At 45.0% G+C, this 140,380-nt stretch overlaps 8 protein-coding genes across 14 annotated transcripts; 2 read left to right on the top strand and 6 right to left on the bottom strand.

Moving 5' to 3' along the window:
• Positions 1-14,091: 14,091 nt before the first annotated feature.
• Positions 14,092-25,829, bottom strand: AJUBA (ajuba LIM protein). The gene is made up of 8 exons (XM_036735755.1): positions 24,522-25,829; positions 21,231-21,332; positions 19,032-19,099; positions 18,791-18,853; positions 17,294-17,424; positions 17,153-17,204; positions 16,273-16,341; positions 14,092-15,741 (listed from the first exon to the last, which is right to left on the bottom strand). Exons 1-8 carry the CDS (start codon positions 25,555-25,557, stop codon positions 15,616-15,618), a joined length of 1,647 nt encoding a protein of 548 aa, XP_036591650.1. The 5' UTR covers positions 25,558-25,829; the 3' UTR covers positions 14,092-15,615.
• A 3,367-nt stretch (positions 25,830-29,196) lies between these two features.
• C8H14orf93 (chromosome 8 C14orf93 homolog) lies at positions 29,197-53,490 on the bottom strand. The gene is made up of 7 exons (XM_036735852.1): positions 53,461-53,490; positions 36,476-37,570; positions 33,965-34,282; positions 31,649-31,710; positions 31,228-31,331; positions 30,368-30,480; positions 29,197-29,883 (listed from the first exon to the last, which is right to left on the bottom strand). The coding sequence occupies exons 2-7, from the start codon at positions 37,073-37,075 to the stop codon at positions 29,464-29,466; spliced, it is 1,617 nt and encodes a 538-aa protein (XP_036591747.1). The 5' UTR covers positions 37,076-37,570; positions 53,461-53,490; the 3' UTR covers positions 29,197-29,463.
• A 10,317-nt stretch (positions 53,491-63,807) lies between these two features.
• PSMB5 (proteasome 20S subunit beta 5) lies at positions 63,808-66,607 on the bottom strand. The gene is made up of 3 exons (XM_036737306.1): positions 66,391-66,607; positions 65,270-65,576; positions 63,808-64,329 (listed from the first exon to the last, which is right to left on the bottom strand). The coding sequence occupies exons 1-3, from the start codon at positions 66,586-66,588 to the stop codon at positions 64,043-64,045; spliced, it is 792 nt and encodes a 263-aa protein (XP_036593201.1). The 5' UTR covers positions 66,589-66,607; the 3' UTR covers positions 63,808-64,042.
• A 5,298-nt stretch (positions 66,608-71,905) lies between these two features.
• PSMB11 (proteasome subunit beta 11) lies at positions 71,906-72,691 on the top strand. The gene has a single exon (XM_036736600.1). The coding sequence runs from the start codon at positions 71,906-71,908 to the stop codon at positions 72,689-72,691; it is 786 nt and encodes a 261-aa protein (XP_036592495.1).
• Positions 72,692-80,561: 7,870 nt separating this feature from the next.
• On the bottom strand, positions 80,562-89,508 carry CDH24 (cadherin 24). The gene is made up of 11 exons (XM_036735629.1): positions 89,308-89,508; positions 88,814-89,108; positions 88,268-88,387; positions 87,977-88,144; positions 87,398-87,585; positions 86,721-86,974; positions 84,909-85,045; positions 82,480-82,601; positions 82,281-82,392; positions 81,479-81,727; positions 80,562-81,308 (listed from the first exon to the last, which is right to left on the bottom strand). Exons 1-11 carry the CDS (start codon positions 89,506-89,508, stop codon positions 80,809-80,811), a joined length of 2,346 nt encoding a protein of 781 aa, XP_036591524.1. The 3' UTR covers positions 80,562-80,808.
• A 3,620-nt stretch (positions 89,509-93,128) lies between these two features.
• ACIN1 (apoptotic chromatin condensation inducer 1) lies at positions 93,129-129,851 on the bottom strand. 6 transcript variants are annotated; one of them, XM_036735035.1, is made up of 18 exons: positions 129,653-129,851; positions 128,035-128,100; positions 125,854-125,965; positions 116,770-116,858; positions 111,348-112,628; positions 110,569-110,796; positions 109,316-109,431; positions 101,148-101,289; positions 97,434-97,476; positions 96,541-96,674; positions 96,296-96,412; positions 95,823-95,964; positions 95,570-95,715; positions 95,318-95,425; positions 95,081-95,188; positions 94,468-94,792; positions 94,237-94,337; positions 93,129-94,078 (listed from the first exon to the last, which is right to left on the bottom strand). In XM_036735035.1, the coding sequence occupies exons 1-18, from the start codon at positions 129,788-129,790 to the stop codon at positions 93,776-93,778; spliced, it is 3,699 nt and encodes a 1,232-aa protein (XP_036590930.1). In that variant the 5' UTR covers positions 129,791-129,851; the 3' UTR covers positions 93,129-93,775. The 6 variants fall into 6 exon arrangements, with proteins under 6 accessions (XP_036590930.1, XP_036590929.1, XP_036590933.1 ...); XM_036735034.1 differs by having other exon boundaries at positions 93,130-94,078; positions 96,296-96,448; XM_036735036.1 differs by lacking the exon at positions 110,569-110,796 and having other exon boundaries at positions 93,137-94,078; positions 96,296-96,448.
• Positions 129,852-130,006: 155 nt separating this feature from the next.
• Positions 130,007-133,229, top strand: C8H14orf119 (chromosome 8 C14orf119 homolog). Of its 2 annotated transcripts, none has more exons than XR_005008949.1 (3): positions 130,007-130,153; positions 131,289-131,384; positions 132,035-133,229. XR_005008949.1 is itself a non-coding variant. In XM_036735041.1 (3 exons), the coding sequence occupies exon 3, from the start codon at positions 132,036-132,038 to the stop codon at positions 132,453-132,455; it is 420 nt and encodes a 139-aa protein (XP_036590936.1). In that variant the 5' UTR covers positions 130,160-130,337; positions 131,289-131,384; position 132,035; the 3' UTR covers positions 132,456-133,229. The 2 variants fall into 2 exon arrangements, 1 of the variants encoding a protein (XP_036590936.1); XM_036735041.1 differs by lacking the exon at positions 130,007-130,153 and adding an exon at positions 130,160-130,337.
• A 1,002-nt stretch (positions 133,230-134,231) lies between these two features.
• On the bottom strand, positions 134,232-139,445 carry LMLN2 (leishmanolysin like peptidase 2). Its single transcript, XM_036736599.1, has 14 exons — positions 139,376-139,445; positions 139,151-139,244; positions 139,007-139,058; positions 137,714-137,857; positions 137,447-137,572; positions 137,187-137,271; positions 136,868-137,013; positions 136,606-136,777; positions 136,315-136,384; positions 136,139-136,235; positions 135,757-136,029; positions 135,376-135,605; positions 134,978-135,157; positions 134,232-134,445 (listed from the first exon to the last, which is right to left on the bottom strand). The coding sequence occupies exons 1-14, from the start codon at positions 139,443-139,445 to the stop codon at positions 134,232-134,234; spliced, it is 1,953 nt and encodes a 650-aa protein (XP_036592494.1).
• Positions 139,446-140,380: the final 935 nt, after the last annotated feature.

Here is a 140,380-nt window from a genome sequence, read left to right as displayed (position 1 = left end):
GCCGGAAGTGTCTGCTTAACTATTTGGACTGTTATATTCCTATACTGTATTTTCCTGAAAGCTGCAAAAAAACAGAAGACAAGACCGGTTGTGAATGCTTAAGGCATTGACACTCTTTTACTGAAGCATAAGGTGACGCATGAAAGAATGTTTCAAGGCAAATGTTTGGTTGCTTTTAAGGAATCATCTTGTTCATTATTTCTGATAATAATGGAAACTTTAAAGAGATGAGCTCCTACCATGGAAACTTGGGTTTAGATAACTATGTACAAAGCTAGGACATTAGAGATTGAAGGTCTGGTATTCTACTTGCCACTAGTTTCGGGAAAATGTCTATCTCATCACTTTCAAAGTCTCTGCAGAGAAGTAGCAAACTACATTATAGTCCAACACATTAGTTTCAAGAAAAAATAGGAACAGTATAGGCAAATCCAGGAATTTTAGAATTATTTTAGAGTGAGCTCATGGAAAAAATAAGACAGCTGGATGCTTAAAAGCCCAATGATTCATTCTACTAGAAAAATTTCCTGCCCGAGATAAGTATAGGACTTAAGAAAAAACAGAAGAGTTGGAGAAAATGTTTAATTGACCTATGATCTCAAATGCCAAATTCAGAATAAATGTCTATGATGTGATATTGGATACAGTTATTCAACACCTCCTAGAGAGATTTAAAAATACAACTTGGCGTATTCAAATATGGAAACTTTTGTCATCACAGAAGCTAGGGTGAATCGGATTTCACTTTGATAAACTACTGTGAACAAGTAAACAAACAAAGTCTGGTAGCAAATTTGGGGTCATAAATACTAGCCTGGAGAGTCAGTTTAGCAGTGGAACAGATTGAAACAATTTCTGTAAAAGAAGAATGACACTGAAAAAGAGGTTATTTCTGAAGAGGGAAAGACTAGTGTTAACTTGTAGAGCCAGAAATGAACAATGGGTATAATCCTTCTCATAAATGGAACTGATGAGCATGCTGTCACAAAGTTAAAGCATCATAAATTCTATATCTCTGGCTCAGGATCTTATTTTTTAAAATTTTAACCTTTTTTTTTTAATCAACAAAAACCTGCTTTCTCTCCCTTCCCCCTCCCCATTTGGAAAAAAAAGGAGGTGAGGAAACAACTCCAAAACATGTAGAGTCAGACAAAACAAATTCTTGTATTGGCCATGTCCAAAAAAAAGTCTCAGTCTGCTCTCTGGGTGCATCACTTCTCCATCAAGAAATGGGTAGCATGTTTCATCATGAGTCTTCTGAAATCATGGTTGGTCATTACATTAGTCAGAATTCCCTCGTCTTCCAAAGTTTGTCTGTATAATACTGTTGTTGTTGTTGTTGTTGTAGTATAAATTATCCTCTTGTTCAGTTCAACTTAAATTGCACCAGTTCATATCAGTTTTCCCAAGTTCCTCTGAATTCCTCCCCCTTCATCATTTCCCATACCACAACAGTATTCCATTATATTCACTTACCAGAGCTTGATCAGCCATTTGATGGGCACTCCCACAGCTTGCAAATTTTTGCCACTGCAAAATAGTTTTTTATGTTTCTTTTTTTTTTTTTGAGGGGGAAAGGCAGGGCAATTGGGGTTAAGTGACTTGCACAAGGTCACACAGCTAAGTAAGTATGTCAGGTGTCTGAGGTCACATTTGAACTCAGGTCCTCCGGACTCCACAGCCGGTGCTCTACTCACTGTGCCAACTAGCTGCCCCTTTTATGTTTCTTTTCAACTCTGTGTTTGCACATCAGAGTTTCCATGCAGCTTTGATTTTTTTTTTATCAGAAATACTTGGAAGTCCTCTTTTAAAAGTCCATTTTTTCCCTTGTAGGCTTATCCTCAGTTTTTCTCAATAAGTTATTCTTGATTTTAAGTCTATGCCCTTTGTCTTCTAGCTTCCTATTCCAAGCTTTCTGCTTCTTTATAATCGTAGCTACTAAATCTTGTTTGATATTGACTGTGACTTTTTGGTACTTAATTCTTCCTTTCTGGCTGCTTGCAGTATTTTTTCTTTGTCTTGGAAGTGCTGGATTTTGGCTATAAAGTTCATGAGAGTTTTCCTTTTGTAATTTAGTTTCTCTCAAAAGGTGATATATGGATTCTTTCTATTTCCATTTTGCCCTCTGGATCTAAGAGATTTTGGCAGTTTTCTTTTATAATTTCTTGAAATAAAATGTCTCTCTCCTCTCTCTCTCTCTCTCTCTCTCTCTCTCTCAGCTTTTAGGTAGCCTAATGATTCCTAAATTATCTCCCTTTGATCCATTGTCAAGTTAATTTGTTTTTACTATGCAATACTTTATATTTTCTCCCATTTTAAAATTTTTCTTTTGGGTTTATTTTAATATTTCTTGTCTCATGGAGTCATTAACTTCTATTTGGTCTGTTATGATCTTCAGGGAATTTGTTGCTTGGGTAAGATTTTGTAACTCTTGTGCCAAGTTGTCAATTTCTTTTCTAATTCTTTCTTCCATAGTGTTTTTTTAATTTTCCAATTTTTTCCCTTCTATCTCTCCTGCTTAATTTATACTAAAATTTTTTAAAACTCTTGCTACGTCTCTTCCAGGAATTCTAGTTAAACTTGTGTCCAAGCTGAGTTTTTTTCTTTGAGGCTTTGTTTATAAATGTTTTGGAGTCATTCTCTTCTTCTGGGTTTGTCTTGAGCATCCCTGTTACCATAATGATTTTTTTAAATGGTGGGATTCTTTTTGTTTGTTTATTTTTCCAGCCCACTTCCTGACTTTGGACTTTATGTTAGGCCAGGCTTTGAGTAGTTCTGGAGGAAATGTCTGGGTTGGGCTTATATTCTTTAGGGTTCTGTTACAAATTTCTTGGGAGTATTGAGTATTGTGTCATTCTAAGGTCTTGGGGACCGCTCAGGTTGGGGATCTGCAAACTTTCATTGTTCACACAGTGGTCTAGTTTAGGACAAAGTCTGATTGCTATCCTCCTCATCTGAAAATTCCTGACCTAGATTTGTGTCTCAGCAACATACCTGTGGGTTTGTACTGGTTTCTAGTAGACTGCGCTGGACTAAATCACTGTCAGCCAGCTGGGAAGCTCTGCTTCTTCAGAGTAAAGGTTCCCCTTTGGTCTGGGGTTCTTGCACTAGTTATTCCAGTGTGGTCTTCAGATGGCTCTGGAGAGCTGAGATCTTGTTCAGCTCCTGGGATCAAAGCCAGACAGCTCCTGCTTCCTTCTGAATTTGCTCCTTGGTCAATACATAATCTAGGACCCATTACTGCTGCTTACTCTGGAATACCACCCTAGGTGGTGCAGGTCCCCGACTTAGTTGACTTTGCATCTGTGACCCAGAACTGGGTAATGAGTGACAGAGCTGCCAACTGTTCTGTGTTCCTAGACCCTGCACAAGGTCAGGCCCCTTTGTGCTTCATCTTTAACCTCTTCTTGACCTAGGGCACAGCTTCTCTCTGTATTGGATTATTTTGAACTATTATTCTTGAATAGACCCAGTCCCCAGTATCTGTATACCACTCTATTTGAATCCCTATGCTGACCTGGGCTAGAAAACTGAATCACTGATTTTTTTTTTCCCTCGGATTTCCCTAGGTACAGTGTGTTTTCTAATCTAGGCGGATATAAAGGTTGGCTATGCTTCTTCTGCCTACCTTAAGAACTGATTAAGAACAGAGAAAAGGCAGAAAGTTGCCTGAGTTCTCCCCAATTTCCCTCGAAACAACTTTAAATCATGCTTCAAAATTAATTCTGGAACAAATTTTCCAGCCCAAGATAACTTAGAAGGACTATAGGAAAGGTCTGCCTCACTTGGCTAAAAGGGGAACACAGCCTAGCAGCTGGTGTCTGGACGAGCCAGCAGGAGGTCCCTATCCCCAGCACAGATCAGCAACCAAGGTCCTGCAGTGGTCCTGGCTCAATAGGTCAGTGGCACAGTGGGCCAACCGTGAGGCCTCCAGCCCCAATGCAACAGGCTAGTCATCAGGCCTGGCAGGCCTGGAGGCCCTATCACAGCTGGTTAAACTAGGTCAGATGGCTCCAGTGCAGCAGGCAAGCTGCCAGCCCTGGAGGCCCCAGCACAAAAAGCCAGTGACCAGCCCCCTGTTCCCCTATGCAAAAAGCTTGGAACAGTGCCTCCTGTACCCTAGGAGAAGAGCTCAATTTTAAAAGTCACGAAATAGGCTGGGAAATGAGCAAAAACCAAAAAAAGCTCAGAACCCTCAGAAAGCTACTATGGAGACAGGGAAGATCAAAACACAACCTCAGAAGAGGACAACAGTGTCAAAGCACCAACATGCAAAGCCTCAAAGAGAAATATGAGTTGGTCTAAGGCCCAAAAAGTCCTCCTGGAAGAGCTCAAAAAGGATTTTAAAAATCAAATAAGAGAGGTAGAAGAAAAATTGGGAAAAGAAATGAGAGTTATACAAAAGAATCATGAAAAAAGATTCAACAGCTTGGAAAAGGAAGTACAGAAAATAAAAAAGAAACAACTCCTTAAAAAGTAGAATTGGTCAAATGGAAAAGGAAGCACAAAAGTTAACTGAAGAAAATAATTCCTTAAAAATTAGAATTGGGCAAGTGGAAACTAATGACTCTATGAGACATCAGGAATCAATCAAACAGAATAAAAAGAATGAAAAAATAGAAGAAAATGTAAAATACCTCATTCAAAAAACAACTTACCTGGAAAATAGATCCAGAAGTGATAACTTAAGTATTTTTAGACTACCCGAAAGCCATGATCAAAAAACAGCCTGGAAAGCATCTTTCAAGAAATTATCAAGGAAAACTGCCTTGATATCCTAGAACCAGAGGGTAAAACAGTAATTAAAAGAATCCACCAATCATCTGCTGAAAGAGATCCCAAAATGAAAACTCCCAGGAATATTACAGCCAAATTCCAGAACCCTCAAGTCAAGGAGAAAGCAGCCATAAAGAAAGAATTCACATATCAAGGAGTTATTGTCAAGATTACACAGGATTTAGCTGCTTCTACATTAAAGGATTGGAGGGCTTGGAATATGATATTTTGGAAGGCAGAGGAGCCTGGATTACAACCAATCACCCAGCAAAACTGAGCATAATCTTTCAGGAGAAAAAAATGGATGTTCAGTGAAATAGGGGACTTTTAGATATTCCTGATGAACAGACCACAGCAAAACAGAAAATTCAATTTTCAAATACAATACTGAAAAAGAAGCATGAAAAGGTAAATGGGAAAGAAAAACATAAGTTATTCAATAAGGTTAAACTGTTTACATCTCTACACAGGAAGGTGTGACTTGTACCTCTTAAGAACTGTGTATTAGGGCAGTTGGAAGGAGTATACATAGACAGAGGGTGTGGGTATAAATTGATTTTGATGGGATGATATAAGAAAATATGGGGTGAGAGAGAGGATTGCACTGGGAGAAGAAGGAAGGGAGAGGCAGAATGGGGTAAACTATGTCACATGAAGAGGTGCAAAAGACCTATTACAGTGGAGGGAAAGGAGGGAGGGGGATGAGCATCACTTGAACCTTACGTTCACCACATTGGCTCAAAGAAGGAATAACATACACACTTAGTTGGGTCTAGGAATCTATCTTACCCTATAAGGAAGTAGGAGGGGAGGGGAACAAGAAAAGAGGAGGTGCTAATAGAAGGGAAGGTAGATCCAGGGAGGTAGTCAGAAAGAACGGATTTTGATTCCTACCCCGAATACATATGAAAGGTGTTTTTCTCTGTTTACACTAGCACATTTACATAGCACTTTATATTTTGCAAAGTGGTTTCCTCACAATTATGTAAGGTAGGTAGTATAAATATTCATAGAATCTCAGAGTTAATGAGGATATTCATTAAAGGTCATCTAGTTCAACCCAACCCTTAACTGAGCAGGAATACTTTCTACAAGAACAAATAGTGCTAGTCATCCCTGAACACCCAGTATATAATATAAGGATTAGCCTTAACTGGGGAAGGGTCACCCTTCTTCTGAAGCTGAAGCAAAAGAGGGGACTAATGAAGATGTATAGGAAATGAAGGAATTCGTGATGAATGGCCTTGAATTTTCTCAGTAAAGAAGCTAAAACTATTTTCTGAGAGAATGGGGTTCAGTAGGAGTGCTGCTTGGGGATATAGGAGATAGATAATTTGGAGCAGCAGCTGCTGCACAGAGACTGATAGAAAGTCAATCAGAGAAGAATAAAAGAAGTACCATGCAGTAGTCAGAGTCTAGTTGAGATTGGACAATACGAATTTGTAGTGGACCTAGTTAGCACAGTATCTGGTCTTCCCATAGTAGCTTTTAGCAGCTGGGGAATAGGATCAGGGAAGATGGATAGATGTGGGCGTGATTGAATAAGAGATGTAAAGGATTCAAAGAGAGTTGAACTGGTTAATTATAGAATCAAGATTGTGAAGGGAGGAAAGTAAGGCCAGAACAGGGGTGATGGACTGGGAGAAAAATGATGGAGTGGAGGAACTAGAAATTGAAATAAGGATAGAGAATAGGTTTAGGAGGAGTGAAGCCAAAGGAGAGATGGAAGGATGAGAGATCATGGCCAGGGAGGAAAACTTTGGAGATCAGTATTATCGAGTTGGTACAGTTTGAGGTGGTGGCAGTGTCTGGACTGTGACCATTCCTGTGGATAACTAGGGTAGTGGAGATCATAGGATCACAGGATCAAAAATTTAGAATTATAAGGGAACTTAGAGGAGTTCACTTGGTTGAACACCTTCATTTTATAGATGAAGAAACTTTCCCCAAAGAGGGGAGAGATCTAAGTTAGAGGAATCAAGGTTGATGAATAGGGAGGCCAGACTATCCAAGGGACCTTCAACATGAAGATTCAAGGACCCAAGTATAAGGACAGGTGTTGGGTTGGAAGATTTTTCCTGTATCAAGGATATTTTCATTTTTAATTTTTTCTCATTGTCATTGTCTTTAATGAAATTATTGATTGTCCTTATGATTTTTGACTCACTTATTCTTTAGAATTAGAATATTTCATTTACAATTAAATCTGTCTTTTCATATAATTGGAGAAAACCCAGAGAATTTTTAAAAATATCCCCTCCCCACTTTTCTAGTGTTTTTATACCTTAACCCCTTCTACCTTTGACTCTGAAATCCAGTGATATTGCCCTCCTTGCTGTTCCACAAACAAGACACCATCTCATTCCACCCTTTATAGGAAGCTTTTCCTAATCCCTCTTAATTCTAAGGCCTTCCCTCTTTTGATTATTTCTAATTTATCCATCATAATGCTTGTTTGTACAAGTTGTATCCCCCATTAAACTCTGAGTTCCTTAAGATCAGGGATGATTTGGTGCCTATCTTTGTATTACTAGACCTTAGCACAGTACCTGGCATATAGTAAATGCTTAATTGATACTTTCGAGGATATTTTTAAAGGTCAACAAAATTGGCTCAGCAATCACACTACTAAATCCTTTCAGTAGTTCATCCAGACTTGATTACTTGAACTCACTGATGAATGATAGGTGATCTCTTACCATTTTCCCCTTAACTTGGGTTTCAAATCCACATTATCTATTTTTGTTCCATATTTTCCTATTTGAAGGTCACTCTCTTTGTTAGAAAAAATAGAAAGAAAATAAGAGTTGAGTAGTTTTTTTCTTCTTTTGTTATCTCTTATCCCATTCCCTCCAAGCAATTGTTGTTCATCAAAAAAAAAAAACCACAACCATTTGTTATTCTTAGCATTCCTGAAAACCTATCCTGATCTATTTACTTATCAGTGATCTCTCTTGTATCCTTTATATTTAATTTTTCACTTATATATTTATCTGTTTACATACTTCATCCTTCCCAGTAGAATGTAAGCTCTTTGAGAGGAGGGATTGATTCTCATTTAGCTTTGTAACCCAAACCTATAGCTAGTATAGTGCCTTAGGCAGTAAGGAGGCACAGCAGATAAAACACCAGGCCTGGAGTCAGGAAGACTTAAGTTCAAATCCGACCTCTGACACTCACTAGCTGTGTGACCTTGGGCAGGTCACTTAACCTCTGCTTGCCTCAGTTTCCTCAACTATAAAACAGGGATAATAACAGCACCTACTTCACAGGATTATTGTGAAATATTATTTGTAAAGTGCCTGGCACCTGGTAGACATTGTATAAATGCTTATTCCTATCCCTCACTTGCATGTAGGATGCTTGTTGTATTTGTTTGGATTCAGCATACACTTCAGGTGATTCTGGCCTTTAGCATTCCCGATATTTTCCTTATAGGACCATGCTTCTCTTTTGTATTCATCCTCAGTTACCTGCCCGTGCTTCCATCTTCTATACAAATCTTGTAAAAATCTGAATTGTTTGATGAGTTTCCCGTGTAGTCACATCAGTCTCTTCAGACAGCTCCTCCTTTTCTTCCTCAGTGGAACCATTTATATTGTGTCATCAAAATTTAGTTCTTGAGAGCATTTCATCCTCCTTGGTCTGACCTCAGTAGGATTTTAGGCTATAGAATTTAATCTGATCTTTTCCTGAACTCTGAAGTCTATTCTCCGGCAGTTTATCAGAAAATCCCTATCATTTCTTTCCTTATGTGTCGTGAACTCTATCTCATCCTGGAAGATCCCTTTGTCCTTGTGGTTCCCTCCAACTGATGGGTTTCCCCTAGAACCTCCATTTTAAGGAAATGCCCAGACCAACCATGCTCTTTCCTTCATTTCTCTCCTGACTCTCTAGACTTCCTGCCCTCCTTTTTCAGCTTTGCTTTATGTGTTGCATTCCCTCATTAGAATGTAAGCTCCTCAAGGGCAGGAGCTGCCTTTTTTTTGCTCAGCCCTTACCACAGTGCCTGGCACATAATATGTACTTGTTAAATACTTTTGTCTCTATTGGGATCCATTTCTCTCAAGGTTCACTATATTTAGGGCTTAATACATGTTGAATTGCTTTTGAATTAAATTACATTTGTACTTCAGTAACCAATTTCTCCTTATTGGTCAGAATTAGGTCCAGAATAATAGTTCCCTTTAGAAAGCAATTATCAGTAATACCAATCAGAAATTAACCAGCTGTTCTGCTTTTCAATGAGAAAGAGAGAGTTCCTATAGCTGCCAGATAGTTGAAGTCTCCAGTCCCTACTTTATCTTGCCTCTATGTCAGCTTTATGATCTGCTTCTTGGGACTGATCATTCATTACCCCCATTTTATAGATGAGAAAGCTGAGGCTCAGCCAGGTTAGGTGACTTGCCCAAGGCCATACTGATAATAAATGGCAAAGCCTAGACCCAAATCCAGGTCTTCTGACACCAAGTCAATGGCTCTTTCCATTATACAGTTATCCCTTCCACATTGCAACTTTCCCTATCTTGCCACGTCTTTGATATCTCTCATCAGCATAAGAAATTAAATGGGAATTTGGGGGGGTATTTTGCCACAGACCACACAGGAAGGCCAGCAGATGACATAAAAATGTTTAGAAACTCAGAAATGCATAAAAGATATGCACAATATTGTATAATATCAATATATTTTATCTTTTAATACCATAATAATTCAGATTTCTCTTGTATGAAGGGAGGGTCAAAAAATTTTATTCGGATTTTCCAGATTACAGGGGTGCTGAGCCCATAACCCCTGTGATGTGGAAGGGTGACTATACTCTGATGGAAGATAATCAGGACCAAACTGAGGAATAAATAAACTAAGGAAAAATTTGCATTTCACCCTAGTGAACAACTGAATTATGTGTGTTGATTTTTTAAAATGCTTATGATAAGGAAGGCACCATAGAAGGAAGCAAGAGCCTGAGGAAGCTATTAACAATTTAGCATATCCCTGAGATCCCATTTGTGCAAAAGGATTTTTGCTAAATATATCTATAAAACTGTAACTATGGCGGCAGAATGAGTGAGACATCTCCCCTGGGTTTCCCTTAGCTCCCTTACCTTGCAAAGTTGAACACAGACATAGGTCACTTTGAAGCATAGGCTGTTTTTCTAAGAGAGCATCTTATATCAAGTGTTGCAGGGTGGGGGGGGGGAGGTGTTGCTTTTGTTTTGTTTTGTTTTGTTTTTTCCAGTTTTGATTGCTCAGAATCAACTGACTGACGGTGGAGGTGTGTCTAGATAGAAAGCCAACCATAAATAACACTCAGGGAAATGGAAAACAATGAGTTCAAAATCATTCCCAACACTGCCAGGCACTGTACCTCCCTTCCATTTGTAGGACTGTCCATTATTTCGCGTTTGTAGGCATGCTGCTTATAGTGGTCCTTGGGTCCTCTTGTATATTTCTCTCCCTGACTAAATTGCATGCTAATCGAGGGCAGGTCCCATATTTTCTACTTCTCTTGTTTCCCAAGATGGTGGTTGCTAAGTATGTAGGTTAAGTGACAGAACATCAGAGTTCATAACAGTTCCTTGCCATTGACTTTTGTGTGTCTTATCTACAACTCATTTTTCGCGATATAAAAAAGGGCTTTAATTAATTCCATTTCTATCTGCCCTTTCCATCTTCATGAATTCATGGATAATTCCTCAAGTCCAGAATAGTGTTCCTCCATTGAGAACTATAATTAGTTCTTTTTGAATCCAGAGCAAGAAAGGGTAAGGTCACGGGGTGTTGCTGGATTACAGGGGAGGAAATGGGCCATGGGGAGAGGTTACTACTCTAGCAGCTATTCAGGTGGAGGCAGGGATAGGGCCAGCAAGGAAGAAGGTTGGGTGGCAGGAAGCATGCCTTGAGGCTCCCATTATGGGGAGGGAAGAAGGGGACAACTGAATAGGGTGAGTGGACGATGCTATCTGTGCCCTCTAAATTTCCCAGCCACAAGGGGAAGGAAACATTCCCCAAGTTGAAACTGTCTTTGGGTGGGTGATAAGGCTGGGAAAGGGAGGAAAAGGCAAGTATGGCCTCAAGCCATATTGTAGGTGCCCTCTAAATGTTCTGCCCTGGGACGAAGCCCCAGGCAAACACACACAAAAGATACAGACCCTGCTCTAAAGTTTTTATTCTCTCTATTAAATAGTAAACCCCTTTAGAGCAGAGTCTATATCTTTTTAGGTGTGTTTGCCAATCACAATCCTTGTTTAGCCCTTTTGATGGAAGTAACTAGCTCTTCAAAATTTTCTCTGGTAACTTGCAATTTTCACTAACCAGAACCTTCAGAGCTAACATTCAATGATTCTAACATTCCGTCCTAACTGGATCCCACTGAGTATTCCTCCTCATCTCCTCTTGCCCAAACAGGTACCTTGCAGTCCTTCCTGGGTGAAAGAACTCTTAATTGTCATACAGATTTTTTTTCCTTCCTTGACTTTTCAACCTTCCCCAGAATTTCAAAATTCTGATTTTATCACAATCCATTAGTTGAATTTACACATGCTTCCCCCCAGGCTCAAACCTTCATATCTTTAGCAAATGCTACCCAGAGTGAAATAAGGGACTTGCAAGAACCCAGAAGTAAATTAATAGACCAATTCAAACCCGTCTTTCCATTTGTCTTTCTTATTCTAAGGGAGGAGAGGAAGGGAAATGGGTTTAGTGACCTATCTCCTATCTCCCTATCTTTTGTTATCAGGTTTGTGGCTGATAAGTCTCTTCCTCAAGACTACATATCTCCTCCTGCTTCTTTTAATAGTTTGTTCAGTTGTATCTGACCCTTTGTGACCCAGTATGAGGTTTTCTTGGCAAAGATACTGGGTTGGTTTGCCATTTCCTTCTCCAGTGGATTGAGTCAAAAGTTAAATGACTTGCCCACAGTCATGCAGCTAGTAAGTGTCTGAGGCTGGATTTGAACTCAGGTTTTACCTGACTCCAGGTTCATCACTCTACTCATTGGGCCATGTAGCATTTATATAGCACCTTAAGGTTCACAAGGCACTTTACAATTATCATCTCATGTAATCCTCACAAGATTCCTGGGAGGTAGGTGCTATTATTATCCCTGTTTTATAGATGGGGAAACAGAGACAGAGATTAAGTGACTTGTCCAGGGTCATGTAGCCAGTATCTGAGGTGAGATGTGAACTCAGGTCTTTCTGACTCCAGGTCCAATACTCTATCCTAGTGCCACCTAGCTAGCTGCCTTCTTTTCATTCTCATCCTATTGGTTTCCCCCCACCCCACCTCCATTTTTCATACCTTTCTTCAATAACACATTTCATATGGGGAGGGGAAAGGGAATTTAGTGGAATATAAGCTCAAGTGTGCCATAACTGCCAAAAAAACTGATATGATTTTGGATCACATTAAGAGGCAGAGCCTAATGAGGAGGTGATGGTACTATTATACAGGATGTTCCTAAAGTCTGGATACATAGGCAAAAATGCATATTTTCAAGAAATGAAATGAATGAAATTTTCAGCAACATTTTATTTAATTGGAACATTAACAAATAGCATCTTCAATATGATTTCCATCATTTGTGATGCAAAGGTTGATGCGCTTGGCAAAATTCATGTGAACTCGATGCAGTACCTCTACATTGCTGTCAATTTTAGCACATTCACTCTTTATGTATTCAATCAAGTGTGTTGCATCTATGATTTTCATTGCGTATACCTTCTTCTTTAGCTTACCCCAGAAAAAGAAGTCAAGAGGGCTAAAGTCTGCTAATATTCCAAATATTTCAAAATATGCATTTTTTCCTATGTATCCAAACTTTAGGGACACCCTGTACTCTACCTTGGTCATATATCACACATAGTGTGTTTATAACACATAGTTTATATTCAAATTTGCAGCCAGATTTTAGGAAAGAAGCAAGTAAGTTGAGGAACAGAGATAGGAGGGCAAGCAAGATGGTAATGGAACCTGAGTTCATGCCATATGAGACTCAGTTGTCATAACTGGGGATATTTAGTTTGGAAAAGATACTTTGGGTAAGGACATGTGATAACTGATTTCAAGTATTTGAAGGGCTTTCACTAGAGGGATTAGACTTGCTGCCTTGGACCAGAAGACAGAACTAAGAAATGACTGGTGGAAGCTGCAGAGGCAAATTTAGGCTCAATGTCAGGAAAAACTTCCTAGCAATGAGAGCTATTGTAAAAATGGAGTGAGCTGCCTCAGGAGGTAATGAATGGGAGATCCTTCTTGGGCAGTTTTTAAGCAAAAACTGAATGAACAAATTACGAATGTCGTAGATGGAATTGTTTCAGGAATGGATTGACCTAGATGGTCAACTCTGAAATTCTCTGATAAAATCTTTTGCCAAGTGGTTCTACATGCCTAGAATAACCTCATCTTGTCTTTTGTCCTAAGACAAAGTCCCCAACCTTTTTTTTTAAGTTACTTTTTCATTTCCTTGATGTTACTTGGATAATGGAAGAGATTAATTCATTGTCAATATATTAAAGTTCTTGATTATTCTGGGAAAGAGGCACCACTAAGACCCTTTCTCTGATGAAAATGCTAGGAAATGGAGGTGAAGTAGCATAGCAGCTAACTCTATTATGTGAATTTTTGAGATCAATTGAGTTGGGTAACTGGAGTAATCATAATCCTCTGCTTTCCACATTTTGTCTTCTGATTAAGTGGCAAGTTGACCAGGTAGGATCTTTTTTGCGTTCGTTTCAGCCTCCCATGCTTTTCTCTATATATTAGAATACAGCTAATGAGGACAAGAAACCTCCTAGCAACCAAGGGAAAGGACAGTTGTCCAACTGCAAGAAATGTCTGGAAGCCCGTCAGCAGTGACGTTTTTGTGACTGCTTCTCTGCCCTAGACTGCCCTTCATTTGGCGCTCTCTGGCCCAAATGTGCCAGCCTGTCTTTGCTCAAGAAGGGGTAGAGCACCAAGGCAGAGGCAGGGACGTGGAACCAGAGAATGGTCAGACTGGGGGGTGGGGGAGGGACTGGCGGTGGCATGTGTGTCAGCACGGAGCCCTGGAAGGCCAAACTCTTCCTTGTCTGGGAATGGACTGCTTAGGGCCAGAAAAGATGTAAAAGATGAAACGAAAAAGAGAAATAGGAAACCAAAAAAGAAGAGAGACAAGGAAGAGAAGCCAGGGGATAGTCAGAGAGATGAAGAGAAGATGGAGAGGAGAGGGTGACAAACTGTGAATATATGGTTTAGCCTTTCTCAAATCAAAAGCTGTTAAGTCAGTGTTTCTCAGTCATGAGTCTTTTTATTTTTTTTTATTCTTATTTTTTTCAGTAACAAAAGACACAGAACAGATCTCAATTTAATGCATTTCCAAAAAGTGCATTTTGCCCATCCTGCCACTTCTTGGAGTGTGGAGTTATAGGGCAAGAAGAGGAGAAAATGAAACGGAAAGAATCATCTAAAAATATAAACAGCCTCTTTGAAAGAAAGATGATGGTAAGATTTTTAGGGTCCCAGTTGCCTAGGGGAGAGACAGGGCCTCTTTACTCCTGGGTACAGAAGAGTATTCTCCAAGCCTAGAGGTCCCTGGCACTCACGACCTGTATAGTCAAGCTTGTTGCCTCCTCATTCCTAATGACTGGAAAAAGTCCTTACCAAGGTTGTCCCCACCCCCTCAGCCCCTTGTTCTGCTAGGATGTCTTGAACATCCCCAAAACATAGGATTTTTAGCCCAAGGGATCATCATTTTGAGAATGAATCATGACTAAGAAGAGGCCAAGTCTCAAAAGTGCTTACTTCCCTCTGGCTCCCTGGAGCCCAGACCAGGATCTGGGGTGGGGTAAGGTACCAGTGTATGTAATCCTGGATTTCCTGAATGATCAGTAGGATGACAGGATACTCTGAAGCTAAATGGTGATGGGAGACCATGAGATGGATATGATGGGGCACAGGAGCACAAGGGGTAGGGTGCATTTGGCTGGTGTGAGGCTTTCTGGGACAGCAGTCTATGGGGCTTAACTACTAGCCACCCTGGAATGGACTTCATTGGGCAGCTTCCCTATGTCCTCCAGCCTTAGGATGGGGAAGCAAAGAGGACAGATAAATTCAGTCCACGTGCTCTCCCAGCTCCCTAAAGCCTGCATCACGGAGTCCCTGAGAAACAGGCAGCAGGGTAATAGGAAGCTGGCTGGCACCAACATCACACCTTATAATGGGCAGCCCTAGGAGACGGAAAGTCCCATGGAGTCTGGAGAACTTTCTTCTCTCCCATTGGCTAAGAGGTTTACTGTGCCCCTTTGCTGGCCCTGTAGCTTTGGTGGTAGGAACACAGGTCCCATTCCCCTTTCCCCCAGGGGTAGCTGACACCATTCATAAGGGACAGAGGTAAGAGTCTAAGCCCTCAGGAGGTCTTTGCTTTCTCCTAGTTTTTCCAAACAGGAATTCTGCTTGGGTTTTGCAGGTATGTCCACAAGGGAAACTGGAAAGCCCTGAAGGAAGCAGCATATGCTGGGACATGACTCTGTGTGTACTTGTGGATTTGCCACATTGCTGTTTTCAGAGCCTGAAGGGGGACTAATTCTTGGCTCTGAGAGGTTCTGTAGTTAGTTGCTCACTGCGTGAGAATTCTTCGGGTACTGGGAAAGATTCCTCTCCAACCCAAATGGGTTATCATCCTCTTTGGGTCTTTACATCTCCAACTTATCCTCTATCTGCCCTGCAGTACACCCACCCGCCCTGCCTTCTTTCCTGTACCCCTCACCTCCACCCCAATGGGCTCTCCACTGCTCACTGCCTGGGAGGGGTTGGACTGCTGGAGTTTGGGAGCCAGAAGGAACTGATGGAGGTGGCAGCTCAGACATAGTTGGCAGTGCCCTGGTGAGCGTTGATCCTCTGCATGTGGCAGGAATGGCAGAGCAGATGTCCATCCAGGGGGAAGCAGCAGCAGCCCTCCTCATCACTCAGCTGCATTCGACAGTCCTGTGGAACAAGGGCATAGATCACATCTAGTACAGGGCCACCCAGGGTATTCAGGGTCTTCTGACTAGAGCTTCCAACCTCTCATTCCCCAATGATTGGGTTTGCAGGGGCTTCCCAACATAACTCGAGTCAATGCTCCGGCCAGACACCAGGTGTCGCTGCTGCAGTAGAAATGCTGGGATAGGCCCTCTGCCCCAGAAGGAAGAAGCCTGAGCCGTCAGGGTCTGAAGAGTGGCCTCCTGGCTTTCAAGCATCGTGGAATAGAAGACACGCACTCACGTCCAAGCTCTGCCACTAACTGGCCACTGTGACCTTGGGGCAAGTCACTTTACCTGCTTTCAAGGCTCAGTTTCCTCATCTGTGAAATGGGGACTAAGGAATTATACCTGTCCTACCTGTCTCGTGGTTTTGTTGCGAGGGAAGTCCTTTCAGGCCACCAAAATACCAGGTAAATATGAGCAGTTACTGTCATCTCCCCCATAAATCTGACTGCACCCTAGAGATTTGAGTCTTCTCCAGCCCCGCACTCACCTCACAGTGATAGCACTCAAAGTGGTAATCTCGGTCCATGGATATCACCCTCACGATCTCCTCGCAGCCCTGAAACAAAAGGCAAACCCCCACTACGTGGACAGGAAAGAGGGCGCTGGATCTCACCCACAAGTCCACACCTCGCCCAGACTGTGCCCCCTGCCCCCACTGCCACTGTGAAGTGAAACATACCTTTGGGTGGCTACTGCAAACCCTCCTCCTCCTCCTCCTCTCCCACAACTGAGCTTGTGGCCCTAGTTCAGTCTGTTGCCACATCTGGCATCATGAGATTGTCCCTCTAGGAGCTAAGGGGCGTCCCCTCAGACAGTTCTGCCTTGCACATCAGTGGGTAGGAGGGAGCAGGGGAAGGATAAGGAAGAAGGGGGTTGGGTTTGATCAAAGAAGGTGGCCTTAGCCTGAAGGGGAGGAACAGGAGATAGATAACCCCTGCCCAAAGAACAGTAAGAGCTGATGGGCTCTGGTTTCTCTATGAGCTGTCTTGCTTATGACCTCAGTTCCTTCTCTGGCACATTCCATCCAAGAGTGAGTTCAAGGATGCTCTCCTACCAGCCCTCTTCCTGAATCTACTTAAATGTGGTCAGATCAAGGGTTCCCTAATAAGGTAGGAGGAAAAGCGCTAGTTATAACAAAGTTTCCAGAAAGGAAAACATTTACAGATGAGTGTTTTGTGCTTTTTAATGTGAAATGCAGAGCCAGGAATTGGCCTGAAATATTTCTGATTCAACCACATGAGTGTTTGCAGAAGGTGTTTGGGGGTGGTGGGGAGTGGTGATGGAAGGTGACAGCCTAGAAGCAGGTCTTTTTTAAACACTGGCATCAGCACTATCTACTTGTTCCTCATAAACCCAGACATACTGACCTCTGAGGGGAGGATGGGCTGGCCACAAGCAGCACATTTTGGGGCATAATTTCTGGAAGAGATGAAGCAGAGGCAAATTCAAATTGGGAGCATATCTCAGGCCCTGGTCCTGTCTCCCCCAGCCTCCCAAGTAGAACTCACTTGTGGTAGTCGGTGACACAGTACACCTGGTTGGAAAAGTCCACAGTGAAAGGTACGCCATCCAAACACTTGTTGCAGACAATGCAGCGGAAGCAGCCCGGGTGATAAGACTTTCCCATTGCCTGCAGGATCTGACTCAGTTGTGGGAGGAGGGGAAGGGAGTGTGATTAGTGTGGATGGGAGCCCAGAGTTTAGTACCACTGCCAGGTACCAACCTCCATCAGGCTGCAGACCTTCTAACCAGACCCAACCCAGCCATCTCCTTCTGCCCTTCTGTTTGTCCCAATAAGCATTTGTTAAAGGTCAGCACAGTCTTGGCGCATGCACACACACACACGCACACGCACACGCACATGCACAAGCACAGTGGAGGAGCCAAGAGAATCATAGAATATTAAGCATGAATGGGACACTTATAAACCACCAGATTCAATATCCTCATTTTACAAATGAAGAAACTAGGCTTAGAAAGATTCATTCAGTGACTTGTCCAAGGTCCCTGAAGTCTACTCATCTCATCCTAATGAGCTTTGCACCGTGCTGAAAGTAAAGAAATGGTTAAGCTTCTCCCTTGAAAAGATAACTGTGTTACTTGTATCTGTATCTTATACCTCTACAACATTTGTAATGTCAAGAAACAGGGAAAGGGCAAGGAACCTTCCCCAGGCACCCAGCACAGAGCAGGTGTTTAATAAAAATTTGCTGAGTGAATGACCTCAAAGAAGTTATAATTAAAGTTTTCACATATATATTTGTGAAGCCCTACAGAACATTAGGAAATCAAATACACAAGATTATGTTGCAAAGACTGCAAAGCAACAGGAGTTAGGAAGGAAAAGATCAGTGTGAGTTGGGGTTAGAGAAGGCTTCGTGGAGGAAGAGTCTTGATTTACTCCTGGAAAGATGTGCTGGACGTGGAGAAAGGGGCTGGGGAAATGAAGAGAGACGAGGGGAAGATATTGCATATGGAAAAAAAATAGGACCAGCAAAGATGAACATAGTCTGCATGCAGAGTACTAGAAGAAAACAAGCCTAATGGGACAGACCAAGCGTACGTGTTGAAGAGCAGGCAGAAGATTAGATAGGTAAAGTAAGGGCATACCACGGAGGATTTTTGAGTGCCATGCAATAGGAACCTATGATAGGCTTTGGAAAATTGGAGGGAAATGGGAATTTTAGCTTTTAGAGCCACAAAGAACTCAGAGGCCATCCAGCCCAACTCCTTCGTTTTGCAGACATGGAAATTGAGGGATTAAGTGGATTGCCCCTGGTCACATAGGCAGTAAGTGTCAGAGCCAGGATTTGAACCTAGGTCCTTTGATTCCCAATCCAGCATTCTCTCCATTGTACCATCCTGAATTGCAGGAAGGTTTAGCCTGTCTGCCCCAACCCTTTCCAAGTCATCCCTGACTCTTTAGTCTCCATCGCCCTTGATTCTATCTTGCCTCCACCTAAAACATTCCACTAGCAACAGCTCTCCAGTTGAATTTTCCTTACCTTCTCCAAGATCAAGTGACCACAGACACAACATTTTTCTGCTGCTTCCTGGAACCCTGAAAACTGGAAGGGTGGGAGGCAAGGGGGAGAAAGAGAAAAGGCTGTCATGAAACTGAAAGTGATGTGACCACAAGCTGAAAGGGACTTAATGAAGGGGACCCCTTACACGGGGAAAGAAGAAGGGATGTCAGGGGGTGCCAATCCTAGGTACAATGAACTAAAAAAATCAGTCCTGACTCACCAAGTAATCCTCCTCACAGTAGACAGAGCCATTGACACTGTAGAAGGCTTTGCATCGAAGTGTCCTCCCTGGAGCCCAATGAGAACAGAAGTAAGGGGGGTTGGGAATCTACGATACAATCCCAGCTTCCTTCAGGATCCAAGAGGCATCTAAGACTACCTCTTCAGGATTTAAGTTCCTCCCAGAAAACAGATTATACCTTTCAGTCCAACACAGCCCATACTCCATGTATCTCATGATCGAGTTTTTAGTCACCTTGCTAGACTCAAACTAAGCCACCCTACTCAACTCCTAAAATAACAAAAATATCATTATGCCCTCCCCTTCCATGAAATACCACTCTGCCCTCATTCCACCTGTCCTTACCTATGCCTCCTAGAGGTAACCAGGTGGCACAGCTAAATACAGCAACAGGCCTAGAGTCAGAAAGGCCTGGGTTTGAATCCAGCCTCATACACTTACTAGCTGTTTGACCCCTGGAAAATCACTTTACCTGTCTGCCTCAGTGTCCTTATTATAAAATAGGGATGATCATAATACCTACCTTCCAGGGTTGTCATGAGGATCAAATGAGATAATGTTTGTAAAGTGCCCAGCACACAGCAGGTGTTTAATAAATACTTGTTCCCTTACTCTGGTCGAGTACCAGACTCTTCTACAAACCCTTTCTGAAATCTCTCCCAACCCTCATCTCAGGAAAGAGAGCTTTCATTATCATCATCATCATCATCATCTTTTAAAAGTACCTATTGCACATTACATTGTGTTGGGAGTTGTATAAAACGGAATGACAAGAGATGTCTCCTCTGCTTCTGTGAATAGCTTGGTCCTGTGCCCATCCCCTCAGCTAACTCCCTCTTGGGACTGAACTCTGTTGGAGGATCTAGGGATACTGGAACCAGGACAAAATGCTTTGGCGGCAAAGCAGGCTGTGCTTCCTGCTATCCTGGGCTGTAACTTTGATCTCAGCAATCGTTCCAACTTCCCCAAAGATCAGGGAGAGCCCCAGAATGTACCCTAACTGCGCTAATGATTTCCTTCAGCTCCATCAGTGCCCCAACAAGGTAGTGCAAAGAGCCTCGTCGATCTGGAGGGCGGGGAATGAGAGGCAGAGGGCTAAGGCAATTGAGGGGCCCCAAAGCAAGAATGGGCATATTTCCCACCTTTGCTATCTTCCCATTAGAGCTTCCATTCATAGCTCTGTCTGGGCAGTTTGTAAAAACGGATCTGAAAACTAAATAGAAAAACAGAAAAGGGGGTGGGGTTTGGAGGCAAGAATACAAGCTGAAAGTAAGAAACAATCTGAAAAAGACAACAACTGAGAGTCAAATGGGGGAGGGAAGGGAGAAGAAGAAAGAGAAAAAAAGAGAGGGAGTCAGAGCGTCAGACAGACAGAGATAGGAGATTAAAGGTTTAGCAAAGGAATCAGAACAGAAGACCAGCAGTGGAGGGGGTGGTGAGGGAGGGACAGGGGGAGTCAGTGCCGACAGGGAGCCCCTGCATAGCCTCCTGAGCTAACAGTGGGCATTCCTGTAGCGTGATGTCATCAGCTTGGCATGGCCCAGTGGCCTGCGCTCCAGAGAGGTGGCTGAACTCTGACCAGCCAAGAGAAAACCCCTCTCCCAGCTCCCCCACAGCTCCCCATTCCCTAGGCCCACCCCCCTCCCCTTCCACATTCCTGTCTTTCACCGTCGCCCCAGGCAACTTGGCTGCCCAAGACTAAACCCCACCAAGCACAGGGCTGCAGGCCCGGACCCAAAGCTCAGAGCCCAGAGACCAGAGCCTGGGCTATGCAGGCAGCGAACACAACAGAGAAAGAGGGAGGGAGGGAGGGAAGAAGAGAAAAGAAGACAGACATGAGAAAGGAGGGAAAAGGAAAAAAGGATGGCCGACTGAAAGAGAGGGGGGAACAGATCAGTAGAGGAAGAAAGGGAAGGGGGAGCAGACTACCTGATGCAGTGAGAGAAGACAGAAAAAGAGAGGGAAATAAAGAAAGACACGCAGGCAGAGAAAGAAGGAAGATGGGAAAGAACTAGGTACTAGATACTCAGTAGATGCCCAAAAGCTTTCCACTGAGAAATTTAATGATCAAGAGCCCTCCTGTTGCTCCAATCCTTGTCCTGCCGCGGATGTTGCCATTCCTTCTGAGACCTTTGTACCTGCCCCATCCACACTGGCTTAGGGGAGGGCTTCACTCACCACAAGAGCAGCAGACAAAGCACTGGGTGTGGTACAAACTGTCCAGGGCCTGGCAGGCATTGCTTTGCCCATAGATGCCCTTGTTACACTTTATACATGTGCCTGTGAGGAGAAGGGAAAAGAGAAGAGGTCACCATACCAGTATCCTTCCTCCTTTGACCCTTCTTCCCCCTTCCTCCACCCTATTGGACACAAGGAAGAGGCTTGAGAAAAGAGGGTGGAAAATGGTTTTTACAGGCTCTTCCTTCTTGGGAAAGAGGGCTGAAAGTCCTGGATATGCTGAGAGAAAGCAGAGCCAGCAGTCCTAGAAGTGTTCACTCATTAAATATATCACTTGAGTTTTGACATGCCCAGTCCTGGCTAAGCTTCATGAGAAGAGACAGAGAAATCTTCAAAGTTATACAGTCTACTTGGGAAGAAAAGACCAATATGTAAAACAATCCCAAACAATATGACAGTATACACAGTATATTATCAAGTCCGAAACTGTAGGGCATAGACAAGACGGAGAATTCCTAGAATTCAGAAGGGATAGAGCAGACGTAATCAGGAAAGGCTTCAGTGAGGATTTGGGGGTATGAACTGTCTCCTAATAGTTTATCTGGGCCTCAGTTTCCTCATTTGTAAAATAACAAAATTGGAATCAGTCCTGTCTAAGGTACTTTACAGGTCTAATATTCTATGACTCTTAAGGATGGGTAGAATTTTTTTTGGATAGGGAGGAGTGCAGGAAGGCATGAAGACAGGAAGAAGTAAGGTGGACAGTGAGATGAGTCTGTGTGGAGTGGAGAATGTGAATGAAGTTTAGGGAGTAGTAGAAAATATGATTGGATAGATAGATGGGGCTGTTTTCAGAGACCATCCTGCCCTTTCCATTTTCCTTTTCCCTTTTTTCTTTCCGGTGAGAGAAGGGGGCTAAATGGCTGCAACACTCCTAGGCATGGGGGGCTCTTACTCTATTTCTTTCTTACTCATGTCCCCATCTCCATGCCAAGCCTGGGGCCCCCAGGTTCCGAGCCAGACCCATGAAGAGATCAGAGCTGAATGGGACCTGGGCCTGCCCCTCCCCCTGTGGTGTGGCATGCTCCTGCCCAAGCACAGCCCTGCGACCTGCAAGTTGAGGCCCATCCCAGCCCGAGCCCAGGGGCTTGGGAGCCTCGTGCTGCAGCTGTAGCATCTGATGGGCCTGGACCTGTTTTGCCTCCACCCTACAGCAGCTGGGCAAGGATACAGCTAGGGAAAAATGGGCCAGGACTAGCTAGCGGGGAGAGGGGGGCATTTACATAGGGGTGATCATACAAGGTGTATGGGGGATGGGAGAAAACATATTAGGGGGTCCTCGGTGGGGAAAGTAGATCTAGTGCGCAGGCCAGAGAGGTATGAGCCTCAGGGCTCTGAATACAACCTCCCTGGCAGGGAAGATCCATACCAGGAGAGCCGTGCCTCAAGGGGCCATGTGTCAGAGCCAGCTCACCAGGAAGCCTTGGAAATTATGGGAAAACAGGGAGTGCACTCAGGCATGTTCACCTCTCCTCCTCTACTGCATTACACTCTTAACCCACCACTACCCACACCCCAGTCCTTTCCGACGGATCACATCCTTTCTGGATTCCTCCATAATTTTCTAGGCATTAAAGGTTTAAAGGAAGAGGCTGCTTCTACTAACATCCACCTTTCCATGGGCCCCAAAAGCAATGTTCCATGAGGCCCTGCCAGGTCATTTCTGCCTGCCTGCCTGTTGTATCTGCTCTCTTTTTACCAAAAAGATCAGGAATCAGATCCTCTGCTTTCCTCTTTCAGCCTCTGGCTTGGCGTGGGGGCTGGGGATGAATTCTGTAAATGCCCTCTAAGCCAGCCTTGGCTTCCTTATCCCTGGAACCCTTCTCCAGAATACCCGTTCCTCTCTAGCCCCCCACCCTGTGGTGGCAGAACCCTCACAGTTCCAATGGGGGGGGGTGCTTTCGATCAATGACAATAGAGGCAGGTGAGAAAGAGTAAAAGACTTCATTCACAGGACCAAGAATAAAACCTTTAACTAGAAAAATTGCTAGGGGACAAACCACCCAGTAGATAAGAATGCAGGCAAATCATATGCAAATTCAAGGATTCAACATCTGAATGTGATCTCTTTGCCTGGGTCTCACAAGTCTAGGCATCGGATGACATGGTCTAACATTTTCTAATAGCATCCTCAATGCAAGTATTTTTCTTAGCAGTCGATGAGCTCCTTGAAGTCAGGTTCCACACAACTGGGGTCCCCCTCAACTAGGCAAAAGATAGTCTTCAAATAATACATATTTGCTAGATTAAACGGAAGAGGTAAACTTGAAGGAGACTAATGGGGTCCCCTAAGCCCTTAGGAAGTCCACGGTCTCAGGCTCAGCCTCAGCCCTAGGGATGGGAGTGGGAAGGCTGTAGGGGGGATAGTCTTCTGGTCTTTGGGTCCAACTGCAAATATTGACCAGTATCCAGGGTCACTGTTGGTAGCAGTCGCTCCAAGTCACTACCTCAGTGATAATGGTGTAAAAGTCTTAGGCATCAGTCTCTGTGGTTCTCTGCTCCTGCCCTGACCTTTGGAAGGTGGGGACAGATTGAGGGAGGGGGGAGTGTGTATGAAGCTGGCACTGCCAGGTCTACTTACTAGTAAATGCTTTAAGTCTGAAAGCAGGCTAGGCGGGGTGGGGCAGGCACCTGGGTCCCCGTTCCCGCCCTAAGGCGCTCCCTCCAGCTTCACGGGCTCCATTTCCCCGACGGGCCGCAAGGCGTGTGCGGAGGAAGGCACCCCCCTCCCAATCCGCCCCGCCTTGCGGGCACCTGGAGCGGGCCGGGCAGGAGCCAGCACGCAGCCTGCCCTCCCCACCCCCACCACCCCTGCATTCCCCGCATTCCTGCGGGCGGAGACAGGGGATGGGGTGGGGGCAAGGCGGGCAGGCGCCTGCTCGGGCACTGCCGGGAAAAGGGGAGCCAGGATGGGGGGTGGTCTGTCTATCCCACTCCTGCCCTGTTCCCCTGAAGCACCTCCAGAGGCTGAAAAAAATCAGAACTGTGACCGCTTGGGGGGGAGGGGTAGTGGGGGTGAAGTGGGACCCACAGGATGACTTGGAGGCCTGGAGATGTAAAGAATTGGACATTCTGGTCCATCAGAAACTGGACGAAGTAGGTAGAGGCCTTTGGTATCCACTGCCTGTCTCTCCAACTTAAATCCATAGAGAGTCTGCCACACTCCACGGTGCTGTCCCTAGGGCACCTTATCTCTCCAGCCCCAGTCCACCCTTCCCCGTCCTTACTCACCGAAGTAGTCCTCCTTGGACTCAAGTTCCCGGGCCCGACCCCGGCCTGCCTCTAGTGGGAAGGGGCCAGGCGGCTCTTCAGGGCCAGAGGATTCTGTACCTGGGGGTTCCCCGTGGGCGCCTGGTTCCCGCCCTCCGGTTCCCACAGCTAGCCGCAGCAACGCTGCCAGCTCCTCTGGGTAGCGGACGCCTGCCGCGCAGTCCCCGTAGCCGGTCACAGAATGTCGTCCAGGCTGCGCCCCTCGCCTCTCTAAGGGCCCAGTCGCTCCCATCCCAGTCCCGGTCAGGGCCCCAGGACTACCCAGCGCCGGTGGGTACGAATGACGGCTCTCTTGAAAGCCGAAACCCGTGGGCCGGTGAGCGCAAAGACGGTCTAGGGCAGCATGGAGGTCGGGGTAGGCAGAGGGGACACCTCCTGGAGGAAAGCCTGTAGGAGCCCCAGTAAAGGGAGGGCCAAAGGGGCATGGCCCAGTGGGCAGGGGGCTCCCGTGGCGTTGGTCGTAGCCCATGCTGATGCCACTGGTTCGGTTGCTGCAAGGCCGGCTGCCACCAGCTCCGCAGCTCCCCGCCCCGTCCAGGAGCAGACTGCCCCGGGGGCTAGACGGCTTGCTGGCATCGCTCGCGGAGCTGCTGGCGAAGCTAGAACGCGGGCTTAAGGTGGGGGCCAAAGTCTCCAGACGCAAGTCGGGGAGCAGCGATTGGGGTAGAGGCAAGGCCCGGGGCTGGGGTGCCCCGCCGGGGAAAGTAACTTCGTAGCGCGGCGCCTCAAAGGAGTAGCGTCGGATTCGCTCAGCTTCCAAGGGGCCCTGCTCCCGGGCTGCTTCCAGTGGTTCATCCTCAGATTCTCCGAGAGTTCCCCGGGTCCCAGGATTCCTGGGGCCCCCGGACCCGTTCAATCTCCCCTTTCCGGGAGCAGGGGTCCCATCAGGCCCTGACCGGCTCGACTCCCCCTTTCTGCGGCCAAACTTGGCGCTGCCGGAATCGGAGAGCTTCAGCTTTTCCAGCAGGCGGCTGGCTTTCTCTCCCAGTCGCTCCATGCCCTCGGGTCCGGGGCCTGGAGCTCCCTCCCTGCCCCGGCTCCCCGCTGTGTTCGGACTGCTCCCCCTCTCCCTGGCCGCAGGAATCTAGACCCCTGGGGGCACTGGACGGGCACTGGGGCTCAGCTGGCGGCCCGGGTGCCCGGCGCCCAGGAACCCACAGCATCCCCTAGGGAGAGGGGTACAGCTCCCCCACCCATCAGGGAGTATAAGGGTTGGGGGGACCTAAGCCTTCAGCTGTTCTATCCACCACTCTATCTGTTCATCAGTCTGCGGGCTGGCCCTGCCTCCCCCAGCTCCCGGATCCCTTCGGCCCCCGCCCCCCTAGCTACTCCCCACTCCCCCCCCCCTTAGCTTCCACACTTAAGCACCGACTCGAACTTCTCTCCTAAACTTTTGTCTGCCCAGCCGGACCTACTTTCATAGAAGGGCGGAGCGCGGTGTGCCTGTAGGAAGGGAAAGAGGTGGGGGTATCAGCGCAGGAATCTTTGGTTCACCCTTTCCGAGGGAGGAAGACTGGAGTTAACTCTCTCTTCTGGACATAGTGCAGTCTTTGATAATGGAGACAGGAGAGCTGGGACAACTAATGAGTCGTTACTGCACCTCCTTAGACGCAGTCGAGGAAAGAGTGTACGGGGCCAGTGGGAGGACTCTTTGTCTGCAGTTGGAATGTGCGGAGGGGCACGGTGGAATCCAAGGATAAGGAGTGAAAGCTACTAGAGAGAGGCATGTCCTGCGCAAACATGGTCACTTTGTTCCCAGCGTGGAGATGGAGTTAGACGGAAAAACAGAGGGAAACGAACAGCTAGAGAAAGAAATAGAGTGAAAAGAGGAAAGTAGAAACAGAAGAGCTCTCAGAGGTACAAACAAGCAAGACGGACATATGTGAAAGAAGGAAATGGGAGTATGCTCTAGAGGAAGAAAAAGGCCAGGTGAGGCAGAGCTAGACACACAGAAACGGGAATCAAGATCTGTGTAAGCATAGAAAGAAAGAGACAGTGTGGACGGAGCTGGCTCTGGAGTCAGAGAAGCGGCGTTCGATTTTTGGCTCTGCTACATACTACCTGTGTGTCATCGAACAAAGCATTTAACCTCTCTCTAGGCCACTTTCTTCTGTAAAATGATGGGGCTGGACTAGATCATGTGGAAGGTGTTTCCTTTCAGCTCTACATCTATGATCCTACGATAACAAGGAAAGAGAAGGAAGGGAAAGGAAACTTTGACTTAGAGATAGTCAAAGGACCCAGAGGGAGCATATATAATTATATATATATATGTGTGTATATATATTATATGTATATATTATATATCAGAAAAAAGCACAGATGGGGAGAGGGAATTAGGGAAAGGAGCAAAAAGGGAAAGAGCTTAGAGAAGCTGGAGGCAGAGATGAAAATGAGACACCGAGACAAACACCACCTGGTGTTTAGAAATGGAATTTCTCTAGGCGGCTTCAGGTGTTAGGTGTGTCAGGGAAGAGCAGTCAGGGGCAGGGTACCATTTTAGAGAGCCCTTAGCAGATAGGCGATAAAAAATAAATATGGATCTGAGAGACGGAGGAGAAATGCAAATGAATGAAAGTGATCAGAACGCACATAAATGAGGAGAGACCAGATTAGTAGGCTCGAGAGTGAGGGAAAAAAGTAACAGTGGCCAAGGCTGAATATTGGTCAGTAGTTTCTTCCAGATTGATTTTTGTTTAAATTAGCATATTACAAGCTGGAGGAAGGGACATATGGGGAATGATTTATTTGCAGTAGATATTAAATGACTATGCAAATTATACATAGGTTGCTGGATGCTATCCCTGTGTCAACATTTTGGACACTTTTTATCATAGTACAGTAAGTTGCCCCAGGGAATGGGAAAGGAAAGTTGTCTGATAATTTCCTTTTTAGGAAATTAATTTATTATAGCTTAATCATACCTAATGATCTGTCTCCTTCCTTTTGTAGTCTCTTGTTAAGCAGACCTCCTGTTTCCTTGGTCAGGCTTTGGGATCTCTCCCTGAGCTCGATAATTCTCTAATATCAGAAAGTGGTGACCAGGAAAGGGAACTGGTGGCCAACCCGCTCAGTTTAACCAATGTCCCCTAAACTTTCCAGAGAGCAATGTGCGATGTATAGTATAGGGATTCAGGTGCTAAGCCAGCTTGGAGTCAAGAAAATATGGGTTTAAATCCTTTTCTTCACAGAACAAATCCCCTTAATAAAAGGATTTATTCTGTAAAACTTGGACTCAGTCAAAAGGCCACACCCAAGGACCTAGAAGGCCACATGTGGCCTCAAGGCACAAGTTCCCCACCCCTGTCCTATGGGGATCAGCAATGGGATCTCCCTGTGAGTGGTCACTATATCTCTAGCCTGGGAGAGATAAGGAGACTTAATTCCAAAAAAGTAAAATAAAAACAAATCCTACCTCTGACACTCATGTGTCCACAGGCAAGTCATTGAAATTCTCTGAGCCTCAGTTATCTCTGTAAAAATGGGGCCAAAAATACCAATAGTAGCTCCCTTACAAGATGGCTGAGGCTTTGGTCAGTTAATGTATGTAAAATGCTTTGCAAATTGTAAATGAATGTCAGTGATTATCCAGTGTCCCTGCTTCTATCCCTTCGATTGCTTTTTTGGGGAAAGATAGGCAGTCTGTACAGAGACTTTCTAAGCCTCCTTCCAGTCCAACATCTCGTGAGTCTGAGCAAAGAGGGTGACTCATCCAGAATGGAGAAGAGGAGGAAGGATAGAGCACTGCTGTGACAAACTGGGGTTCCATGCCATTGCACCATGCACAAAGATAGATAAGTGGTAGGTAATCAGAGGAAGAAGCGTTGGTAGGAATAACTCTTGTAGTGGTTACTAGCATCTGACTCCTCAGATTGGCCTAGAGCTGAGAAGTAGCAGGGACTTTCTGAACTAGGCCATTTCCATCTTTCAGTCTAGGGGGAGCAGCAAAGTGTACCAGAAAGAGCACTGGACTTTGAATCAAAAGATCTGGATTCTAATGTGACCTTTGCCTAAATTTGGTCTTGGAGCAGTTCCTAACCTCTCTGAACCTGTTTCCTCATCTGTAAAATAGAGATGACGATACATTATAAAACTCAAAGAGTTGTTATGGTATGAGATCCAAATGAGACAATGTATGTGAATGCACTTTGGTGTTGCTATATAATCCCCTGTGAGTTATTATCGCTTAAGCTGTATTGAACTAGTCCAGGCCTTTTACGACACAGAGATATCCCTACCCCAAGAAAATCTGAATGACCGGTCATGAAACACTTTTCTGGAAACTGAGTAGTAGTAACTAGCCATGCGATATAGGACATCCTACTCGCCCCAGCAAGACCATATTCTCAGATTCACAGTAGTGATTTTGCCCACCAGGTGGCGGCATTAGCCTGGGCTGGCCCTATGTTGTTCCCACTGCAGAGGAAGACCTGGGAAACCAGGGCTGCTCCCCAGAGCTAGAGGTGAAATCAGAAAAGAGAAATTTAAGAGAAGCTTGGACAAGTAACAAAAAAGGCCTCTTGTTTTGTAGACCCATCACATTCCTGTTTAGAAAACTCCCTCCCTTTCTTTCCCCCCTCCCATTGCCTCACCCTTATCTGTATTTCCGGGCGCTGTTTATCCCCCCAAAATTGGCATTTTCCTGTTTGCCCCTTCCAGGTATTATTTTTTTTCCTTCAATATAAATTTTTTCTCATCACCCTGTTCCCACCCCCCACCCCCATCTTTGCTGTCCACTTTATCCAATGAGCAGCTTCCATTTTCATTAGAGATGAAGGATGGAGATGCAAAATCTCTTTCTCCAAAAGGAAGGAATATCCAGTTAATTTAGGAATCCCAACTGCCCCAATTCCAGGGCATAAGGATTGGTAGGAGCCAAAGCTGCTGCTTTTGGTCACGGTATTCACTCATCTTTTTCTACTTTGATTTCAATGAATGAGTTCAAGTCAGGGCAAAAGGTTTTGTGGGATTGGTCAAAAGGTGAAGAAACAGGTGCATCTTCATCACCACCTTCTTCTTCCTCATCCTGGAAGTTGGGATTATAGAGATCTGGGGGAAGGAGCTGGGCCTCAGCAGAAGGCAGTCGCTCTGAAGGAGGTCCATATACTCGGTTGGCTTTGGTGCCATGCTTAGAATTGGCATCCAGGTGGTAACAAAGTTGAGTGAGGCGCTGAGCCCTGAATCGAGGTGGGCGGGCCACCCAGACCCCTGGCTCATTAAGACTGTCCTCCTCATCCGACATTAATTCCTCCGTCACATCCTTCCACAGGCGCTGCTCCTCAGCTCCAAAGTGCCTCATGATACTGGATCGGTTAGCAAAGAGCTACAGACAGGATCACAGGAAAGAAATTAGGATGAGAGACAAGAGTGTGGATCAGATTTTAGGAAATGGCAGGGGGAACGAGGGTGTCTGGGAAAGAATGAGTGAAATCTGTGTGAGAGACAGAACTAGAATAAGGCACTTAAAGCAAGTTTTGGAAATTACTACCCCATGTTTTGTCTACCAGAGGCTCTGAGCTTTTTCTGTAACATAGAGGGCTTGACTTGCTCCAAAAAAGTACTACATTCCCCTGCATCTTGCAGCTCTGTGCTTTGTTTGCCCCAATTGAGTCTCGGGCCAGTAGGGTCCCGATCTTCAGGTCAATTTTAGAGGGGGAAGCTCTACCCACCTTCTCTCCTAGTGGCCCTTAGTCTTATTTTTCCTGGGTTTCAGTCCTATTCCCAGTTCCTTTTTCCTTTACCTAACTCCACAGCATGGCGGTATCTGGGGCTTGGTACCAGGAAAGGAGAACACGGGGACCTCTTACCCTATATCGGCGACTTCTCAATTTCTTCTCCTCTTTCTCTTTCAGACCTTTAAAGGGGTTCAGGGAGTTTCGGTACTCACGTCTTTTGGTGAGGAAGTAGGCCACACAAGCCCCTACAGTGAGAGGAGAAAAGAGGTTCCTGAAGGCCTCTGAGGCAGAATAGACACAAGATCCTTTAGAGGCTGTGTTCCCCACCCAAGCGACCAGAGCTAGCATGCACTTATTCCATTTTTGTCTGGCCTTTTTCCTCCCTCCCAACCATATACCAGTGTCCCTGGGCTAGCCACCCACTACATAGTACTAGTGGGAGCCCTAAGAAGAAAGAAGATTTACAAGCCACCCTTTGGCAGAATTTTCCAATTCATAAGCCTGGGGTATTAGCTGTAAGTGAAGAAGAGAGGGAAGCACAGAGGTAAAAGCCTGGACTTACTATCTAGAACCTGTAAAATGAGGGGCTTGGACTTGACAACCTGTATAATCCCTCCTGGCTCTAAATCTTTGATCCTCTGATCCTGTGACAAAGGGTCAGACCTCTGCCAGAGGACTTTCTGCTGATTTCTTCTCTACTACTCCCACCCTCAGATTTATGCCCTACACAAAATTGCAATGCTTAGTGATCTTCTAGCTCTTATCTCCTAACTTCGACTTTGAGGAAGGGAATGATAAATAGGTATTTGGGAGCTAACTGTGTGGGTCTAGGTGGAAGAGGGTAAAGGTAAACCTAATTCTTGCCATCATTCTAATACCAAAGCCACCAGCTCACCACCCTCCCCTCCCTTTCCCCCCAGCCCCTGCCATGCTCCTTTGCTGACTGGCAAACAAAGGAGTCAGAGATGGAGGTTTCCCCAGGCTTCCTTTACCTTTCAACTCCTTATCAGTGTAATTGTGGGGACTGGTCACCAGCTCCTGCTTGAGTTTCTCCAGGAGGAATTTCACCACTGAAATGTTCCAAGAGGACTTGATACTGCCACATTAAAAAGAGAGTAAGCAGTTTTCATTGTATGCTGGATAGAGCAAACCACCCAGTCCTCAATGGACACCAAAGTAATTTTCTTCAGGCTTCCAGGGGATCCATGAATTCCACCTGGACAAAGCTCCATCTACATTTCTTTAGCCTAACAGGGGCACCTGGTACACCACCCTCTATTAGGGATTGGTGGTCACAATACTTTAGATTTCCTTCTGTCCTCTTTCCCTATGTCTCCCTCCCACCCCTTCACTCCCGGCTTTCCTTTAGGAGAGTTACTTCTTCCTGGTGCCATCCATTTAGAAGAAACTCACCTTTCTGACCCATTGAACCTCTTGTCATTTGTGATGTGGTTATGTACATTGTGAACCAATTTCTAGAAATGAGAAAAAATAGAATCACAGCAAACATGGTGAATATTAACATACGTGAAGTGCTTTACAAACCTTAGAGCACTATATAAATGTTAGCTATTATTAGCTAATATTGTTGTTAACATAATTATTTGTTACTATCCACTCAGGGAAGGCCACTTTTAGACTGGCCTCCCTCTGAGGTCTTCTCTATGAACCTTTCTGCAGCTTGGTACTATTTATTACAGGGGCATCCTTCATTGGCAGGAAAGTCTCTCTGATCCAGAATTTCTAATGGAGATTTTTTTTTTCCTAATTGGAGAGAGGGGAAGGAGATAAGGGATCAGCCTCTTGGGTGTTGTTACCACTAGGCCGAGTCCTAGAACCTTGAGTTGGAAGGGACCTCCCCCTATTCCCCCCAGTTCGGGAAGGCCTTTTATAACATTCTTAACATCCAGGCTCTGCTTGAAAACTTCTAGTGAGGGATCTCACTATTTTCAAGTTGATAACAATAATAATAGCTAGCACTTATTAAGCGCCTACTGTATGTCAGACGTTGTGCAAATTACTTTATAAATATGATTCCATTTGATCCTCACCACAAACCTGGGAGGTACATGCTATTGTTATCCCCATTTTGCAGTTGAGGAAACTGAGGCAAAGGTTAAATGACTTCCCCAAAGTCACACAGCTAGTAAGTGTCTGGGGCCAGATGCTAATTCAGGTCTTTCTGACTCCAGTATCTATGTATCTGTGCCACTTAGCTTCCTGGCTCCAAGTTCACTGTAGTGTCCAAGGAGTTCTTAACTTAGGGTGTATGAATGTGTTATATATATATATTAGATATAGATATATACACACACACACATATATATGTATATACATATATATGTATATATATATATTTACAGCTATTTCAATATAATTGGTTTCCTTTGTTATTTGTTAATCCTTCATATTTTCAGTTATGCATTTTTAAAAACATTACTCTTAGAGGAGAGCCATAGATTTCACCAGACGGCTAATGGGGTCTATGAGCCACTATGCTACATCATATTACTCTTCTGCTTTCCTAATACTTTTTTCTTTCTACCACACATGTAAATGCATTTCTGAGTCCCTTGCTCCGTTCCTAATACAGTCAGGAATGGTAGTTGTATTGGGCCAGAAACTCACATGGGAGAGACTAAACATTGGCAGGAAAGATCTTTTAGGCCACTGCTGAAGGTGTGAAGGAGAGACCCTGAAAGTACTCTGATTTTTGTCCCCCCCAAATCCAGAGTTGGGATTCCAAAGGAACAGCAGACTTAAGTGACTTCATCTGAAGTCCAAGGCCCATGATCTGATGCCCCACCCTGAGAGAAGTGGTAAAAAGAAAAGTTGCAAAGATAATTGAAGGGTTGAAAAATAGGTTTTCTGAGAAAAGGTAAATGGCACTAAAATTAAGCCTAAAGTAGTATTTTCTGGGTGTTTTAGAGGGATGGGGCAGAGAGGCTAAAATACTATGTAATGAGATTTTGTAATAGAGAAATGTATTTATACTACAACAAGGATTTAGGTTAGACGTAAGGAAGAGAGGGGCACCACAGGATTTCTATGTTAATGAAGGACCGTAATGACAAGTGGGTTTAGAATCTACTACAATCCAATGTGAACACTATCCCACTACCAGGTATAGGATTTCCTCCTCTCCCCCACCCCCGCCACACCTCTTCACAGAGCTAGAGAAGTGTATCAGTTGAACAAGGAACTGACTTCAGCTGTATCCAGCTATCTAAGAAGTCTCTAGCCTACAGCCAGCTGCTGGTCTGGAAGACATCCAACTGGACAGGATAGTCCTAGGATCTTCCCTTTGGGGATTGAGACCATTTTCAGGAGGAATCTCTGGAAGACCTGCTTCAAACCAAATTCCTTAAGAGTCTCTTAAAGCTGACTAGCATCTCTAGAAATTGACCTGTGCATGTTGGGAGATCTCTCCACCTTTGCAGTTACTTCAGGTCTAAAGGGTAAGCCTACATGGGGCCTTCCTGATCAATACCTATAACCTGAGAGGCCCTGGCACCTACCCAAAGCTACTGGATAAATTTGCAGACTGATTCCAGTGAATTCCTAGAGAGTTCCAACTTGTTATAACCCCACAAGGATGATTTTCCTGACTGTTAGGGTTATTGTAAGATCACTGAAAAAGGTTGTGGACTTTGCTGCCCTTTCAGATCAATCCACCTGCTGATTGCCCTTTCAGGCTTAAGGAGAACTGTCAAAGTTCAACACACTCACAGAGAGCACCAGATCCCGCTTACGCCTGGAATTCTTCTGCCCACCCCCTCTGGCCCTGCCAGGAGAAGCTGCGAACCCCAAGGATAATCTCAGCTCCCCAGTCCCACCAGGGACTGAGTCCTCCAAGGCACTGTCCAAGGCAGCTGCAGCACTGAGTACATCCTCTGGGCGGGGCGGTGGCAGCTTGGCTCCATTCTCCAGGCTTGTCTCTGAAGATGCCCGCTGGATGGCCAGTTGTGTTGCTGGAGAGAGTTGTTTGGCATAAGCAGGGACTAGCACCCGCTGTACTGCCCCCTCAGAGGCCACGTAGTCATCCAGCTAAGAATAGAAAAATACAGCTTGTTAGGCAGTCAGGGCCCAGAGGAATGGGGCGGGGGAGAAGAGAATGGCAAGGGATGGGCAGGGAACTGGGTTCATCACCTATTATTCCCTGATCAAGGATAATGAACATACAATTGTAATGGAGGAGTGGCCTTTGCACAGAGGAACCTCACAGGGGTCTCTTATGACCACTAGCTTGCTTCTCCTGGGACTTCAGTAGAAGCAAGTTGTCAAATGTCTTTTGTGTGTTTAGGGTCTTTCCTGTTACATGGTTGTCATGTGGCTGACTGTATGGATGGGGCATATTTTAGAGTATTTACTTGTACTTATTCATTTGTGGATGCTTGCTCTTGGGCATAAGAATGCATCTAGGTTAATGTTTTGTCTAAGAGGGTGGGGTGGTGGGAGAAGGAGAGTAAGCAGGAGAGGGAACAAGAGAAGACAGAAACAGACAGAGGGAGAAATAAGATAAACGAGACAGAAAAAGGGAGGACTAAAGACAGAAATCTGTAGAGGAGATATACACTGAAGAGTGTTGAAGCTATTCCAATGTTCTACTCTCTTGCCCTCCATTGCCTCTGTTAGGCCAGTACTGTGTTCTCACCTGGATCCTGATCTGGCAGCATCTGAATGTCACTGCCCTGACATCCACTTGACTTGCCTGTGCCCTCACCCAAGGACATACAGAGCAGGGAGGGAGGCAGAGGGAAGGAGAAAGGAGGGGGATTTTCTGCAGCCAAGAAAACAAAACAGTGAAAGTGAGGGGAAAAAAAGCACAGAAAGAAGCGGGGGAGGAGGCTGAGATTTATAGACCTGTGAGCTGCTTTCTGCGCTGTGAAATCTAATTCCATCCTGTCGGCTTGGAAGCCTTCCCTGCCTGAAAGAAAACACACAGCTTGGGGCACTGCCTGGTCTGGCCCCCTCCCATGTCCCCACCTCCCCACCTCCCTGATTCTCCCAGCTCAGTCCGTCACTACCTTCCCACTTCATTGGTGGTCATGACCAGACTCAGGTAACGATCATTATCCACAATTCCATACTCAGGACAAAACTGTGACCAGGGAGCTGGCCAGTGGCGGTGTCATGCGGGAGGGGGACAAAGGGAGTTTATATATTCATTTCTCAGAACCAGCAGATGGTCTGGGAGTCTCATTCTCCCCATCTAGCCTGTATATTTTGTTCCTTCACCCTCACTCATTACTGAATGTATAAGCTGAAGGTGGAGTGGAGATAGGACAGAGAGGAGGGCAGTTTTATGTACCTCTTGTCTCATGCAATAAGGTGGCATATCTTTGCAGGGTTTTATTTTGTTTTCCCCTCTACCCAACCCAGATTTACCTACATATAACCAACCATGAGTAGTGGAGAGGAAGAAAGAAATCTGGACAGACCCCGCCCCTCACTCCGATGTTTCTTTCAGGCCATTAAACATATTCTCTCTTCTTCCCTCCTCTTTCCCTACACCTGTTGACGATTCCCACTTTGTCCTCATCTCTTTCCTTCAATATTTCTTCTTTTCCCACTCTACCACTTTTGCCTGTCTTTCCCCAATCCCCCTCTTCTTCCTTTCCCATCCAGATTTTCCTCCCCATTTTTCTTCTTTTGGCACTATTTGCCTTCACTCATCCCCATCTACTTTAAGCTTTCCCCCTTCCTCATTCTATCTTCCCTTAACATGTAAGTATTTCTCCTCCCTCTCTCCTTTCTATCTACCTTCCCTCCCCAGAGAGGAGTTCTGTCTCCCTCTCCTCTTCTTTATATCCCCCTCTCTCTACTGAACTCCTCTTGGCAAGCAGAGGGCCCGTGATAAAATATGAATGAGCCGTCTGTGCACGGCAGGCACTCTCGCCAGGAAAGGCAGAGCCTATGGAGCAGCAGAGACAGCTGCTGAGGAGAATGTGCCATGTGGAGCTATTGAGAAGGAGGGAAGGACACCCCCATCACCATGCACACACCAAAAATGCCTCCTGCCAAAGAGATCATGGTTCAGGAAGAAAGTAAGAGCTCTAGGGATGTCTTTCCCTGGGAGTAGGAGAAACTTGACACTGCTCTCAGTTCTATTACAGTCACAACCAAAAGAAAGGTTTGGGGCTAGAAGAATGAGAAAGAGAAAAGGAAAGAGAGAAAATAGGGCATGAAAAGTGTACAGGGCAATTATGATATTATCCCTTCCCTCGTTGCCATACATACAGGATTGAGCAGTGGGGCTACCTCACTGGAAGCCAAAGCACACCCAGGCAGCCGAATATCCCTCTGAGTTGATGGAAAGCCCAAGTGTCCAGTCCCAATAGCAGAGGCTGCTCCCAGTTGCCTTAGCTCCTCAATCACCACCTGCACACCACTGCCCACACTGTCACATTCCTCTTCCACTGCAGACAGTGCCTTGCAGGCTTCTCCAGGACTTCCTTTGAGAGATCCTGGTTCCTCAGGTGGGGTACAGTGTACCCCATCTTCCCCACTCTCCTCAGCACAAGGGCCTTTCTCCTGCCTCAGTTCACCCACTTCCTCCTGGAGACGCTTTAACAGTTCGTTGTTGGCTTTTGCAAGGCCCAGGGCAGCTTCAGCCAATCCCACTGCCTTGTCCACCCGCTGATATATGATGTGTAGGAGCTGCTCTGAGTTCTGCACGGCAAGGCCATGTCCTGTCACAGTGATTGGGGTACAAGGTTGAGGGTCACTTCCTGAAGTCCCTGTGCTGCCACCATTTGGCTCGCTTTTACAGGCACAACAACAACATTTGGCTTCGTTGCCATTAGGCGGGGAAAACAAGATGGTGGCACTGAAGGACATGTCTGACTGAGGCAATATTATAGTTCTTTGTGTCTATACCAATGGGGTTTTCCAAAATTTGTCCAGGGTCAAACCTGGCTTCACAGGACCAAGAACAAGCATTGGGCTCTTTGGAAATGCTTCCCCTTCTCATTCAAGGGCAGCCGGGAGAACTTGGGCACCCAGCAGTAGACGCTGTGAAGAAAGACCTGGCAAGTAGGTCCATGGCAGGAGAGTGTTTTCCTTAACCCCTCTGTTGCCTGTGCTTGGCCAGGGGGGTGAAAGACATCTTCATCTTCAATTTGCAGTCCCTGGGCTGCCTGTGCCTGGGCCACTTTACAGTCTCAGAACATACCACAGTAAATCACAAACACTGATTACATATGAGGATAAGGCCTGAAGGAACTTCTCTGATGAATTCACTTTTTGGGGGATGAGAGGGATTCTTGCTGGACCCAGTCATGGAACCCTGCCAAAAAACCTAACTATAGAATAGAAAAGAGGATCTGCCATCATCTGAAAAAATTGGAAGATTAAGGAAGAAAATGTAGGACTGTCGTCTTACTATCATCACTGTAATAACAGCAGTAATACCTCCTATAGCTACGGTATCATTCTTTAAAGAGTTCAAAACACCTCACAAAGGTTATTTTATCCTCACAGTTCTGGCTGCAAGACACATTTACCCCAAATCCAGACAAATGAAGCAAAGAAAAATTAAGTGTCTTTCAAAGGTCATTGCTTGGCCAACAGAACTCTGGTTTTGTTACTCTCAATCCAGAACATATTCCTTCCAACCCTAAACCTTAAGGTGGTTAATAAATATTAATCATTTTTATTAATTCTTATTATTACTGTTACTACTGCTTTCTATTAACATAGGGAACCAGAAACACTACCCCTTTCATAAATTAAAGATGTATTTAACTATTAAAGGTGTATTCAGACTTTAGGAGTTCCATAAACATAGTGTTTCTTGTGTCATAAAGTGCATATCACCCTATCAATAATTATTTTGGGGAATAGGGACGAGCAGATAGTAAAGGAGAAAAATGAGGAGCTGGACCAGGGAGTTGTAACTTGGGAGCACTGACCACTTGGCTTTTTTAGTTTTACCTGTTTATCTGAACCTTTCAAAGTGATAGGGTAAGACAGCAAGCCAGAAAACCAAAGCAGCATTTGTGGATCCTAAGCAAGGTTTGAGAACTGCGACCACTGTGGCCACTGTGCCCTCCTCATCTGTATCTCTTGGAATCCCTAGGGCCAGCATAAATGCTACCTCCTGATTCTGCCAATTGTTAGCACTTCGCATGACTACCACCAAATACTTTGTATGTATTTGTATTTTACTTGTTTGTGTGTATGCATATATATGCATACATATATATATACATATATATATGTATGTATAATATGTGCTTCTCTTCCCATGCCACCCCCACCCTCTCCCCAGAAGAATGTACGTTCTTTGAAGGTGAGGACTTTTTTCATTTTTTTCTGCATTTGTAGCTCCGATGCCTAGCACATAGTAGGAGCTTAATAAATGTTTGTTGAATTGAATTGAGTTACCCTCTAGCAGAAGTGTGGATTCTAACACATGCAGCATGATTTATCACAAAACAAATAAAAGTGTGTCATGAGGTGAAGAATTTTCAGGCATTAAGAATGTGTGCATTTAAGGTAAAGTAAGAAGAACCAAGAAAACACAATTCACACAGTAACTACAACAATGTAAATGGAAGGAACAACCACATACTAAAAAATAAAAAGCAAATGTACCAAAATTATAAAGATGAAATGGGATTTGAATGAAGACATTTGAAGACAGCCCCATGCTACCCCTTTGTAGAGGTGGGAGGTCCACAGGTGTAACGCACTGCACATGTTTTCGGACTTTTCCAATACATTGATCAGTTGTGCTAAATTTTTTTCATCTCTAATAAATACTATTTGTCATATGGGATGGCTCTCTGGGATGAGGAATGGGAAGGATATGTGGGATACTATGGTGATGTAAGAAACAGAAAACATCAATTAAATCTTATTTTTTAAAAATAGAATATGCATTTATAAAAAATAATGTTTAAAAAATGTCCATCCTCCCTGCCCTGTATGCTGTATCCGGATAGCTGTCGACTTTTCCCAACACTAGTTCCAGCACCACAGAGAGCTAATGTTCATGAATTCCTCAGTCTCAATATCAATGTTCCCTGTGGGAAGGGACTGTATATCCAACAGTAAAGCCCGTTCCCTCCTTTCACATGATCCTTGACCCTGTTGAAAAAAGGACTAGCATATTATTGAAAAATCATATTATATTATAGTCTTTTAATTATAGTAGTTAAGTAGTTAAACCTGTTCCAAAAATCAAAATACCAGTCCCTATGACTGGGAAGACTTCAAGAAACATCATAAATATATTGCTTTCTAGATGATATTGGCTTGTAGTTAAGAAAAAATCCTACCTGAACTCAATAAGTGACAAAAGTTTAAGTAGGTTTAGAGTTTCCTCAGGAGATGTACTTTTATCTTACTCTGTTAATTTTATCATAAAATCACAATTAAAAGGACAGAAGACAATTTGGCTAATATTTTGTAGATCTGGTTTTCTAGAATCCACAGACCCATCTCTGAAACAGCCAACATGTCTATGCCTCTGAGGTACTGAAACTTAATTTGATGACTCCTTTTAATTACATTTGGTTATTAAAGAATAGCTTTTAATTTGCTCTTTTCTACCTCCAGATACGGCCTCTGCACATTTGAAAGAGCTTAACCCAAATCCACTTACTGCTTCTTTTGTCATTAAAGTCACTGAAAGGCACAACTAAACCTAAAATGAAAGGTTAAAGCAAAATTAAAACTAAAGGTTAAAATAGCATTATATGATTTTTTTTGTCAGTTTCTATAGTGGTCATTGTTACCTTTTTCCTCCTAAATAACCTCCTTCCACTGTTCACTGAGGATTTTTATAAAGTGTACTATGAGTGGGGAGACCCTTGAATACAAATGCTATAGGAAAAAGCTGGATTCTGCATTTTGAGAGAGTAGAGGGTGGCCTCAAAATGCTGTGCTGGCTGTGTAGAGCCTGGTTAGAACCAGGAATTAAAATTCAATCAGCTCAGGCTACCACGTGGTTCCTAGTTTCCAGCTGGCTTCATGGGCTGTCAAACCCCTTTGTGGTCCCAACCTGACAGTTGTAACATCTGGTGATTTTGCTTCTCACCCCAGAGCACTTCTAGCTTTTCCAGTGTTGTACCTTCCTCCAGCTCTTGCCCTCAGCTAACAGTGGCCTTTGCAGGTGATCTATCCTACAGCATTCACTTCTCCCAGTCCTGATTCCTATATACTCTATTCCCTTCTGGTTCTGCAACTTGAGCTGAGTGAATTCCTCATGGTCATTTTAACTGTCTACCTTATTGAAGGTAGTAGTTTGGCAATACAATATATATGTGTGTGTGTGTGTGTACAGATATACATATATGTATATACACATACACATATATTTATATTCTCTGGGTATCCCCATTAGAGGGTGGGCAAATTAAATAACACATGAATTGATAAATTTTTGGCCCTTTCTTATATGATTATGTATAGGGTGGGCTTTAACTCTAATACTTTATTGTAGATGCTTCATGGAAGTTGATCCTGGGTTCCCAAATGCTATTCCAGGAGCCTAAGTTCTGACAGGTCCTACTATCCTGAAAAAGATTTGAGTACAAATCTAGTGATGGAGTATTTGCCTGATCTCCAAGAAGCAGCCTAGTTTAGTCTAGAGGTTCAAAATGTTTAACACTAGTAACTCAAGAAATCATATATTGTGGCAGTTAATTAACCCCAACCATGCCAAAGTGTGGATGATAGGGGATAGCATAGGAGGTTACGAGTTGTGATCTGTATTGGTGGAGTAATCCATTAAACAATGGACCTACTGAAGTACTGAGGAAGGAAAGGTATACACTTGGTGACACATTGACTAGGTCTTTCAACGAGCATCTATGAAGTATCTGTTGAGTATTAAGGAAATAGAAAACAACGTTTCTACATCAAGGTGTCTTTTATAATTTTGAAAATTTTAGATAGTACATAAGTACATGTGACTGGATAGATAGAGAGATAGATGGATAGATAGATGGATGGATGGACAGTAGTTGTGAAAGAGTGAAATAGATAGGAAAGGTAGAATAAGTAGCCAGAACACCTTAAACTTGGACTTGATCTAATAAGCCAATAGGCCACCCCCGTGGGTTTCTGAACTGGAAAATGTAATGAAAGCTATTTTTGAAAGATTAATCTTGTAGCAATTCATAGAATGAATTCAAACAGAGAAAGAGACTAGAGGCCAAAAAAAATAGCTGGGCAATAACTGCAAGTAATTTAGATGGGAGTGGCAAGGCACTGGATTTGGGCACATGTGAAGGAATTGGATTTAATAAAACAAAGATCAACAGCGACATTATGGAATCAGAACTGGTGGGATTTGGTGATTTTTGGACATTTGGTAGGGGCATAAGGGAAGGCAGGAGTAAAAGTAGAAGTCACTGACAACTCCAAGGCTATGAGCCAGGAGAACAGGAGAAAAGTGGCGCCATTGGCAGAAATGAAAAAGTTAAAATAAAGGTGTTAGTATACTGGAGAGGATTATACATTTTGTTTTCATATGTTGTTCCTAGTGATGACAAGATGTTCAAGGGGACATGGGCTAGAGGCACCTATAGATAAAGGACTGAATAACAAGTGAAAGGTCAGAATTAGAGATGTAGCTCTGAAATCTCTGAAATCAATCTGATAAACATTTACAAAGCACCTATTGTGTTTAAGGTTCACAATGCTAAATGCTAGAGGATATGAAGATGAATAAGATACTTCACTCCATGAGCTTATAATCTAACAGGGGAGACAAGGTGTGCAGACCAGTAACTATAATACAAAATATAATAAGATCATGTGCGTAAGAGTGGATTAAGAGCTATGAGTTTTTTGTTTTTGCAGAATAAAAGGCAGAAAACAAAATAGAAATTCTAGAACGAACAAACCATTAGCCAACTAATCAATCGATACATTTAATGTACCATGTGCCGGGCATCGTGCTAGGTGTCGAGGATACATTTATGAGAGTGAAGTACTTCTGACCCTTAAGGAGTTGAGCGATGACAGGTGAGGAGATAAGAAAATACAGGATAATACAAAATAAAGTCATGGGATGGGGGTGGGGGTGGGGAACACTAACACTCCCAACTCATCTTAGTCTTTGGCCCACTTCACAACCTCAACAATGTCATCCTCTGCAGGAATTTAAGTTCCTTAAGAGTCCACATTGAGAATATGGATTTTCTTGTATTTGCATCCTTGGTACTTAGCATAGTGAGGTGAGTAAAGAGAAAGTTAGGAACATGAGAGATGTTAGAGAGGTAGGACCAACAAAACTTGTTGGTTGTGATGAGGGAGAGTGAGCAGCTGAGGATAACTCACAGATTACAAAGAATGGTGCTGCCCTCAACAGAAACAGGAAATAATAACCATAAAAGCATCTATATAGTGCTTAAGGTTTGCAAGGCACTTTACAAATATTATCTCATTTTACCTTCACAACAACAATCGGAGATAGGTGTTATTAGTATAATGTGTTCTGTTTTGGACACATTGAGTTTTGAGATGTCTACAGGAAATCCAAGTTGAAATGCCTAGTAGGAAGATATAGGTGTAGGACTGGTGCTTAGAAGGGAGCTGAGGATTGGATTAAGCAGATTCTGGCATCATCTGCATAGATAGGATAACTGAATTTGTAAGAGATGAAATCATTTAAAGTATAGAGAGAGGTGAGAAGGGTCCAGGACAGTTTGGGATTATAACCACAGAGGGGCTGAGACATGGATAATGACCTTGTAAAGAAGATGGACGAGAATCAGTCCTACAGGTAGGAAAAGGACCATGACAGAGCCATGTCATGAAAACTCAGGAAGGAGATAATCAACAAAGACAAATACTAAAGAAATGTCAAGAAGGATGAGGACTGAGAAAAGTCCACTGGATTTAGCAGACAGGAGATTGTTGGTAACCTTGAAGAGAGTGGTTCTATCAAGCTGTGGAAGCCAGAATGAACTGAGTGGCAGGATAGAAAGTGGAGACAAGAACTACAGATAGCTTCTTTTAGTTAAGCAACACAACACAAGAGAGACAGAGAATGGTTACTCAAGGCAGCAGAGTCAAGTGAAGATTTTTTTTTTAAGAATGGGAGAGATCTGGGCATGATTGAAGGCTGAAATAAAGGAGTCAGTAAATAAGAGGGGGGATGTTCAAAAGGAGTAACTTTGAAAGACGGGAGGAAATGGGACCAAGTAGGGGGACTGGCATAGGCAAAGGCCTCATATGCTGAGGCTAGAGCAAAGGAGGAAAGGATAGGGGATCAAGTTGAGGTTTTTGGAAGTATAGAATTGGGGATGAGGAGATGTCAATGGATGGCCTCAGTTTTTTCAGTGAAGGATGAAGTGAGGTCCTCTGCTAAGAAGAAAAGGGCAGATAGTAGTATAGGTGACTACAGGAAAGAAGAAAAGATTTGGAATACTCACTAGCGAGGGAAAAAAAGAGAATAAGCATTTGTATAGTGCCCAATATGTGCTGAGTATTGCACTACCCATTTTTCGTTGTTATTGTTTTACAAATATTATCTCATTTGATTCTCACAATAATTCTGCAAGGTAGATGCTATTATTATCCCTATTTTACAGTTGAGGAAACTGAGGCAAACAGCAGTTAAGTGTTTTGCCCAGTCTCACATGGCCAACAAGTGTCTGAGGATACATTTGAATTCAAGGTCTTCCTGACTCCAGATCCAGCTCTCTAACCACTGAAACACCAGTTGCCTGGAATTTGAGAGAGAGTCAGTCATGGAGTAAAAGGATTGTCATGAAGAGAGCTCAGCTGGGTCTGGATTACATAAACTTATAATATACTGAACCAGAATAGTTGTTTAACTTTCTCCAGCAGCCTTTAGGAGGAGCAAAGAAGTCAGATGGTAGAAGTAATCCATGGTTAAGATTTGGAAAAAGATAAGCAGAGATAAGACAACGTGGCAAGGAATTCAAGGGTCAAAGACAGCTGAACTGGTTAACTTAAGAGCTGGGATTTTGAATTAAGTAAAGTGAGGCTAGGGGAAGGGTAATGGCTTGAAAAGCAGGGAGGGGGTAATTTCAAAGATGTATATAAATCTCCAGGGTCACTTAGAGACCTTGTTATGTGGGCTTCTTTGGTGCACCTCAACCAATCTACTCTTAACCAAATGCTTCATTGCCACTTAAGATTGATGGGATAGGGTGGTCATCTTTATGAGAGCTCCATCGAGGTAGAGAAAACTTTTGGACTGAGTAATCAAATAAAGCTTCAGGGAGAAGGACGTATTTTAGCTAAACATTGAAAGAAGAATAAGATTTCGATAAGTCAAGATGGTTGGGGGGGTGGGGGGGAAGGTGAGTACATTCCAAGCATGGCGGATGTCATGAACAAAAATACAGGAAGGTAGGAAAGGGCAAGATGAATTCAGGAAATGATGAGTCCAATTTAGTAGGATTATAGAGTATGTGAGGGAACTAAGTGTGAGCTGAAAGCTGGAGAAGTGGATTGGAACCAGATTGTGAAGTGCATTAAATGCTAGACTTGAAGGTGTGAATTGAAACTGTGAGAACGAATGTGGTCTCCAAAGGAAAACAGCAAAAGAAGAATTGTTCTTTGAGTGACACAAGGGCAAAGAATAATAATAATTATAATTATAATAACTAGGATTTATGTAGTGCCTACTATATCCCAGGCAGGGGAGGAGAAAAATTGCCACAAGAGGAGCCAATGGAGAAAGAGTTTCAAATATGAAGGGCTAATGAATGATGACAAACATAATAGAGATACTGAAGTGGATTAAAATGGCTAAGGAGAGAGTCTTGGAGGTTTTACAAAGAAGTTTCTATGACATTAAAGTGCATCCTAATGCATTTGAAAAGGAGTGAGTGGTGAAGAAATGGGCAGGAAGTATAGATGACTTATTCAACAAGTTTAACTATGAAAGGAAGGAAAGAAATTGAAAGTGTTTGAAAGGAGCAGCATAATTAAAGTTGAAGAGTTAGAATTTTAGAACTGAAAGTGATCCTGGAGATAATTTAATCTAGCTTCTTTATTTTACAGTTGAGTAACCCAATCCCAGAGAGGTTTGTTAATGATAGAACCAGCAATAGAACTCAGGTCCCTTGAATCCAGTCCAGAGTTCATTCCACTTAACAGTGTTACTAATTTGAACATGGTTAAAGGCAGAAGAAAAGGAACCAGTGAGGAGGGACTAAATAAAAACATTAGACAGGAGATAAATAGGGATTCCTTCAAACACAGGAGGGGATAGTATCTAATGCAAAGGTGGAGAAGTTAAACTTCTAAGAAGATGGTAAACTCTTCTTCAGACAATGGAGGGAAGCAGTAGAGTATGGATTTAAGGGCAAAGACATAGGTTGAGGTGGAAAGAGGGAGGAAAGGTTATACCACACATAATCTCCTCCCCAAAAAAACTATGGATAAAGATGCCCTTCCTTGATATGTATGCTTATTTTAACACTACATTACTGCATATTACCTTTTACTGTACCTTATTGAATTTTTCTTCCCTGTCCCCTGCCTCTGTACAACAAATCAAATATAATTTCTTTTGTTTTTCTATACTATCTAAAGATTTCCCAGTTAATGTCACCTTTCCAATATAAGAGGGACAGACATAGGACCTATGATTTCAGTGGATTAGGGAATTACCAGGGGAGGAAAATCCCTGTAGCAATGCTGTCTCTAACTTCTACATATTATCCAGCTATCTTATTTTTTATATTTGTATATGATCTCTCTCTATACATAATAATAGCTAACCCATATAACACTACAAGGATTACAAAGCACTTTATATATGTTAACTCATTTGATTCTAACAACCTTGTGTGGTAAGTGCTGGCATGAGGAAACTAAGAAATTAAGTAATTTGCTCATGGTCACACATGTCACAGGCAGGATTTGAGCTCAGGTCTTCCTGACTCCAAGTCCTATATTCTATCCATTCTGTCACCTCATCACATCTATATAGGAATTATGGCAGCATAGTGGATCATGTTGGCATTGGAATCAGGAAGACCTGGATTTAAATCCCACTTTTGACAATTATCTCTGTGATTCTGGACAAGTGACAACCTCTATGTATTCCAAACAATTCCATATTGCTTATCTACTAAGTCACAAATGGGTTGCTATCTGCCTGCAGTAGTAGGGAGAGTTCCAATGCTAGGAATGGTTCACATTGACAAACTCACCAATCTTCTGTGTGTGTGTGTGTGTGTGTGTGTGTCTATGTAAGGTATTGCCCTCTTGGATATGGACATTTTGGTTACTCAAAGGGGCAGAAAAAGCTCATTTATGTAAGGAAAACTGACAAATTGTAAAGAAATTGATAAAATGTGGACAAGACACAAATTGTTTCGAGGGCCAGATAAAAGAGCTGCTTCTCAGATGAATGTACTAAACACCTGTTTAAAGGTGAAGCAATAACTATATTAATGGTGGCTGCAGAGATTATGGTCCATCGGTTCATTTACATGTGACTGCTTTTAGATTTTTGAAATGTATAACTGAGAAACTGTAAATCAAATAACTTGTTTGGGCACTGTGGAAAGATTATATAAGAAGTGACAGAAAGGTGGATTTCTTGATTTAGAGATGAGATATGCCACAAGAGGAAGCCTGAGAAGATATAGGCTACAGCAAGAGAGTGAGCTCAAAACAGGGGGAGTCACAAGAAGCCAAGGATAGAAGACATAAAAGACTATTAGAGAAATTGTTTCCAGCTGTTTTGGAGGGAGCCTGCTGACATAAAGAGGGGCATTGCTAATATAACCGTTACAGTCATATGGAAGGCTAAATCCAGCTGCTGAGTAGATGTCTTGCTTATTGCTCTCTCTAGCGCCATCTAGAGCCTCAGTGAGGAAAACCCATATAGGGTGCCTGGTTGCTCTTTAATACTCTCCTGTACGAGGGAGAAATATTAAGGAGAAAGACAGGTTTTGCACCTGTTTTACTGTCAGCTGTACTTATTAGAAAGGTTTGGCTTTGCTAGAGGCTAACTGGAGAAAGCAAAATCTTATGGCATGAAGAACTAGTTGGGCTTGTCTGCATTGCCCAGATAGTCAACCTGAGGAACTTTACAGGTGCCTGGCTTAAGGGAATGCTTGTTACTAAACAAGTTCAATATTGATATATATTTTTATTTTAAAAAGTGTTAACACTTTCTCAGCACCCTGCTAAGGGCGGCTGTGAGCTAGAAAATGAAATTGTCAACTGCTTCATCAGCTTGAGAGCAGAAGAAGTTTCTTTGCTTAGAAAGTAGTGAGGACCAGAAGCTTTCAGAAATAGTTTTGTGTGACACAGATGGTTCCTGAAGGAATAAAAGAGAGCAAAAGCTGAAGTCCACAGTTACAGGTTGTCCCAGGCATGGGTTTCCCTATTCATAGGCCCCTCTCCTAGGTTTCTGAGTGTATGCTCACTTCCCCCACAGAACCTGCATGCATTGATGGGATAGTTCAAACCAAGTTTATGAGTAAGTTGTGATGTTTTGATTATTCCTGCTTTTGTGCCTTCTGAGTAACCACAATGTCTATCATTGCTTTTGTCTTCAACCGAATAAATGTTATTATTGTTGTTTTTGCCTTAGAGTTTAGTAAACGTTTGATGTTTGAGTCAATGGAGTCACTGTTATTGATACTGTATACATGGGAAGTACGATAATAGGTGCTCAGGAGCTAAAGTGTCAGGTATAGCAATGAATTCCCCACCCTCTCCAACACACACAATTTAGTCATAGCCACATGGCCATTTTGAGAGGGGGTCAGGCACTCCCTCTCTCTATTCTGTAAAAATACCATAGACCTGCTGATACAAGGGAAGATTGGGGTCCATGAGCTAACAAAGAGAAAAAAGAGAAGCAAAGCAGTTATGGATGCCACATCTGGCATGGATACTGCCTGCAGAGGTGGACCAAAGGATATGCTTCAGATATGTGTGTGTGTGTGTGTGTGTGTGTGTGTGTATTTATGTATGGGCACTAGGTGATACAGTAGATAGAGCACTGGACCTGGAGTTAAGAGGACTTGAGTTTAAAGCCTGCCTCAGAAACTCACTACCTGTATAAATTTAATCAGGTCATTTAACCTCTCTCACCCTCAATTTTCTCATCTGTAAAATGGAGATAATACCTACCTCCCAGGGTCGTTGTGAGGATAAAATGAGATAATATATGTAAAATTCCTTGCAAACCTTAGCTCAGTTATTCAGTTCTTTTTCCATCATGTCTGATGCTCTGTGACCCCATGTGGGGTTTTCTTGGCAAAGATACTAGAATGGATTGCCATTTCCTTCTCCAGCTCATTTTACAGATGAGGTAACTAAGGCAAACAGAGTTACGTGATTTGTCCAGGGTCACACAGCTAATAAGTGTCTGAGGCCAAATTTGATTTCAGGAAGATGAGCCTTCCTGACTCCAGGCCTGGCACTCTACCCACTGTACCATCTAGCTGTTATTATTACTGTATGCACAAATATGTACACATATGATGTATTTGTGTATAATTTATGATATATGACTTCTATGTAGGTATAGCTTTTCTAACATAGTCAAGTCACCCATACTATACCACCCACGGAGTGTTCAATAACGCAATGGTAAAGCTAGTTATTGAGACAAAGTCTGGATCCCTGAGCTAACATTTAAAATGTTAATTTCTTCACTTACCGAAGTCCCATAGTTCTCTTACAAGACATAATTTGTTTTAAGAAAAAAGAGTGAATTAAGAAAATCGATCACCCAGAAGCTTAGCTTAGCTGCTATGGAAAAGATTTCCTTCTGCTATACCACCTTATATTTGCACAGCATTTTACAATTTTCAAGACACGTCTACATAACTTGTCCCACTAGATACTAACAATAACCCTGTTAAGTAGGTGAGGCAGATAATTTCCCCTTTTATAAATGAAGAAAGTGAGGTTAATGGCAGTCAGGACTACAGGTCTTCTGACTCCTAGTCCAATTCTCTTTCCAACCTATAAATTTCACATAATTCTAACCCCTAAATATGGATAGTATTATTTTTTTTAATCTGGACCTGTGATTTCATCAGCCTTGAGAACTCCTTATGTGAAGACTCCCAGGTCAGCATTAGCAACTCAATATATTTTTCAATGTTTTGTTTTATATTTTCTCATAAATAGTATGTTAGATAAAAAGAAAAACAAATTCATCTTTTTTAGGTGGTTCGGGATGTGAAGTGCCCCTAACCTCAACCATTCTTTTCCACCAGTCACATGTTTAGTATTAGAACTAAATATATCACACTCTTGGCAGCTCCCTCACTTTTTTCCCCATTTTGAGTCTGCATTTTCTGCACGAATGATTTCACCTCCAAACTATGAAAAATAAAAGTTTTCAAGCCATGATAATATATCTCGGGTCCTTTAGTCATTCAGGGTCAAACTGGCAATGGACTTTCTTAAATGTGCTGAGAACATTTATACCTCAGACCTTATTAAAATAAGCAAATAGGCATTTGAGTCTACATACTTTTTTTGAGCTCCTGCTGCTGCTCCATTTACAGGTGCAAAATGACTCAATAGATTATACGAAGACAGCTCAAAGGGCATTTTCTGTCAGAAGGGAGACGCTAACACCACAAGCAGATGATCAAATATTACTGTAAAATACTTTCTACAGTGCACATATGCTTAAAAATGATTTTTCTTCTGCTTCTTCCTATCATCAACGCTTAGCACAGAGTCTGGCATGTAGTAAGCCCTTAATAAATGTTTTCTGGATTTAAATTATTGGGGAAAAAATGTATACTCGTTCATATTTGGGATTGGGAAAAAGACGTAAAGAAAACCTGGCAAACTGGGGAGACAAGGAGTAGACGGGGGGGGGCAGAAAGGATTGCAATATGACTTGAAAAATCAGCATTTTGGGGGGAACATACTTAACCATAACACAGTATTAAGCTCCCTGCAGTACGAAACTATCTTCTCCTCACCCCCACCCCCTGCCAAAAAGAAAATCAGGATTTGCCAAAAACAGCAATTCACGATTCACTAAAATTCTGGTTTAGGATCATTCCACTGATGCGCCTTTTTTGGGTTTATTAGAGGAACTGAAGTCCCGGCTCCTGGCACATCGCGCCTGGGAGCAGTCTCTAGGGGGGTGGCGGTAAATGGTGGATGATTAACTATTAGTCAAGTTTGACCGCAGGGAGCTCGGCGCCGCCGCCAGGGACAGGGAGGGACGGGCACGATCTCAGCCCTCCCGGGAAAGTCGGGCCAGGAGCCGGAGGGTCCGGGGACCCCGCTACAGCCACACAGGCCCAGAGAGCGGGGCGGGACGGCCGGGGGTCCGCACGCTACTAAAAGGCTCATTGGCAGCACCCGCCGCGTAGCGCTAGGCCCCGCTCTCGCTCCCGCAGTGTTCCACGGCGTGTGCCTGGGAAAGCTGCGCGCGCGCACGCCAAACCGGGAGCGCGCCGGGTCCGCGAGGAAAAGGAAGGGGAACGGTCCTCGGCCCGCGCGCGCCAGACACCACCGCCGCCGCCGCCGCCGGCTCGTGTACCTAGGCGCGCACGCGGTAAAGCCCCTCCCTTTGTCTCCCGCTGTTTGGCAGTTAGAAGGCTGGGGGCACGGGGGAGGGAAAGGAAGGAGGCAGGAAGGGACTCAATTGGCTGCGATTCGTAGTCACTCAACGGTCCAGGGAGGGGAGGGGGCCTCTTCAGGGAGGGATTCGACGGCGATGGCTTTTTCATGGCCGCCCGGCGCCATCTTGAATCGGAGTGTTTGTTTACGCGCTCAAGCTCTCTGTAGCTCCCCAGACAAAGGGGGAGGGGGCGGTGGTTGGAGAATACCATTAATAAACCCTGGCGGAATGCAGTGAGAGAATTTGGGTCCCTAGACGGATACGATCGCACAGCTCCCTGATAATTCCCTAACAAAGAGGCGAGCCTCCCTGCAAGCACAAAGAGCTCTCTGGGCACCGTAGGCATCCCCAGGCAGAATCAGGGAAGCCTCTGGGGGAGGCCCCAGGGGAAGATTCCCCTTGTCTGGAAGGATGGTGCCAGCCCCCTCACGAGTCAGGGGACCGGGCGCAGGTGCCCTCCTTTCAAACATCTCCCTTCTGCCGAGCCGTGGCAGAGCTAATGTCAGACCCGGGTTTAATTCGGTGACCTGACGCGCCAGGCTGAGGGAAGGGAGAGAAGGAATTAACTAAGACACGTGTAGCCAAGCCCTTTACTTCCCTCTTACAAACAGGATCCCAAGCGATGGCTCTAATGATTAGAGCCACAGGCAGAGTGGCTGTCTAAGACATTCAGGCCCAAGCTAGTGCACTCCTCTGCTTTTCAAAGACTACTCAGGCATGCATGGGATGGGGTCAATGTCAAGAAGCCATTTTTAAAAATGCTGATACGCCCCTAGGAGGATATGGGAAAATGAAGTTTGGGAAAGTCATACAGGTCAAGTTCCACCATAAATTCCAGGGGCTTGTCCAGATTCTCGGGGGCTCTCCTGGAATTTAGTTGTATTAAATATTAATGAGGCCATTAGCAGGGGCTTGGAAATCTTTTCATTGTGAAGAGATCAGACCTGGACATCGGCTTCTGCCTACTGGCTTTCCTGCAATTGTGACATTTCAACTTCCTCTTCATCACCCAAAGGGATACATAGTTACCTCCTCTCAAGCATGTGAATTCTCCAACTCAGGAGGGGCTCTTACTGCTTAACTAGGAGCAAGGGCAGTTTTTTGCTTAAAAATGCTTATTCCCTCTTTTCTAACACAGAGTGATGTGGATAGGGTTCTTGTGATACCTAGGAGGCTGTGTATATTTTCCATTTTACCAATATACCTCTGTGATTTGCCAGTCACTCCCTCCCAATTCACATATTTCTCATTGGGAATTTTCAACATAGGAAGAATTTTCATTCCAAAAATGTGACACCGTAACTAAAATACATTTCTCACCCCTCCCATTAGGTTGCCTTTGGTTCCTCCTTCCATCCATATGAGAATTTTTTGAGAATTGGGCTTGCCTGTATTATTTTCCTGAAACTTTGCCAACTGCAGAGCCTTTCAAACTAAATTCCAATGTATAAACGACCATTTCGTCAAATCACCCAGAGAGTACTTCCGTTCATAACACACCAACCAAACCACACATAAAGGCCAAAATATGCACAGCTGTACATTTCAAAACAAGAAATGATAAAAGGAAAAACTTCTCTTAAGGCAGAACAGTTCCTTAAAAAAGGTTTTGAACCACAGATTTCATTGCTTGATTATTGGTTACCTCCCTTTCTCCCAATTATTTACTCATTAATCAGACCCCTTAGAAAATGGACAAAAAAAGACATAACATTCACGTGAAAACAACTTGGGAAGTTCCAAATCACAGAAGGGTCTGTATATGAAACATACAATTTCTTGGCTATACTTGCCTACTGAAATCCTGTTATGGTTACACTTGGGATCAGAACATGGACAACCGTGTATCCCTAAAGTCAATCTGTACACATAAACCAAAAGATGGATACATCTGAAAATAAAATATTCTCTATGCAGCACATATACACAGACTGAACATATATACATACAAGAACACATAACCTCAAAATATTCTTGCTCCAAGAAAACACAGAAAAACAAATGTAAAGAAAACACAAATGCAGCACTCCCATTTTAAGAAGCAGAGAAGCACCTTTGCCCAAGGGATAAAGAAAGGGTACCTCAATTATGATATAAAAATATCCCAGTATTTTTAACCTGTTGGCCTTGGACAACTGTCACTTAATTTTACTGCTGGGGGCTGGGGAGTGTGTAAGATGCACACCAAACAGCTTTGGAAGTTAGGGAATCTCACATCTCTGCATTTGACTTCACCTGAGATGGCAACTGAGATAATTTTCAGTAGACTATATGTATATATTACATATGCACATATGTAGTATATACATATATAGATATACACTTTAACTGAATTTTTTTCTTCCCTTCAACCAGGAAAAAAAAAATCCTCAACCCTAAGGTGTGATAGTTTAAGAGGAAAAAATGCCTCCAAATTTGACTGCAAATAGTTGTACATGGTAGTCCTGCTTCTCTAAACTTACTGGTATATTTAAAACCTTCACCAGGAAAGAGAAGAAAGAAAGAGAAGAAAAGAGAGAAAGAAAGAGAAATGGGGAAAACAGCAAATTCCCCCTAACAACAATTTCCTCACCCCAGCATTGCCAAAACTTTCTATGTTTTTTTCTTTTAATTTTGAATACACACACACAAGATTAAGGAGGGAAAAAAAATGGAAAAAGGATACCCGAAGGTCGTATGGCTCTTTGTATTCGTGTGTGTGCAAAAAGGAGGACTCGCTGAGTCCAGAGCCAGCAAGCCCCGCCTCACTCCACCCCCTCTGCAGAGCCCCGATTGGATGGCGGGGTGGTGAGCTGGGGATCTCAGCCAGCGAGCACACGCACCAGCCGGGAGGTGCATTCCTGAAGAGGGCTCCTTTAGGGGCCATCTCAGCCGGCGTGCTTGGCTGGCCCTGCCACCTCCTGCACCACTCCTCTCTACTCTCTGGACCCTGATATCCACCCCTACCCACCCCCCACCCCCTCCAATCCGTTCCTTTTTTCCCTTCACATCTCCTACCTTTAAAAAAAAAATTCACCAGAAGTAACTAGGCCTCAGTCCCCCACTAATCAACCATAGCATCTCCACTCTCAAAACCTGAGAAGTTGGTTGACTAGTCAAATAGACCAGGTATTGAGTAGGAAGACCTGGTGTGTGTTCACATCCATTACTGAATTGATTCATGACCCTTAGTCACCTCTATGTCATAACATTTTAAATTACAAGATGGAAATAATTCACTTGATCCTGTTTCTTATCTAGGCAATGTAGCAAAATCCTCAGATGCAACAAAAGCAAGAGTGAGCATAAACTTTTCTCGCAATCTTTGTTGGGCCTGTTCTTAGAATTCTCTTCTACTATTTTCTAGAGGACCCATGATGGCTGTATTGCCTAGTATATTGAGTCCAAATGCAAGCTCTTCAGTGATTTGACCTGACCCTACCTATCCAGTCTAATTTCCTAATACCCTCAGAGATATTGTAGGTTTGGTTCCAGACTGAAGATTCAGTTCTAGAATAAAGCAAATATTGCAATAAAGCAAGTCACATTAATTTTATTTGTTTCCCACTTAGGTTTACACTATACTGTAGTCTATCAAGTGTACAATAGTATTATGTCTAAAAAATACACACTTTAATTTAAAAAATACTTGATTGCTAAAAATCCTAGCCATCATCTGACCCTTCAGGGAGTCATAATCTTTTTACTGGTAGAGGGTCTTGCCTCCATGTTAATGGCTGCTGACTGATCAGAGTGGTGATAGCTGAAGGTTGGGGGTGGTCGTGGCCATTTCTTAAAATAAGACCATGAAATTTGCCGCATGGACTGACTCTTCCTGTCACTTGAACTCTTAGAGCCATTGTAGGCTTGTTAATTGGCCTAGTTTCAATATTGTTGTGTCTCAGGGAATAAGGAGGCCTGAGGAGGGGGAGAGAAACGGGAAAACAGCAGTTGGTGGAACAGTCTGAACACACACATTTATCAATTGAGTTCACTGTCTTATATGGGCACAGTTTGTGGTACCCCCAAACAATTATAATAGTAACGCCAGAGATCACTGATCATAGATCACCGTAACAGGTATAATAATGATGAACGAGTTTGCAATATTGTGAGAATTACCAAAATGTGACACACAGACACAATATGGGCAAATTCTGTAGGAAAAATGGTGCCAACAGGCTTGCTCAATGCAAGGTTGTCACAAACCTTCAAGTTGTAAAAAAGCAAAATATCTGTGAGGCTCAATAAAGGGAAGCCCAATAAAACAAGGAATACCTGTATCCTTTAATTCAGTGAGGATGGTCTCTAGAATTTGTTGTATATGTCTACTTAGAAGACTCTTCCTCTATTCTACTACTTATCTAAATCCGACTTATCCTTTAAGCTCAGTTCATGTCCTAGGTTCTCTGGCTATTCCAACCTACACTGAGCTATTCTTTCTCTGTACTCATATTACACATACTCTGTTTATAATTTATCCCTTGATTTTATTCTAATTGTTTCATGTATGTTGTTAGTTCTGCTTTTCTTAATACATATTCATTTGATTTAATTCTTTTTTAATTTTCCCAAAGTTCCTAACATAATACTGGGCACATATAGTAAAGTGATCAATAAATCCCTGTTGATTAAATAATTGTTTTCTCAGCCAAGTCCCAAACTCTGTCTAAAGCCCTGAGGTATACAAAGAAGGAAAGCAAACTTCATCTTTCTATATTAGCATCCAGTCCTTCCTAGTTCGGATATGTAGGCTATTATAAACTTTCTTATATTATGAAATGTCAAGGAAGCCCAGAAAAATCTATCCACCCTGCTCAATTAGAACTAGCTGAGCATATTGCTTTTATTGTTTGTTTGTTTTTTTAATGTGACAGTAATCTTAGTCCATGTTAAAATCTATACATCTATACTTTTTTACCTGAAACTCAAGTGGCATTTGTATTTTTTCTATTTCTAAAATTTGTATATTTTCTGTAATTTTTTCTGCATAATTTAGAATTTTTAAAAATCCCGTAACACCTCTGGCCATGAATTGTAATATATGCTATGTTGTACACATATGCTTGCCTAGTAAATAGCAAATTAATAGTATATACCAAGATATCAGAGCTCCTAAAACTTAAGTGGGAAGGCATAAAGAAATGTTAAGGTGAAAAGAGAAAAAGAATGATAGAAATTAAAATCATTTACACATTGCTGTGCTGTTCATTTGTCCTTTTTCTTGTTATGAGTTCACACACCATATACTAAGAAAAGCTTTGTCTTCACTCTGGTGACTAGGAGAGAAAATGTCTATAAGCTCCATTTCAAGGATCCCTAGGATGTAATTTAATTATAGTCCCATGACAGGAGAAGTCACAGTTTAAGTTTGCAAAGCTATTTCTTTTCCAAGTTTTTTCCTCCTTTGAAACCTCAGAGTTGGACAGAACCCAGGGGGAATCTTTGGTGGAAAGTTTGAGCAATGATCTTTCGTCCTATAAGATAATGAGAATATCACAGACAACACTCTTATTCCACTTTTTAAAATTACTGGATTTCTGTTTCAAAAGGCCTGAGATTTCGAATGTTAGACTTCATGGATGATTTCTTGAATAAGGAAAAGCTGCTTAGTTGACTTTGAATAAACTAGGTTTATTCATTTTAAGCTGCTTCTGTTAAGTACAATCCCAAAGGATTTTCCTTTACAGTGAAATGTAACTTACTTAGATAAAGACTGGGTCTGACAGTCATTCAATAACAAATACTAAGAGAATTTTTGAACTTTTAGTGGTGGGGAATCCCAGAACCTGCTAAGGATCTGCCCCAGAGACATGGGAAGGAAAATCAGATAAGAGAATTGAGATTTGGAGAGATGGAAAGGGTTAGAGAGTAGTGTTCCTATGAAGGATATTGCAGGGGAGAGAAAGAAAATGACAGGTTTCTAAGAAAGAAGAAAGCAAGGAAGGAAGATAAGAAAGGCTGTCTACTGAGGAAAATTGATGATAAGGGACTCAGATTTCAGGAGGAGAGAATTAAGTTAAATAAAATTAAGAACTTCTGACATCAAAAGGCAGTTAAATACCAATTAGCATCCAATGAAGTGCTGGGAGATCTCCTTCCTTGAAGGTGTTTAAGAATAGGAAAGACACCTATCTTTTCTAGGTTTAAATAACGTCTTTCCTGGAAGTAAGGGGATGCACTTAAGCTTCATGAAGACAGGGACTATATCTTATCTAAATTTTGTATATTCCAAATCACCTACCATAATGTTTTGAGCACCATGTATACCTAGTAAATGTTTATTCCATGAATGGACTAGATTTCTTAAGGTTTCTTTCATTTCTAAGATTCTCTAACTGTAATGTGATAGCTGCTCAAACATTATGAAACCCTAGAAAACATCTTTTTCTTTTTTGAGGGGGAAAGGCAAGGCAATTGGGGTTAAGTGACTTACCCAAGGTCATACAGCTAGTTAGTGTCAAGTGTCTGAGGTCAAATTTGAACTCAAGTCCTCCTGACTCCAGGGCCGGTGCTCTATTCACTGGGCCACCTAGCTGCCCCCACCCCCAACCATTAAAATGCATAGTAGCTGATATAACAAAAGGATTTTAAAATAATTTACAGTGGGGTAGTGTAGACTGGTAGATAGAGCTGGCCTCAAAATCAGGAAGGCTTGGGTCAAGTCCAACCTTTGACAGATATTGACTGTGGAGTTGAACCCAAGCTATGCCACTTTCAGTGTCCCAATCAACTCTTAAAGAGTGTGTAGGTGGCAGAGAAAGTGCCTATCTTCATTGGCAGAAGTTCCAGGAGGAACTAAACCAAGAAATCAATTATGCCATTGCATTCATGGGAGAAAGGCAAGTGCTGGCATTTTCAAATGGAGAAGGAAATTGAAGCACAGAGGAAGAAGCAGCTTGTCAAAGATCAGATAGTGTGGGGCTCAGGATGTAGATCCTTTGCTTTCACCATTAAGCATTAAACTGTTCTGCACATGAGGAAGAATCCAGGTCCCAGTCTCCTAGTTTGTCCATCAACCAGGCCCTGTCTTCATGAATCTGTAAGAAAAAAAAACGTTGGTGCAGAGCTATACTCTTTAGAGCTCAGTGCTTCAGGAGCTAACATTGTGTATGGGGACAAGCTTGGTCCTTAAACAGCAACTGTTCAAGAGATACATTGAGAGCAGAACAGCAGCAATAGCAGAAATCGCCTTAGCAGAGGCTTCAAAATGTGTGTGTGTGTGTGTGTGTGTTAATACTCAATCTTCAGTGATCAACAGGGATGTAGCAACATTCCCCACTTTCACAAAATTAATTTTAGATTTTTTTGAAACATGTCCCACAACATTTTTGGAGGTAGAAAGAACAGTGTCACAAAATCACACAGTGATAAGGGGCTGCTCCAAGAAGGCGGAGAATCCCTATTAGAATTTTTAAAGAGTATACATACCTTGCCAAAAAAACCCCAAACGGAATCATGAAGAATTGGACACAACTGAAAAATGACTTAACGACAACAAAAATATGTACCTTTACCGTTATGAAGGCATTGTGGGGGATAGAAAACATTTATTAAGCCCCTGCTATATGCCAGCGACAATGCTAAATGCTTTGCAGATATTACCTCATTTGATGGAGAAATAGAAGATTCAATTCTTGTCTTTGAGGTGCTTATTATCTGACTGGAGAGACAAGGCATGCACATGTAAAATAAAGAGAGAGTAATCAATGGGCGATTTCTGATGTTGCAGAATACCACAGGAAAATAAGGTAAGAATTTGGAATATAGTTATCATCCAGCAAAGGAACTGGGGATTGGTTGGCTCAAACTCTGGCCCACATATATGGATGTTTTTCCCTATGAAAAGTGCTTGCAAATTTAGGGTGATGCTTAATCTGTGTTGCTGGATGTAAATGCTTCACTGCCTTCTCTTCCTAAAAAGAAAATATGCATGTAGCCTCAAAACCCAAGGGAGATGGGGTGATTACCAGCCCTCCTACACAACCCCAGTGTTTGGAGCAGTTTCATGATCAGACACTTTATGCCAATACATAAGAGATAAGCTGTAATAAATGAAAAGATGCATGTATCATGTGATAGTCGGGATGCATGGAGGAGCTTGAAATTCTCCAAGGTCCCCTGGGTAGTGACATAATTGGGGTAGGGTAGAAAAACCAGCCATGGTAGAGCATAGACTACACTCTCCCTTGATTAACATCTTTCTCTTTTAGTTTTCTCACATTACCCCTAAAGTCTATATGTCTTGCCTCTTGAGCACACCAACATTTCTCATTCTTCCTCTTCTGGCATGGTATATTCCCATCATAATACCCCATCTCCAATACTCTGATCTATACACTCTCTCCACCACCATTTCACCACCCCCATGACATACTAGATTTGGGGAAGATGTGAGTGACAATACTGCCCAGGAAAAAAGAATGGTACCAGGCAAGGCTGTACTTGTCAATTCTTTGTCCCCATGCCCACGAAAAAATAAGCTCCTAGGTCTAAAAATGTGAAAGCACTGGATGGATAATGTTGTTTCTTAAACAATTTGACTCTTACTTTTAAAGGAAGAGGCTTCTACATACTTTATTCTGCAGGTCACAGGAGGATTAGAAAAATCACTATGGGAGAGCTCAAATCTTTCCAGTCTTGGAAAGTTTTGCACAGACAGTGTAGACAGAAAGGCATTCTCAGGAATGTTAGCCACTCTTAACGGTGTGGGGACAGCACACAGGGAGGCACAAGATCATCAGGGATAGCTGGAAAAATGATCTCTCTCAGGGGGAACATGTTTCACTCTACATTAGTTTCTGGCTGCTTCCTTCCTGCCTATTTCAGTGTCTGCTGTCCTTCTCGGTCTCCTCCTCTTTAACACAGTTCAGCTGTGTCCATCAATGTCTTCATCCATCTTTCTGTCTCTTCCATCTTCACCTCTCCCTCTCCACTGCTCAGTCACAGACTTGCTCTCACTATCCCTGCCTGGTTTTTTTTTTTCTATTTCATTCTCCTTTTCTGTATCTCTCTTTTCTCGTCATTTCTTTCTAGGTCTCTCTGTTGCTTGATCTCTCCCATTCCATCTGTCTCCCTCCTTTTGTGCCTGCTTTTCAGGTGCCCCACAGCTGGCAATAACCTTTTCTGGTTACAAAGACCATAAGCTGCACTTGTTTTATTGATTGATTGGCTTTTATTTAAATTCTGCAGAGGAACAAAAAAGGAATTTTATGAAATTAGAGCTTGAGAGAACACGGAAAGAAAAGGGTGAGAGAAGGGAAAAATCCAAGGAGAATCAATGAAAAGAAAGACAAGATGGACCATGGTAATGTTTCCTATTAAAGTGGGGCAAGTCTTCGGTGATGTTTACAATTCAATTGAATTACAAAGGGTTAAGCACCAATTTTTGTTTGGCACTTGACTTGGCAGGGCAAAAGCTTCAGGGAGAAATAAGTTGGGTTAAATAAATCCAAGAAGCTGACATAGCTGGAATTTCTTCTGCTTGACCCACTAACAACTGCAAACAGGACGTTTTAGAAATGGCTTTCACTGAAATGCTTCAAGAAGGCATAGCCCCAGGATCTGAGAGCTTGGCTCTGAGGCCAATATTTGCTAGAGAGGACAGAGGGATGTACTGACATGGACACACCAACCTGACTGGGTGGGGGAGGGGAGAAAGGGTCCTGGACCTGGCAGGAGGGTTTAGGCGGTCGCTGATCCAGCACAGATCTGACTGCTGTGTTTGCTCCCTCCTCCTGCCCTCTGTAATTAAACCTTTCCCATCACAATCCCTGCTTCCTGAGGGGAAACTAGATAAAAGGGGAAAAAAAAGCAGCAGAGATGCTTCGTTGTAATATTTGTGGGTTAGGGAAAAGAGATAAAGAACTTAACATCTTTTTGTTTATAACTGCTGCTTAGTAGCAGAATTCTTAATCTCAGCTGTACCCCGAAGAAGGATAGTCGGTCATTCCTTCTACCCCCAACTCCCACCCTCCACCATTCCATCAAAATATTTTCTTCTACCTTTCTCAGGCTGTGACCCCACTTCTTCTCTCTCCCTCCACTTCCTTCTCCACCTCACCAGAATCCACAGGAATCCTTTGCCTCAAATAAATCACTTGTTTTTTTTTAAATTTCCCCTCAAACAGGGAGGCCTTCCATCACCCATATGGTTTGGACAGGTTTCTCTTTGCTAGTTGAGGAGGATATCAAGACATTGCCTTCCTAGTTTTGCCCGAAGAAGGAATACTCAGTGACTATTTTGGTTCTGTCCTTGTTTTGACTGTATTAGTCCCATCCCCACCTTCTGAACTTCTTACAACTATGCTGTGGTGTTGCTCTGTTCCCCATGGCCCTTAATGCTAGGCCTAAACTGGTACAGATGGTTACGTTATTTAGCCTCCTCTGCCTTCTTTCTCCTCCCTAGCCTTTCCTCCAAGGGAGAGAGGAGGGTGAAGAACTTCCAGGCTCATTCTGCTCTCCGCCCAATGAAACTGGCCCCATTATGTGCCCCAAAGAGCTAAGGTTTGAAGCAGTGGAGGGAGGGAAAGTTGTCACTTGTCATTTGATGAGTCCAGTAGCTTTGCCGCCTGGGAACAGCAGTAAGAAATTAATCTTCCAGCTATTTAGGGCAATTTTCTTTCCATCATCCTTTGTCAAGAGGGCTGCATTGGGAAATGGATCTGATGGGAGTCCCTGAACTGGTACATTCCATACAACAGCATTACCCAAGTGCTGAGCAGCATCCATCATCCTCATGCAAACCAAGACACAGGACATCGCTGCCAGAGATGACTCTCCCCAAGTACACAGCTTTGGAACAAAGTTAGTTATCACTGTATTAATATGTAGGCACCTATTGAGAGGCCTCTGTGTTTCCCACTGCTCCTTTCCTTTCAGATTCCCTACTACACTTCTACCTGCAGAGGTTTACCCCTTTCACTACAAATATGGAATGGAGAGAAAAAGGGACATTCCAGAAAATAATATGGGACTTTAGATCATGCGTTTTCCAGCCTCAAACCCCAAGATTTTATGGTGCCAGATTATTATAATTATATAATTATAATATATATTATATATCATTATATAATATATAATATTAATATATTATATATTTATTATATATATAATATATATTATATATTATAATAGGTATATGCTCACTGGGGTCCCTACCGAAACAAAAGGGTAGCTCTAGATACCTCTCCAGCTGCAGGGTTTCCCTTGGTTAGCATGGGGGCGGGGGGGGGGGGGCAGTCAGGTTGTACCTCTGCCGTATTCACAAGAGCTAGGACTGGGGAAAAAGAGAAGAGAGGTGCCCCATTCCTTTGTTGTCCATCAAATATTTCAGGTAATTTAAAAATATTACAATGTAAACTAAAATGTAAAAAAAAAATCAACAACTTGTAAAATAGAATGAACTTGCTTTCCATTTTAAAAATCTTACAATCTAAAAAAAGTATCAGTATGCTGTTGTGCTGGTGTTTTTCTTCAAAAATGAGAACGAGGAAAGGCCCTCTAAACTCTTGGTGCCTAGGTCTCACAGGATCCCCTGCAGGCTCACTAAGGACAGAATAGATATGAGCAGAAAGCTCTTCAGGACCCAGAAGTCCGTTGATTTTTTTCTATTCATCTCCAGACTGAAGTAATCTGGGGAGACCTTGCTGATTTTCAGCATCTTCTTCCCAGACCCAGGGGAAGTGTATTTTCTTCTTTACCCTTTCTACCAACAGCCAGGCATAATCCTACTCTTACCACCCCCAAAGAAAGAAGATGAATGGAGATGTGCCTTGAGCCACAGCCAATAATTTGCCGTTTCTCCATGCCCGCGGAACCCCGGGACACAATTCCTGCCAAGAGTGGCTGTAGACTTACTCTAGACCCCTCCTAGCGGTTCCCCTGCTGCTAGGGGTTCCTCAGGCACTTTTCATCAAGATGAATCTCCTTAGCGCCAGCCGTTTGTTTTCCAAACTCACTTCTCCCGATCTCACTAATTCCCAATTTCCTTGCGTTTGACAAATGCAATTAACAAGCCTCGATCAGTTCCTGGCGGACAGCCCTCATCAATCAATACAGACTACACAAGGCTAAGGAAGGAGAGAGGAGGAGGGAGTGAAAGAGCAGCGAGGGGAGAGGAAGCAGCTGCAGTGTGGATGGACGGAGGCCTTATCACTCTCTTCTGCTAGGAGCCTTCCTTTCGGATTAATGATACTGGGTGTCAGCATTCTTACCTACAGCTTTTCCTCCTCCCTGCTAAGCATAGGTGTTGTGGTGCTGATGCCCTCTGAGTCCACTCCAGCATAGCAAAGACTCTGCATCAGACCCTCCACTGGTTCTCTCCTCTCCTCTTTTTTATGGTTTCTCCCTTCAAACACCTCCCCTATCTTCCCTAACAGAAGGCCTTGCCATCTGTTGCCACCATAGCTTGGAGACCCCCTCAGTGCTCAGCGTGATAAATCAGTCATCTCTGCTCAAAGTGGGGCCTCTTCCCCACCCAAATGCTCCATTGGCAACTTTAGGTGGGCCCTAACCCAACCTATTCCCAAGATATAATAGCCACCAACCTGAGTGCAAGTACAGTGGCAAGCATGCTGGGGGGCCTGGGGTCAGTACCTTTATGCTCACCTATTTGATCTCTCCCTTTTCAGGGCCAAAATTTAAGCCCTGTCCTCTTTCAAAATCTAAGAACATTTACCCTTAGATTTCATTTCCCCTATACTATTAAGTACTAGCCTCCCCTCCCCAATCATGGGGTGAAAGTCTTTTCCTCTGCTGCCCTGCCTGGCACAGCCTCTTGTGCATCTTTCCACCTCATCAACTTTTCATCTCTTTACAAACCGCACAGGGAAGCATCTTTCCCCTCCTCCCTGCCTCTTTCTCCTTCTCCTTTGTTATTAACCTCCTGAGCAGGGACGTTAATGTATTCACCAGACAAAGTCTTCACACCACTGTTTCCTGTAATTACAGTGCATCCCTCCCACTGTCCTGGCTTATTTGACTGTAAAGTGCTTGGAGGAGGGATGTCATGGACAAGAGACACAACACTAGCTGGGGTTGAGTTGTATAATGTTAACAACAAAGTAAAATGAACATTTGCTTCTGTAGCAGCTTATTAACAAATCAATAACATACAGAGGTCAATGAAGAGTTGCTTTAAAAAATAATCAAGTCCTAGACAGGAAAAAGAGCCAGGTCCCTTTCCAGTTCTGGATGGTGAACTGTTTCCCTGGTATCAAATATCAGTCACCCCAAAAAACCCAGAAAGCAACCCCCCCCAACCTCCTTCAGAGGGCGGCTCCCTGATATTTGTCATTCAGCTCAGCTACGTTGTCACTGGAGACACGGATCCAGCCATCTTCTCGGACGTGGTATAGGTTGACCACACCTCCGGAGTAGGCATCCCGATATGTGGCCTGGTAGATGGCTCTCCGGGCCAGGTCGTAGGCATCTTCCACAGAAAGATCAAATGAATAGCCCTGATCCATAACCCCATAAGCATAGACAGAACCGGAACCCACAGAAAAGGTGACTCCAGAGACGCGGTTTCCCTCACTGTCCACGTAGTACAGGCCTAGAAGGGGGAAAACAAAGTTAGGAGGTCCACAGACTTGGGCAACATATGGTTCAAACTCTCAGTCATAACCAGAGCAAAGAGTGACAGAAATAACAGACTGAAAAAATGAGGCAAAATGGAGAGAATCACATTTAAAATCTTAAATCTGGGTTCCTAAGGTCTACATAAAACCACTTCTTCCTATCTTGTAATGAAAAATAAAGATATTTGTCCTGATCTGTTCTCTTCACTTAAATAAACCAACTGGTGTCTAATCAGTGACGGCTCTGTATTGAACGCCGTGAAGGACACATTGTCCTTAGGGAGGATCTCGCTGAGGAGGTATGAAAAAATCAGAGAACATTACATGCTAGTACAAAATAAGGGCCAGATCACAGTTTAGCACTTTAAACGCCACCAGAGTTCAGGGGAAGGAGAAAGATTGGCAGGAATGGAGCCGGAGAGAAGAGCTGAGTCACACCATCCCATCCTGGCCACGTAGCTTAATTGTACATTCTCTCAAATACTGCCCTCCTTGCCCAATCTAAACGTGGATTGATCTTGCTCACTCCCACTGCTAAGCATTCAACTGTTCAAAAACTAGCTTTTCCAAAAAGTCTCCCTAGGCCGGGTAAAAGGAGTAAAACTTTCTGTTCCCCATCTCCACTAAGGTAAGGAAAAGAACTGTTAACAGAGTTTTGTCAGTGAGGAAAACTTTCCTCATAAAACTGTTAAACATCAAAAAGGCCTCCCAAAGTGTGGGGTGGAATCTATTTTTTGAAAAATGTGAGGAATAATTAGGTAAGTGAGCAAAACATCCCCCCAGGCTCCTTTCAGCCCGATGGGGCTAAGTGAAACCAGCCAAGTCAACACAGTCCTGCCCACCACCTGTACCGGGCTCTTTGCTATCCATCCCTACCCAGCAACCCCCAGGATACAAGTCAGTAACAGGACTCACCAGGCCCTCGCTTATCCCAGCCACAAATCATGGTACCCATGGACAGCCCCATGCCTTTGTACTGATAGACCATGTTGGCCAGCAGCTTGGAGGCTGCGGCCACAGAGATGCGCTCCTTGTTTCGGAGCTCGTAGATGCGGCACTGTCGGGCCAGCAGGCGCTCCCAGAAGCTGCAATCCGCAGCTCCCCCAGCCATGGTGCCCAGCAGGTAAGGGTTGATCTCGATCACCTTCTTCACTGTCTGGGAAGCGATGTAAGAACCGGCTGTGGCCCGGGAGTCCACGGCAACAATTACACCATGCCGAAACTGCCCAGAGAGGGAGAAAAGGGGGGGACACAAAACCAACATTAGGTTCCACTTACTTGTTTCCCTCCAGTACCCCTCAGGACCTTCCTCCTCCAAAGAGCATTTCCCCTCCAATAGCTTTATAAAAGCCAGACCGGAGAAGCCCTATGGCTTTTTGGAAGAGTCGGGTTAAAATGCCATTTTAACCTTGCCTAGCCGCAGGGCCTTGGGCAAGTCACTTCTCTGGGGCTCTGGAGACGCTAGTGCCAAGGGGCTGGGATCGCCTACAACCCGCCTCCCATGGAGGAGTTTCGCTTGGATTAGCTCATTGGACCCGCACCGGGTGTTAGCCCCACTTGGCAGTCGAGGGCACTAAGGCTCGGAGAGGTTGACCACCCGGCTTGAGGTCACACAGCAGAGCTCGGCCCAGGGGCTGGCTTCCTGGCCCCAAGTTCTAGGATACTTGCCCTCATCAACGTGACATGGCATTTTGGATGCCCCAAGGCCCTTAGGACTTCAACATGCCACTCCCGGCCCCCCACTGCCCCACGCCACGGTTCCCCGTGGCCCCCCACCTTCCACCCCGCCCCTCCCCCCCAGCCTCCCAGGCCCGCCCGGGAGTCACCAGCGGCGGCACCGTTCCCATCCCCGAGGCCCAGGCCCGAGGGCGAGCCGGGGGGGGGGGGGCGGCTGAGCCGCAGCAAAGGGCGCCGGAAGGGTCGGGCTGCTGCTCCCGGGGGTCTCCGCGGCTGGAGAGCTGCGAGGTAGCGACCCCGGGTGGAGGCGGGGAGGCTCAGGGGGTCGGCCCACCCGGGCCGGGAGGCTGCATCAGCACCTTGAAGGCCAGAGTGGTGGTTCCGTGAAGAAGCTCGATCCCCGGCTCGTCCGGGGCACCCCAGCCGGGAGCCGCCAGGCACAGCTCATCTCCGGGCCCCCCCGGACCCAGGTCCAGCAGGTCCGAGCGACCCCCGAGCCCGAAAAATCCGACCCCGTTCACAGGCAGCGAGCTCTCCAACACACTGGCCAGCGCCATGTTTACTAAGGGAAAGCGGAAGTCGAATGGGCGGCTTCGCGTCGCCCGCTATATAGGGCTCGGCGGCCGTTTTGGAAGAGGGCAGACTGTATCAAAACAAGGGGAGTGGCCAGCCATCTTGAGTCCGGGCAGCCTGGGTCCCGCCCCGCGCCCGGCCAAAACCCCAACCAAGAAAGCCGCTTTAGCAAGGGGGGAAAGAGTCGGCCCGCTTCATTCTCGTTCAAACTTTGGAGGCCATCTTGATTTGGCTCATAGTGCACTTTAGTCGTCAGGCCGCAGGAAACAGCTCCTAGGTCGAGAGTGGCGGCCATCTTGGAAAAGGGAATGACTGGCTGAAAAGTTGTTTTGACCGCACTTAAATTCTCCTAGCCTTCCCTCATTTTCCCGTCTTTCGGTTCTTGCCCTACATTAAGCCACCCATTGAAGCCACTCGGTCCACCATTTTGGATAAGGGCAAAACCCAAATCTTAGTGAAATCTTGCTGTGGGACCATTTCCTTATGAAATAAAATCATACTTAAGCAATCTGAATACAATCCCATTTAATAAAGGAGGTCCATCAGTAAGTCTGTAAACTCACAAGTAGTTGTTAAAAAAACCAATGACCTTTCCACCCACTTATGTTAATAGTGTTGTTTAAAAGCAGCACAATTAGCATATTTGAGATTCATTTTACTTTTATCCTTTGGTGAAGAGTCTAATAAATCAGTGAACTGGCCAAATGTCAAATGCCAGGAGCAAGAAGGGAAAAAAAGGTACTTGGATAATCCAGCCCTGACCGATAGAGTCAACAGCAATTTGCCAACAGAGAATATCCTTCCATCCAACTGGAGGAATTCCAGAAATATGAGTGTAGTGGAAAAAGTAGGAATAGATGCTATTAATAGTTCTAACACTAATTAGTTGTATGACCCTGGCCAAGTCCCTTCATCTGTCTGGCCTTCAATTTTTACTAATCTATAAAATGAGGAATTGACCTAAATCAGCTCTAATGTTCCTTCCATCTCTGGGAGGAAAGATTGTTTTAAGTTTCCAATACAAACAAGATTATTAAAATATGTAGAACACGGCAATTAAATATGTCACAGAGTCACAGAATTTAGATTTGGAAGGGGGTCTCAAGTATTTGAAAGGCTGTCCCATGTAGAAGAATTAGAATTGTTATGTTCGGTCCTAGAGGTCAGTGGATGAAAGTGGTAACAGATTTAGGCTTCACGTCAGTAAAAATTTCTGACTATTAGAGCTATCCAGAAGTGGAACAAAATGCCTCAAAGAAGCGGTGAGAGAGACTACATGATCCCTTCACAAGCATGTTATAGTGGGCATTCTTTTTGGATATGGATTGGACTAGATGGCTAATGAGGTCCCCTTCCAAATCTAAATTCCGTGATTCTGGGACATATTTCATTGCCTTGTTCCACATATTTTAACTCAGTTGGGAGGCTGGGTAAAACCAGAAAATGGATGTATGTTTATAATAATGTACCCACTTCTGGGTACAGCATGGAAGTGCCTGGAGTTCCAACTAGCACCAGCACCACTCCTTCCATGACAGCTTCTGGGGAGGACAAAACTTTCATGCTCCTTTTTTCCCACCTCCCCAAACACACACCTTTATCCTCTTCAGGCACTACATGGGTTGACTCCTCAAACCTGAAATCTAGCAACCTTCTTTAAGCTCTACTATCAGATCGAAAAGAAGGAATGTATTTTTCCTCACACTTGGATCATACAGGGACCATACAGGGAATTAGGATTCATCCAATCGATCAAATATTTTTCCAGTACCTACTATTCTCTCTCACTTCCTTGTTTCTCTAAGTAACACCATTGTTCTTCCAGTCACCCAGACAAGAACTCTGACAATCAACTTTGACCCTTCCCTCTCACCATGTTCCCTCAATTCTTCCTCCACACAGTCTCTCAATTCCATTGTTTGCATTTTGTTTCTTCTCCAATCACTCTAGGTAAGCTCCCTATCCCTCATTCTTAGACCATAGCATACCTCCCACCTTGTCTCCTTGCCTCTAGTCTCTATCCTCTTCCAATTCATTTTATAACTTGACACCAAATTAATTCTTAATAATAGCTAACATCTGCATAGTGCTGACTATGTGCCAGGCACCGTGCTAAGTGCTTTACAATTACTATCTCATTTGATCCTCACAACCACCCTGAGAGGTGGGTGCTATTATCATTTCCATTTTACAATTGGGGAAACTGAGGCAGGCAGCGATTAAGTGACTCGTCCAGGGTCACACAGCTAGTAAGTATCTGAGGTCAGATTTGAACTCAGATCTTCCCAATTCCAGGACCAGTGCTCTATCCATTGTGCCATCAGCTGCCTCTTAAGTGTGACTTTGACCCTACTCAAAAAACATCTAGTGGCTTTCTATTGTCGGTAGAATAAACTCCACACTCCATAACCTGGCTTACATGGGCTTCCATGAAATGTGCTCCTGGTTCCATTGTTCCTTTCCTCTATGCTCCCATGGCTCTTTGTTTGTATGTTCTTTATGCCTGAAATACCATCCCCTCCATCTCCGCCTGCCTCCCACCCCTCGTTAAATCTTACTCATCATTTAAGGTCTAGCTCAAATGCCACCTCTACCATGAAGTTTTCCCTAATTCCACTTCCCCTTCCTGTTGAACCGCCCCCCCCCCCATCCCATACCTTATCAGCAATGATCACTGTGCAGATTTTCAGCTAGGCGGACCAGGGAAGTCTTCATATACAGGGTAGCATTTGAGCTGAGCCTTGAATGATGAGGAAGGGAAGGGAAGGAAAGGGAAGGGAAAAGAAAAGGTAGAGTTTAGAATGATGGCATTTCATGGCTTAGGCAAAGGCAAATACTTATTCAGAGAACAGCAGCAGTCGGTCTTCACCTCTCATGCATCATTTTGTGTAATAGCTATTTGCACGTGTTTCTTGAGGGATCCTGTCCTCTTTCACCTTTGGTCTCTCCTGTTGCCAAATAGTGCCCTGTACATGGTAGTCACTTAATTTTTTGTTGAGATTATATCATTTATGGCACTAATAATATGCTGTCTTGTATTATAGATACATATTTTTATCTACATATGATATCTTCTCTACTAGATTATAAGCTCCTTCAGGGCAGGGACCTGTCTTGTGAAACTTTGTACCCCCCCTCCCCTGAGTCTTACACGTGGTAGATGCTCAATACATACCTACTGAATAAATGAGAAGAGGTTGCTGTAGGCATATGAAGAAGTATAAGGTTTTGTTCTTTCCCTCAGGAAGCTTACAGTCTGATTGTGGAGACAAGATGTAGACGTATCAAAGGCTCAAATATTCAAAGCAATATATAGGGAGTGTCAAATGAATATTACAGACAAATGCCATAGCAGATTTGAGGTGGGAAAAGGGGCTGTAACAGAACAGTCAGAGAAGGCTTAGGAAGCCGGTGGGATCTGTGTTGGGCCTTGAGTAAGATTCAGATAATTGGGGAGAAGGGAGGCTATTCCAGATACGACGAGGAAGAGATGGTGGTTGATGGTGCTAAGAATAAGATAAACAAAGGCAAGAATATACATGTGTTGAGGAAAGACAATGAACAGGCCCATCTGTCCACAGCACAAGGGCCTCGTAAGGGAGAAATAGGAACTACGAAGAAGCAGGTTGTGGCTGTGTTAGAGAGCGCTTTAAATATAGTGGGCTAAGATGTCTGGGTTTTATCTAATAGGCAATGGAGACCCACTGAAAGTTTGTGAGCCAGAGAATAATATAAAAATATCAAAGATTTTGGAAGATTAATCTGGCTGTGGGGTTCAGGACCAGACCTGTAATTGTTCAGGTGAGAGCTGGTAAGGAAAAGGGCAGCAGGACAGTGGGAATGGAAAGAAGGGATCTAATCAAGAGACCCTGTAATGAGAAAATGAATAGAACCAACCATAGTCAGAGAAGCTTGTCCTGTACTTTGAGGCACAATTCTGGGCTCTTTAGGCTTCCCAAAGTAGGGGAATGGACTAAAAGACCTTGAGAAATCCAGCCAAAATATACCTTGTGATGTACTTTGGCACCATCGGGGCCGTAAGAGGAGGCAGTGTACCACTCTGACAAAATGACTTCTCCCCTTCCCAAGGGTCCATGAAACCCCCCAGGACTCCAAAAGGACTACTGGTTAGCCTGACCTGGGTTAGCCCATGATACTAATAAGCAGAGGGGGTTTGATCCCTGCATGGACCACTTATCTTTACTCTGTTCTATGGCTATAGCCTACAAGCCTAGGCCTGACTTAGCTGTGTTGGAAATGAATGCTATTTGTCACAAAGGAGAGAGTATGGCTGGATTAGTGCAAATCTTTCCCCACTGTTGGAAAAACAACTCAAAGCATACTTCCTACTGATGATAGGTCAGTATTATCAGATTTTTTTTTTGCTTTTGTCTTTTTTTTAATGGGAAAGATGGGCTGTGGCACATTAATGCTAGGGCAGGGAGGGACAGTTGCAAATAACAATTTCTTTTCAGACTTAACCTCTAGGCTGCTTTGTGTGGGAGGGATTTGAATTTTTTTTTTTTTTCCTTTTACTCTACTCTTCCTTCCCTTTTCTGTGGCACAGTCTATCTCTCTCCTTCTTGGACTGAATGTGTGAACTAGGCTAAGTCTCCATGAAGAAAGGAAGGAAGGAAGGAATCAAGGTAGGGAAGGAAGGAAGGAAGGAAGGAAGGAAGGAAGGAAGGAATCAAGGTAGGGGAGGAGGGGGAAAAGAAAGATGGGAAGAAGAGAATAACAATAAAAGCTGACATTTATATGATGCTTTAAGGTCTGCAAAGTGTTTCACATGCATCATCCCCTTTGATCCACTACAATAGTGGTGCCCGAGACAGGCTCTATAGCTATCATGATTTTCATTTTACAGATAAGGAAAGAAGAAGGGAAGGAAAGAAGGCCGGAAGGCAGGTAAGTCACTCCTACCTTTCTCTGCTATTGCCCCAGCTCCCCTTCCTTACTCTACTCCAAGAAATCCCCTAGTCCTCCAGGCTTTCCAGGGCATGCATGCAGTATGACAGAGGTGATTCCATGGGTCACTCTCAGGCACAGCATGGGTGATAGAAGATGAAGCTTTCTTACTAATGACAGCATCCCCCCCAGCCACGCCTGATCCTCTTTCAGTAGAACCTTTGTGGGGGAAGGGTAGAAGAAAAGGAGCGTGAATTCTCAGTACTCTCATCTAACTCTGGATGCAGTCCAGCTTTTTAGTAGCGTACCTTATCTTCCCCTGCTCCTGTCCTTACCTCACTACAGCCCATATAACCCTGCCCAATTCCTTCTAGGCTCCACTTGCTTCCTAAGATGGCTCTGGAGAATGTATGCAATTGGCAGGCCTCTGAAGCCCTGAGCCCTCACCTCCCTGGGGCTGGGGACTGGGCTTTCCCCAGGGGCTATGACCCTTCTATCTTTCTACAGACACAGGGTCCAGAACTGGCACATGGCACCACCACATTAGCCTTCCGATTCCGCCATGGGGTCATTGCTGCAGCTGACACCCGATCTTCTTGTGACTCCTATGTGGCTTGCCCTGCTTCCCAGAAGGTCATCCCTGTCCACCAGCACCTTTTAGGCACAACCTCAGGCACCTCAGCTGACTGTGCCACCTGGTACCGAATACTGCAACGGGAATTGCGCCTTCGGGCTCTCAGGGAGGGCCAGCTGCCCAGCGTGGCAGGGGCTGCCAAGCTTCTCTCCACTATGCTGTACCGTTACCGGGGGCTGGGGCTGTGTGTGGCCACAGCCCTGTGTGGTTGGGACCAGACTGGCCCTGCCCTCTTTTATGTCTACAGTGATGGGACCCTCCTGGCTGGTGATGTCTTCTCCGTGGGCTCTGGCTCACCCTATGCTTATGGTGTACTGGACCGTGGCTACCGCTATGACATGACTATACAAGAGGCTTACACTCTGGCTCGCCAAGCCGTGGCCCATGCTACCCGCAGGGATGCCTATTCAGGTGGCTCTGTGGACCTATACCATGTGAAGGAGAGTGGCTGGGAGCAAGTGTCTCGAGAGGATGCCTGTATGCTGTACAGCAGGCTGCAGGAGACTGGGGAACAGGAGGAAGAGACCACCCCTACATCCTCCTGAGCCTTCTTTTCCTTTCCCCCATTTCCACTTGGAACTCACTGAACCAACAAGACAAAGGACATGCCACTATGGTCCAGGAAGAGATTCCAGAACCAGAAGAGGACACTCTTGGAGGCAGAAAAGACAGAGATGCTGGGAGGAGCCCTAGCAGTATGTGAAAGCATGCTGACAAGGTGGCCAGGTGAATGAAGCCCTCCTGGGACCAAATCATGTGACTCTATCTTCCCCAGATCTCCCTCTCCATTTATTGGAAGCGTCTAGCCAGCTCTACCTTCCAGACCAATTGACTTCTCTCCTTGTCCTCTGATTGATCCCGATATCCCTCAAGCCTTCTCCCCTGCTCTGAATTTTCCCCCTAAGAATGTAAGCTGCGTTCCCTGGATTCACTTTCCTCTCACCATTTTTCCCTTCTTTGCTCTCCCACATGTGCTTTCTTCACACCTTTCTACCTTTTTGTTTTCTCCATGGAGACTGTTCCTTCTGTTCCTTCCTGCCTTTAGCTGTTTCTCTTGTTTGCTTTCTCTCTTTCTTTGTTTCCCTCTAATTCTGGGGGCAGAACTACTTTTGGCACCCTCCCATTGTTCCTTCCATCCCCATCCAACACTGCCCTCAGGTCTTCCTAGCCTGATTCTTACACCGGGACACTGGGGATGCTTGAGTCTGACCTCTGTGCAGGGGTTAATTAATTTCTGAGACTCAATGCTTCCAGCTCCACATTTCTATAGTTCTGTGTGGCCCAGCTCTGTCAGAGAATTGGGAATCTCCTAACAGGGAGAGAAACAAATCCCTGGGCTGGGCTGCCTGACATTTCCCTCTAAGGGCTGTAGTCTTTGAATTATTAAAATTAAATTCAACCAATATGTATGGACATTGCCCTGTGGTAGGAGAGGGATATGAAGGTGAAATGAAACACAGCCTTTGTTCTCAAGAAGCTTACAATCTACTGATGTGAATCTCCTCTACCTCTACCCCGGGCATGTTCCTACCCCCCATCCTTCCCCTCTCTGTGGTCAGCCTTGACTACAAGGGCTTTGGAAAGGTGGCAACTTGATTGGCTTAGCTTGGTCAGAGCCTACACTCTCCTTTGGCTGTCTCCAGGGCAGGCAATAGCACTCTCAGCCACTAGAAGGCCTCCAGCCCCCCTCCACCACCACCTCTTTGGGAAGAGGTTTTAGCTCTGGTTCATTGAGGTGGGGGTGGGGAGGAAAGAGGAGAATGTGGCACACAACCAAGCTATGCCCTTAGGGGCCTCTGGACCTGGAGCTTTGGTTTGAGCAAGCCTGCTTCAGTCTGAATGAGCCTCCTCTGAATCACGTATGCAGATAGACATTTTAGAGGTTTCAGGTTTGGGGGTATAGCTCAGGTCCTTCTCCCATACATTTCATTCTCGACTGTGGGGTACACAAATGGTGCAGTATTTCTGATCATGTAGATGAACTATCCCCATGCCCTTGGCCTCCTAAGGAGATGATGAATGAAGGTCTGCAGAAGGGGGCAGTCACAGGAACCTCTTTCCTCTCCCCAATGCCACCATCTCAGTCCTTCATAAACTGTCTCCTATCAAGGAAACAGGTTAACTCCAGGATGAGGTGGGCCAACCACCATTGGGACTGAGGGCTCTAAGAATAGACATGGTTGGGGGTGGGGAGGGGAGAGAAATGTTTGTGTGTAAACTCAGGTTCAGAGGGACGGGGTAGAGGTGTCATGTTGAGGTGGAGTAATAAATACCTGTCTGCATCTAATCTTACCTACCTTAATTCTCCTCTTCCACCCACCTCCTGCCCAGCCTTGGGGCTGTGGGACCATCAAACTCGGGGTCTTTAGGAGTAGCTGAAGAACCTAGGTAGGGAGATATTTTGCTGAGCTTAGATCTTGGGGCCTGGTCCTCACTATTTCTCTCCTCTCCATTCATCTTCCTCAGTTGTCATTAAGCAAATGACAGAGAGAGAGGGAGAAAGAGAGAGAAAGAGAGAGAGAGAGAGAGAGAGAGAGAGAGAGAGAGAGAGAGAGAGAAACCATCTTCAGTAGGAGCTAGGTAACAGGAGAGAGTCTCAGAAGGGTTCAGAATGGGGTGGCAGAGAAGAGGTAGGCCTGATAACTCTCAGGAGGGAAGTGAGGGGTCAGGAACCAAATCAGGAATGGAATGGGGGACAGGGGATGTTCAGGGGCACTAGGGCTGGGCAACACAAGAAAAAGGCAAAGGAGAGAAATTTTTTTGTGTTTGAAACTTGAGCTAAGAAGGGCAGAGAAAGGAAGGCATATTGATAGGGTGATATATACCCTTGTACCATCCTATTTATCTTCTCTAGAGTCATCTCCCACTTCATCTCTTGAGGAGGTCCAGCCAGTACACATTGGCTGTCAGATGGCTCTTGTAGAATCCCCCAGTGAGGCCAAAGGCAGTTTCTCCATTCCTCTATCCTAGCTCATTAGCCTTCCCAATTGACTTCCTGAAACTATTCCCTAAAACCCTCCCTCTTTTAAAAAAATTTTCCTTTGTCTTTCTCTTCCATTCCTTGTCCCCTAGTTTGTTCTTGGGAGTGGGGTGGGGAGATAGGTGGCAGAGAAGCAGGAAAAAGGGTTGGTCTTATTGGCATGTTACCTCCTATCCCAGAAATTTGGAAAGTTTGACAACTCTGTAACTTGGGAGCAGATCATGGCTGGACAAGTGGGATAAATGTAAAGTCCTGCAGAGGGGTTCAAAAAAGCAATTGTACAAGTATAGTTCAAGTAGGGAGGAGTTATGACTAAGACAATAATTCATATGTACAAGATTTGGGGATCAGAGTTCAGTGGACAGAAAGCTCAAGACGTGTTAGCCACCAAAAAAGCTGATTAAATCTTAAGCTACGATAAGAGAGGAAAATAACCCAGAAAGGGAGCATTCATACCTTCTTGGTCAGACCACACTTGAAGCACTGCCTTCTGTTCTGGTAACTACATGTTTTTAAAAATAAATTTTTATTGATAATTTTTGTTTTCACATCATCTACATTTACTGCTGTATCCCTTTCCCCTGCTGCTTCAGAGATCTGTCCCTTATAACAAATAATAAGAGGAAAAACAAAACAGCTCAGCACAACCAACTGGTACATTGAAAAAAATCTGACATCAGCTATAGTATTCAATACCTGTGGTTTCCCTACCTTTGCAAGGAATGACTACTATCATCAAGTTAAGAGGTCATCTGGAAGCATGGACCTGGAAGTTTTTGAGACTGGAGAGGATGTCCCAGAAGACAAAGGGGGAATGTGACAACTACTTTCAATTCACATATTTAGAGAACTTTTATTGGGAAGAGGAATTAGATTTGTCCTTGTTGGTCCTAGAGGCAAAACTAGAAGACAATGTAAGTTGCAGAGAGGAAGATTTGGGCTTGGCATAAGAGGAAACTTCCTTAACAATGTGGAAATCCAAGAGTGGGATAGATTGTCTCAGAAGAAAGGGTTCCTCCACACTGGATGTCTTTAGTCAGGACATTCAGAGCTGGAAGGAACATCTTAGGCATCATCACTTCTAATTTCCTCATTTTACAGATAAGGAAACTGAGACCCAGAGAGATAAGACAACTTGCTCCAAATCATGGAGACTGCATCTGGTAGAGCCATTATTCGAATCCAGAGCTCTTTCCACATGCCCCACCATATCCCAGCTCTTGTTAGGGATGTTGCAGATATGAGAACAGACCAGATGGTCTAGATGACCTCCTACATCCTTCCTCCTCTGATTCTGGGACCTTGCTCTGGCTGAGTTTATAACTAGCTTCCCATCAATTCTTGTTTCTGGGGCTTTCCCCACCAAAGATTCTTCATCTCTTCCCCTCTCGCCTCACCCCATGAACGTCTAACTGCCATGCTGGCCTGCTTCTCCCATGGGTGAGTTTCTCATGGGGCCTCCATTTGGAGAGAGGTCCAGGCAGACCAATCTTTATACCCCATTTAGCTGTGCTGCCCACTTTCTGAGAACACCAGGTCCTAAAGCTGAGTACCTTTACCCACCTCCCACCCACATTTTAAACTCCTTTTTGTCTATTGTCTTCCACTGTTAGAATGTAAGGGTGTTATAAATGCTTGTTACCTACATGCTACTTTCTCTACCCTCATTTTCTCTCCTCAACTGCTCCCCCAAAGGATAACCACTTCCTGAGCCTGTCTGGGTCAAAAATCTAGAAGGTTTTAATAATCCTTTTTTCTCAGAACCAGAGCTTTCCAATGTACTCCCAGTTTATGCCATATGTCCATGATGGGGAAAGGGGAGAAGAGGGACAGAAAGACATGGGAAGCAAAGCAGTGAGGGGAGGTAGCACAGAAGGTTGGGGGGGGGGGGTTGGCTAGAGTCCTTCAGAGTGAGAAGGCAGTCTGGGCTAAGGACTAGGAGTGGAGTGATAAGCTGGAGAGGAAGATGGATGGCCAATTGCTTTCAATCCTTCCTTTTGACTATAGTTCCATTCTCCCATAGCACACCTGCACCACTCAAGGGATGCTTTAAGAACCATAAAGAAAGGAAAGGATTGATTTGGGTGGGGGGAAGGGAGAGATAGGGAAGGAGAACTTCCCAGCTTCTCATGTTCAAGTTATGTGTATGTATGGCTCTGTATGTGTATGGAAGGGAGATATTATCTGTAAGCAGTGATGATATACACGTGAAGCAGATCAGCAATTAGGACTGGATCCCCTGGGCAGTTAGCAACCCATATTGTTTTTATTGAGAGAATCAAAAAAGGGCCACCTTGGTTCTAGGGTTTAAATGTTTAATTATGGTTCAGGCATAATAGGGTCTGTACCTATGTTCACATATTTGTGGGGGCCTGTTTGCAAAGTAATAATAGCTCACATTCATATAGGCTTTTAAGTTTTACAAAGGTTTACATAGGGAAGAGGGTGATCTTCACCAGCGTTAGCTTATGTACATATAAAGATTTAGACACAAAAACGGCAAGACAGATGGAGAGACACATGACACACACATAGCCCCCGCAGACACAGCCATGAAGATTGTCTCTAGGAGATTTTCAATGCTATCTCTTCCTCTTACTCTAGAAGAGGGGAGGAGGTGGGGATCAGTTAAAGGTCCCCTTCTTTCCCTTTCCTTGACTCCTCAGTTTAGACTCTGTCCTGGAGTGCTGGGGTAAAGAAAGAGGCAGGGAAGGAGGAGGCTGTTTTCTAAGGAATTCCATGGAGTAAGTAGCTGGGGGTTCTCTCAGTTGGTAGGGGGCCTCTGCCTCAGACCTATCCTCCTTAGATCCTGGGGTTGGGGGGCGGAAAGGAGGATGGGATGGAAGGAACAAGAACTCATTCATCATGTATGGGGAAGGTCATTTTGGTCCTTTAAGGACAAACAAAAATGGAGTGAGACTAAATAGCCTCTGAAGTCCATTTCACATTTAAGATTCCACGAGTAAACCCAGATGGAGTGGGGGAGGGCAAGGGTATGAATCCCTTTCTTTTCTTCTTTAAGTTCTCTTCTGTTACTTCTCACCTTTCTTCTTAGGATAATAGATTTAGGGCTGGAAGGCACCTCACAGTGCTCTCATTTTGAAGATAGGAAACTGAAGCCCACAGGGGCTAAATACCTTGCCCAAAAGTCAAGCAGCTGACAAGGAGCAGATGGAGAATTTGATTCCAGGTCCTCTGCCTTTAGACCCAGCTTTTGCCACTGTGCACGTGGTTGCCTCCCATCCTCCTCTAGTTTCTCCTTTCTTCCCTTATCCTCTTCTCTCTACCTCATCCCTTCCTTCCTCTCTTCTCAGTTCTCTCTCTTTCCCTTTTTCCCCCCTCGATAGTTTCTGTCCTTCCCGATTGGTAAATTATTTATGGGTCCAATGACCGGTTGTCAGGGTGGTGAGGGTCTTGTCCACACATCGCTTCCCAAATCTTTCCTGGCCTTCTTGTGGAGGGTTATGGGAGTGTTGGAAAGGAGGGAATGACTGACTATAAGATTGGGGAAGTGAGGGAAGGGCAGGCCCCTGTGCTGCTGTTCCCATTCTCCCTGTCCTGGTTCTGCAGCAGTTCGGGTGACTAGGATCAGATATCAAGGATGGTCGGAGATGGATCAGGGTAGAGGAAGCCAACCCTCCTTACCTGCCCTCAACACATGCCTCCTGCTGAAAGAAGAGAGCAATGTCCACAGGGAAGCATAAGGGATCCCCCAATTTTGTATTTCTCAGCCAAATTATCCTTGACCACCCTTTTCTTAATTGGGGAAGGGCCTGATTGGTCATCCCTTCCAATCCCTTCCTTTTGCCAGGCCAGGAATACATGTTATTGTATATTTTTATTATATATTGTATATTTTCTTATTTCCAATTACCCCCAATTCTGGTTTTGCCAGCTTACTAGATGAGTAACATTGGACAAGATCATTTAACCTCTTTGAACTCAGTTTTCTCATCTGTAAAATGGAGATAATGATGCTTGCACTACCTAAATCTACAGGGCTGTTCTTAGGAGAGTTTTATAAACCTGACAGTGCTAAATAAATGTGAGTTATTTTTCATTCCACCAGCAGTACTTTGCTGAATTTCTCCCACCCTTCCTAGTGGTTTCTCTTTTATTTTCCTCTCATTCTCTCTCTTCTCTGCCTTGACTGCTCTCCACTGACTTTTCCCCTCCATCCCTCTTCAAAATCTGAGTCTCCCCAGATGCAATCTGAGACTGACAGAATAGAACAACTGGTAACCAAACTCAGTTTCCCTTTTCTCCCCCATACAGAGTTAGCCCCTGGGGCAGTCACCCCCAGTTTGGTGATGAGGGAAGGGCTTGTTAGTGGGGTACAGAAGGGAAGGAAGGAAAGGACAGAGGGGCACAACAGAGGGGCCAGGGACAAGGGCAGAGAGGGAGGAGAGGATAAAGGGCTATGCTAAGTCTCATATCAGAAGAAGAAATAGGCAGAGTTGGGATAGGGCCAGGGTCTTTATACTTGTTCCTTCATGCCATAAAATCCTATAAATAAACTGGTTTAAAAGCACAGCCACCACTCAGACCTTACAAAATAAAGTGTTTGTTTATTATGAAATTAGAGATGGAGGCCCCTCCCTCCCTCCCACTTTCTCCCTTCCCAGCTGCTCCCCCCACCCCCTATCCCCGACATTCCCTTCCCCTTGGGACATGGAAGCACACGATGTGAAATGCCCAGAGTAGGCCAATAGCCAGACCACCCCCAGGGCCAGAGCTCCCCAGAGATGTGGCCTGGGGGGCAGACTCAGGGTTTTGGCCCCTTGGGCAAGGGCCTAGCTCCCTCTCCCCGCTGGAGGTCAGTTGGGCCAGGGTGAGGCCATGAGTGATGGATGGAAACCATGCGGGCAGAATCTGTAGGGAAATGAGAGGAGAGGTAAAGGTCCACACTCTCACCTATCTTATCCCCAGTATGAAATGTTCCCTCTCACTTAGCTCTGCCCCCAAGGAAGTAAGAGGTCTCTGGAGGCCCACCCCTGTCCCTTTGCCCAGCTTCATTGATGAAGGGGCAGTGTCCGCTCCCCAGCACCAAGCTCTGGGTCAAGCACTGACCTGGGGTGAAGTATTCCCCATAGGCGGGTGGGCGTCAGTGGCTGGAAGTTTTCTTGTTCTTGAGATGGGTGACGGAAAAACCAAAAAGCTGTTAAAACTTGGTCACAGAGACCCAGAGAAAACCACGGGGGATGTGGGCAGGGAAAACAGAGATAGATAGACATAGGCTGTGTGAGAGAGACAGACAGGCAGATAGGGAGGGAGAGATTCAGAGGGAGGGACACACATGTTAAATACGACAAAGAGACACAAGGCAAGAGAAGACGACGGAGGCACTATCAGGAAGAGAGATGTAAAGAGTGAGAGAGAGAGACAGAGGAGTGCAAAAAGAGATGTGCAGAGTGAGAGAGAGGGAGGCATATTTAGAGAAAGATGTAGGGAGTCAGAGAAAGAGACACACAAAGAGAGACAGGTAGGGACCCACGGGGTAAGAATTAGAGAAAAGAGACAGCAATAGGAAAAGGACCAGAGATTTGGAGTGGAAGGACCAGTGGGCCCATGGGCTGGTGGTTGCTGCCCACTGGACCCCGTGGAGCTCCCTTGTAGAGGGCATGTAAGTGGGCACAGCTTAGATGGGGGCTCCACAAAAACAGGCAGGATTAGGACCAGTCCTCAAGGGGCAGGGGGCTCCTTTGCCCCATACAGCTCAGCCAAGGTACGGAAAAGCGGCCCCCAGTCATCCAGGGGCTCAGGGGGCCCAGAGGGGCCACCCGCCTCACTGCCTGAGCCCAGAGAACTGAGGGAGCCGCAAGATGAGCCTCGGCCTTCATAGCCATACACCTGCACAGAGTCGTATGGTGGGACGCCGGGGTCTTCATCTGCCTCCCGAAGCCTCAGGGCCAGCAGTTGCACTACATCTGCAGGACCAGGGGGCCGTGGCTGTCGAGGGGGCTGGGCCCTGGGCAACACATCTCGGCGAGCGGGTGGACCTGAGGCAGGTGGGGCTGCCCCATCCGGGTTCTGAAGGGCTGTGATGTCAAAAGCCTCTGTGTCCTCTTCACCGCCACCTTCATCATCATAGGTGATGATGTTCTCTCGAACATCTTCTTCTTCCAACACCATTAGTGCCTCTTGCTTCTGTCGCCGGAGGGCCACGAACAGCACCACCAGGGCTGGTGAGGATGGAGAGGTCAGGTATACTCCATTAGAGGCCTGCCTGATTGCCCCAGGAACGAGATCTTGGTCCCCATACCTTTCTAAGTGGGTCAATGCCATACTCTTTCTCCAACCCATTGTCTATGTGATGTCCTAGTGTCCCACTATAAGCCACATAGCCTCTTACCGAGTAGGGTGCCTACACAGGCGAGAATGGCAAGCAAAGCTCCGGTGCTGAGTCCTGCTGGGGAGAGCTGGGCCTCCGGTCGGCAGGAGGCCACTGAGCCATCAGGCTTACAACGGCATACGCTGACTGTCACTGTAGCTGTGCTGCTCAGTGCTGGCTGACCCCAATCACGCAATTCAATGGGCACCAGGTAGGGCTCCCGGCGAGGCAAGACTAGGCGGTGGGGCAACAACAGACTGGCAGAACCATCTGAGGAGAGAGAGAAGGTGGCAGGAGGGCAGAGGGACCAAGACTGAAGGTGAGACCAGGCTTGTTAAATCAGAACCCAGTTCAGGGATGTTTCAGGTCATGCCAATCCATCCTGGTGCAGGTGGGGAGTTAGGGGCCTCAAGGGAAGGGGCAAGGCTTAGAGAGGAGAACTGTATGCATTTTTTAAAGAAGCAGTTGGCAAAACAAAACACAAATCCATCCCCTTCTGTTACTTTTAGTTTGCAGCAGCATCCTTGCCTGGGGGAGGAGGGGAAACAGATAAGGCTAAATTGGGGGCTGGGGTCAGGGGAAGGTCTGAGTCTGTATGAGAATCATGGTGGGAGGGGTAGGCATATTGGGGGAATTTTTATGTGTTATGGAGAGTCCATCATTTGCAGTTGGGGAATGGTATATGTGGGAAAGGGGCTGGTAGCTTAAGCAGGAGGGGAGAGGTATGGTAGGGGGACATACAGACGTATGCCAGGGAGACATGCCAACAATTGTGTGTGTGCACTCATGTGTTTGAAGGCCTGTGTGTGTGTGGATCACCTACCTCGATTGTCCCGGACAGTGAAATTGGCATCAGGACCCAGGGGGCTACTCAGGGAGACATAGCTACTGTTGCCAACTTCATCCCGATCCAAAGCCCGGACAACCTGAATCAGCTGGGAAAGGAGAGAAGGATTCAGAGCAATAAGAGTGCCTCAAGGACCCTGACCCTCCTCCTTGCTCCTTCAGGAAGCCCTACTCACCTGGCCAGGGGCAGCTGTGTCACACACAAAGGTGTCATAGGGCTCAGCCAGTTGTGGGGAATTGTCATTCACATCCAGCGTCTGGATGGTTACTTGTACCCGGGAGGCCTGTGCAGAGCTGTCTGAAGCCAGAACACACACACAGCACGTGGTGGAATTCAACACACAGTGTACACACGATACATACATGTGCACAACACATACAAAGCATGGAACACAATAAAATGCAGCACAGCTCAACAGGTATGCACATGTGTTGGCACACATCATGTTGGTGCATGTGTGTATACCACAGACAGGGCACATACAATACACATGGTACACACAAACTAGAAAGTGTGCCCAGGGACCACATTCAGCTCAACAGACACCCACAGAAGGCACGTCCAAGAGCACACAGCACGCGCTATCAGAAGAATCCGAGTTTCAGCTATGAGCTGAATTTCCCCACGGCCATCACACGCTGTACGTGATTTAGTTCCACCGTCCTGACCTTGGAGAGGGAGCAGCTGCAAAATCTATAGGACTCAGGATGTACAGACAAGGGGAGGCCAGCTACAACTCAGGGACGGGTCAGAGTATGAGTCAGGGTCTCGTCCTTTCACCTTCCAACATTCACCCCTCTCTCTTCCCATCTATTCCATGGCCACTCAAACAGCTGGTCAGAGGCCCTAGAGAGTCAGCCTCTACATACGGCAAAACAATGAGCTGTCCTACTCTCACCTGAGTCCTACTGCCTTCCCCCAGACTGAGTCATCCCACTTCCAATAACCTTGCCAACCAACCCTCTCTATCTCTCCTCTGGCCTCTCTCCCAGCCTTCCCCATATCTCTGTTGCTGGGAACCCCAGATGTGGCTCTGGAGAAATATGCTCCAGTGAGGCCCTGACCAACAGAAGGGGGTGTGAGAAGAGCTCCTGTTTCCCAGGTTTGGATCAATTAGACCCAAGAGAAGGAGGAGAGGGAGCCCAGAAGAAGCCAGGTAGTGGGTAGATGAAATCCTTGGACAAAAAGTCTAAAGAGGTTTCCTCCTGCTCAGGGCGCTTATGTCTGGTTCTTTTGGGGGCCAGCCTCAGCAAGGGAGGGTGGGAGAGTCTGACTATGTCTCAGAGAAAGGACAGAAACCATCCTAGAGATAGGAATGGGACAACCTCTTTGATCCAATATCACAGAAAGTTTTAGCAGGTTTGATTGGAAAAAGACAAAGAGATTCCCATGTACATGAGTACACATTACAGACTTACACATAAACACAAATCCATCCATCCATGTGCATCTGGATGCACAAATACTCATGCCAATGTAGATATACATACCTCCCTATACACTTACAGTCATGCATATACACAGACAATACAAATACACAGAGAGCAGAGAACATTCCAGGCATCACTTTCTCCCTCCCCTCCATCCCTTGGGGACAGATGATGAGGGCTAGGTCCTAGGGAGCTGGGGGAAAGCAGAGCAGTTATGTAAGAGGGAGGGGGGAGGGCAGGAGGGAGGAAGGGAAAAGGCAATACTGAGGCTGTCTGGGCTGGGCAGAGCTCCCATGGGGGCACTGAGAAGCAGCAGTAAAAATGCCCAGAATCAGACAGATGGGAGAAGAGCCAGAAATATCATGCCCCACCCCCTCAGAATCTACCCTGGAATTCCAGCAGATTTGGAATCCCACTACCTGATTCCCCTTCCCCTTCTATCTGCCTCTCCCTGGGTCACTCTCATTCCCGTCTGTCAAATTTGCAAACTTTCTAACGCTATATAAATATCAATGATTGTGATACTGCTTAGTACAGTGTGGTGGATACAATTCAGAGTGGGGAAGAGCTGGATTCAAATCCTGTTTCAAGCACTTACTAGCTGGATGCCCCTGGGCAAGGCACTCAACATTTCAGTCTCAGTTTCCCCATTTGTAAAATGAGGCCTAATAGCCTGTATCTTTGATGTTTGCAAACCATAGGTTGCTAGGGGGATGTCATTCAGAAGCAGCAGCTAGAGAGGGTATGGGTTTTAGTGCATTTTCAGGGGAAAGCAGTGTCCGGGCTGGGAGTCTCTTGGGGATAGCTGACATTAGGAAATGGAAGTGTGGTAGGAGGCTGCATCATTGGGGCATCAGGGCTGGAGATGGTATATCAGGGTGGACGATTTGCTGGAGATGGGATAAGAGCTTGGAGGAAGAATCAGAAGATTCAGGCCAAGTTCCTGCTTGTGAAGCTAAGGGTAAGGGTGGACGCAGATGTCTCTGTTGGACGGCAGCACTGTTGCTGCTGCTTCCATTAGTGTTTCACTAGCAAACTCTCAAATTCCTCCAGAACAAGAAATGTGTTCTCTTTTCATCTCTTGACACTTCCCGTATGCTTCCCCAACACCCACCTCTCCTCCGTCAGCTACCCTGGGGACCCTGGCTCTCCCTAGCTCCTTCCTCTCCCTTACCAAGTTCAGTGGCCAACACAGTGAGATTGTGCCAGGCTCGAGCTTCCCGATCCAGAGGCACAGACGTGCGGATGGTGCCGTCCTCAGGCTCAATGGAGAAGCAGCGCTCGGGATCTGAGTGGGGGAGGATGGAGTATCTGAGGAGAGAAGTGTCAGGATTAGTGGCTGGGGACGGAGCATGAAATACCTGGGGGGAGGCTGATGGAACAATAACTGACATTGCTACTGTGCTTTATGCTTTAGAAAGCCCTTTCCTTACAACAACTCTGAGCTGGGTAGGCTGAGAATTAGGATCAAAGATTTAGAGCCAGAAGGAAACTGAGAAGCCATCTATCTGGGACAACCTCTTTATTTTACAGATGAGGAAATCTCATAGAGATTAAACTGACTCCTCCAAGGTCATATTGGTCATGAAATGGGACAGCCAGTATTTGAATCCAGGTTCCCAATTCCAAATCCAGTTCTGTTTCTACTGTGCTAGATTAAGCTTTACTTCTCCCTTCTACAGGGTGTTCCTATAGTCTGGACACAGAGGCAATTGATGGTAATGCGGAGTTACTGCATTGAGTTCTGGTGAATCTTGCAAAGCGCATCAACCTTTGCATCACAAAGGATGGAAATCATATTGAAGATGCTATTTGTTAATATTCCAATTAAATAAAAATTTCATTCATTTCATTTCTTGAAAATATGCATTTTTGCCTATGTGTCCAGACTTTAGGAACACCCTGTATAAATGGGGAAAAGGAAACACAGAAGTTAAGTAACTTGCCCCAGGTGACACAGAAAGTAAGCTGTGTGTTTCTACAGCACCATAAGCAGTAGGGCTTGGAGTACCTCAATGCCATTCTCCTACATTAATTCTCACAGCTGCATTTGGGAAGAAATTAAGCTTTCTGGGGTCAAGGCCAGCTTGGCCAGTAGAATTCACCTGGCATAATTTTTGGGGCCCCAGGAAGGCCCCTTTGCCTTAAATTATCTCCTCATTGGAGTAACACTTTGCCTGAAATTAATCTTCTTTGGTTGAGACACCCGCCCAAATTTACCTCAAGGAGGGAGAACACAGTAAGTTATTACCAGTCATTAATACCTTAGAAGGAATCAGTTGATCAGATCCTTAGAATAAATTAGCTTACCAGATTGTAAGAGTTCAGTGTCTATGGGAAATGGTAGAAAGGGCGGTTCAGAGGATGAACTTTACTCGGGAAGGCAGGCCTGAGTAGGGTGTTGTGGTGTGGGCTGGGAGGAAGAGGCCCGAGAGGGATGTAGGAAGGGGACATGGAGAGTAACAGACACACTCTACTGTTACTACAATTTTGCTGAGGGAGGGGAGGGTCCTTCTCCTGAGGCCAGGGGGTATCTCTATCCAGAGGGGTAGGGAGGCCTCTTCATAGACTCCCCCAAGCCCAGGCTGTGCTTAGGGTCATAAAGCCCTTAGTCCTTAGGAATGGAAATGAAGAGGAAGGGGAGTCCAGAGGGAGTCCAACCAGTGGTTTCTCCTATCTGAATAGTATTTGGGAAAATGGATGCTTGGAGAGGGGAAGGGGCTGAAGGGAAACTAAAACAGATGAAAGTCTGGGAGGCTATTAGAGAAGGATAGGCCAGGAACTGGCAAGTCAAGGAAGGCCAGAGATTAAAGGGGACACAGGGAAGAGTCGGGGCTGGGGGGACATTGGGTGGGAGGAGCAGGAATAGGACTGAAAAGCTATAAACTTTTATATTAAATGACTGAGAGGAGCAAATGAGCAGCTGGTTTTTGAGTTGTCATTCAACAATGAATATGACAGGGCTGTGGCCCCCCCCAAGTCTCACCTGATAGGGCTGGCAGGTGAGTCGAGGTCCATAGCAGAGACACGGCCCACCAGGGTTCCCGGGGCACTGTTCTCAGGCACAGCCAAGTGGTAGGTGGAGTGGGTAAAGATGGGTGGTTCTGGAGCATCCTGGACTGCCACACGGACAGAGGCCACGTCCTTGAAGGGCCCACGACGCAGGTAGGCTGGGTCAATGAGTGTATTTGTGGCCTCTACACGGAAGGCATAGGATCTGCGGCTCTCAAAATCCAAGGGCTAGGAGTGGGAGGAAACAGGTTTGTAGAGGCTGGGGTGGGACCCTGGAGCCCATTGCATCCCTCCTAGACTGGACAGACTCCTCTGTCCTGAGCCTGGAATACTGTATGACCCCAGAATAAAGACCAGGGTCTGGGGGCTAGACATCATTTGGTATTCATTCCCCCTTCCCTGGAAAGAATGGGAGTCCTCTGATCTGAGAATCATCTGGGGATCCATCAAAGCAAGAGAAAGACTGACTCAATTAAAAGCGTATAGATGGTTGCAAGGCAGGGATGCTGGGTGGGATGCCAACCCCTCTTTCCCCCACCAAGGTGGTTAAGTAGGTGAATGTGTATCTGGGGTAATGTCTCAGAAAGTAGAGCACAGAAAGGGGGTGTTGGCTTGGGATGGGGGGAGAATATGTCAGAAGGTGGGGCACACCTTGCGTATGGTGAGAAGCCCATCTCGGCCTTGGGCATCAGTGCTGATACTGAAAGTCTCAGCCCCCTCCCCATCCAGGATGCTGTAAGCCATGAGGGCGTTGTCTCCCAGATCTGGGTCTTGGGCTCGAAGCCTGCCCACCAGGGCCCCTGGCCCTGCAGTCTCCACCACTGAAAACTGGTATAGGCCTTTGAAGAGAAGGGGGAACAGACTCAGAACAGACCCTTCTCCTTTCCCAGATACTCCCATCTCCTGCAAGAAGTAGAAAGGAGGACCCTGGGAAAATTCCTCATTCCCCTTCCTCCCATTTCCCCAGAAAGCTCTCTTGAGTGCCTCCTTCCCTCCCTCTATCCTGGTTTCTAGGGGAACATAGGGGCAAGCAGAAGGCTTCAACAGGGCCCCCCTCCCCACCTCTCTGGAGGAGAGGCCTGAGGGAATGTTATTCAGAGAGTGAGGGAAATATAGACATAGGAGCTAAGAGGTTGAAGTCAGGGGGTAGACAGAGAATAGCCTCCAAGATCTAGCAGACTCTGGGAATTCAGAAAAGGGGATGAAGAGGGATAGAGTTGGCGCCCTTACTTTGAGGGAATTTGGGGGGGTTATCATTGACATCGCTGAGAGTGACAGTGACCGTGGTGCTGCCCGACAGCCCCCCCATGTGGCCACCCATATCCTTGGCCTGAATCACCACCAGAAACACTTCCTGCGTTTCCCGGTCCATGTTGGGGATTGCTGTCCGGACCACTCCTGGAAGGGGATGGGGAAGGATACTAAGTCATGGGCATGGAGGGAGTTTTTCTGACTCCCACCCCTCACCCTCTTTGTTGAGCATTCTTTAGATCCTTCCCCTCTGCTGCTCCCAAACCTTACCAGTCTGGGGGTCCACGGAGAAGAAAGGCAGCCCGTCCAGCACTGTGTACACCAGCTTGGCACTATTCCCATAGCTAGGGTCATCAGCATCTTGAGCTGTCACCTGAATCACTGATGTCCCTGCCAGGGAGTCTCCTGTTACCCCCAGCTCATAAGGGAGGGAAGGAGGGGGCAGGAGTAAAGGAAGTGATGGGATGGGAAAGGCTGCAGGAAGTTAGATGGGAGGATTAGAAGGTGGTTTGGGCAGGTGGGTGGTGGAGCAAGTGTTGAATGGTGGTCTGGGGTGGGGGTGGGGGGTAGTGCTCTGGAGGTAGGAGAGGGACCTGAGCATATGCGGTATGGAAGGGAGCATCCTGGAACAGGGAAGGAGATATTTTGGAATGGAGGGAGGAAGAAGGCCTGGAGGAACAGGATGAGCCTAGCCTGGGGTTTGGAGATTATATAAATTGGATGTGAGGAGCTTGCTATGGGAGACACTTGAGGGGAGAGAGGAGTCTGGTTTATTCCAGAGGAAAATTGGGGTGGATCAAAGCAAGAGTCCCTCACCAACATTGGACATCTCCGGCACAGTGGCGTGGTACGGCCCAAGGGGGAAGACTGGCGGGTTGTCATTTATGTCTTGCACTTTAATGATGAACTCAGAGGGCGGCTCTAAGGGCCGGTTGGAGGCTCTGTCCACAGCCTGGGCCAACAGCACATACTGGGCCTTCTCCTCCCTGTCTAGGCTCTTGGTGACATGGATGTTGCCAGTAGCCTCATCAATCACAAACACAGTGCCTGCTCCCTCCCCAGTCAACAGGTACTTGGTTCGGCCCTCACCTCGGTCCACATCTGAGTGAAGCTGTGTGGGACATGGAGTTAGGAGTCAGGTATTAGAAAGCTGCTGGGGTGAGAGAGCCCAGCAAGGGGAATGGACATAAGGAATCAGAAGGCCCATGCTTAGGGACAAGGTGAAGGAAGGAAGTGAAATGGGTCAAGCCAGAGGAAGGATCAAGTGGTTGGGAAATATGAGACTTTTGAGGGGAGGGGTTAATTCTTACTCTGCCAATGAGGACAGGTTCGGGGCCAGCATACTCCTCGATGACGAAGAACTGGTTCCAGACCCAGCTCCTTCTTGCCCGAAGCAGCGTAGGCCCCTGGCCCTCCCTGATACCAGCCCATGCTTGGGCTGGGGCAACCAGCCTCCCTGCACAACCCCAGCTCCCCAGCCAGGCCAGCAACAGCCGCACAAAGACCCACATGCTTTGAACCTGGTTCTGGTGTTGGCTCAGCCCAGGCTCCACTCACTGACCCACCGGCCCTCTCCCCACAGTGGTGCTGTCCATGTGGTGGGTGGGGCCGGCAGGGCAGGTATGTGGGGGCTACCCCATCAGTCCAAACCTGCAGAAAAGGAATTGGTCAGCAAGGAAGGAGAGAGCGAGATACCCTCAAATCCCCCGACTGGACACATTGGCAACTAGACCCATTAGTAGCCATTCCCCAATAACCTTTATTGGTAATGGATGCAATGCTAAGAAAATAACTTAAGGGTTTGGGGAGAAGGGGACAGATAGGACAGGAGAGGCTCAGGTTGGAAGGGATAGGGAAGGAAACAGAAGAATCCCAATACCTTCATGACCACCCCCATCCTTCTTCCCACCTGCACTGTCCCTATATTCACCTCTGGCCTCCAAGTTGTCAAATCTCTGATCAGTCACAGTGCAGCTGGAGAGAAAAGAGAGAGAAATGGAAGAAGGGCCAGAATGCAGGGAGGGTCTGAGAAATCCTCAGCCTGGGCTCTCTTCCCCTCAACTTGTCCCTCTCTACGACACAGGGTGACCTAGACTTTATGACTGACAGCTTTAGGATCTCTGCCTTGGGAGCCTAAGGAGGAGGGGCTGAGGAAAAGGGTTTGATCAAACCAGCCAGGCTTAATAGGGGTTTGATTCTAGGGGGTGTGTGTATGGCCTAAGAGGGTCTAAAAGAGAAGATGAAAGATGAAGAAGGAGGGAAATAAAGCCAAATCCCTAGGGAGGTAAAGGTGAGTGAGGCCTGAGAAAAGAGGTGACCCCTGACATGGACTCCTGAGGCCCCATTTCTCTAGATCCTGCCCCAGACCCCATGTGAAAGGCATTGCTGGGTATAGTCAGTGTGCACCGCAGTGACACCCCTTGGAGCTAAGCAAGGGGGCTGGTGGGGAGGGAGGCAGAGCCCAGGGCCAGGGCTAGGAAAAGAGGGGAATGGGGAAGAGAGGAGCCACTGAATGAGACATAAAGATGAGCGAGGGAGATGGAAGAAAGCGAGAACACTGAATGATAGTGGTGGAAAGGGATCAACGGAGGGAGACAGAGAGTGACTGAAAGACAGAGATACATAGAGATACAGAAAAAGCACGGAGCCAGAGAGCTGGACCCCAGTAAAGAGTCAGTGTGGGAGCACAGAAGAAATTGCCGGTAGTGGTGACTGGGGAGATCCCCAAGGACTGGGGTCAGACCAGGACAGGAGAGGGAACTTCAGTCTGGGGAAATGGGGACAGACAGGAAGGGCTCAAGCGGGGAAAGACAGAAAAGGAAGAAAGAAGAGCCACAGTCCCATTCCACTCTATTCCCCCCCACCCAGGGGGACACCTCAGGTAGCACCCTGCTCCAGCCCCTCCTCCTCACCAAGATCCAGACACCTGACAGCCTGTCCATCCAGTGGGAAGCCAGGGAAGGGGAGAGAGGGAAAGGGAGAGAGGTAGAGATGAAAGATGAAAAGGGGGAAGAGGGAAAGAGAGGAAAGAGAAAAGGGAAAGGGAGAAAGATGAAAGACAGAAGGGGGAAAGAGAAAGAGGAGAGAGAGGAGGAGGAAAGAGAAAAGGGAACAAGGGGCAAAGGAAAGGGGGAAGAGAGAGATGAAGGATGGAAAGGGGGAAGAGGGAGGAAAAGAGGAGAAGGAAAGAGGAAAAGGAATGAGATGGGGGAGAGGAGGAAAAGAAGAGATGATGGAAGAGATATGTGGGAAAGGGTGCAATGGGACAGATAGGAAGAGGGGGAGGAAGGAGAGAGGAAAGAAGAGGGAAAGGAAAGAGAAGGAAGGAGAAGGGGGGGACAGACAACGAAAGGAGGAAGATACCGGGTAGGAGAGAGATGGGATGGGAAAACAAGGTTTAGGAAGAGGGGAAAAGAGGGAATGAAAGAGGAAGGGAAAGAGGAGAGGAGCGAGGTGAGACAGAAAGGCTTAAAGACGGCAAAGAAGAGAGCTGGAAAAGGGAATACAGCAGATGGGTCCCCGGTGTCTGTCTCGGAGCAAACCCCTCGGAGGGGACCGCAGAGCCCCCCTCCCTTTGGCTCGCCGACCCCAGCTGCTCCGGGGCGGGCGGTAGGTCCGCTTACCTGGGCTGGCTCGGGGGTCTCTGCCTCTCTCCCAGCAGGAGAGCGAGCTGGGCAGGCAGGGGAGACCCACACCCACACACAGCCCCGCACCTCCCCCCCCACCCCACGGCCACCCGCGACTGAAGCGCAGAGCCCCAGACTGAGGCGTCGATCGGGGAGGACGCCGGAGCCCGATCGGGAGGGAGCGGGAGCCGCTGCTTTGCTGCAGGTCTGAGCGGCCCCGGCGAGAACAAGAGCGAGACGGAGCAGCGGGGCGGGGGGAGCGGGAAGGGGGGGCGGGGGAGGAGGAGGCTCCGCCTGCAGAGGGAGGAGGGGGGAGGAGGGGGAGAGGGAGGAAGAGGAGCAGGAGGGAGAGGAGAGAGGGAGAGGGAGGAAGAGGAGCAGGAGGGAGAGGGAGGAAGAGGAGAGGAGGAGGGAGGAAGAGGGGCAGGAGAGAGGAGGAGGAGAGAGGGAGAGGAAGAGGAGACGAAACTGAAGGAGGAAGAGGAGCAGGAGAGAGGAAGGCGGGGGAGAGGAAGGAGGAAGAGGAGCAGGAGAGAGGAAGGCGGGGGAGAGGAAGGAGGAAGAGGACCAGGAAAGAGGAGGAAAGAGGAAAAAGAGAGGTGGGGTGAAGAGGAGCTGAGCTGGTTTCCCTTTTACTCCTCAGCAGGCTTTCACCTGGAGGGGCGGGGGCAGTGTAGACTCCCCCACCCCAGCCCCCGGGAGCCTGCCCGCCCCCCGCCCTTCACTTGTGTGGAAAAGCGCCCGCCAGGCGCATACAGATGCCGTACCCCTGCACCCCAGCCCCCCAGCTTGGGGCTCGAACCCGGCCAGGCTGAGTCCTGTCTGGCCCCCTCCACGCAGCCGGATTAGGGGTCGAGGGTGACCCTCAGCCGTACTCGGGGTATCACTTCGGGGGCAGCTCGGGGAGCGCGGACCTCGGAGTGACCAGGTCGAGGGCGACCGGGGAGGGAGGACGGCCCTGAGACACAGCAGTCTTTAGGTCCGGCATCCAGGGAGAGGGCCGAAGGGGTCAGAATGGGACCGGGAAGGACGTGATTTCCTGGGGCGGCGATCGGGAGAAAAGCAGCCTGCGTTTCGGGACGGTCACCCTCAGTAGTCGGCACGCAGGGCGACTGCCCCCTGGTGGTAAACGCGGGGAGTCTTAGCATCTCGGAGCGGGATGGTGAAGACACCGCCACCAAGTGCCCAGCTTGCGGTGGGGAGAAGGGGGTTTTCTCTCCACAACACTCCCCACTCCTCCGGCCGTACCTCAGCGGCACCGGAAGGTCAGTGTCTCCCTCCCATTCCCCTTAGACCCATCTCTGGTCCTCCAGGTGGGAGTGCACATTTTATGGCACCTGGAAGAGTAGAGGCTGCTAGGTAGTGACCCTGCCGGCTAAGCTAGATGTGGTGCTTTGGGACCTCCCGGCTGGGAAAGGTCTTCGGAGGCAGGAGGCAGGAAGCAGGACACCCCCCCTCTTCTATTCCTAAGCAACCAAGTCCCAAGGAGACCCAACCGCACAAATAATAGGTAAAACTAAGTCAGATTTTTATTTTTCCATAGACCACATCATTTAATAATAAAAAAAAATAAAAATAAAAATAGAACAGAAGGAAAAGGCGGATATAAAGTGGAACTTGTGGGCCAGGTGGAGGCAAAGGACAAGAGGGAAAGACTTGAGGAAGTGCAGGGGCCTGGGGACTCGGGAGGAGAGATGCTGATTCAGCTCATAGGTGCCCCAGTCCTGACCCCAGCTATTCCTGAGGGGAGAAGGTGAGATCCCCGTGGTGGGGGGGGGGGGGGGGGAGTGAAAGGGGAACAAGTTATAGGGAAAATGAAAGATGGGAGATGTGGAGGATGCTGAGTCCCCTGGCTGCTTCCCATCTTTAAGATTAACCTTTACGCCCTCCCCCCTCCCCCCAGAATGGGTCTTAGCCCTACACAGATCCAGAAATGGGGTTTGGGGAAAAGGCTGAAGGGCACATGGGGCAGCACACAGCCACTTCTCCCGTGTTCTGGGAACAAAAAGAGGGACACGCTTCGGCACAGGTAATTCTGTGCAACACCCTCAGGGGTCAAGGTGGTGGCAGAGTGCCCATCCCTTTGTGGCTCTTACCCCCCACCAGCAGGGTGGCTGATGCCCGAGGCTTTCCTTAGGGTGGGGGGTTCCAGCTAGCGGCGCCCACCCCTGTCGCGCACTGGGGTGCTGCGGCTGCGGCTTCGACTGTGCCGCTTGGTGTCCCGACGATCCCTCTCGCGGCCCCTTTCCCGATCCCGATCCCCCCGGTCCCTCTCCCGTTCCCGCTCTCTTTCCCTCTCTCGGCTGTGCTCTCGACGTTTCTCTCTCTCTAGCTGCCGGCTCCGCTCTCGCTCAGCCTCCTTCTCTCGTTCTTTCTGTTCTTCTTCTTCCTGCTCTTTTCGCCGTTTCTCACGCTCCTTGGCCCGCTCGGCCCGCTCAGCCTCCTTTTGAACAATCTGGGGGCCAAGCAGGGGAATCAGGGTGTCTGCTGCCTGTGCTGCTCCTTAACAGTGGCTTTACCCCGTTCCTGTAACCCTTGCCAACTCTGTGACCGTCACCTCCCTCATTCAGGACCTTTGGGTTGTCTCCAGTCTTTTTACCAGAGAAAGCTCACCTGGCAGTCAGTCAGAGGAAGCCAGTAGATGCAGGGAGCTGCCTTGGTCTTACGGAACAAGTCATCCAGCAGCTTGGCAGGTGGTTCCTCCTGGGCCTTTTCTGCGAAGACAGTGAATGGTTAGGTTCTGAGTGTGCCTGGCCCCAACATTTCTCCCACCCAACTGGTGGGCATACCTGCCTCAGTCCAGTAGCTAGGGATAGGGAAAGCTACCCGCAGCCCAATCAATACCTTTCTTTTCACTCTTCTTCTCTTTGGACTTGGCTCGTTCCTTGCGGCGGCGGTCACGGGAGCGAGATCGGGAACGGGGCCCTTCACGAACCTTGTCCCGGTCCCACTCCCGTTCTGAGCGAGTACGTTCCCGTCGCTCCATCTCTCGCTCTCGCTCTGCCCACTGCTCCCGCACTGCCCGCTCCTGCTCCCTCTGCTCTGCCCTTGGGTGATGAGGTGGCTGGGCTGGGGGCGGGGGCGGAGGGTGCAGGGGCCGTGGGCCTCCCTGCTCCTCAGCTTTAGGCTCAGAGGGTCGGTCTGGCAAGAGGCCTCGGTGAAAATCCAGCTGAGGGTACAGAAGGGCAAATAGTAGAGAGGTAATGAAAACACTCTTGATGAATTGGTTCAGGTAAATCTCAGTGGCACAAGCAATGTTACAAGTTCAATTATGGAAAGGGCAGTGGTCACTGGAAAGAAAGCTTTCCCTGTGGAGACTCTGACCAAGGTGTCAAGGAAACTCCTTAATGAAAGGACTCTGATGCCCTGGATCTTTAGAAAGGCTGCCCTATCTTAGTCCAGACAGGGGAAGATAAGCTGCCCACCTCTTCCATCTCTTACTTTCTAGGTCTCATACCTCATCCTGCTCTGCATAGTCAGCACACAGGAATTTGGGATTGGACTGGGGCCACTTGACTCCATGCAGAGCTGTTCGGGTGGCAACAGCTTCCTCTACTGTTGAATACTGATGAAAGAAGAGCAGAAAAAAGATCACTTTTATAGCCTTCAATTTAGTCACCATCCTACAATACCCCAAGATCAGCTCCCAGAGGACTTCAACCACCCCACCCATCAAACAATCCTTCCTCCTCACCGTGACGTAGCAATGGGACTTGATTTTATCTATCCAGAAGGCTTCTTCCACCAGGGTCCCCGTACGACCCAGCAACTCCTTCAACTGGCCTAAGGTAAAAGGACGAACCTGCCAAAGAAAACGAAATGTCAGAAGCCACAAAGGAAAGAAGGATCGAAAGGTACTCGTTTCTAAGGTTTCTTAATACCCCGTAGCCCAGGCAGAGAGCTTGGGAATGCGTGTTCTTTAGCTGGAGGTGGGGAAACTACTTACCAAATTGGAGATATGAACAATGTTATTGATCTTGCCCCGAGGTGGCGAGGGCACCTGGGCTGTACGAACAGGATCATCGATTGTGATAGACACACCAGACTTCTGCTGGCTGATTGAACGCCGGGTCAGAGTGTCTCCCAGCGTCACTGCAAAAAAACCCAAAAACCAGGAATGGTTGTCAGTAGGGCGTAACTGTAGGATTACTGCCTTCTCCAGAACAACCCTTCCGATCTTTCACTGCCTTATTACTCACCTTTTTTTACTTCATGCTCCACAGGTGGAGGCAAGGCAACTTCTACAGAAACCTGAGGTGCTTCAGGGGGCTCAACTTCAGGCTCTTTTTCTTCCTCCTCTTCTTCACGTTGCCCATTTTCCTGGCCTTCTGCTGGCACCACCTATGAAAGGAAGAAGGTAAGGGAACATCGGAAGCTCTGAAGCATTCCCTAACAATTACTTCATAGCCATGACTCTGACTCTTTCTGGTGAAGCAGGGAAGAACAGTAGATCTCAGAAGCTCTTTCTAAAATGCTAGAAATAATGTTAAGTGAGGCATGTCATCTGTAACATTGTCAATATTGGGTACAAATACCCGAGTCCCTGATTTGTAGTGAGAGACACTGAATCAGTGGAAAAGGAGAGCCAGTACAAGCTCTGACTCCTACCTCAACAGCCACCCTGTTCCCAGCCTCTCCATAACCTGGCTCCTTAGCACACTGAGCCTTTTACCTGAGTGACGGTCCGGCATATCTTCAGCCCCTTGTCGTGGGTTCCATCCTCACCATTACGCTCTGTCTCATCTTCAGAGATCCTTGAGTCATCAGCATGTAGATCCACAATGGCCTCCTGCCCCGCCAGGGGTTTGATGTCGGGGATAAGGCTCTGGGACACAGATACCCCCCCACCCCGTTACACTGGGCCCACGTCTACTCCCACCTCCCCACATCCCACCCCTCGGGCTTTTCCCACCTCACCTTAAGAGACTCAGTGGTGATGCTGATGGAGGGCTTCTTCTGTGTGGTAGCTGTGCTAGCCCCCCAACGCCTCTTCCGTCCTGGCTGGCCTCCTTCTGTGTCACTGTTTCCAGCTGGTACCCCTTTGGTAGCTGCTACTCCCAAGAAACAAGGCTCAATTGTGAGATGGCCAGGGGCTCTATATTGGTTCCCTCTGTTATCCCACTGACCAACCATTAACTTGGGTTATCTATCCACCAATCCAGATTATTAACATATTTTAAACTAAGGCAAGTAACCTTAGGGATTGGAGAAAACTTGTCTTAAGAGTGAACAAGAAGAGAAGAACTACTTCCTGATTGAAAGGAACTACCTACCTGTCCTTAAAGGCAGCAAATCACAATTTGCTTGGTGGGGGCTGTGTGAAAAGGAAAACCCCTAAGCAGTTTAGCTTTTCAAATGGAGACAGAAATGACATTTAAAATTGTGGGGAAGTACAGGGACAAGAGATGTATGGTTGTAGTGGGGCCCAGAATTTTTTAAACACTCTAGCAGGATGGAAGAAAATCCTCTGTGAGACAAGGGGGCCTTCACTCTTATTCTCTGGCTCTAGGAACTTAGATGGTTGAAGGAATGTCATCTCTCTCTCTACTGCACAGACCAAGAAGGGAGGGACAGTCAATGGAGAGCAGGGTTTGAAACACCTCACTGTATTTCCACTGGGAAAGAAGTAAACCTTTCTATTACTTGGAAACTGGCCTAAGTGTAAGGAGCTCGGTGGAACCAGGAAAATGACAAAAAATCTATACTCTTGGGGGAGAAAGATGCAGAGCAACAGAGAAGTACATCTATTCCATCAAAAACTCTGGTTGCTATAGGATCCCTAAATATCAGTGATTTAAGTCTGGACTTACAGACAACGGAGATCTTCCTCTTGAAGGATTTGGGCATCGAGCTCTGTATAGAGAAGAGAAGGGGAGAAAAAGAGAAAGAGACACACCCCACAGAGAGGGGGGGAAGAGGTTAGATGAGGGTAGTTTCAGCACAGGCTCCAGAGACACAGAGTAAGAGAGACAGAGACAGACAGAGAGACCAAAACAGAAGCGGCAAACGGCAAAAACGGAAGCGGAACCGATGCAAGTTAGAGAAAAAAACAAAACCAAACGTCACATCGGGGAAAGGTCCGTCCAGTCCACACCATGCCTGCATATTAGCTTTACCAGAAATAAGTTGAAAAGAAGACTTTTAGGGCGTAGTAGCCTCCCCGCTCTTCAAAGATGTTGCCATGCCCCCTTCATAGTCCTTCTGGGTTGAGACATACCTGGCCCAGCTGAGGCCACTGCCTCTTTTGCCCAGAGTTGGCTGATGCAGTCCTCCTTGCTCCCTATTAGCTCAGGTTAAAAATGAAGGAACAAAGAAAGCCAACTCTGGGCTGGGAAAGGCCTCAAGGATCTTCATTTCCCCCCCTTCAAATGACCAACCAGTCTACCAATGAAAATGACTTTGATCCCTCAAGTACAAGCTATTTTGCTTATCCTGTGCCCTATTTGCAGGATGCTTTTGTACCCTGGAGGGCTAGACTCTGAAGATTTCTTTGACCTACAGTCCTGTTATCTTTTGGAGGAAGGCAGACCAAGACCAACTTGACTGAAGGAAAATGAGCAAAATGCCTTTTGAAGTGACAAATAAAAACTGTAGAAAGGTCTTGAAAGGGACAGCCTTTTTCACCAGTTGCATTCTTAGACCTCCCTAGGCATCTTACTTGGCTCCATGAGGGACTTACCATTCCTTTTCCAACCAGGACTCATGCCTTATGGGCTTTAACTGAGGACTAGAAGGTGGCTTTGAGACAACTCCCTTCCTCTTCCCAAAGGAAAGGGACTATGAACAGAGCAGAAGGGAAAGGCTAAGAATGGGGGACAGAGTGCAGAACCTTTATATTTGTGTCCTTATTTCTGGAAAAACTAAGGCCACCCTTCTAAAGGGTAGAGCAGGACTCTTGACAAAATCTCTTCTTTCCACCTCCCTCCCCAACCCTGCTTCTGTCATCTAACCAAGTCTCCTTGGTCTCCGTTAAGGGCCAGCCTGACCCCAGCCGGGCCGCTCTCGACGGGAAAGTTAGTGAGAAAAAAAAAAAGTCTTAATTAAAACAGGAAAAACATGAACCAAATAAATAAAATCAATAAAGAAATCAGAAAATTAAAGAAAAAAGGGGAAAAATAAAATAAAGATTTTTGGGGGGAAAAGAAAAAAAAGAAGAAAATAAATAAATTAGGAATATGACAAATGTTCCAGGTACCATCTCACACCTGGGATCTTCAGTTCAGCCAATCGCACCTCACTGTGTACTGTATCTAGTCAACCGCCGGTCCAATCAGAATGAGCCCTCCCTGCTAGGCGCTGTGCAATTGGTGGGGGGTTGGGTTGGCAAAAAAGGTGAGTGCACGGCTTGGTGGTCGGCGGCAGAGCCACAGTCCTCCCGGGGGGCGAAGGGGGGGGCAAGGGGAAAAATTGGGGGGGGCAGTGCCCAGTCTCCAAGGTGTCAGACAGTTCAATGGTGTTGCCCGGGCTCAGCGAGGGGCAGAGGGGGAAAATGAGGGGAGAGACAGCAGTCCCAGCCCTGTATGGGCACCATCTTGTAGTCCCTGATGAGGAGGTGGCCACTGAATGGCAGGAGTGGCTCATGCCCTGGATTATGAGAGGCAGACATGGCCCCCATGTCCATCAGTGGCAAACTGCAGCAATAACACTCAACATTTGCAATCCAGGTGATGGATGACTCCAGGGTCCCTTTTTCCTCTGCCTGCAACTAGGTGGGGAGGCCTTTGATCAGCTGTGGCCATGGCGCCTCGGATGAAGGTGCCCCTGGAACATTCCAGGTGAAGAATGACAACTGTAAGGCCAGGCTGCTTTTCTTCTTACAGTGTGTGGCTTCACCTCAGAGAGCTCCAGCTGGGACAGGGCTCCAGTCAGGTGGATGGATGGGTCTAGGCCCCTGCCTCCAAGGATGGAGAAGTGGTAAGAGCTGCCAGCATACTACCCTCCACCATGTGTAGCCAGGGACCAGAGGAAAGTCCATCTGATGAGTGAGCAGTGATGTAGCAGACTGGGATTGTCACCAGCATTAAGTCCCTGGGGCTCACACCTTTGACCTTCTGCAGGATCCTCAGTTGTTGAAGCTTATTCTGAGGGCCCCACTTTAGTATCTTATAGCCTGCTGCCATGCCCACACATGGCTCTTTAGGGAGGTTTTGTTGCCCTAGAAAGGGAATCCAACAGTCTGTAGAGAACAAGGAAGCCCCCAGCAGAGGCATATGGATAGGGGCCCCAGCACTGACAAAAGTTCTTCTTGAGGCATCCCAAGTAGGGAAATGGCACAAGTCCGCCCCTTTCCAGATGCACTTTGCTTTCTGAATACAAGTCTCTCCCGAACAGTACTCTTCTGGCCCCCTGCTGTAGACAGGTCAGGGAGGCAGGTGTGGGGGCCCCCCCCAGGAGCCCACATACAACAACCCCCCTTCTGGCCGAGGCACCAGGATAGCAGACTCGGCTCTTACTGGGCAGCTCAGTAGCAGCGGGTGGGTCCAGAGGAGGAGGCAGCAGCAGCAATTGGCCAGTTGGGCAGGGTTATATTTTACGGGCGGATTACCGTACATGAGGTACTTGGACAAAGTTTTACGGGGAAGAAGGACCTTGTAATAAATAATATTCTGCACATCAAATCACTTTCACCGGCCCCCACCCCCGCAACACACACCAGAGAAAGGCTACACACACAACAGTCCCACCCACCCTGTGCCCCCAGCTCCCAAACCCAGCTAAGACTTTCTCTATCACTACGATAGCCAAGGAGATTTTGCTGGCTTGGACTGAGGCAGCCCTTGAATCGGATGCATGGCATGAGTGAATGTAAAAAAAAAAACCAGAAAGGATCACCAAAGATAAAAATAGAAAAAGAATCTCCATGGAGTTAAATACATCTCAGCAATGGGACCACTGGGGGGCAGATAGGAAACTCAAAATTTCCTCAGCCTGGCTAGTGTGTGGTGAAAAATCCTGTAAGCCCACTAGGGGGCAATGCTTTCTAACAGGATAAAAAGGAGGGAAAGCAAGAAGGTGACTATTCTAAGAGACTGAAGATGATAGCAACAAAAACAGCTGAGTTTGGAAAAATAATTTAAAGAAGGAAGAAAATATAACAAGGACTCTTGTCCCTGGTGTGAGCCTACTAGGACATAACTAGGCAGCTGAGACTTAGAGCTGATGTCCTAGAAATCAGTAAGGGAGAAAGAAAGAAAAAAGAAAGGGAGAAAAAAGTCCCCCTTAATTTAGTCTCCAATTAACAATAAAAAACTGAAGAGGCCCAGGAGCTAACCTTCCTCGACAAGAAAGAAATGTAAAGCCCTGTTCCCAATACAAGGGGTATCCCTTGCTAAACCAGCAAATTCTTCCTTTGGCCCTACACTGATCAGTGTCCCTGTCTACCTCTGGGACCCACAGGCCCCAGATCTCTGCCTCATCCCTTCATTCTGAACTTCTCCCACTGTTCAAAGGGGGTCACCAGAGTGGCCTACCCTTTCCCCTAGGGTTATCCCCCACCCTCACCAACAGGTGGCCTTGAAATTTACCTCTTTCTTCTCCTCATCCTCTGCATTGCCCTCAGGGCGCTCTTCACTGCTCGCTGCATCTGCAATGGGCATGGGGGGCTCAGGCACCTCATTCTCAGGCCTGTTTTCAGCTGTCTCCATGGTCACTTCCTCCTTCTCCTCGCTGACAATATGGGGGGGGGAGGGGAAGGGAGGGTAGGAAAGGAAGGGCAGGAAAGAACCAAGGGGAACAGAGAGCAAGATGTTAGCTCGTGAGTCAGGAAACCCCCATGCTTTGTCACTGGGGATGGGGGGAGCATTGCCTATCACAGGGGTATTTCACCCCTACTGACTGCCCCAGTTCTTTGGGCTTGAGGCCTAACCCAAGTCGAAGGGAAAAGGTAAGATTTTCTTTTACCTAAGGATGAAAGGGGAATTAGCACTTCCAAGTTGGGACAAGGCTGTGATGGGGGTGGGGTGTTGAGGCCATACTGTCTCTAGGATAGTCCAACATCATTGACCAGGGCTCACTAAAGGTCTTTACTCCTAATTCCTTTCTTTAACTATTCCCTCAGAGGTGATTCTACCAGAATTGGTGTCTCTCTCCCCCCACCCCCCTGACTGGCCAGGTCAGTTAATAAACACTTATTAAGCACCTCCTATGTGTAAGGCACAGCGTAGGGGCCTTTTTTTCAAAAAGATGATAAAGTCCGGTCATGGCTGTTGCCACTGATCCTAGTGGAAAGCCTGTCCAAAAGCTTAAGTAACTATAGTCCATTCACTCATCTGATCTGGAGATGCCAGGAATGGAGAAAAATGGCAGAGGAATACCTCACCAGTAAGGGCTTATACTTCATAAGCCACAGCCCTGGCCCATCCCCTCCCCACCCTCCCATCCCCCCAGCTGTAGAACTTAAGGTGGAGTCATCCCATTTACCAACAAGGAGCAGAGGCCACTCTGATATTCAGCTGACCCTGCTTTTCCCAGGATCCCATTCTTACTTTCACAGAATTAAAGAGCTAACCACCCAGTCAGAACACACCTACCACTTCCCCCAGATACCCTCAATGCTTTGAATGGCCCTCCCTTTCATCAGAAGTATGGAATCCACTCTCCCATTCTGGATCACACAAAGTGCCCCCCCATCCCCACGCAAATAACTCCAGAGATCCAACTTAGAATAAACTGCCTCTCAATGTCCTTTAGTCCCCACCCCTAACTTCACCTCCCCTCCCCCACATGCTTAAAAAAAATCAAATCAATATGACTAGGGGCCTAATTCTCTGGAGAAGAAACCAAGCCTCCTGGGCGTGATAATAACCACCAGGAAATCCAACAGCCCAGATAGCCTGACACTCAGAGGTCAGAGAGCCTCCAGAAAGCAGACTGAGAAGGCTGTGGGGGGGAGGGGGGAGAAGGGAGGGGAAAATTCGTACTGTGCCCCCAGCTAGCAGGCCCCGACAGAAACACAGGACTCAGCTGCCTAAACCTAAAGCACAGGCAAGCCTGAAAAATGCCTATTCCCCACACAGATGTAGGGGGCCTGATTGGTATTAGGCTGGAAAGACAAAGAGGAGAGAAGCAGGATGTCTAAAAACAATTAAAAAAACAAAGGAGAAATGAAGGCCACAGGGAACACGAGAGAAGAAATGAGGAGAGGAGGCACAGATGGGAAAGGGAGGAGAGACATGGAAATGTGAACATCTCACCCTTCTTTGCTTTCTGATAACATGCTTTTTTTTTCTCCCCCTGGAAGTGCTGTTTATCCCCTTCTGGAATGGAAGAAATAACAAAAACCAAACAAAAAAATCCTAAAAAAATCAAATTAAAAAATAAAAACAAAAATAAAAAAACCACCAAAAACCAAAATCACCTTCCTTGTCCCCAGCTCCCACCACCTCCTCCCGGCCCCAGATCCAGAGAGAGAAAATCAAGAGATGCAGCAACTGGGGATCCAAAAAAAAAAAAAAAAAAGGTAAATGGAAGGGGAGGTGGTGGTGGTGAGGGGAGATTGAAATAATATATCTGGCGTTTAAGAGATAAGCGTTAAGTCCTCACGGCAAACCCCGGGTTGGCTGGGCCAGGCTCTCTGGAGGAGGAGGAGGAGGAAGGCCAGGCTGCTAGTAGTGGCTGGCTCTATTGTATTGGAGGAGCGGCAGCGATCAGCCGGAGACATGCAGGGGAGCCATCTTGCCACTTACCCAGCAGCCTGTGTGTGCAGAGAGGGGAGGGCCCTGCTGCAGTAGGGGAGGGGAAAGCAGAGGAGGGAGGGAGGGAGGGAGGGGGCGGGCGAGCCAGGCTCTCCTCCTCTGGCTGAGCAGGCCACAGGGAGCCGCTCAGGGCCCGGCCTTTCCCCCTTCTGTGCTCACTCAGGTTACAACGGATACCGGGGGCTGACCCCGGGGGGAGGCCGCTCTCTTCTGGTCCTCCCGGGAGACCGGCCGAGGGCGGGGGAAGACGCTCAAAGTTACAGCTGCTTACTTTACTTGGAAGCTTCCAGAGGACGGGGCAGAGAGATGGGTGAAGGAGAACAAGGTAACAAAGCCAGGGATGAAGCAGATACAGACAGACAGGGGACAGGCAAGAGTCTGGTACCCCTCCCCCAGGCGTGGAACGTGAAACCAGATCAGCCCGGTCGGGGAATCCTGGGGTGGGGGGTGTTAATTGACAGTGCTACTGGGTCACCATGGTAACGGGTCGGCTTTGCAGCTGTAAGGACCATGTGTTACTCCCCACTACCCCATTTCTCAGGGACAGCTGGTTACTGGAAAGTGAGAAGGGAAAGAAAAGAGATAGGGGTCTCTAAAGAGATGACAAACAACTTTGTTTGGTAGTGCTTTAATAATGTCATCTTTGCCTCAGGGTAGAACTGTAGGCAAAGAAGAGAAAGACAGAACCAGCCTGTAAGTGACTGAAAGCGTGAGAAACCCGGGCCCAAGGCCGCTCCTCTCAATTTCAGGAGAGAGCAATGTGACCTAGGGGTCAGACGCTGTAGATTCAAGTCGCGGTTCTACGACTCATTTGGGTGACCTTAGCCAAGTTCCTTTACTCATCAGGGCCCATTTTCTTCATTTGCAAAATGAGGGCATTAGGATAGATCATTTGAAAGGTCCCTTCCAGCTTAATAATCTATGATGTCTATGAGGGACCCAGGAATGAAATGAAGCAAGAAGATTTGGACTTAAAAGGATGAGGCAGAAGAAAGGCATATGCCAGGCAGGAAGCAGCCTGAAGTTCAGTGGAGAAAGTCAAGCAGAATCATTGCCACCATAACAATGGTTTAGTGTAACGCACAGATGTTTTTGACTCTGAGACAAAATGCAGCACAGTAGGCATTCAAATATTTGTTGCCTGAAGACTTCCTTCTCTAAGAGTGTAACCCAAAGTCCAGGATCAGTCCAGGATCTTTTAAAAAAGTTGAACTTTTAATCTCTAAAATGAAGTTTCCTCCCTGCTACTGAAGGGCATATTAGGCTACAACCCGGGAAGATACTGAAAGCCTCAAATCCTTCTTTTCTAGTTTCCTTTCCTTTAGTGGTCTTTGCTAATCAAAAGCCAATTTGCTTACTCTGTCACTTTTACGTTGGCTGGATGACTTCTCCTTAGCCAGCATTGTACATGAACATGTGGACATTTAATATAGATAGCTCTTATTTGAAATGATTCAAGTTATTTTTGCGATACCCTAAAGGTTGGATTGTTCTTTCTGAGGGTGATTGGTGGTTTCAAAGATGCCATTCTAGATATAACGTGGATGCTTAATAAATGCTTGTTGAATCAAATCACAGGTGTACAAGGGATTCCCCTAAAAATATTTTGTGCAGAATACCTATATAAATCATTACCTTCCAACACCTCTCCATTTCAGTTGGGCTGAGACTGCTTGCTATCCTGAAGTACTTTCCAACTGTTAATATCCCTCCCCAGAAAGAACTTCCTTTAAGGAACAATCTGGTGTTGAAGTGTGAGATTATCATGATGCCCTTCCTTGAACTCGAGACTGGAATTCTTACCATCCTTTCATCCCTCTCAAGACACAGCAGGTTCGTGTCTTTCATATGCCCAGATTATCCAATTAGAATCAATTCTGTGAATGTGTAAGAAATCAAAGACCTCATGAGGGGAAAACATAAGCAAAAGTTGAGTCCTTGAAAGTACCTGAAAAATGAGGTGATGGATTGTAAACTCTCATAACCTTAGCTCTAAGATTGTTTTAGGGAACTTTTGCTGTGCCACCCAGCTGTTCTTTGCCGTATCTTTTTTTTTGGGGGGGAGGGGGCAAAGCATTTGGGGTTAAGTGACTTGCCCAATGTCACACAGCTAGTAAGTGTGTCAAGTGTCTGAGGCCAAATTTGAACTCAGGTCCTCCTGACTCCAGGACTCACCGTGCCACCTAGCTGCCCCTGTTCTTTGCCATATCTTAAGACAAAAAGGCATATTTTATCCTTTGCATTCATGTATGAATATCCCTAATAAGCTTAAAAATGTGTGAAAACTCCCCTTTACGTGTTTCCACCCACTATTAGGCAGTACAGTATGATGGAGCCCCGATGAAAAGCACAGTGTAACCTGGAGATGAGAAATTCATGTTAGAGTTCAAATCCAAATGAAAGAAATGTAAATAGGAGTGAAGTTTAGACTAGCTAATGGAAAAATAAATTACTGCACATACACGTTTGAACTCAAACTCCAAAGTTATTCCAGATAATTCCCAGGGAGCTGAAAAGAACTGCTGTGAAAAGACAAGAGAAACCCTGGGGTATGGTAATGAGGATCCCGGATTAACTGTTGTGCTTTCAAACCCTAAAATTAATATTCCACACAAAGTTCAGATAAAGAGTAACAGCTTTTAGGACAATGAACAACTCAGTTCTATCTCTTGACAAAATTGTGGTAATGGGGGCCCAAGCTCCTTGGGGAGGGTAGATTACTCTGTGAGGTGTTTCCTTAAAGAATCATTCCCTTCTTCTCATACATGTGAAGAGACAAAGTGGATGTGCACAGTGGCAGGCAGCTACACTAAGAGTGTTACTGCTGCTGGGTCTGTAGATGAAGAAAGGTTGTACTTTAAAATTTTCAGACAAATCAACTGACAAGTTTAGAAGGTTAAAAAATAGCTACGCACTCAGGATTCAGATTGGAATGTTTCCCTGCATTCACATAGATACAGTACCATTACTTTCAGAGGAACATTTTTTTACTTCTATAGAAGCAGGCAGAAAGACTGGACTTTGGAAAAGGGCTCAGCTGGATTAGGATTTGAGACTCTTGCTCTTGTTGCATCAATGAGAATCCCCGCTCCCAATCAAAGGCCTGGCCTAACTGAATAAAATGTAGCCAAAAGACAAGATAACGAAAGCCAGCCCCTTTAAAGGAAGTGAGGGATTTTTGAAGGACAACTGGCTTTTCTAATGTTTTAAAGATGTAGCACAGCTTACCTCCATTTCTGATACACCTTAACTTGTTTAGATGGGGAAGGAAAATTGAAGTTGAGTCATGGAAGAATAAGGTTTTCATTTAGTATTGCTGATCCCTCCTTTGAAACTGGGTCAGGGTTCCAGGAGGCCACTGGTTGAATCAAAGGCCCAGGAACTCCCCAAAAGTGCTACACTTCTTTAAAGTAGATCCTCTAGAGATGTAGGCAAAAACCTGAGGTATTGGTTTACTGAATCCAATGCCAACATAATGTGGTTTAGGCTTTTAGTTTAAGTCTTTTTGTTAGAGCGCTGAATAGACCATCTGGTGAGCACAGGTAAGGAAGCAGGCATTTGGTGCGCTTCCCCCTCCACCTTGTGTTGCATCTGTACTCCCAACTACTACCCTAGTCATACAACCACATCACCATGGCTCATCTAGACAACAATAAACAAGCACACTCTTTGCCGAAGGGAAAGCAGGCTGTACCCTTTATCCTCCCTCAACCCATCAAATAGCCAGACTGATTTGGCTACTTCACTTGTAGAATAAAAAGTCAGTCACTTTTACTTGAGGGGAAAAAAAATTCAGAATTGACTCAAAGCTCTGCTTGGGGCTTGCTACTGTAAAGGAAAAAACCAAAGTGATAGTTGCCTGCCTCACCATTATACAGAGCACCTTTCTGGGACAAGATCTGGGATTCTAAATGTCATCTGCTTCTCAACAAACACAGGAAACAATCTTCTAGGCCCACTAACACCAGGCTTATAAATACCCACTTCAAAGATGCAGTTATACAAATAATAAGCTATACCCCTTTATGGGGTACCTCAGACTGATAAGCACAGGAGGGAACCCCATATCCTGACTGGAGATGTAAGCTGGGGCCAGCCATCCTTAACACCTTCCAGGATCCGGTGGGTTGTCACTTTATGTTCCTAGAAGAAAAAAACTCTTTTCCAGAGAATAATGCGCCCATTTCAAGAAGGAAAAACAAGCATCTCTCAAAGGAAGTGATGCCAACCCTGTTTTAAAAATAAAATGTAATGGCCACATGATGGCAGTAGATGCAACTTAATAGTATGGTAATGGCAGTGATGACATTAACACAGGGTCTTATCCAAAGGCAAGAACTATATGGAATATAAACCCATTAGAATCATTTGAAAATGAGGTAAAATCATACATCTGTCCTCAATCAAAGGCAAAAAAATTATTTTAGGGTCTTCAGAAATAAATTATTTGACTTACAGACCTAGGGAAAAATCTCATTAATGTTAATTTGAAATGACTTGGAAATAAGTTTGAAAAATTTTTGGATAAAGTGTTACATTGAAAAAAGTTATTCAGACACTGCAGTCTTCATAGCTGAGTAAATTATTCCCATGATGCTTCACCCTGATGGTATGACTTTTAAGTCAGGTGAATTTTGTTCAAAATGGCTGCTACATCTACAATGGGAATCAGACAGTAATTCTGAGTCTCCTTCCATATGCCAACTATTTTAATGAGACCCAGAAATGCAGTATAGGATCAAACAAGTGACTTTAAGGTCACTAAATCTCAGGCTGAAGGTTCATTGGCAGCCAGTCGGTCTAACTTGCACCCAAATAGGAGCCTTCTCTGTAACATCCATAACAAGGGCTCATCTAGACTGTGCCTGAAAATCTCCAATGACAGTGAACCCACTATCTCCCCAAAGAGCCTATTACAACTCTAATTGTTAGGAATTTTTTTCCTTCACATCAAATCTGAATCTGCTTCTCTGAAATTTCCACTCACTGCTCATGATTCTGACCTCTGGATCTCAGCAGAATGAGACTAATTCCCCTTCCCCATGAAAACTCTTTGTAATATCTGAAGAACTGATCATGTCCGTCCCCTCTCTGATGCCTCAGTCTTTCCTTCTTTGGGTTACATATCCCCAGTTTCTTCATCTTATCTTCTAGACATGCTTCATTTTGTCAATGTCTTTCCTAAAACGGGACACCCAATATTCTAGTTGTGGTCTGACTAGGAAACACTATAGCAAAAAAGACCAGATTCCCCCTTCCAACCCTGAAATCCCCTAAGTTTTTCCTACAACCTCAGAATCAGCCAGAAGCGCTATCAATGGAACATTAGGACTCTAGTGCTTAATATAATTAAAATACTAAATATGGTTCCTAAAAGCTGGTCTTTGGCATCACACTTGCTAGTTAACAACGATCAAATCTAGAGTTTTTGAACCATCCCCAGGAGTGACAGGGGCACTTAAGATCCCAGAAATAAAATTTTGGCTTAGTATAGATACTGCTATTTCATTACACTTTATTTCATAAGTTTAATAGCACTGATTATGTCTTGAGTTTGGAAGCACAATTCCCTGCTGCCTGACCCACAAGAGAAATTGCTGGTTGTGATAGCTATCCCTTCAGCTGTCCTGCCCTCAGTCCCATTTCCCAGACTTCTTTATGGAATTCTGGTAGTGGCTTCTAGCATAGTAAAAGAAACCTAGACCTTGTCCAGATAAAATTTTGCCTCCACAGATGATACAGTGAAAAAAGCACTTGCTTTTGAAGTCAAAAGTTCAAGGGAGTTGAATCCTAGCTCACTCTTCCTATCTATTACAATCTTGGACAAGTAACTTAACCACTATAGTCCTCAGTATCCTATTCTGCAAAATAAGGGCACTGGACTAGCTGACTTCTCCAGTCCCTTCCAACACTATTAATCTTGTGAACTAGGGGAATAACAAGACTACATCCTAAATTGCCAGTTATTTATGAGGGCCCATTTCAAAGGTATGACTTACACAGTGTGCTGGATCCTTCCTGGGGCTGGCTGCTGAGGGGTCTGCACCTCTGGCGCTCGGGTCTCTGCAGTGGCAGGTGGTTCTGCCTGTTCAGCTTCAAACTTCTTGGGGCTCCCCTGTCAAAAAGCAAGAAAAAACAAACATACCAAAGAGCTTAGAGATAATAGCTTTGTATTTCCCTTAACGTAATGTTCTCCATACATTAAGTGCTGAACAGAAGTTTGCTGAATTTGAATTCCTGATTCCTTTATCTGGCCCTGATAAGCATGTCCTGCCCTAGTACCTCATTGTACCCAACTTCTATCTATCCTATACCACACTATCATATCACTTCAAAAGTTGGTCACTGAGTGGAACACAGCTTAAGGAAAGGCACTTAGACAACTCTTACAGCAGCTTCTTGTTAGGTGGCTTTTATTAGCTGAGCAGAGAGCTCGGCATTCTGACTTTCACTTCTGCTCTAAAGGAGGTTACTTTTGCTCTTAGAAGGGCCTGAGATTTTGCCAGTGAGACACTAGAGTATGAGAGAGTCTGTTTAGCTTTTGTGAGATAGAGATAGCTGAAAAATATCAATTCTCTCTCTCTATATATATACATGTGTCTTAAGAAAGACCACAACTGATCCCTGACAGAAAGTCCTTTGTACATCCCAGTCAGTACCCAGAAATGAGAATAACTCACAGAGCCCAGGAGAGCAACAAGCTCATGGGTTCTGCTGAAGGACAGTTTGTTTTTATCTTGTGCCATTTTATGAGATGTGAGATAACTGAGCTCTAAAAGATGAGCAATACAATCCACTGATATTACCAACTAAGCATACTTTAAAGTTACTTAAATGACTTAGTATGTCTCAATAACACTGAAATTATACCTAGTTTTCTTCCATGGGTTTCCTAAACCTGTCTTTTTTCTCCCTTTTCTTCCTCTCTCACTCACGTGTAGAGGCTCAATAGAAGGGTCCATTCTACTCTAGTTCAGTTAACATGGTATACAGAAAGAATGGTGGACTTGGAGACAGGAGAATTAGGTTCAAATCCCAGCTCTGACATTTAAGATCTGTGTGACTTTGAGCAAGTCATAAATTCTCAGCCTCAGTTTTCTTCTCTTTAAAAACTGGGATAATACTCACACTACCTGCCTCACAACATCGTGAGGAAAATGTTTTGTACATCCCAAAATACTACATAACTGTTAAGTTAGAAGAGAGGTAGCGACTGTCTCTTGCCCACTGGTAAGGAAGTACCGTAGCCTACCCGCTCTGGTTTCAACCTCTGCGTCTTATGTTTCTCAACTGGTTCAGCCTGGCTCATACCCCTCGCTGGGGCAAAGGCTGGAGAGATGGTAGTCCGCTCTTTTGGTTCAAGGACCTGCTGCTGTGGCATTGACGGACTGCTGAGAGGTGCAACCTCCTGCCCAGGAGAGGGATCTTTGGTGTGGGAGTAGCTGGTGCTGCTTTCCCTGGAGACTCCAGGGCTCCGAGACTGAGGAAATCAGAGTGGGAACATCATAAGAACACAAGTCTCTGGTTCCAATAAGGTATCATCTAGTTTCCAACTTCCTACTTATTAAGCTTAATGTAGGGACCCTCAAAACTTATTCTCCTGTCTTATCCCAATGTTTAAGCTAATAACTTATAGTTCAATTCCCAATGATAGTCTATTTATTTATAATCTGACTACCTTAAGTTCTTTTTAACTTGTCTTTTTTCCTGTCAGAATTACCAACTACTTTGATTCAGTAGTCAAAAATGTTCTAGAATTCTTAAATTTGCTTAGACTGGAAGATAGAATCAGCCTCAGCTAGACAGGGGTTCCAAATAAAAAAGGAACCCACCCAGATATAAATTATAGGACAGGGAATTTAAATTGAATTCTAAAGCAAAACACAAAGTGAGAAATAGTAATAGGCTGAAAGCTGAGAGAAAGAGAAGATTTAAAGTCTGGGATGTAAATAATGTTGATATAAAACAAGAAGTAACATAAGGTATATAAATGGAAGTCAGTAAGAACATTTTGAATTCTGATATACTCACTTTCCTACTGTTGCTTGATGCTGAACGGGATCGAGAACGAGAACGGGACCTAGACTCTGATGTTGACCTGGAGCCTACTTTGGTTCCTGAACGTGGGTTGGAACAAGATCGTGACCAAGATGTATCCCTCTGCTTGGATCTGGGGGGTGATCGGGATCTAGAGCCTGAGCTGTCCGGAGAGCGGGATCTCGACCGGGAAGTGGAGGAAGATGATGAAGATTGGCTGGAGGGTGAACGTTTTGTCCTGTGGCTTGGGAGATGGGTAGGGGAGTCTCCTTTGCTTTCCTTCTGCACCAAAGATGGTGGCTGTTCAGAGGGAACCTTGGTGTTTACCTTGACTACATTTGATTCCTCAGCTTTTAGAGCAATCAGTGGGGCAGAATGCTCTGGCTCACTATGGAGAGCCTCTTCAGCTGGAGGTCCAGTCACTGTGCTTGTTTCAATTGGAAGAAGGGAGTTCCCCTCTTGTGCTATCTCTGTTGGAGACTTTGCTTTGGTGCCTGGAGGGCTTGGCAAGGAAGGCAGCCTTCCTACCACGTGGACAGTATGTGGGGATAATAGTAGTTCTTTGGCCTCAGCCTCTTCAAAGGGAGGAGACCTCTGGGTAAGGTCAGGGGGGGCTGGGCCTTCCAATAGCTCTGTTTCTTCTCCGGTGGTGGGCTCATTAGGAGCTGGTGGAGTGGATGCTTCCTTGGTCAGCAGGGGTGGGGGAGTCTCTTCCTCACTGGCAACTTGTTCTGGTTGTGGCCTAAGGGAAACCTTCAGCAGATCTTCAGTCAGCCGAGGTGGCGAAGGAGATTTTTGCTTTTCTTCTGGGGATTTTGTAGTTTTTACTTCTCTTTCTCCTTCATCCTCCTTCTCTTCCTCCACTTCTACTTCTGATGCTTTCACACTTTTCTCTTGCTGCAGTCTGGCTAGCTGATAAGCTTCAGCTTCCTCTTGGGCCCCTGTTGTTCTTCCTCCTTCCTCTAGCCCTTCCTGTTCCTGGTATCCAGTGCTTTTGGTTACCCCCTCCATTACCTCCTGAAATGCTGCTCTGGCTTCCACCTTTTCCCCTTGAAACTGTTTCAGAATTGGCAGCTCAATAGCTTTTTGCATCTCTTCTTCTTCATCTTCCTCCTCCTCTTCCTCTTCATCGTCATCGTCTTCCTCCTCCTCTTCCTCTTCTTCCTCTGTTTTCACATTTCGATCTGCTCTGGCCCTCAGATTTCTGGAAGGTGTTTCCCGCTCCTCTTCTTCCTCAGCAGCCTGGCTGCTTTCAGAGAGCTTGGCTGCTCTTGCCTAAAATTAAAAAAAAAAATACACATAGGCATATACAATGGCTCTGCACCTGCCTGTTGACAAATCTAGTGGAGAAAAAAAGAGAAATTTAGGACAACACCTTGGAGAAAGAAATTCACTGACTCTGAATACCACGGAAAGAGGTGAGACAATACTAAACAATTTCCTTTTTTAAAAAGTCTTGTTTTTATATAAAGGCAGCCTGGCATAGTGGATAGTGAACTAGGCTTTGAGTCAGAAAGTTCAAAGTTGAGTTAAGTCTTGCCTCTGGCATATACTAGGTTGTGTGACCCTAGGCAAGTCATTTAACCTGAGTTGTCCAAGTAGCTCTTTTAAGATTATAAAGTTGTAGAGAAAATGCTTATCTTCACTGGTACTTTAAGTTCCTCTCGGGGAGCTCCCTACTGATGAAATGGTAGGCCCAATTTTTAAAAATTTAATTTATATGTCTTATTTTTACATCAATTTCATTTCTGACTATAGTCCTCCTTCCCCTCACCAGCACGCTATTTTATCAGACATTTTAATTAAATATGATATAATCCTAATTCTAAAAGACTGCAAAGGCAGTACAGTGTTAGAGATCATAACTAGCTAGTTTTTATCAATCTTACTATTAATTTTTCTAATAATAAGTTGTTTTGGGAATACTGACAGTTTGGGTGACATCATAAGCAAATTAGGGGAGCATGGAAGAAATTACCTGTCAGATCTATGGATAAGGGATATGTTCATGACCAAACAAGAGATACAGGATCACAGGGATAAAATGGATAATTTTCATTACATGAAATTAAAAAGGTTTTGCACAAACAAAACAAATGCAGCCAAAATTAGAAGGAAAAGAAACTGCGGAAAAATTTAACAGCAAGTTTCTTTAATAAAAGGTTTCATTTCTCAAACATATAAAGAGCTAAGCCAAATTTGTAAAATTAAGAGCCATTCCCCAATTGATAAAGAATCAAAGGATATAAACAGGCAGTTTTCGGGAGAAGAAATCAAAGTGAACAACAGTCATGTGAAAAATAAAAATAGTAAATATGAAAATAAATAAAATAATAAATATGAACAATGCTATAAATCACTAATTAGAGAAATGCAAATAAAACAACTCTGAGGTATTACCTCACATCTATCAGACTGGCTAAAATGACAAATGCTAGAGATGTAGGAAAATAGGGATACTATTGCCACTGATGCAGTTGTGAGCTGGTCCAACCATTCTGGAGAACAATTTGGAACTATGCCCAAAAGCTATAAAACTGAGACAACCCTTTGACCCAGAAAATACCACTACCATGTATATATCCCAAAGAAGTAAAAGAAAAAGGAAAAATAGACCTATATATACAAAAATATTTATAGCAGCTTTTTGTGGTGGCAAAGAACTGGAAACTCAGGGGATGCCCATCAACTGGGGAATGGCTGAACAAGCTGTGATATATGATAAGGGGGATGGTTTCAAAAAAACCTGGGAAGACTTATATGAGCTTATGCAAAGTGAAATGAGCAGAACCAGAACACTATACACAGTAACGCAATAGTCTAAAGATGATCAACTATGAAAGACTTAGCTATTCTGATCAATACAATGATCTACCACAATTCCAATTCATGATGAAAAGTGCTATCTACCTCCAGAGACAGAACTGATAAACTCTGATTGAGACTGAAGCATATTTGTTTATATGGAACTACTTTGCACGATTTTACACACACACACATACGCACACACACATACATATATAAAATGAATATCATGTTTCTTGCCTTCTCAATGGGTGAGGGAGGGGGTGGGGACAGGCGGAGAGAATGTGGAACTCAAAACAAAATTTAAAAAAGGGAGAGAGAATACTGACAGTTTGCTAACTCCTTGGAATCTGGCTTCCCTGATAATAACTGAAATTACTTTCTCAAAGGCTACTAATTCCCTACTGCTGAACCCAAAGGCATTCTTTTCCTTTATAGTTTTAGACACTACTGACTACTGTCTCCCGGATACCCTTTTCTTCCTTGGCTTCAGCAACATGACTCTTCTCTGGTTCTCCTCCCACCTTTTTAATTACTTTTTTAGTCTCATTTGCTGGCTTCTTTAATGCTGGTACTTCCCTAAGAGTCTGTCCCACTCTTTTCTCTCTATATGCTCTCCCTTGGCAATTTAATTTACAAACATTCATCAATGCATTCATTCTACGCATTCATCCATGCTTCAATGCTATATGCTGTGGAATCTCAAATCTATGCTTCAAACCTTGACCTTTCTTCCAAGACCTAGACTCACACATCTCACTTCCTAGATGATATTTTCTAAGTAGATGTTCCACCACTAACTTAACCTTAGCACGTCTAAAACCAAACTTATCCCAGTAACTTAACCTCAGCATGTCCAAAACCAAACTTATCTTTTTACCCAAAACTGATCCTCCTTCTGACTTCCCTATTTCTCCAAATGACAATTCCATCTCTTTACTCACTCAATTCTGAAACCATGGTATCATTTTAAACTTCTGCCTTTCATTAACCATGCAGATCAATTTCAAAGTTTTGTTAATTCTAATTCCACACTATCTCTTGTATTAGTTTCTTCCTCTCATGAGTAGCCAAATCAGACTACTTATTGTTGAACATATACAAATAATTAGCAATATCTGCATTGGGGCAGTACAAACTCAACCTCCATTTAAGGAGGGGGTACAGGACAGACATCTCATTTCCTCCTGGCTATACTCATGTCCCCAGAAACCTCATCATTAAGAAGTCTCATGATCCTGAAAGAGCCAATTAGCCTTGGTACTCACACCTCATTTGTACCGTACTTTCTGTCCCTGGGTTTGGAGGGTGGACTTACTAACTCAACTCTTCTCCCTTGTCCCTTTCCCTCAATACTCACTTTGGACTTCTTTGACTTCACCATGCTCCTGTCCCAGTACCTTCCCCACTGTCCCTCCGTCTCACCTCCTTTTTCACTTTGTGTATTATCTTCCCCAATTAGATTGCAAGCTCCTAGAGGGGAGGGACTGTCCTCAAACAAAATCAACTTAGGCATCAAAGCCAAACAAATGCCTTCCATCTTCTGTTGCCCCTTCCACATACATGGAGCAAGACCACGAGGTGCAAGGTTCTCCCATGAATATGAGAAAACAGGTATGGATCACTTGTTGACAGGTATGTCAACAAGAAAGGGCATCCATACAGTTTGGGCCAGCAGCATCAACAAAAGCACCAGCTCTCGATGCCTTCACACTTCTACAGAGAATCTCAGCCCATTACTATTCCAGTCTGGGAGTTGGCCTCATGAATGATCAGGATGGAGAGAGAGAGAAGTGCCTGGTTACATGGACACCAGGGAAGTGAAAGGGAGAGGTGGATGAGTGTGAAGGGTATGTGACCTTCTCCCACTATTTTGGGATCAGAAATACCACACCTTGAGACCCAAAAGCTTTGTCAACCCCTGTGCATCATGGTGCTGACAACATCAAGGTAGTATGTAGCAGTCTCTCCAGTGAAGTCACCAGAACAGTGGCCATTCCTGTGGAGGAGGAAGCATGCTAAGCTCTGTTTTATCTAAGCTGCTAGACTGTTAAGTGCTTTCACTATCTTCTGAATGTGTTGCCACAGACCCAAACTCAAGTCCCTTGCCCTAGTTACTATTCTGCTCATACATATACCCTATAATTTCACTTCTGTGCCTTTCCTGTTCACTTTCCCCGGAATGCCTCCTCTATCTGTTGAAACCTTTGTCACCCTTTTAAGATATACCTTTAAATGCTATTTCCTTTATAAAAGCCTTTCCTTCTTTATCTTCTCTCAGACCCCAATTGGTAATTTATTTTTGTTTTTAGAATCCCAAATAGCACTTGGCTTTTATCTATCTTAAGAATTTGTCATGAATTATTTTATATTTTATTTACATATCACAAATCTACTAGTTTCAGAGCTTCATGAGGGCAGGAGATTTGTCATTTAATCTTTATATTTCTTAACACCTAGCAAAATATACTGCACATAGTAGGTATTTAATTTTATTTGCTGAACCTGAAATAATTTCTCTGTATCATCAACCACAGTCTTGGGAACCCGTTCTCATTAGACAAGAAGAATTTCTATCCTTGGAAAGATATTTCCATCAGGAGGCAGTTACCTGTCTCACCCTGGATGAGCGTCTTTCTCCTTTTCTTGGTCTTTCATCATCAGATTCACCTTTCTCTTCAGAGACGGAACAGCCTTTTCCTACCAAAAGGAAAAGTAAATGAGCTCAGGATCTTGTCAGGGAATCTAACCCATGGTTGCTTTCTTTATAGAATTTACATGAAATCTACCCTGCCCAGTCAGAGGCATAAACACTGATTTCTTGCTTCATTACCGTTACAGGTTCTAGAATCTACTGGAAAGAAGTTCCATGAGTTCTATAACTGCGATCTCATTTCTAGTTCCTATTGAGCACTTAAAAATATTCCTAAATCAATTCAGGGTCTATAAATAAGTCAAAGGATGGTATCTAACTGCTGTGGCTAGGTGGCACAGTGGATAGAATTCCAAGTCTGGATTCATGAAGTCCTGAGTTTAAATAGTGTCTTAGACACTTACTGTGTGATCCCAGGGCAAGTCACTCAATGTGTCTGCTTTGGTTTCCTAAACTATAAAAATGGCAATAATACGAAGACCTGCAAAACTTTGCAGGGTTGTAATGAAGATAATAGAAAGGAAGGTTCATTTAGATAGCACCTACTTTGTGCCAGGCACTGTGCTAAGAAAGCGCTTAGCATAGTGCTTACACATGGAAGGTGCTATCTAAATGCTTATTCCTTTCCTCTGTGGGTACTCCTTCCAACAATTTAAAGAGCAACCTACTCATGCTCACCTAACCTGTTCATCTCCTATTCATCTAACATGCTGAAGTGGGGGCAATTCCTCAGCATTATGTGGTTATCAGTGGAGCCCATGAGTGGTCCATTAGTTATCCTTCACTCTCACTGAGCGACCAGCTTATCTTTGTTTCTAGTCACACATTTCTCTAAGGATATCTTTTATACCATTTCTCCTAAGTAATTCTTCAGCTGTAAGGCACAGCAACCTGCAGTGGAGAGGTGGGTGTAAGCAAGCAGTGACACATTTAAAAACAAGCAATTCTGCTATGCGATTAATTAAAAAAAATATACAGTAACTTCCAGGAATTTCCATTTGTCTTCCTTATACTTGGGACTAAAGCACACAAATTCCTTTTATTTTTACAGATCAATCACTCCTGTGAATCTTTGTTTCTGACTGATTGTTAATTTGTTTTAAACAGATTGTTATGGCACATACATTTTTGCTGATATAGATCCTCATTAAACAAATATACATGTAGGTGGCAAAAAAGCTCTTTCCTTTCATACAAAGGAAATAGACTTAAGGCAACTCACTTAACATTCTAGTTGGACATCTGTTTCTCCATTTGTAAAATGAAAGGGTTGGATCCAATTCAATTCAATCAAACACCTCAAAGGGTCAATATGGTGCTAAGATTCCATGATAAGGTAGAATTACAAACACATCTAAGGAAATAGCATTTTAAAGGGTCTGAAGAAAATCATATTCTAGGATAATATTTAACTAGCTTGGTTCTAACGCCATTGCTGAAACTAAAACTACTTTCCACACCAATGGTGGACAAACTATAGCTTAAAACAATGTTCCTAAGAGGGCATAAAGTATGCCCCCAACTCTAAGCTCTTCTCTTTTCCTGGCTTTATTTTGTCCTGACAACATGAAATGGGCTAGAAAGCTTCTATTAGGTTGGTAAGAATTTACTCAAGAGTTCTCTTGATTGGGCTCTATGAATTCTCTCAAGCAGGACTGATGCCAAATTTCACAACAGAGGAAGTGACTAGAGTCTTGTAGCTTCACCCTACCTACACCTATAATTTCTAAGGTTAGGACGGACAGTGGCCAGACCTTTGGGGATTTCTAAGAACCATCTGTTAGAGACCATCATTGTTAGTGCTATGATATTCACCAATGAAAACTCAGAACAGTTTAAATTAGAAAATATGACATTTGAGTTCCCTTTGTTAAGACCAAAAAGAGGAATGTGTTATGTGTCTATATGGTTATGGAGAAGTACAAAGTCAACCAGCTATAACGTATGAACTGAATACTATGTAGTGTTTTATGTTAACATATACATGATTGAGACTTAAATCTCGATATATGAGAGGAAACTCATTTTTTCCCTTTGTGGAAGAAGCACATAGGTGGCACAGTGTATACGGCATTGGACCTAGAGAGTCAGGAAGACCTGAGTTCAACTTTGATCTTACCAGGTGTGGGGAACTTGCAGACTCGAGGCCACATGTGGCCCTCTAGGTCCTCGAGTATGGCCCGTTGACTGAATCCAAACTTCACATAACAAATCCACTTAATGAAAGGATTTGTTCTGTAAAATTTGGACTCAGTCAAAAGGCCACCACCAAGGACCTAGAAGGCCACATGTGGCCTCGAGGCTGCAGGTTCCCCACCCCTGCCTTAGACATTTGCTAGCTGTGTGACCCTGGGCAAGTCATATAAATTCTATCTCAGTTTCCTCATCTGTGAAATGGGGATAATAGCAGCACCTGACTCCCAAGATCGTTCTGAGGATTAAAATGAGAATATTTATAAAAGTGCTTTAAAAACCCTAAAGTCCTCTATAAATGCTAGTTATTATTTTTTATGGAAATTAGTTACTTTTTTTTTTTAACCAAAATGTGTTGCTGTTGTATCACACATCCACACAGCTCTTTACAAATATAAAAAATTATTTCTTCTACCATATATTATCTAGTTTGATCTTCCTAATCTTGTGACGGCAGGGCAAATATAATTATTCCTCATTTTCAGATCTAGCTGAGGCTAAAAGAGGCTGTATGACTTGTACAACACTGCGTCCACTCTTCCACACACTAAGTGGCTGCACTGGGACTAGCACCTGTCTTCTGACTCTACTTTGTGTGACAATTCTGCCCCTGTAAAATGACAACAGATCTGAAGGGCACCAAAGTGAGGGGTTAAGAAGAAGCTGGAGAAGCAGATAAGGCTGGTAACTTGCTTGTGACTGCACTGCACTAGCAACTTGCCAGTTACCACTGGTCCACAGACTAACTGAAGAACTAGAAGCATCCCTCTGACAGGAACCAGGAACCAAATGGTCAATTCAGAAGGAAGAATGAGTTCTGAAATGGAATGAGGTAATGAATTAGAAGGTTGCTTCTGGGATGACGAGGAACTTGAGGGGTAATGACAGGCTTCACCTGGGAAAGATGGCCTGTCACAGAAGCTGCTTGGGGCTGAGCTGTTCATGATACCAGGATGAGATGCCGGCTTAGGAAAAGAGGTGAGGAAGCTGAATGTTAACAAGGAGTAAAACCAGATTTAACAAGCAGGGTGAATAGGCTGCAGGAAAATCAAATAAGAGAAAAATGGATCAAGAACATGATGAGTGTCAGGATTTCCTGAAGACTAGGGAATTCAAGGAGAGAGATGATGAAGACTACTGTAACATCAGTGCAGGGTTACCTGAAAGCTAGGGAAGGAATCTTTGGGAATGAGAAAAGTCAATAAACGATTTCTTAGCCAGAAAGGACAGGAATTAGGTCAAAACTCACAGGGGGCAGTGTGGCTGAAGAACAGTTAACTGGGAGACCCACAACTAGAAAAAAGGAACAGGAATCGGGCTCTATGAAGGCACAAGAATCCAACTAAATATTGGCAGTAATGCCCACTGAAATCTATCTTAAACAAGAAATTTAAGCAGCGATCTAATACTCTCCAGCATCACCAGCAGACAAGATTTCAATAAAGAAATGAATAAAGCCCGCATGCCTATGAAGCTATTTGGTAGTGCAATTTATCACTTACCTACAGTTAAGAAAGCCGTACCCTTCAAATTTATGTCTGTTATGTCTTTGTATTTTTTTTTTACTTGAACACAGGAAGAACAGAAACTGGCCTCAAATATTTACTAGCTATATGACCCTGGGCAAGTCACTTTACCTGTTTGTCTTAATTTCCTCAACTAGAAAATGGGGATAATAACAGCACCTATCTCACAGTATCATATGAGGATCCTATGTGATAATACTTGTAAAGAGCTTAGCACAGTACCTGACATACAGCAGATACTATAAAACTGCTTATTCCTCATTATTTCCTAGTAAAAGTTCCTTCTGAAAAATTCCAACCTTTTGTCAACTAAGGAAAAAGGGATTTTCCCATAAACTGATTAGGTAGGATACAGAGAGAAGAGAGGGCCCACAGAGACCAAAAGTAGTTGAGGCATCATGAAAGAAATGTGTTCCCCAAATATGCAGAAAAAAAATCTGAGGAAGCAGGGCACAGATGGGTGAAAATCTAAGAGATATACACCTGTGGTGTAAAAATTGAATACTTTTTAATCCAAGATAAAATGTCTGCAAGTTGACAGCACATAAGTGAGTACAACCTGATTAGCATATTGGCAAACACCTGACTTTCTGATAATAGTAAGGCTTCAAATTATCAGAATGATAAATATGAAGACTAGGTAAGAACTCATCAGACTGGTCTATAAACTATGTGTTCATTATGAAGTATCTTCAAAGCAGGAATCAGAGAGAATCCCTGGAAATCTATAAATAGCCTCTATTATCAACAACCAAAATGCCATTCTAAGTCTCAATCTCTCATGGTAGATTTACAACTTAGACCTGAACAAATCTATGTTCTAGATATATACCTGACATTAATTCTGATTCACTTAGGAATTGTTAGAGCTCTAAACTAATACTTCATAAAAGGTTTCTAACAAATCCCGAATCTATTCTAAAATTCATGTTCAGAGATAGTAACCTTACAGCTTGCAAGGCAACTGAAACCAAATATTAATTTATACATATTATTTACATAATTATGTATTATTTATATAAATAAATTTTATTATTTTGCTCTCTGCCTAATTCCTGGCTATACTTTTTTCTCCTCCCCCACCACTAGTGACATTAACAAGTACAGCCCAGCAGTGAGTCCTCAGCATTAGACTCTGCTACACCTTGATCTGTATAAATCTTTATTTGCTTTTTTATTCATTTTTATTTCAGAGCTCTTGCCTTTCATCTCTCACTTTCACCTCAAAAGTATGGTTGAAATGGATAGTGTTCTATTGTGTTCATATCATTCTCATACTTCCTCAACAGCTCCCCATTACTCAAAGAGTAATGTCTAAATCTAGTAATAAGGTATAGATTCCTCAGCCTAGCATTAAAAGCCTTTTATAACCTAACTTCAACCAATACTTCCAACTTCATCTCTCTTACTCTTCCCCAAAATGAACCCTTTGTTCCAAACAAGTTAATTTCTTGTTTCCTGAAAAAGCCCTGTGCATTTCCACTTCCAATCTTTAGCTCATGACATTTTTCCTGGTTCTACAATGCCTTCTTGCTTTCAGCTAGACCTAGTCAAATTCTACCCTGATCACTCTAGCCCACAGTATTTCTCTTTCTTTCAACCCTGCCAATATTCCCTATTGTCTATACCACTTATTTGGACTTGCTTTATAAGTTACCTTCATATGGGTCATGTTTCTCCAGCTAGAATACTATGTATGGTCTAGGAAGAGAGGGACTATATGAAATGCTTCTTGTTAACAGAGCAGCTCAATCTTCATATGTGTATGCTGTTTTTGTAGCTACAGTATATGACCCTGAGAAGTTAGGATGATATATTATGCTGGTAATGCAGTAGGTATTCAAGAAGTATTTGAGAAATGACTAAGAAGGAGGGAGTTAGGAGTTTTTCTTAGGAAGAACTAACAAGAGACCTCCAAAGTGGCTCATTAATAATTGTAGGGGCCGTCTGGCAGGAATTAAGTTTAGACCAAGACACCACATTACAAAATAAGGTACAAATGGATATAGGCCCTAGATGATTCATGATGAGATAAGAGAGGATCAGGGGAAGAAAAAAATGGAAAACCATGATTGCATAAAAGTTTTTTGCACAAATTCATCAATAAAATTAAAATTGGAAGGGAAAGTTAATTGGAGAAAAAAGTCTTGGTACTAAGTTTCTCTGATAGAGGTCTGACAGCCCATATGCATAACAAACTAACATGAAAAAATTCTCCAAATCATTAATACTTAGAGAAATGCAAATTAACTCTGAAGTTCTACTTCATACCATCAGATTGGCAAAGATGGCAAAAAAGGAAAACAACAACTGCTGGAGCAGCTGTGGAAAGATGGGCCCACTGGTATATTACTGATGGAGCTGTGAATTGGTCCAGCCATTCTGGAAAGCAATTTGGACCTATACCTAAAAGTCACTACACTGTGCATACTAGTGATATCATTAATAGGCCTATGTCTCAAAGAGATCAGAAAAGACCCTGTGTATAAAAATATTCATAGCAGTTCTTGTTACAAGAAAGAACTAGACCCTAAGAGAGTGGCCATCAATTGGGGAATAGCTGAACAAATTAAAATCTCATAAGAAATAAAAAGGAGATGTCTTCAGAGAAAACAAGGAGGACTTTACGAACTTATAGAGTGAAGTGAAATACCAGTAGAACAATTTATACAGTAACAACATCATTGTAAAGAAAAACAACTTCGAAAGATTTAAGAACTCATCATTACACTGACCACTCACGACTCCAGAGGACCAGTGGTGAAATGTGATACCCATCTACTGACAAAGAGCTGATGGACTCAAGGTGCAGAATAAGACATTTATTTCTGGACAAAGAAAATGTGTGAATTTACTGCTTGATTATGCTTATTTGTTACAAGAACTGTGTTCGGTTCTAGCTTTTAGGTTTTGCTAGCAGTAGTGTTGCAAAAAAAAAGAGGGTCATTGAAGCATTTCAAAAATGCAAAGAGAACAAAAGGAAGTTCAGAAGGAAACACGGACAAGGAGGACAGCTATGAAAGTAATATGCTGAATATGTTATATACTTTTTAAAAAAGCAAACTGTACGTAATAGAGATTTTCAGTTCCATATATAATCCTTTTTCTGTTTTCCTTTATACACGAAAATGTTCTGTTTTTCATGTTAAAAGTTCAGAATTTTTTTTAAAAAATAATTTTTTAAAAGGAGCAAAAGAGACTCAATGAAATATTTAAAAAGAAAAAAATTCCATGTATGACTTAGAAGAACTTCTAAGAGGTTATCACCAGTTGGAAGATTTGAGTTAAAAGTACAGTTTGATCAAAGATAAAATTTGCCAAATAAATGAGAAGAGCCGAGGATTTAAAAGTTGGATCCAAAAAAGAACCTATTAAAGTAGTCAAAAAACTGCTTTCAAGATGAGCTAAATTGTGGAATGTGAGCAGGTCAGAGAATTGAACTCTAAGTTGGCCTAAAAATAGCACATTTTTAGTTGAATCTTAATTACTAAGAAGATACTATGGTTGTTGCTGGCTTAGAGGCCCTTTTGATAATCTTTCTACTTCTATATCAGATCCTTCTTCAAAGCAGTGTTTTATCCTTAGAATGTCCTTCCCTTCCTCTGGTCTACCTAACAAAATTATTCTCATAGTAAAAAAGTTCCTAAAATCTCACTTCTTCCATGAAGCCTTCTTAGATAAGAAGAAATGGCTATTTCCCATAACTCGATCTAATCTAAAAACAATTTCCTTTTACATAGTGCTTTGAGGTTTGAAAAAACTCTTTGTTCATTACAAACCTGTGAGGTAAGTAGCATCTTATCTGCATTTCACAGATGAGAAAGTCAAGACATGGAATGGCTAAATGACTTTCCTTTAATCAGATGGTTGGTTAAGTCTCCAGAAGGATTCAAATTCAAATCTTTTAACCTAACTTCCAAGTCTAGTGCTCTATCCACTACACCATGCATGGAACTACCTTAGTAATTCTCCCTATCATTATCTCCTTGACTTCTAGTCCTTGTTATTGTTCAGCTATGTCCAACTTTTTGTGATCCCATTTGGAGTTTTCTTGGCAAAGATACTATAGTGGTTTGCCATTTCCTTCTCCAGCTCATTTTACAGATGAAGAAACTCATGCAAACAGTGACTTGCCTAGGGTTACATAGCTCTAAGTGTCAGGTTTGAACTTAGGAAGATGAGTCTTCCTGATTCCAAGCCCAAGCTCTATCCACTGTACCACCTAGCTGCTCACCTTCTACTCCTTAGATGTACTTAACCATAATTTATATGAAATGCTAATATCTTACTATTAACTATTAGTTCTTTACCTTATTATCTATATATACCTCATACACCTGGGTTATCATGAAAGCATCTGTCTTAGATTGCCAGCACACAGCTGGTAAGGACCAAGGCTATGTAATTCTTCATTGATAACACCTAATTTGGTACAGTGAGATACATAATAAATTCTGATGATGTTGACACTGATAGTGAAGACTCAAAAAATTACTGTAAAAGATACCTACTGGGAAGGAAAGTTGAATGTGAGATGACAGGTAAAGGTGAGCTCTGGCAGCAATGCTATGATTGCTAGCCAAATTCAGGATAGAGGTAGTTAAATAAGAAAGGATGATTTGTTTAAAAAACTTTAAGATGTAAAACAAGGACAAGATAAAAGCAGAATCAAAGGGACACCAGTTCCATGAGGCGCAGTAGTCAGAGGTCAATGTCACAGAATTTCCCTGTTACTGTCATGACGCCTTACAAAAAAAGGGCAGGTGATAACCTTCTCCCACCCCAATCAGCTTTCCAGTGCAGTGGGGAAGGATACATTCTAGCTGAGTGTCTGCTGAACTCTAGGTCTGGTGTCTCCAGGCTGCCCTGAAACATGGGAGGCAGCAAGGAAACCACTCCCTCAGGATGGATCATCTTGTTCTCTGACTAGGCTGAGGCTTTTGCAAAGCACAGAAAAGCGGGGGTGGGGGGTGGGGAAGGAGAGCTCATGTGCGAATGAGGTGAAGAAAGGCAGAAAGCTATGGACACAGATCTCTCTCACACACACATGGAAAACATCTCATATAACCTAGCAGATGTCTTCTGTCCAGATCTATCTACTGGATGGAATACTTCTAATCAAAATAACTGTCAACTGAAGCTTCTTTTTCTCTGACAAAAGGTGAGTGGTTAGCTCCATGGGTCAATAGAGACAAAAAGTGGCAGTTCCGGCCTGAAATAGACTTACTAGTGAGGCAGCATTGTCAGAAAAACCTATTAATCTGTGACAAAGCTATAACCTTACAACTCCTAGAAGAGGAAAAGGATGCCCATCTAAGGTTACCTTCAAGTTCTGCAGCTTCTCGAGCTTCTCGTTCCAGTCGCTGCCGGAGTAGCTCCTGCTGCTTTTCCAGATACTGCTTTATAAAGCTATTCTGGCTCATCTCCTCACCAATCTGTAAAGAGCAACAGAAAGAATATGAATCTTAGAGGATAATAAAAGAGAATGCACAGGAAGAAAGCAGCTATGAGACAGACATAAAGTTTCTTATACAAAGACAGAAGAACAGCAACCATGATGTTGGAAGGTTTTTGTCTGAACTACTCCTGATAGGCTAAAAAGCAGCTGTGTATCTGACATAAGGTGGCAATAGAAGGAATTATGCACAACTCTTAGTTCTAACCATCCAGTTCCAACTAATATGACCTGATGTTTTATCCCATACAAATAAGTTAACAAGAATTATGGTTTAATGTTTCTAACTATACTGTATTTGGATTTCATAAGTCCTCTTGTGTCAATTAAAGAGACAGGCAGATAGGTAGCTAAAAAGACTAACTTTCACCCTTCTCCATCAGCACACATAAAAGCCTAAAAGCCTCCACATTCAGAGGAAATAGTTAAAAATTTGTCCATCTTATATAGTAAGGAGACTTACGAATGAGCTTTTTTTGGTTCATGAGAAGATTAGTGATAAGAAATCTAATGAGCTATCTAAAGCCCTTGCTTTAGACCATGCTTTTCCTCATATGTCTTTGCTCTTCTACTACCTTCTAAGAACCTTTTTTAAGAGTAAAAAATAAAGACTTCAGTAAAGAAACAAAATAAAAAATCAAATTTTACTTCTGTGTTTTCAAGCCTTTTCTTATAAGCTTTAATATTTCACAAGGCCTGGATCTTAGGCAGAGACTTCAGATCAGAAGGTTTATAAAGAATTTAAACCCACGTTTGTAAGAACAGAAGTGCTAGGTTAGAAACCCTACAACACCGAGAATGACTTAGCCTGGGCCAGTTTCTTGGGGTTGTTAAAGTACCTGGACTAAAGCTTTGTAAGCTGGCAGGATTAAGGAACTGTCTGGCTTAATGAGGAGATAACAAGGGAAAAGGTGGGGCCTCTGTGGAGCTTGTTTTTCCCTAGCATCCTGGGACCTAATCTAATAGCAAAACTGTAAATGTTGGAAGTAATAGGGGCCTGGATGTGTTTCTCCTTTAATGTTTTGCTGCAGAGTCAGAGACTTTCAGAGTTGAAAGGAACTTTATAAATAATTTAAATAAAGCTGCCCTCCATTTACAGGTTAAAAAAATGGAGACCCACATAGCTTTGGTGACTTGTCCAAAGTCACATCACCAATCAAACAATATCAAGCTCCTACTATGTGCCAAGCGTTGTGGTTGAGAGCTGGGGATACAAAAAGAGGCAAAAGACAGTACCTACCCCCAAAGAGCTAACAATCTAGTTGGGGAGACAACATACAAACAAAAAGCAAGCTATATACAGGATAAATAGGAAATATTAAAAAAGGAAAGGCACTGGAATTAAGAGGGATTGGGGAAAGCTTCTTGTAGATGGTGAAGTTTTAGTTGGGACTTAAAGGAAGCCAGAGAGGTCTACAGTTGGAGGGGAGGAAAGTGTTCCAGGCCTGGGTGACAGCCAGAAAGAATGAATGCCTGGAGCTGGGAGATGGAGTGTCTTGTTCCTGTAACAGCCAGGAGGCCAGTATCACAATTAGTTATATCTAAAAGGAAAAGGATTAAAACTTACTTCCTCAAATTTAAGTGATTTACAAGGCTCTTACTAAGAGGGAGAAGTTAGTGGGTGATCTAGTCCTGGCCACCATTTATAAGTCTATGTCAACATAAGCTTTTCATCTTGCCTGCCTTAAACAGGTGTTTGCCCAAACCATTCTAACAAAGTGTCCATTTCAAGTTTATATCTCGTGTCATCTGGACAATTTTTTTTCTCATCAGTGGAAAATAAGTGATCTGACATTCTGAACCCAATCTAGGTGAGGCATTCCTCTCAACGCAGCTCTATTAAACACATACGTAAATCTCAGAAAGCAACATGACAGCTCTTTCCCTTAGGATTTTGTAAACAACTGAAATGGAATCCAATGGCTTTAATACAGGGACATTTCAGAATTCTGTGAACTGGGAAGGATTTGGGAGGTAATAAAAGTTTTAGGCACTGTGTCCACATTCACATCAATGGTCCACTATTATCAAATGAACCTTTTCTCTTACCTGCGAGTTTGGCTGGAATGCAGTGTGAGGTGTTGAGTGTTTCTGTAAATTCTCCAGCATTAGAGCCTGGGACAAACACAGAACAAACTCAGAAACACACAAAAAATCAAACCCTCTCCCTCCATCTCCCTTACCAAATGAAAAACTAACCATATACATTCAAATTACACTTCTTTTTCAAGGACTTCAAAGTCCTCTACTAATATTGTTTTCATTCAGTTTCAGAAGAACCCTAACAGCAGCCATGCCTATTGTCCTCAACATACAGATGTAAAAACTCAAAAATACATAAATTAAAGCCAGTTGGCTCCTGTCAAAATAATCAAGTCAGTGACAGATCCAGCATCAGGATCCTCAGTCATTCTGCCCTTATGGCTCCTGCTATTCTCAAACCTGGCCAAGCAATCACCTTCAATTCAAAGGTTAAACCAACTCCAAGAGCCCCAAATTAATACTTTAATTGCTCTTCTTGGATAGAACCAATCACTTTGACAAACAGCAGATAGATTATAGATCCTAAGGTCTTTGAGATCAGGACCATGTCTACTTAACTGAGCTTGTACAGTACTGAATTCAAGAGTAAGTGCTTTATAAATGCTTTCTGATGAAGAGGATGTTACATGCCCAAATAACTGACCAATAAATAAATAAATAAATGAACCCAAACCACTCTGGTTTATCACAACTACAAATTGGTTTGACTAAACCTATGAAAGGAAACAATCATTATTAGTCCTAAATCCAACAACCTGTCCCCCAAAACTATTTTGTTCCCCAGACAACCCAACCCCAAACACTGTCAACTCAAACCCATACTACTTGTAAAATGTTAATCCTGCCCTAATTCAAACACTGACTTTATCCTCTAATTCAACTGCTCCTAATCTATATCCTTATCAATTAAACTACCTAATGGCAATCCCTCCCTGATCACCAATTTTCAACATACCTACTCAAATCAATCATATCCAAGGTCTCTGAAACCACTCTAACTTCCTCCACTAAAGACAACACTTTACTTCAAACGGGATCCCCAAAAACAAATGGCCCACAACCAGCCAAGCCCCTTCTCCAGTTTTCCCCTTCACTTCATCCTCCAATATAATTAACCCCTTCAGTGCCAACCTAAACAAGACCCAGCTCCTATCTACCTTCTTAGTCTGACCCGGTCTTCCCGACAACCCCAACGGCCACTTTGCCCAACTATGCCTCTAACTCTGAGTCGTCTCCCCCCCACCCCCCGCCCCCAACCCCCGCCTTCCCACAGGTCAATAACACTAGTGGTGGTGGTGGGATTTAACTCCTTCTGCCGCGCATGCGCCGAAACCACAGACACAAACAAGGAGGGGGTGGGGGAGGAGGAAGCGCAAGACACTCTAGGGAGAGTAGCGCGCACCCTCCCGTTTCGAGCTCGCGCTGCTGCCGTTAAAGGCGGGAACCGGCACGGGCTCCCTTCCAGCGCGAGCCCCACCAACCACCGCGCGCGCGGATCCAGAGGCTCGCGCTGGCGGCCTGAGCGAGCTCGCGCCGAGCCCGGATACTGCGCCTGCGCCGCGGCGGCGGCTCGTCTCTACCGGGTCCGCTCCCCTCCGACGCCCCTGCGACGCAGTCTCCTTACCCCTTTGAGCCGCTTGACCAGGGCACTCTTCTGTCCACTCTTGGCCAGGCCTCGCTGTTCTAGTGCGGCCTTCAGGTCGGTCACCCGCAGCGCCTGAAGCGGCTTCCCGTCCAGAGTCACCTCCTCCAGCTCCGCCATCTTGTGTGAGGTACTCGGCTCCCGTCTCGACGGCTTCGGGCATCTTCGGTAATTTCCGCCAACGCCCTTCGAACGTGCCGATCCGACCCCGCCCACTGCCACGGCCAACCCTTCCCCCTCCCGGTCCTCTGATCCGAACGCTCAGCCTTTTCGAGAGCACTCGGGTATTTCCGTTCGCACCTTAGCACCAATCAGCAGTTTCCATTCTCTCCGTAGGCTCCGCCCCTCGCTGTCCCCTCTCCGAGCTCGGACATCTTCGTCCTACCGAGCCTAGGACTAGATTCCATTAGTAAACGCTCTTCTTTGGCAGAACCGGAATCGGAGACGTTCGGCTTTCTCCGGACCCACGGCTCTGGAAATAGGGTCCGGCTTACTGGTGCCGAGGCGCCCGGGGAGGTGGGGGGGGAGTTCTGGGGCCTTGTACGAGGTCCGGAAGTGCGTGGGTTGCCTAGTGGGGTTTGCTGGGAACATGGAGGTGGCAGAGGTAGCCGGAACACACGGACTCCTGTGACTTCCTTCTGGGGTCCCCTGGGGTAAGAATAAGGAGGTAAGCTAGGCGGAGGCCCTTCCTCTCGGACCAGCTTACCTTTTATCCGAGCACTGGGGTCGATTTATTTGCCCCACCCTCACCCCGAGCTGCCGAGGTCTCCCCCGGCTCTTGATCTAGTGAGGAGCCCGCCTGGGGGCGCCGGGGATGGCGGGGGAGCAGTGTTGGAACTTTGGCTTAACCCAGACTTCAGAGATGCGAGGTTGCTCGCTCACGACCCCACACTCACCCCATCTCCAACCTTCTCTCAACATCTAGTCTAAGAGGAAGATTGACTTCCCAATATTTAATGCCCACAGGTTGCACTATTATTACTTGCATGCTAAAATGAGGCGGGACACGAAGCCCCCACCCTGTGTCCTGTGCATTGTATCCAGGATTTAGGACTACTCAATTCCGATGATCCAGACAAGTGGGTTTTCCTGAACTCCTCGGCTAGCGATCCCGTACTTCAGTGTCAGCCTTAGAAAGATACCTGTGGCAACACTGTAGCAGATTCTTCCTTCTGAGAGCTAAGTTTGCATTCTGTCCTGCTGCCCTTGTCCCTAAAGATGTAGCTGTTTGGGCCTGTGGAAGAAAGGCTAGGAACTCTCTAGGACAGAGTAGTGAAACTGTAGCTGTTGCTGATAATTTAGCCAGTGCTTGCTTTCATTCGTTGACCACAGTTGCTACATGTCTTTCACGTTTGTCAGAAGAGACAGTTGTGTGTAGGCGGCACTATGACTGTTGAATTACTTAGAAAAAACTGTAGCCGACCTGAAAGGATTTATAGGCTAGCTGTTTCCTATTTTCATATTTAAGGGATTTAAAATTACTTAGGTAAAATTGGACATAGCCTCACACCACCAGCATAAAATCAACAGCTCAGGTATTTGTCAGTAATATGTTAGTAAATGAGATGGGAATTATGTATAATGAGTAAAAATATAAGTATCCATTACATCTTTCCAGATGCTTGGCCTACCAGACCAACCATACTGTTTCTCCAGAGCTTTTGGCAAAGAACACAAGACTTAACTTTCCTGTTAGTCTCTTGCATGATTTTGGGTGAGTCCCTTATATCTCTGTTTTTAAATTTTTTTAGCTGCAAAATGAAACAAGTGCTTTACAGTGAACTAATTAGATGGTGGGTGCTGCATGAACCACCAGTGGCTATTTGCAGTTCAAGGAAGACTTTTCACCATGAAACTTAGTGATGACTTTCAACATTACTCTTTATTCAGTGACCAAAGCATTCAAAGCCTTGTGCAGCTATATTTGTTATACAAAAGGATTCCGCTGTTAAATGTATATTCATTTTAGAGGAAACAAGTTAGATCAACGTGCTGCTTGCCTTTGCCCAGTTTTGGGGGGCTTAGGTAGGAGGAGGAAGAATGAGAGATATTAGTTATTTTGGCTATTATTACAAGGAATAGATAGATCCCAAAGGGAAGCTCCGAGTTTGAAAAGGTGGGGAGTAAGGTTGGTAGATTTGGAATAAAATTGTTTAAGCAGGCCTTTTCAATGTAGTACTGTTATTTGGAGAAAACAAAGTATCTTCCTAAATAGTTAAATATAGGATAGGAGAAAAAAGTACTTTTTTATGTATTTGAAGAGCTAAATTTTGTGCCAAGATCCATGTGTCAACTGTTCAGCCATTGAACTTAGGGGTATCCTTATTTTATCCACTGTAAAACTGTCTTTTGTTTTACCCTCAGGATGTCACTGAAGTCAACTGCCTCTTGGATATCACCATCCTCCTCCTCTACATTAGCCACTACTCCAGACAATTACTCCTTCCTTTCCATGTCTTACTTCACTTCACAGGAGATGAAGTGTGTCTTACATTGGTTTGCCAGCTGGTCAGATCCCCAGCGTGAGCGTTTCCTGCAGGACTTGGTAGCTAAGGCAGTGCCAGGCAAATTACAGCCTCTCTTAGAGGGATTGGAACAGCTTAGTGTGTCCGGAGCAGACCGACCACCACACATCTTTGATTGCCAGCTTCGACTCTGGGATCAGTGGTTCCGAAGTTGGGCTGAGGAGGAGCGCAATGAGTTTGTCAGACAACTGGAGGCCAGTGAGCCAGACTTTGTAGCAAAGTTTTATCAAGCAGTAGCTGCTACAGCTGGTAAGGACTGATAGGAGTTAGCATCATAAAAGACAATATGACTGATGGAGTTGGGTTGATAGCTTTGATGTAGGAGTGCCCAGATGAGAAGGAAATGTCTCGAGATGACATCTAGGTCTGTTTTCAGAGTTATTATTGTTGGATTTCTAGCCTATAGATTGCTACAGGTTTTAAAATCAAAGTCAGTCCAAATCATTGGCTATTATTCTGCTTCCTCCACATAATCCTAAAACTCCTTAGACTGTGTCATCTTGACTTCCTTTGCAAGCTGTCTCTGAAAAGAATTGGAATATCAGAAACCCAGATCTTCCCAGGTTTGGTCCACCAGAGGGGGTGAAGGGTAGGGGAGTAAATGGAACACTTATTATGGGAACAAGCTTCGGGCAATTAGATAGTAGGTGGGTATCAGTTCAAAGAGCTTAGCTAAATCTGGACCAGTGATCTCCTGGACCCCTATCTGGTTTGGTTTGTAAGCTAAGTGTTAGGGTATCAATGGGTCAGTTAAATGGAGGGATGAAGTAGAGATGATTACATGCCAAGCCTAAGAGCCCTGGTTCCAAAGTTTCACAGTATTTTTGGAGCCAGTAGCAAGAGTTCTTATTTCATAACTTAGCTCTACCAAGATTATGAAAACAAATGTCACATCCTATGAGATGGAAGGTTTATTTTTGTAATTCAAGAAATAATAGGTGCTGGGAATACAAAGACAAAAAAAATGGCCTTTGCCCTAGTTGGGCATACAGGTACTTGTACCAGAATAAAAGGATGCTCTCATGTAATCTAAATGATCTCTACTTTTTTTCCCTCTAGGACCTAATGTAGGATTGAACTAGAGCCCTAGTAAAGGGGGAATGGGGTTGGGTAGCCAAGGGCAAGGAGAAACTTGGGATCATAGGTATAATCCATCTTCATCTCCTTGGTGGTTCCTCCCACTTCTGTAAAGTCTTTGTTTGTGATTTAGGGTTTCATCTTTTTTTTTTTCTTCCATCTGAATGAAAATCTGAACCATGACCTAATGTCAGATTTTTTCCTCCCCACTAGTCTGTGACAGAGGAAAAGCATTCTTGTTACTCTAGGGCAGGGGTGGGGAACCTGGGGCTGCAGGTTGATCCAGAACCCATGGCAAAGTGCTCAAAAAGGAGGTCAAACCCACATCCAGAAAAGATATTAAGAACCTAATGTGTGCTTCTAAGCATTTGGGAATGTAAAGATGAAAAAAGCCTAGGGGCAGCTAGGTGGTACAGTGAGTAGGGCACCGGCCCTGGAGTCAGGAGGACCTGAGTTTAAATCTGGCCTCAGACACTTGACACACTTACTAGCTGTGTGACCTTGGGCAAATCACTTAACCCCAATTGCCCTGCCTTCCACCATCCCCCCAAAAATGTCCAAAAGTCCCAGCCCTCGTGAAACTTACATTCTTGGGGGCAGTGGGAAGGACATAATATACAAAGTCAGTAGGGGCCAAACACTAACGGGGACAGTCAGGGGAAAAGCCTCTTGTAAGAGGGGCATTAAATTGAACCTTCAAGGGACCTAGTGACAATAGGCAAAAGTGAGGGAGAACATGGTAAGCCTAGGGAAAGCTTATGAAAAAGAATATAGAAATGGGAATACAGGGTACATCACAAAGTGAGGTTGGAGCCAAATTGTAAAGGGCTTTAAATGCTAGACACAGAGTCTTGTTCTGTCCTAGAGGCAGCACTCGAAGCTTCCTAAGCAGGGGAATGATGTGGTCATACTTAATAGTCCATTTACTATTCTCAGCTCATGTTCATGATAATGTCACATTATACTTCCCTCATTCCCTCAGATAGGTTTCTTATTGATTGTGGGAGTCCTGATGAAGGATAAGAGGTTGATGGTGCAACTCGAAGGGAAGCTCGATATTTCCTGTAGGCCACAGTTCCTCCTGTACCCATCAGAATAAGTAACATGAGACTGAGGCCTATGGGCAGGATTATACCCAGATTTGGGGAAATGAGGCCTCGTGAAGCCAGCCACCTGGACATAAAGAAGGAACACTTAATGTTTATTTATAGGAATTTTCATTGTATCCACCTCCTTACCCCCAACCTAAGTCATCATCTTCATATGGAAGAGTTCTAAAATGAAATAAGTGACAACTACATTGTAGAAGACTAAGTGTCCTTTTCGACTCTAAATCCTTTGGTCTTTCATAGCAAGCACCTAAATTCCTATCATTTCAGGAAACTTTAGTATCAGAAGAAGGTCTACCCTAGTCTGAGTTGGTGGTAGATTTTGAGGTGTGGCAGGACCACTGATTCTAAAAGCAGATAGAAAAAGGTTCTGGATGATTACCTTGGGGGGGAAAAGGGATTCTAATCCCTTTGTCTTGGAAATGGAGAAATTCTGTAATTTCACCTGATTAGCAAAAGGTAATCACTGTTGGTCAGAGGCCATGTCTTCAGATAAAATTGGATATGTGTGTAGCATAGGGCCACGTGAGTGTTAAATGCTGCTCTTGTCTGGGTCCTAGGAGTGCCAAAGAGTATATTCTGAAATGGCTCCTTACCTGTTGTAGTCTGTGGTAAAGGTGGCTCCACCATAGTCCACATTGAATGGTGTGTCATTGAGGGATTGTCTCAGAGCCCTATATAGCATCTCATTTGGGGGCCCTTGACAGCCAGGAAACTCCCAGATATGCACAGTAAACACCAGATTAGAGCTTATTGATGGACTGTGGAAATGGCACCTGAATTGACATTTAGAAGAAAAATAGAATAGATGAAGGAATTTCATATTTTTCTCATATTTAGAGTATAAGTTCCTAGAAGAGTAAAGTTTAGATTTAGGCCATTTAAAAAAATGAGTATTGACAGACAAATTAGCTCCTTTGGAGAAGAGATATAGAGGTTAGATCTTGAGACCCCATCAATCCTGGCTTAGACATAGTACACCTTAAGTATTTACATGGGGATGCCTGCTCTGATCACCAGGGCCTGCAGTATAGCTTGGGTCAGTTCCTGCTGCTGCATTTTGCTCAGGTAGTAGCCTGGAGGCCAAGCTAGTCCCAGGGCCAACTGGATCAGCAAGCCTTGGTATGAAGAGCTTGTAGTTGATGGAGGAAGAGCCATGAGATCCTCATTTGCCTGGCAGAACCGGCCCCAGGGACAGAAGAGGAGGCCATAATACCCAGGGACCTGTGAGGAGGAGTAAAGATACAGGTAGAACCCTGAAGTACATGTTTCCATCCTTTATTCTAGAGGAGGGGGTCCAAACTAGAACAGAACCAATCAGGGAGCCCTTTATAAATGATGAATGTCTAAGAGATCACTCCCAATTCCTACCCACCTGAATAGCCTTCCCTGGGAAGCAGGGGACCCAGGGTGATCCTGCTGCCTGCACATAGTATGCACTTCCTTCTGTGCATCTATGTAAGTAGCAACGACCAGTGAGCTCCACCTGCTTGAAGGGCAGAACTTGAGGGAAGGGTGTGGTTCCACTCCTGAGCACCAGGACTGAAGTGAGGTTAGCAATGAAGCAGCGGCTTTTGGGATGGTAGATCTCCCCATGTGGGTTTCCTGCCACGGGAAGAGGTGCGTTTCCCTTCTTCCAGCATTCGCTCTGAAGAGGGCCAAGAGATGGGAGAGTCTGTATTCCAGTCCTGTATGTGCCTCATTTCTGACCTGCTCAAGTAAAGCTGACCTTACTCCTCACTTCCCAGGTTACTTACTTGATTCCCTAATGGCTTGTACATGCGGCAGCCTTCCAGCAGAGGGTCTGATGAGCATTGCCCCTTGTCAAAGTGCAGGTAGTGACAGCCCAGCCCACTGTGGAAAAGAGCAAGCAGTGAAACTAAGGTCAGAGGCAACCTTCTTGTCCACCAGTGTCTGAATGCGATGCACACACCTGCCAACACAGAAGAAGTCTGAGGAGCCAGATGTACAGGATGTGACCAATCCAAAGTTCAAACCAGATCCTGCTTAGAGTATTGAAAAGGAAGTTGGAAGAATGCCATAACATTCTCCTCCTCTCTCATTACCACTGTTAAATTTGGGATGACAATATTTGTGCACTGTATTTCAGGATTATGAGGCAAGCACAAGGTGTACCTGAAAGGTTTTACTTTTCTGTAGCACCTTGACTCATACTTAGCAGCACCCCTCTTCTTAGCTACCTGCAGAATATCTGATTCCTTACCCTGACCCCACACCAGTTCCTGTGCAGCACTGTGATTTACTTGGTACCAGCCAGAGTCAGCAAAGGCAGCAAGAGTGATAAGGTCAATCTGGGTCCGGTGAGCACCACCAAAGGTAGCGGTCATTACAGAGCCCTGGAGTAAACGAGCTTCCCAGTGAGAGGAAGATGGACCCTGCAAGTAGAATGCGTAAAAGGGTGTTCAGGACCTTACTCATACCTTGTTCTTCCTTCTGCAGCTCTCTTGCTTTAACTCTGCTCTCACCTCTTCTTCCAGGGGGACTCCCTCTATGGCTTCTGAGACTCCCAAGTGCCTGGCTAGGCTGTGGCTCACAGTGGGGGTGGTGAGAATCAACTGCCCCCATTCATCCCTTCTGGTGACCTGTCGTCTTGGGGAACATTTTTCTCCAACTGGTGAGCAGGTTAGGAGTAAAGGAAGAGACAGAAAGGGTAGAAAGGGTGGATTGGGGAGAAGGGGCAACATGAGAGAAACAAGGGAATTTGAGAAGTCATTCATAGGAACCTTGACATAGGAACCCACGGATTGGGATTGTAGGCATCCTCTATCCTTTCCCTTTACTCACTGCTGGGGCCTGCAGTACAGTTCCTCCATTTCTTGAAGAGTTGTCCAGAGAAGCCCAGGACATGGAACAATTCGTGTATTGTTGCCTGAAGAAGGGAAGAACAGATCCAGGGGTGGAGTGACTGGACAGGAAGACCAGGACCCTCTCCCACTTTCCAATGGCTATGTCTTCCTTGTGTACTCCTCACAGATAAAAGTACCCTTTCACCCCCAGATAAGTGACCCTCATCCTATTCTCCATTCTTGTCTCAATCTAGTCACCATGACAATGTCACTGTGGCTGTAGTGGAGGCCACTGAGGTGGTGTGTGCAGAAGATGATGGTGCCTGCAAGGGGCCGGTCTGCACCATCCAGCTGGCAGCAGGCAGCATAAGCAATGATGGAAGGCTGTGGATAAACAACACGAAAGCAGTAGTGGAAAGCAAAGCAATGTTGGGAGGTGAGGACGCAGAATGTGGGAGATGGATAAGGAGTTCTAGAATAAAGAAGGGTGAATAGGGAGACAAGGTAATTTGATTTACCCCTCACCTCACGGTGGCATTTCATAGTGTGGGCTACTTGTACGTACAAGAGGAAATCAGTGTCTGGAACTCCAGGCCCATCTGGTTGGATCAATTCTGGGGGACCTTGTTCCGGCCATAAGGAATAACCACGGAGATGGGAATCAGGAATCTGGAGAGAATAGTATATAGGAGCAGGCCCAAATTGGGAAACAGGTAAATAGGAGAAAAATCAGTAAGTTGGGGGCCAAGGAATTAAGATCAGAGGTGAAAAGGAAACTGTTGTAACTGAATTCTTGCTCTGCTACTTCAATCAGTAAACAATAAGCACTTACTATGTGCCAGACACTGCTAAGAGCTGGGGATACAAAAAGGGGCAAAAGAAAGTATCTGCCCTTAAGGAGCTTACAATCTAATTGGGGAGGCAATATGTAAACAAATATATACAAAGCAAACTAGATATTGGATAAGTAGGAAAGAGGATAACTAGGAAGTAATAGAAGAAAGGCACCAGAATTAAGAGGGGTTGAGAAAGCCTTCTAGTAAAAGGTGAGATTTTGGTTGGGAATTAATGGAAAACAGGGAAGTTAGTAGAGCAGAGGAAGGAGAGTGTTCCAGACATGGAGGAAAGCCAGAAAAAATGCCAGGAGCTGAGGAGATGGGAGTGTCTTGGCCAGGAGGCCAGTGTTACTTGATCAAAATATTGTCAGGGAGTAAGGTAAAAAGACTGGAAAGGTAGTGTGGGGATAGGATATGAAGGGTTTTGAACGCCAAATGGGATTTTGTGTTTGATATTGCAAACAATAGGAAACCACTGGAGTTTAATGAGTAGGAGACATGATCCCACCTGGGTTTTAGGAAAATCACTTTAGTGGCTGAGTGGAGGATGGATTGGAGTCAGGAGAGATTTGAGGCAGGCAGACCCACCAGCAGGCTATTGCAATAATCTAGGCATGAGGTAATGAGGGCCTGCACCAGGGTGGTGGTAGAGGAGAAAAGGGGGCGTATTTGAGAGATGTTGCCAGGGTGAAATTGACAGGCTTTAGCAACAGATTGGATATGGAGGGAGAGAGAGAGTGAGGAGTCCAGAATGACTCCTAGATTGCCAGCCAGACGGCCTGGGAAGATGGTGTTGCCCTGTATAATAATAGGGAATGTAGGGGGGTGTGGGACAGTTAAGGAGGGAATAATACCCTGGTTACGATTAGGCCCCTGCAAAATGAAGGAGTTATGCTGTGATGATCTCAAAAAGCTCTACTTGCTCTAAATCTATGATAATTATGGTCAGAGATTCAATAATTATTTGATACAAGTCACTCACCTTTACCCCCAGACAATTTTCTCCCACATAGCCAGGGTTTAGAAGGCTGCATCTGTCAAGAGAAACCCTCTGGAGTGAGCTAGAGACACTCATGGGCTTTTCTGGAGAATAATTGTTCCCACCCCCTTTATAGCACGCACTCACCTGTAGTGGCTTGGGGAATCTGGGTCCCTCCAGATAGCTTGACAATACTGTTCTGGGTCACGACTCAGAAGAAGGGGTCCTTGCACTGGTGGGACTTGGGGAGATAGAAATCAATTAGCCTTTTTTATAACAGCTTAGGATCCCTGGTCCTTCTGAGTCAATCTCTCTTCCTTGAAGCCTTCATTGCAATCCATCGTGGCTCCTTCTCCTTTTCCATCTCCTTACCTGCAAGCACCCCCTGGATCCGATGAATAGCCTCTCTCAGAACTGCATCTATCTGAGGTTCCCAATGCATCCAGTTTCTCTCAGGGTACAAAGTCTCACTTTTTAAGCTTGATCCCTTAGGGTACCAGGCCTGGATACGAATTGGGCTTGGAACACTGGAATGGGAGAGGGAACCAAAGCGTGGCTTGAGGGACAATGGGGAAACAAGTGGCCCAACAAGACTCACAGACCCTTGTGTTTCCTCATGTAGACAGCGGCCCTTAGTCCCCTTCTGGAACAGCAGCAGGAGCAGAAGTAGCAGGGAATTCCTCTCTAGGGAAGGCTGTCTTCCCCAGTAAGCCCCCTGACAGCCTTCCCTAGGCATTGGTCTCCTGCCTAGCTTCCTAGCTCAGCTCACAAACAGGGTTACTCTTTCTCATTCTCTTCTCTCTGCTTCCTTTTATTTCCCCTCTAGCCACTGACAAGGAGTTGACAAACAGATTTCTTTAGGATGTGAAGCTTGGGAAGAAGGAAGCCCCCTCCTCAGGGGACCAGGAATGGAAAGCTTGGGGGTGGGAAGGTAATTTTTCTTGAGGCCTCAGCTGAGCTTAGTAAAAGAGGTCATGCTGATTACAGCTCAGAGCCCCCTGGGTGGCAGCTGCTGTGGCTAAGTGTTGATGAAACCAGTGGTGTCAAACTCAAATAGAACCTGGGGCCACCAATCCATACACAAGCATCCTTGTTGGCAGCTGGCGGTGACTTAGTTTTAATAAAATGCAGTGTTATCTGTGTTTCCTTACATTTTTATTTATTTTGTCAAATATTTCCAAATTACATTTTAATCTGGTTCAGGCGGCACCCTGAAGTATTGTAGAGCCTTTTTTTGAAACCCTTTGGACTACGTAATAGCTTAGTGAAATCATCTTGTCTCTTAAAGCCCACAGCACTGGGAAGAGGGGTGAGGGAGGACTATAGAAACAGAGAAGCACAACAACTGGACCCAGCAGTTCCCCTGTTCCAACTGGG

This window comes from Trichosurus vulpecula, chromosome 8, assembly GCF_011100635.1.
Source record: "Trichosurus vulpecula isolate mTriVul1 chromosome 8, mTriVul1.pri, whole genome shotgun sequence".
Lineage (NCBI taxonomy): Eukaryota > Metazoa > Chordata > Mammalia > Diprotodontia > Phalangeridae > Trichosurus > Trichosurus vulpecula.
Note: the sequence above shows the minus strand (reverse complement) of the source record. Positions and strands in the feature narration are given on the sequence as shown.

What these genes read in the sequence shown, in the direction of transcription:
- LMLN2 (XM_036736599.1), bottom strand. Translation starts at nt 139,445, where the DNA reads ATGCATTGGGAACCTCAGATAGATGCAGTTCTGAGAGAGGCTATTCAT. An exon ending in AAAATTGTCTGGGGGTAAAG is followed by an intron (nt 137,858 to 139,006) that starts GTGAGTGACTTG and finishes TATTCTCTCCAG; the next exon opens with ATTCCTGATTCCCATCTCCG. An exon ending in ACAAGCCATTAGGGAATCAA is followed by an intron (nt 136,030 to 136,138) that starts GTAAGTAACCTG and finishes GGCCCTCTTCAG; the next exon opens with AGCGAATGCTGGAAGAAGGG.
- CDH24 (XM_036735629.1), bottom strand. Translation starts at nt 89,508, where the DNA reads ATGTGGGTCTTTGTGCGGCTGTTGCTGGCCTGGCTGGGGAGCTGGGGT. An exon ending in TGTGTTGGCCACTGAACTTG is followed by an intron (nt 82,602 to 84,908) that starts GTAAGGGAGAGG and finishes TTCTGGCTTCAG; the next exon opens with ACAGCTCTGCACAGGCCTCC. An exon ending in CTGTGTAGGCACCCTACTCG is followed by an intron (nt 81,309 to 81,478) that starts GTAAGAGGCTAT and finishes CATCCTCACCAG; the next exon opens with CCCTGGTGGTGCTGTTCGTG.
- PSMB11 (XM_036736600.1), top strand. Translation starts at nt 71,906, where the DNA reads ATGGCTCTGGAGAATGTATGCAATTGGCAGGCCTCTGAAGCCCTGAGC.
- AJUBA (XM_036735755.1), bottom strand. Translation starts at nt 25,557, where the DNA reads ATGGAGCGACTGGGAGAGAAAGCCAGCCGCCTGCTGGAAAAGCTGAAG. An exon ending in ACTGTGAGGAGGATTACTTG is followed by an intron (nt 18,854 to 19,031) that starts GTGAGTCAGGAC and finishes CCACCCTTCCAG; the next exon opens with TTTTCAGGGTTCCAGGAAGC. An exon ending in GTCACTTGATCTTGGAGAAG is followed by an intron (nt 17,425 to 18,790) that starts GTAAGGAAAATT and finishes CAACTGAGTCAG; the next exon opens with ATCCTGCAGGCAATGGGAAA.
- C8H14orf93 (XM_036735852.1), bottom strand. Translation starts at nt 37,075, where the DNA reads ATGTCCTTCAGTGCCACCATCTTGTTTTCCCCGCCTAATGGCAACGAA. An exon ending in TAGCCCCACTGCTCAATCCT is followed by an intron (nt 34,283 to 36,475) that starts GTATGTATGGCA and finishes TTCTATTCTTAG; the next exon opens with CTGGATGACTACGTGGCCTC. An exon ending in AGGTTCAATGGGTCAGAAAG is followed by an intron (nt 31,332 to 31,648) that starts GTGAGTTTCTTC and finishes TTAATGTGGCAG; the next exon opens with TATCAAGTCCTCTTGGAACA.
- C8H14orf119 (XM_036735041.1), top strand. Translation starts at nt 132,036, where the DNA reads ATGTCACTGAAGTCAACTGCCTCTTGGATATCACCATCCTCCTCCTCT.
- PSMB5 (XM_036737306.1), bottom strand. Translation starts at nt 66,588, where the DNA reads ATGGCGCTGGCCAGTGTGTTGGAGAGCTCGCTGCCTGTGAACGGGGTC. An exon ending in CCACCACTCTGGCCTTCAAG is followed by an intron (nt 65,577 to 66,390) that starts GTGCTGATGCAG and finishes CTCTCTGGGCAG; the next exon opens with TTTCGGCATGGTGTAATTGT. An exon ending in CTGGGATAAGCGAGGGCCTG is followed by an intron (nt 64,330 to 65,269) that starts GTGAGTCCTGTT and finishes TCCCCCTTCTAG; the next exon opens with GCCTGTACTACGTGGACAGT.
- ACIN1 (XM_036735034.1), bottom strand. Translation starts at nt 129,790, where the DNA reads ATGGCGGAGCTGGAGGAGGTGACTCTGGACGGGAAGCCGCTTCAGGCG. An exon ending in GCTCATCCAGGGTGAGACAG is followed by an intron (nt 112,629 to 116,769) that starts GTAACTGCCTCC and finishes TTTTAATTTTAG; the next exon opens with GCAAGAGCAGCCAAGCTCTC. An exon ending in TTCCTCTGACTGACTGCCAG is followed by an intron (nt 94,079 to 94,236) that starts GTGAGCTTTCTC and finishes CTTGGCCCCCAG; the next exon opens with ATTGTTCAAAAGGAGGCTGA.